This window comes from Urtica dioica, chromosome 12, assembly GCF_054948205.1.
Source record: "Urtica dioica subsp. dioica isolate 48M chromosome 12, U.dioica_male_clone48M_v1_H2, whole genome shotgun sequence".
Taxonomy (NCBI): domain Eukaryota; kingdom Viridiplantae; phylum Streptophyta; class Magnoliopsida; order Rosales; family Urticaceae; genus Urtica; species Urtica dioica.
Genome location: NC_142767.1, coordinates 13,663,495 through 13,780,660, shown reverse-complemented (window position 1 = coordinate 13,780,660; position 117,166 = coordinate 13,663,495). Strand labels below are relative to the sequence as shown.

Here is a 117,166-nt window from a genome sequence, read left to right as displayed (position 1 = left end):
TAAAGAGTCCAGTCTAAATTCACCGCGAGAGAATCAGAATCCGAATGGTGTTGATCTTTGCTACCGGGGCAAATGTTTCCTGGTAATCAATTCCATAGGTTGAGAGTAACCTTTCGCGACTAACCTTGCTTTGCAGCGATTCACCAAGCCATCCATGTTATACTTGACCGTAAAGACCCATCTACATCCGACATGGACTTTGTCTTTCGGTCGAAGCACCACATCCCAAGTACCATTTCTTTTAGTGCCGACGTCTCCTCGAGGATTGGCTTCTTCCAACGCTCATTCGGCCAAGCTTCTTCAAACATATTTGGAACGGATGTATAGATCCATTACCAAAGCCTTCATCGCATGTGATAAATGCTCATAACAAAAAAAAATTATAGATTAGATATTGAGTGCATGCACGAGTTCCCTTCTTTAAGGCTATCGACATGTTAACGTTATTGATTTCGTGCTCTGTCCCAAATAATATCCTCATCACCAGTTTCATTCTCGAACGTGGAATCAATGACCAGTTCATGGGAGGTAGGAGACCCTAGATTCCAGACAAACAAGTTCTTGTGGGACAATATTGTTGCGATTGCGATGATAATGTTTTGGGTATGGCTGAAGAGGAGCAGGGCCGGCCCAAACTCACCGGAGACTCTAGGCGATTCAATATTTTGGGGCCCTATAATACTGATAAAAATTTAAATTTTCAGGGTAAAAATGTAAATTTTTTAGAAAATATGCAAAAAATGTAAATTTTTAGAGTAAAAAAATGTAAATTTTCTTAAAAATAGGTAAAAAGTGTAAAATAAATTTTTTTGGGGGCTCAACCCAATTGGGAGCCCAAGGCACAAGCCTTGCCCGCCTTAGGTAAAGGCCGGCCCTGAAGAGGAGCTTCAGAGACTTTGCCAGGATTTTCCTTCAGTGGTTCAAGGATTAAAGTAGTTGATTTAATGAGGGAATGTAGGGTTGGGTTTTCCTGATTTGATGTGGAATGGATCAAATTTGGTGGAGCAAAATAGGGGTGAAAATGAGGTTTTTAGTTGAGGGACAGGTTTAATTTCATAAGAGGATGGAATATCCCAAAAAATCATATCCCAGTAATTATCCTAAAAAATTTATCTTTTTGACTCACGTGCAGCATTTTGGAGATTTCGAGGGAAAAAAGATTGATTTTCATGAAAGGGAACATCGTGAGATATAAAGTACTTCCTAGATTGAGGACAAAAACAGTGACACCTTTTTTTTGTGCAGCGGTATCCGAGAAAGATGCAAGGGTTAGAGCGTGGGTCAAGTTTACCTTTTGCATACTACGATTATGGACGAAGGCCTTGCAATCCAACACCCGTGATTCTAATTAAAAAAAACACAATTTTGAGGGAATGATTGGTGAAATACCAAAATTGGAGTTTTGAATTAGAGAACTTTTTATGGTTATCGGTTTATGAGATCCTAATTCGTAAGGACAAACATCGCCCTAAAATGTTTTTGGTGCATTTTTCGTGAAGAGTAATGACCGAGTGATTTCCAATAAATTGCAATTTATTCGCTCGGACATACCATTTTGCAGCGGTGAATTGACTCAAGAGCTTTGGTGGATGAGACAGTGGTTTAAAGCGTATTTGATGAGGGTGGAATTGAAATATTTTGTACTGTTGTTAGTACGCAATATGTGGATTAAAGAGTCAAACTGATTTTTAATCATCAAGTAAAATTGTTAGAAGATTTGTGGTACATTGCTTTTATCCTTGAGGAGATATATCCAACTGTTGTCAATGGTGCCCACAAGAAGAGTAGTAGTGTCTATTTATGTACATTTGATGTCATATAGTCTTACGAAGACTCTTGCTTGTAATTGCTTATTCATTAATAAAAAGTTGAAACGTTCATTCAATCTTCATTGTTTGAAGCTTTATGATAAAACCTTAGTCTTTAGTCCATAAACAAACTAAACAACTTACGAAGAGACAAATGTAGATTTGCATGAACAAACTCTTCGTAGTTTGCTTAAAACGATATATTCGCAATCTTAGGGTCAAAGGACTATTGACCTCAGTATGATTGTTAGAAGAATCTATGATGTCTGGTTATGAGGCATTGAGAGTTGGGGACTCTATAGTTCTTCTAGGTATCTTCCGAAGGTACTGAATTGACCAGTGCACTTCTAGAGACAATATAAGAACAAACCATTTAACCTCTTATGTCTCGAAGTCACTATGTATGAATTGCATCATGCTTACCTTAATCCTGAAATGAGACATGTCATTTCACACCTTAGTATTCTCATTTGAGAAAGTCAAAGTTCGGACTCACTATGTGATTCCGAACAAGGCCTATTGGTGAAGTACTAAGTTGTGAGTCTGTCATGAGTAACTTTGTGAAGTTCTCATAGATATGGAATTCATGTACAAGATTGCTGAAATGCAATGTATGTCACATCATGTTTTGTTCCTTGGAGTGTGAATAAATGAACTGGTCAGTGTCCAAATTGAGTCCTGACTCTTTTGGATGAAACAATGTGACTTGTTAGCTCATCGTCAATACATTGTTTCTAACTTATTCACAAGCGACAAAGGAGTTGAGGAAATAACAGCTAGAAGGGTAAAATGGTAATTTAGTAAATCCCGACTAGCTGATGACATTCATGAAGGGTAAACATAGATAATATTCAGTGGATCCGCTCATCATAATTAGGTCGAATTCTTGAGTAGAAAATAAATTCATTTGAACCGAGAGATTTTCAGTGTCAGCTCTTTAGTGGAGTCAGTTGGCATTAAGCTAAACTTGGAAAAGGTTTGTGAACTTTTGAGTCCAAGTGTTTAGCTCAAGCTTTGTTCATTTGGGTCCATGAGGTCACTGTCACGAATCACATCGATAGGAATAGTTAAACTGGAAGCTAAGTCAAAACAAGAACGAAAATAGTTAAAAGGGTATTTTTGTCTTTTGAGACAAAGGATGAAATGAATGTCAATAAATTTTTTGACAAGTTCATTTGATGACTTAATGTCACTCGGCCATGACTTGATCATTGGGCCTTGTGAATTAATTTCATTTCATAAGAATTTTATTGAAAATTCTAAATGGGCATTTTCTTATGTTGTCATGAACAGGTGAAGAAAATTCTAGAAGCCTTTTTCTAGACATAATAGGCGCCCACTACCCAAAGAGAAAGGGAAATTATTTTGTGCATAAATGTATTTAGATACTTGCCAAAAGAAAAAGAGGAAACAAATTTGCATAAGGATGCACAAGGTATTTCGGCCAAGAGAGTAATAGGCAAGCCAAGGAACAAAAAAGGAAACAAATCCTAGCATTCTAGAAGGCTGCCTTGGGAGCCCAAATGGAATAAGAAATAAGGGTTATTTTGCTCATGAATATGTGATATTCTATAGAAGAGGAAACTACCTTATTGAAGGTAAGACCTCTCCTATAAATAGGAGCCTCATTCTTCTCATTCCATTCATTCCACACAAGTTAGAGATTGAGAGACTCTCTCTCTAGACATTGTGGCCGAAAATCCCCTCTCTCTCTCTCTCTAGTTTATTTTCGATTTTTTCTTGTCTTGGCACCTAGGTCCTCACTCGACCTAGTGTTTAACTCTGCGACTTCGAGACTCGTTCTTAAGTCGTAGTGTTTAAAAGTGCCCACTCACTGATTCCTTCTTTTCGAGTGATTTAGTGATAGAAACTTTCGTGGTTGCTCGAGGTGCCGATGAAATGAAGAGAGACGTGCTGCGAGGGGAGACGAGCGTTGCAAACTTTCCAAAAGCTTCTTCAAAGTTCAAGCTTCAAGAAAGGTTAGTAAACTCTTAGCTCATATTGGTTTTTAATTACATGTACTTGCTTCTTTGTCTAGGTTAGTAAAAACTGTTTTTACTTGAAAAGAAATTTTTTAAAATTCCGCCGCTTCTCGAAGCGTTTAATCTTTTTCTTAAACCCTAGATCAATTCCAACACCAACACACTCGTGTGTTGTCGTTCGTGAAAGTGACCAACCATCTCTTATTTGATAGAATACAAATCCGAGACGGCCTCCACAAGTCACAATGAACAAGGGAAAAAAGGTGAGATTTTTGGTTGGGATGAGATGGAAAAGGGGTTCTTTTGTGTTTTGACAACTGGTATATATCATAAGAAAAATCATCTTTATTATTTATGAAAAAAATTGGGAACAAATGTTTTGGGTACAAAAAATTGGGATAACCAAAATGAAGATGCATTATTTGTTGACGATTCGACGAACTCGATGTAAAACTGATTGCAACGGAGGACTGATTGTTGGAAGGAAATATTCTCACAAAATAGTAAAGTCCAGATCTCTCCTCAGTACTCCCAATCACTCGGCCCGAAACTTGGTCCTGAAAAACTCAAATATATGATCTAAAAACAACACTGAGATTATGAGTTGTTAGTTTACTGATAGATAGCAAATTGCACGTAAAACTTAGGACATATACAACATTAGTAAGGCAAATCTTTGGGTTTAAAACGACTGAACCAGTGTCATTGGTGGTAGTGGGAAGGGATCCATTTGCAATCTTTACTGATCTAGATGCAGGATACGGGGAATAAGATATTAGGAGATGTAAGTTCCCCATCATATGATCAAAAGCCACATAATCAATAATCCAATGGCGAGAAATAAGAGTGGGGATTACCAGGTTGAGCAACGAAGGTCGTGATCGCAGATAAAAATGAATTATCAAAAGAGGGATAAGTAACGTGTACTATTATGGGGTTCGGCTGGTAAGCATGAAAAGCCACCTCAGATTCACCATCGGTCACACCAGCCATAAGACCAAGGAAATTCATATCTCTAAATTCATATCTCCCCACACACCCTCAGTCGCCTCTTATCCCTCTCGTCCCGCTGCTCCGTCTCCTCATTCTCCGACCTCCTCGTCCAGAGCGACCTCTTCATCGCCACGTCCTCTCTCTCCGACCACCTCCGAGACCTTGACCTACTCATCCGCTCCGACGTCATCCGCCACTCTAACACCATTGTCCTATCCCACCACTCCACCAAAGACGACATCCTTTTTCTTCCTCTGTGACCTCTTCACGCGCCTCCAGATCGGCGGCCCTGACAGACGCAGAGAGCGGTGGTGATTCTCCCGACGCGGTTCATCTTCTGCGGCAACGGGTCTTCGAGCTCGTTGTAGATCGGCTGTTGGCGAGCTTGATTTCAGCGAGGGCTGAGGTCCGGCGAAGATGAGGGGCGGCAGTGGGGCTAGGGTTCGATAGAGAGAAAGAGATTGAGATATAGAGAAAGAGAGAGAGAGAGAGAGCTTACATTGAAGCTCGGCGGCGAGCTCCGGCAGAGGAAGGGCGGCGAGATCCGGCAAGGCAGAGGGACGAGAGAGAGAAAGAGAGTGAGATAGGTTGAGAGGCGAGTGTGAAGAAGAAGAAGAAGATCGATTATAGACATGACCTAAAATCCGGTGTGACATGTCGCACCTGTTGCTTATATTGGGTGCGACATGTCGCACTTGTTGCTCATATTGGGTGCGATATGTCGCATCTGTTGCTCATATTGGGTGCGACATGTCGCACCCGATACCACTTAATATGAGCAAAATTTTTGGTTTTTTGCAATGATATTGTCGCACCTAAATGAGCATTAAGTGCGACATGTCGCAGTGATAGTAAAAAACAAAATTTTCAATTCGGGACAGTGAAAATAAGAGGAGAGATTTTAACCCCGCTTAAAATTTTTAAAACTATTTGGTGCGACATGTCGCACCTGATACCACTTAAAATGAGCGAAATTTTTGGTTTATGGAAAGGTATCCGGTGCGACAAAACTATTTGGTGCGACATGTCGCACCTGATACCACTTAAAATGAGCGAAATTTTTGGTTTATGGAAAGGTATCCGGTGCGACATGTCGCACCGGATACCATTACGCATCAGAAAATGCAATTTGTAATAGTGTCTCTTAGTCACCCACATGTTGCGTAGTCCTTCATCAGGTGTGGTGCCCTCTTACACCTGGTGAGTTATTTTCTTTAACTTCTGGTCTAGCACATGGAATTTGCCTTTGGATTAAAGTGGAATTTGTTGTTGAAGTCACAACAACAGCACATTATTTCATTTGTATAACAAATGAGTCTAAATTGCATTCGTGTCTTTTTTTTGCATATTTGTCACCTATACAATGTCTTAATTACCCTTCTATTTTATATTCAATAAGAATTCATATCCACACTCAAACTCTAATCTCTCATCAAATTATCTCCCAAACCCTAATCTCTCTAGCTTAAGCTCCGACTACCGCGCCGATCGCCGCTCCGACGAGGCCACCGCCGCCGTAACCCTCGTCGGAGCTCTCGCCGGAATCACAGACTCAGCCTTCTAGTCTACTTTTGTTTTGTAAATATTTAACTGTGGTTCTACTTTCTTCTTATAGTCTACTTTTGTTTTGTAAATATTTAACTGTGGTTCTATTTTCTTCTTCTAGTCTACTTTTGTTTTGTAAATATTTAACTATGGTTCTACTTTAAGGATATTTTGGTCTAATAATAAATAAAAGTGACTTACTTGCAACGCATTTTTTTGGTGGTGACATAGATGCAATTTTGTTCATAATAAGTGACTTTGGTGCAAATCTCTCTGGATTAAAGGCTACTCACCTCATGAATGGGCTTTCTCATTGGCCCAACTCATCATGTGGTCTTGGTCCAACTCAATTTGGGCTCCTGTATCATGTTCTTATAGCACGTAGCCTCTCAAATCTCGCCATTATTTACGACCACTGCCGACCTTGGGTTATGGCGGGCTAGGCCCAGGCCTAGGGCCCCATATGTGGATGAGCCCCATAAAATTTACACTTTTTGCCTATTTTTAAGAAAATTTACATTTTTTACTTTAATTTACACTTTTGACCCAATTTTTTATCCTGAAAATTTAAATTTTTATTAGTATTATAGGGCTCTAAAATATTGAATCGCCTAGAGCCCCAGTGAGTTTGGGCCGGCCCTACGACATATGTGTAGTTGCTTTATATAATTTGAAGCAGGTTGGGAGATATTTTAGAAAGTTATACATGGAAACGTGGAGACATTCATACGGGTTAGTCTATGTTCCTTCACATTCTATTTCAGTTTTAGTCAAGCTTGCTTTGAAAAGAAACTAATTCGACCCGAATAAATACCAGAGCGATTGGTTTGGTTTATGCTCATTTGAGGAAATTTGAGTTGCTTTTCTCGGTTATTCGTTTTTTTTAGAATTTTTTTCATAAATTTGCAATATAAATCAAAACTATAAAATAAAAACTGCAAGGTTCAAATCTATAATAACAATACTGTAAAAAAAAAGTGCATAGAACAAAAGTTTATATTATTCTTCATATAATTCAATGGTAATCATGATTAATAATGTAAGTTTACATGCATTTTCTTTTACTACACACCTAAATATCAACAAGGTTTGCTTCTCTTTAGAAGATGTATATGATCTGCAGTGTTAAACATCAACAATTTTATAATGTATATGTAATATGAAATTACACTAAATAAATCAAAATATATCACAAAAATTTATTTTGACTAAAATGTTCCTTTAAATGGGGTTTTGTCCCCGCTACATTGAATGAACGAGGACGACATCTTGCAAAATTTAGGTGAGATAAGACTGACCCATTTTCCACCAATTTTGGATGGACTTTGAGTACCAAGCCATGCCTTGGCTTTATTTACCATTCACTACTGCAAATGTTGGATTACACAACGGATATTCCACAACGGGCATTAGGCATAATAATATTTTTGAGATATTCTAAAATTATATTCCAAGCAACATCCAACTCTAATGGGTTAACCATACACGCTGAACGCTTGCGAGTCACACATGGTTGTAAGCATGCTCAACTCAAAATGCTATTCGAGCTTATGAAATGCCAAAACGACTTCGTCTATGAGTTCAATGAATGAAGCATCATCCGAGTAAGAGTTTCAAAATTAAATCAAAATTATATTTTTAAATCTGTCTTTATTATTGTAACTTTGTAACGAATTTGTTCTTAGTTAATTTCGTCAAATGTAATCATAGTTAGTTTCATAATTCTTAAATATAATATCAAGTTGGAATTTTTTTAATAATCAAAGTTTTTATTTAACTCTGCTATTTTTATAAAAAAAAATTCATTGTTTTTCACGAATGTAAACTAAATTCTTTTATAAATTTAAATATGGAATCAGTTAATGTTATTCACTATTGCATCAATAGGACAAATCATCTTCAAAATTATAATTGATAATTCTTTTGTTTGTAATTTTTATGACTAATATTGGGAATTCGAAATTCCAGCTCGTTTCATTTTGGTCGAAATTCTTTTGTAAGTGCCGGTATTGCTCATTAATACACAAATTAAATTAAAAGAAAACTAAAATGTACTATACTATCCTAGAAAGAAAATCTGAAATAATAAAAGAACGAAACCTAAATTATATGCTTCGTGAACGGTACCATAATAACAGTATGGTACTAGTTTTTGAAAGGAACAAAATTGAATTTTGGTTTGTTTCTCCATATTTACAAGTGTGATAGACTTATTTTTGGATAAATTGTAGAAAATATTTTGATTAGATAACGTATTTTATTTGCATGATTAAAAAACAATACACGTTATACAATGTAATTCTTTCAAATAAAATCAAGAGGCCGCTTATCTTGAAATTTAGCCGCGGGCGGGCCACCAAATGCGGGGAAAAAACAAAGGGAAAATAGCGGGAAGGCAATTTTGGTTCATTGCCACGTCACGGATCCGCGAAAATCAAGTTGGACAATCCTAGCTGTTCATTTAAACATCGACGGTCTTAAACTGCTTTTAAAATCAAAAGTGTGGATTGCCAAAAAACAGTCACTCCCGTTATAGCCTAGTATATATACCCAAAATCCTTGTTGAACTTTGACATCTTCACTTTCCTTACAAATCTTCGCAACCACGACTTAGACCCTGCTCATAATTGGCATTCCTTTTTAGCACACAGGTTCGGCCTCTCAGGAACCAATCTTCGAATGATAGTTTTCTTTTTTCTTTTCGTTCTATTTCATACCGAAAATCGGTGTATCAAACTTCTAATTTCTACTGTAGATGTTGAATTCTAGGGTTTTGAAATTTGAAATGCGATTTTGATTGTAGTTGTAATTTTATGATACAGGAATCAGAGAAGATGTCTGGACGAGGAAAGGGAGGGAAGGGGCTTGGCAAAGGAGGAGCAAAACGTCACCGGAAGGTTCTCCGCGATAACATCCAGGGAATCACCAAGCCGGCGATCCGGAGATTGGCTCGCCGTGGCGGAGTGAAAAGAATCAGCGGTCTGATCTACGAGGAGACCCGCGGTGTCCTCAAGATCTTCTTGGAGAACGTCATCAGAGACGCCGTGACCTACACCGAGCACGCTCGCCGGAAGACTGTCACCGCCATGGACGTCGTCTACGCGCTCAAGAGGCAGGGCCGTACTCTCTACGGCTTCGGCGGTTAGGGTTTCTGCGCCGACGCGTTTGGAACTTCTGTTTGAAAATGTATTTGTAAATTGGCTGCTTATTAGTATTTCGTTCGTCGATTATATTCTACCTTAGGTAGATCGTTTTGGCTGAAATTTGTTACTGTTGTTGAAGCTCTGGTCTGGAATGAAATCGGATTTGTTCTGTCTTTCTTTATGGTTTTTGATTTGAACTTTCAGAACATTCAATATATAGCTCTGCTAACTAGGAAAACGATTGAGTCTAAAGGAGTGGAATTTGAGTTTTTGGTTATGCTAAACCGTAATTTTAGTAATGCTAAACCCTTGGGAGCGTATACATACAAGCTGAACAAGCGTTGTTTGGGCCGGTAATAATGACTCGGGTGGATTTGAGTAGCTTTCTAGTGACTATTTTGGGAAAGTATTTAGTCTAAATGTGAGTTTGTTTTTCGAGAATCTAACTACCATTTTCCTAAAGCAAATAGATTCCACCAAAAGCTTGAATTGGCAAAGCATTTATTCAACCACGAAATCCAAATCTTTCAAACATTGTTGAACAACGGGGTTGGGGTGGCTGTGATCGTACTCGTCAAACAACGGGTCTGATGGAGATTTTCTGCTCATACATCGACATGAGACAGTCAAGAGGTCACCGTTTATGGTAAAATCGTCGGATATTACGGTTTGATTGTGGAATTCGTTGGAGGGGAGCCTGCTCAAGAAGAATGTCGCTGAGGCTCCTGCCGTTTGTGGAGAATCACCGAAGGATCTACCGGGGATGATGATGAGGTGTTAATTGGTTTGGGTGGATTTTTTTGGGTCGAGAGTTAACACATTATGATATTAATTTTAAAGTTTTTGAAAATTTGAATTCGTGCTCGATTTATTTTTCAATTTTTTTTATACTTTAGATGATGGTTTTTTAAAATTTTTTAAAAAATGAGAAGAACGTTTTTTGTAGTCCTGAATCTTGATGTTGATTATTTGTTTTTTAAAGTTTGAATCCGATGAATTACGTTTTATTCATATGCTTATTATGTATGGCTAAAGTTAAACATCTATCTGCATAACGTTTTAGTGTTCCTAGATCTAAATTTCTCCACTCTCATCTATCTTCCTAGAAACTGAAATGTGACAAAATAAAATTAGTTTGTCTTCGATCTAATTTTATTTCCCCTCTAATATTGAGTAACCGAATAGTGTAACTCAAAATATAAAATTTCACTATTCACAAAATTATAATGGGTGAATTAGCCTACTAATCCAATCAACCCATCTTTGTTAAGGGAATAACCCAAGTTTAAATTAATTAAGAGAATAGCCCAAATGAAATTTTATTCCAAAATTACCCTCATAACCCCAAACACTCGGAGGATCAGGGACGTCACGGCGGCGGCGAGGACGACGAACACGGCGGCGTTGAGGAGCGAGCCTTCGAGCTTCTTGGCGACGGTGTCGGAGGGGTTCTCGGAGTAGACGAGGTTCGTGGCAGTGCGGATAGGGGTATCCGGCGATGGATTGGCGGCGGAATAGACGAGGACGATGGTGCTGTGGAATAAGCGTGCGTTCGAGGGATTTGTGGTGTTGGACACATTTGCGTTCTTCTTCTCACTCTTTGAAGTTTCGATCAACTTATACATACCTCTGCTCGTTCGTGTTTTTGATTCGTTCTACAATTTCTTTTTGTTTGTTGATTCGGTGGATTTTTCATTTGTTTGTTGATTCAGTGCTAATTCGCGAATCAGTTAATTAATTAACTGATTAAAATTTATTAGGTTAATTAATTAACTGACTGGTTGAATTAAGAATTAGCTTAGGTTCTGAATTTTTTTGTGAGTAAAATTAATTTACTAATTGACTGAATTAAGATTTAGGTTAATTAATTGAATGCTTTGAATATGAATTGACTTAAGTTTTGATTTTTGTGAATTTTTTTGTGAATTTCCAATTCAAACATTCAATTAATTAATTAACCTAACTCAATTCAGTCTGTTAATTAATTAACTGATTCGCGAAGGGTATTTCCTTAATTAATTAATTAAATGAAACTTGAGTCATTCCCCTAATAAGAAGTGTAAGATGCGCTAGTGACAACAAATTTCACAAATTATAATAGAGCTATCATTTTATAATAGTAAATTAGATGAACTAATTTTGAAACAAAACCCCGAAAATATTTTAATTTATACATTTTGTCTTTAATTTTAACTTTTTTATATACAAGAATAAATTTAATACTCTTAAAATTATTTTATATCATTCAAATTATAATTTGTGGTATAAAAATTAATTTGAGTCGTTCTTTTCCTTTATAAAAAAATTATTTTCTTGTTAACTAAATGTTATTTTTGTTGTAATATATAACGTATTTTAATTAGTAATTTATTTTATATAATATATCTGATGTTTAGTTATTTTTAATAATACCTAATGTTAAATGTTACATATAAATTTGATGAATATATTAAACTAATAAATAGATGATAGATGTTTTTTAGTGTTTAAATTAGAAATTTGGATTAAAAATAAGATACTAAGAGAAATTATAAAATAAAGTTTGAATAGGAGATGATTATATCTTAAAAAAATAAGGAAAAATGACACACGCGCGCGCATATATATATATATATATATATATATATATATATATATATATATATATTTAGTTTGAGTGAAATGTCAAGTTTAAGTTTTGGTTTTCAAAAATCGAATTTGTATCCTTTGTTTCATTAAAATAAAAAAAATTATATTATTAAATAGACTACAGTGCCACAATTTTTTTTTTTAATTTTTAAAATTTTAAATTTTTTTATTTTTTATTTTTTATTTTTTATTTTATCGATGTTGACTCTAATATTTATATGTAAACCTCATTTTATTATTACTCATAAAAACGAAAAAAACGAACAACAATCAGTGAATCATGGAAAATACAGACATAGAAAATGGGTAAAAATTGACAGTCGATAATCATCACAATCGCTGATTCGAGCGTCTAACCCAGGACTCAGAATTGCAATTCGAACACGGAAAGAAACCATCTCTTGGGAGGTATGAGTTTTATAAATCTATTTCAATTTAGGGGTTATTTTGTACTTCAAAATTGAGAATTTGGGGTTGGGGTACTGGTTTAAAGTTTGGTTCGGTTTCTTAAGAGGAAGATTATTGGCATTGCTATCTATTTTAAGCTATAATTTTGTCATTTTAATTAAACAGAAGGTACAAGCTCGATATTTTTAAAAATTAAAAGTTAAACGTCATTTTACTAAAATACAAAATATATATGTGTCATTTTCTCAAAAAATAATAACACAAAATGATAGCGCGTGGAGTTTAGTCTTTTACTAATTGAGTTATGCTATTTGGCACAACTCACGAGTGAGAACGATCCAGTCATGAGTTGACACGTGGCAGTTAGTGGCCACGTGTCAACTCACGAGTGGATCGTTCCAACTCGTGAGTCGTGCCAAAAATCATTTCCCTTTACTAATTATGTGATACTTTTAAGAAAATATTTAAATTTGATGAACAGACTTCACTTTTTCTTTTGAATTCTCACATGCTACTTTATTGATGGGCCTTGTATAGATACAAGTCAGTGACTGTCGGCAAGCATGAAAATCATAAGACGAATATTACATTAATAGAAAAATAAATACATAAATGATTTTTGGAGAAAAGTCTACTAAAGAAAAAGCACATTATTTCCCACCCTTCCCCACAAAGGTAACTAAATACGCGTTTATTGAATTATTCCTTTCCTTCGTTTGGTGCGACCATCCCTGCCGTTGTGGAAAAGAAAGCACATCCAATTATTGCCCTGCCCCTACATATATGCAGAAAAGCAAGGACAATTAATATATATATATATATATATATATATATATTTATTTATCATACTAGTATATAAAATGACAATAACAGTTCAGTACGTTTTCTCAAAAAAAAAAAAAAAAAACAGTTCAGTACGAGTACGAATTTGCTTGTCATACATAGTTCCTCGAGATGTTCTAAGATGAACGTACATATAGCGATTTTTTTTTTTTTTGGAAAATATAAAGGGCATTGTTAATACCTTTCCGTCTTTTAACAAATTGTGACAAAGAGGAAATAGTTTCTCATTCCTCTTATAAAGACTCGGCTTATATTATAACTATAATTTTGTCCCGCATAAAGAGCGGGACATCTATTAATGAGAAAAAAACGAAAACTTACGACTTCTAAGCTCATTATCGCACTTCATACGAAGTGGTGTTATGTATTGGTGGAGTTTTTGAGACACTGACAAAGGCCTTTGAATGCCATTTTTGTACAGAGTTTACATGCAAAGTTTCATATAGTGACTTGGGCGATAATGAAGAAAAAATGTAGTTGAACTAGCAAGCCCACATGATGATGAAGAGACGAAGCTAAAATATCACTGAAAAATCATGAATGTCATTTGTGTGTCAAATTCGAGAGAGATTTGACTATGAAAAGACGAACTCCATATGCCACGATCTTTAAAAAAAACTCGAGAAATACTAGAAAAAATAAATGGTCGATCGCTTGCCTAGGTTTTATTACCCGAGAAAGTTGATTTTTTTTTTTTTTTTTTTTGTATTAAGTCACTTGAATAAAACAAATGATAGAGAGAGAGATAGAAATTAGTTCGAGTGAGACATAAGGGCACATGAGGTTTCCTTTGGCGTACGCTCCAACGCTCAATATCAGTTTCAGTGTCAATGTGAGGTGCATGCTTAATTAAGATATATATACACACACACACAACACACACACACACATATATATATATATATATATATATATATATATATATATATATATATATATATATAGAGAGAGAGAGAGAGAGAGAGAGAGAGAGAGAGAGAGAGAGAGAGAGAGAGAGAGAGAGAGAGAGAGAGACTTTACAGAACTTTGGATGTTAAGGGGTCAAACATTGACTTTTGTGAGGTGATTTGGGAAGAGGGGTTCTCCAGGGCGATATTGGATAGCCGAAGCGAAGGGATTTCTCCTTGAGTGAGGCTGGGCAAAAACTTAGTGAGGCTTGGGTGAGGGCTCTTCAGACAATATTGTGCAACTATTCGACGAGGTGGGATCCCTCGTATGAGACTTTTAGAGGAATAGCATCTTTGAGCGAGCAAGAATTCAACGAGATATTTACTTCGACAAGGGTACATGGGGCGAGTGTGGCATTGGCGGGAGGCTAAGCGAGAGCAAGTGTCAACAAGGAGAATTTGGTTGGCTCGGGTAAAGACTAATCAATCTTAGGCGAGCGAGTTGGACGAGCGGGTTGTCAAACATCCCTAGTGTGTGGAAGCACATGTGGGCGAGCTAGATAAGCGAACGTCTAGACGAACGACTTTCGCTTATGGTTACTAAGGAGATGATTTGTGACGCTAGTGGTTGACTTGAGGCAAATGAGGCTGCTCCGATTCTGCGCAAAAGGCTATGGGGCAGTTTATTTGGCGGGTCTGACTAATTTGTATTGACTTTTTCGTCTTACTGAACCTGATATTGACTTCTCATTTAAGCATTAAGCTAGATTGTAGGCCAAGTTCATTGCTTTCCTTTAGTTATTTAACATGTAAAAAAAAGATACTATAATAATATCATTTGAGAAGTTAATTTATTTTAAAAAAAATTGTTGTTTACTTAAATTTTTCTTAAATTACGTTACAAGTACTATTTTGATGACGAAGTTCAAATTTTGAGGGGAGATTCGTGTTTGGTCTGAGATAATAAAAAGTATGTAACTTTTCAATTATTATGAATTAGTGACATTTTTGCCTTTGAATTATGATCACTTTAACAGGTTGAACCGTCGACGAAAAAACCTGCTGTTTTGATCCCTTATGATTAACAATCCTTTTGTTACAATTGGTGCTAATATTGGCGGAAAAATCCTGACGTGGACATCAAGTGTTGGCCCACATAAGGGAAATTATTATTTTTCCCCAGTAATATGCTATATTGTTTCCCTTATATTTATTTGAAACAAATAATTATTTAAAATTAATGTTCATAACTAAATAAATAAAAGGATATACAAAGAATTGCGAAAAGTAGTAGTTCACTGAAATCAATCGATCGGTCATCAAGATTTTGATCAATGGTTCTGTTTCTTTTGCGCGTGCGTTGATAGGGCAGCATCAGGGTGGTCGAGCGATGTGGTCGGTTCGATCGGCTCGTCGAGCCGGGCCTCCATTTCTTCAACCCCTTCGCTGGAGAATGTTTCACCGGTCTCATGTCCATAAGAATCTCCTTTCTTGATGTGTGCGTCGAGACAAAAACCAATGTTTATTTTTATTTTTATTGGTTGTTGAAGAAATAATTGTGATAATTAATTCTGAGTATCTTGTTCGGATTGGATTTTAGGATAATGTGTCGTGAAATTGATGTTTGATTCAGTACCGTATTGTGAAGGTAAACACCGATGATGCGTTTACGAGTTGCAGAATCCTAGAGAGAAGATTCGGGCTTATGCATTTGATGGTAATGTTCTTTGTTAATACATAAGAATTTGTTGTGCAGTTGTTGTTCGTGCTGTTGTTTCAAGGTTGACTCTCGACGAGATGTTTAAAAAAAAAGGCAAAGTTCACTTGTAGAACACAAACACACCTAAATCCAGATCTTGTTGGAGAAATTCGTTCTCCAAGAGCCGAAGGAAATCGATCTTCTCTTTCGACATCTCAGCCTCCCTATCTCCGCTGACGTCTTTGAGCAGATCTTTTGCCTCTTTCTCAGCCTGTCTCCACCGACGTTAGAACATTTTTTGTTTTGTTTTTACATTTTAAAATCAATGCTTGATTGTATTTTTATTTATAGTTTAATTTTATTGCCGGATTACAATTTTGTGCTCATTTAAAAGTCATATGATAAGCACGTGATCAATTCCGACTATTTTAATACCATCTGAAAAAATTACTATCATAAAAGGATAAAACAGTTTTCTTTTTTGTTCCAGTGCAATCAGTGATCAGGGCTAAAAATGTCATTGTCTTTTTCATTAATATATGTAAATATACTAAATATGACGTATATTTGTGTCCATGGCAATTTCCCTTTAATTTTGTGTTTCGAGATTTGTTATCTAGAATCTGAGGATGAGATAGTGGGATGCTGAGCTGCTCATTAAATATTCGTTTAATATATATTAATTTATTTATTAAATTATTTAAACCTATTTGTGTGTGCATATATATCTTAGTGCGGTAGAAAGAGAAACAACAGTTTCTGATAAGAATAAGAGAAAAACCCTACAACCATCAAGAGTTCCATTCCTCTTTTTCTTTTTAACTCGCTTTCGAAGTTCTAGTGCTTATCAGAAGTGTTAACGCGATTCTCGTTAGATTTTATTATCTTTGTTATCGGTAAGTTCTATGTACTGTCTTTGTTGTTTGATTTTTTATTTTTGGCTGGCTTTGTAAACAATTTTTTGAAGAACACTCTAGTATTTGATTGATTTCATACAATTATGTTTACGCTCGACGAAAACTCCGATCTCTTGCTAGTAATTTCGATTTTTAGGGTGCAACTGTGTGGATCTGGAATATTTTCACGGCTATTAATTCTTCTGAGTGTAATAATTTGACTTTGACTGTTCTTTTTTTTTTTTTGAAGACTCCATTTTTAATGAAATATTGAACTATTCATAAGGAATCTCCCTCTCTCTCTCTATGGAGCGCTTAACAAATATGCTTTAACAGTATATCTGTTTGCTTCCGATTATTTAATTAATATATGTGTTCATTCAATCTTCACGTTATTTCTCGGTTAATATCGTTAATTGGTTTTGTTGATACACGCATCTCCTCTCTCTCTCTCTCATAATATATAGCCTGATTTTTTTTTTCTTGGGTATTTTTTTTTTCTGCTTAAAAAGTATTATTGGATTGGTTGCTTCACTTGCTTGGCTCATTCAATTTGCAAATTAACCGTAGTCGATAATTTTGTGTGGAAGATTAACAAACAATTGCATGAGTTTGATGAAGATTTACAATATTATTCTGGGTAAAAAAAAAGATATAGGGTTTGATCTGTATTTAGTTTGCGGTGCAGGAGAGCAACCAGTGTGGTTGAGGGTGTGTGGCTTCATATAAATACTATTTATAATCGGTATTATCAGCTTGCTGTAGCTTCTTTGAACCCATGTCGGTATCAGGAAATGAAGAGGTGCAATTCTTTTGATCGAATCTACTACTTATATTAGTGAAGTATCGTGTTTTCAGGGTATTGATTTACTGATTCTGATCTTCTTTTGGTAGGTTGGGATTAAGTCCCTTCATCTTCGACTCTCTAGCTGTGACTATCCTGCAGGTATACCCATTAAAAAAAGAAGGTACCCGATGATCAGACCTCCATCGCCGCCGCAAGAAGAAGAGCCATTGCCAAATCCGGTTGATAGCGGTTCAATCCACAAAGACCAATCCAGTCCATCCCAGGGATCGACTCTTTCGTATTCGAGTGTTGCCACGACCAATTGTTCTGGTTTGGTTGGTGCTACCAAGTGTACCGAACCTGAAGAAAACAGAGAGAGCTCTTGCGATAAGGAATCCACCGTTCTTCAGATGGGGTCTTTGGATAAAACGAGCGGTGAAGAGAAACCCGTGGAAGCTGGGAATCCCGTGAATGAGATTGTTCCGGAGAAAAATGAGCTGAATTTAGCGGGGGCAGATGAAAAACCTCTTGCTCTCGATGGAGGGACTCAGATGCGTGGTGTGAGAGGTGTGGAAGTGAAGGTTGAAGCAAAGACGTCGGAGTTGGAAGAGAAGACTAAAGCACTATTGATAGCGAAGGAGAATTTTCACCCGGTTTTATCCGACACATCGGAACCAATATTGCTGAATTTATCATTGGGTAAAGACAATATCTTTGGCAACCAGAGCGAAGCCAACGTTGTTGGTAGGCCAAATGTGGGTAGTTCTCATCTTTTTGCAGATCGGGCGAATTGGGATCTCAATATTCCGATGGATACATGGGACGGTCCTTCAAGCGACATAGCTCTCGGTCAAACTTCTTCTGGTCGCACACACGGTGTAAAGCCATTGTTGGCTGCGGTTTCCCTTGCTCAGGACAAGGGCAAGATTACAGAAGTAAAGAATGTCAACAATGTCTCTGAATTATCCAATTTGTCTGCTCGTCAATCCGATGACTCGCTCCATTTACGACTCAGTCCGTGCCTTCCAGTTAAAAGAACGGAACCATCCATTCCAGCCATTAAATTGAGCGCACCGAGCGCTGTTCCTAATGATAGGTCAGTTGGAGGGGTTGCGCAAAGTGGCAACTCAAAGAAAGTGAACATCGGTTCAGTGAAGGCCGAGCCAGTTGAGGAGAACATTAAGTTGGATTCTAGAGGATCCGAGACCTCTAATGCAGTAGCTTCATTGGTGAAAAGAGAGTTTGTTGATCCGAGCAGTCTTGAAGCTACCAAATCTTTACGTTCCCTTGCCCAGAAGTCCGTAAAACCTGAGCCGGTTTCGGAAAGTAAAAAACAAACGATTAATTCAAAACAGGGAAAACCATTCCATTTGAATGAAAATATCGCACAAGGTACAGATAAACAGTCTACTGATGCGATTTTACCACAGGTTGCTTGTCCTGTTGTGAATTCTTCGCTTCGAACTGAGTTTGAACACATTCATGCTTCTGCGCTTTTGTTGAAAACTTTAGAGATGTCTTCTCCGTCTGGGAGTTCTTTGTCTACTGAGATCGAACTTAAGTCCGCTGCAGCGACGTGTAAAACGACGGAAAATCCACGACCTATTGTTAGTCCTTCTTTGTCCATCAAGTTGGCGGCTAGGGATGAGGACCTTCCGAAAATCTCTGGTCAGCCTAGTTTTTCGAACAGAAGCTGTTTAGAGACTCGTGCTCAAGCAACAAGTGAAAAGCAGGTTGCTTCGGATTCGGATGCTACGTTGACAAGTGTTGATGGTAAGTCTTATGTGGCAAAATCTGAGGACAACAGTGCTACCAATATATCAAAATTACCAAACGATTCATCTGTTCCTTTGTGCGGAAATGTTGCGGGTTTCGCGGAAATTGCCAAGATCAATATTTCAGCTGGTATTGAAGTGCCTAATGCTTCTGAGAACGAGTCGGATGGTAATCGTGATGTGGATATGTCTGTTGATATGGAAATAGATACCGAGGATGATTACGAAGACGGTGAAGTTAGAGAGTCACTGGAACGAATTGCAGCCGAGGAATCCGCGCGTGAAAAAGCGATTCCAGGACGTGGTGATAATGACGATGATAACGATAATAATAATGATGGTGATCTGAATAGAGGAACTCTGGAAGTTGCCGAGGATGTTAATCTTAGTTCGTCGAATGTTGAGGTGAGTGATGTTAAAACGTACGCTGCTGAAACAGGTAAGGACATTGACGAATCTTCGAATCCAGTTCATGGTGATGAACGCGATGACAAGGGATCCGATAGAATTCCGTTTATGCAAGAATTGACTGTTGAAAACCCACTTGACGGAGCTTTCGTGAATGAGGCCCACAAGGCCGTGCTTCAAAGTACGATTGATCAGTCGGGTAACAGAGGGGCAGAGGAGTATCAACAGAGAGATTCTAGGCAGTTCGCCGATGGTGGTATAGAAACTCTACCTACTTTCTCATATGGGACGGGCTTGACTATGAACGGAGATCACCTGGTAGCAGTAAAGAATGAAGTAGTTTTGTCTGAATCATTTACGGATGTCAATAACGCAGCAGAGAATCATATTGATAACGCGAGTCACGGTAATCGGATCATAAATTTGCCCAGATCTTCCGGTTCAGCTTCCCCTGCCAGGATACGAACGTACTCTGGGAGGGATTTACCGGCTAGAGATGGAAGAGAGAGATTGTCGGATCTACCGCTTCATGGCGATAAAATGCATTCTCGGGGGAGGTGAATATTTTCTTGATCTTGTTTTTTGTATTTTTTTTTATCTTCCGGAATGGCTATATATACTTTTCTAGTCAACACTTGATTCTGATTTTCAGAATTACCAATTTTTTTGTTTCAGAGAGGACATGTACTTTGAAGGTAACCCGAGATTCTCTAGGGAGAGACACCATGAGCAGACACCTAGGAACTCTAGGTTCAATTTTACGCGCGGCAGAGGTAGGTTTTATAATCGACCTGACAACTTTCGCGGCCGTGAATTTCCTTCGGATTATTATAATTGTCAAACAGAGTACCGTGGCCCGAGGCACAAATTCTCTTCTTCCATTTCCGACGCCGACCTCGAATACAACTCTTACAACGCCGGCGAAGATTCTGGTTTCGTTAGCTCAGGTCGAGGAGGAGGAAGGAAGCCGATGAACATCAGAGGGTCGTTCATCCGCCGGATGCCTCCGAGGAGGAGGTCTCCTCCCGGCGGGGCCCACATGGTCCGCCGAGTGTCGAGGAATATGAGCCCGAATGATAGAAGCCCCACCGAGGACGATTCCGAGCTGGTCAGGCCGAGGCGAAACGGCCGGGGATTCTCCGACGACGAACCCGTGTTCTCTCGTCCCCAACATTCGCCGCCCTCGTACGGCGCGGACGGTGGTCATTTCATGCAGCAGCAACAGCAAGGGAGTCATCGGAATTTTCCGAGGCGTGTCATGCACCGAATCCGCTCGAAATCGCCCGTGGGTTCTTCTAGAACCCGCTCACCCGGGGTTTGGTCCTCCTCCCCTAGGAGGAGGTCCCCGGACGGGTTCTCCGACCAGAGATCTCCGCCGTTCTACAGAATGAAATCGCCCGATCGCCGGTGCTTTCCCGGAGAAGCCGTGGCGGCGGCGGTCCGGCGACAAGACATGAGAGACGTGGACTCGGCCCGGGACCACAATCGGAGCCCGTCGAGTAGGATCGTCAGGAGGTTCAGCAGCGGTCTCGTGGACCCGCAAGAGAGACCCGAAGGAGACGATTTCTACGGCGACGGTGGCGGAGAGAGACGGTTCGGCGGCGATAGGCGCGGGCCGGTTCGTCAGTATCGAACTTCCTTCAACGGCAGCGGCGATGAGAGCTTTCACATAAATAATTCGGAGGAGGGTCCTTCGAGGCCGCCCCTGAGGTTCTGCCAGCAGGACGAAAATGCAGAGTTTCAAGATAGGAACAACAATATGGTGGAGAGAGATTTCGGCAGAAGGATGAAGAATACTAATAATAATAATAATAATAATAATAATAATAATCGGTCCGTGAATCATTCGCCGCATCGGAGGATGAGAAGCATGGAAGATCAGGAGGTGAACTACCGGCCCGGAAGCCAAGCGTGGCACAACAACAATAACGAGTTCGATGAAATGTCTCGGGGTAAAAGGAAAAGATACTGATGACGACGATGATGTTGCTCAATTTTCTTTCTTTCAGCCACACAGCTCTCGGGGGATGTTTTAAACGTGCTCAGAGTTTCAACTCAAAATTTATAATCGAAACATGGCTGGACTGCGTATTGCTATGAGAATATTTATGTATTTGTTGCTCTTCTAAGTAGGGGATTCAGTTCCCCGAAGACTAGTGGAGTCAAACAGCCCATAGTTGAGATTAGAATCCTTGTTTTTGCCGTGATCAAATGGTGAGTTGTGACTTGTTCAAACCGGGAGACAAAAAAAATATATAATAAAAGACTTTGAATAATCAACCTTTCGTTTTGATTTACCAAAACCATCTGGGAAGCTTCAGTAATCTATTTGTCTGCTTCTCTCTATTGACATTAGATTAGATTTGTTTATTGACCGATTCTCTCCTCATCTTTTTAGAGATGGAGAAGTATTTACTATAATTACGGAGAAAATTAATTTGAAACCACGAAGAAGAAAGATAACCAATTCAGGTACAATGCGAAAGTTGCTTCACATATCTACCGATTTTTAGTTACGTAAAAAAAATTAGTGTAATTCTTTTTATACTCGTCAACTTCCTCTTCTATTGGTGGAAGCTATGGCAGTTCTACGAGGCTTACACATAGGCTCATGAGCTTGGTTGAGGGGACACATTAGTCCAATCTGGTTGCTCGGAGGTGGTTAGTCACCCGGCAACGAGTTTTCAGTATCTTTTCCATTTCTTTTTTTACCTAAGAAAGGGAACGGTGTTGCGGATTATTTACTAAGTATGATGCGTATAAATCTGGTGTCGAAACCGGAAGGGACCAAAATTTCCGGTTCCGAGAGGCCAGAATGACCCATAAGAAACTTTCGCTTCAGTGGGTGGTTGTACGAGCACTTCTTGTTTCCTAATACAACCGGAAGTAATGGTAAAACCCGGGGGCATGTGTTTCCATGATTGTAATGTTAAGGTGTTCAAATTTATTAATTTAAAAATAAAAGAAAAACAACGAATGACCATTTTTTGACCATTGGGATGCAATGATTAAAAAAAATAATACTATTTTTAAGACAAATCAATTTTCTTCTATAAATACATCATTCAACTCTTTTTCTTCACAACTCATTTTATTCATGTCTCAACTCCGTTCAAACTCTTAAATCCTCTCAAACCCTTGTACAGTTTAATATATACTTTTAAATTATAATATATATAGTTTTAAGTTATAATTTATAGTTTTGAATATGTCTTCTTCTTGTTCTTGTTGAAGTTCTTCTTGAGATTGATCTTGTAGATCGAATATAACCAAAAATGTCCTCCCTCAAAACCAATAAGACCACGAATCTCCCCAACCCATTGGCCATTATCCTCAATATTGGTTACGTTTGTTTAAATTTGCAAATTATAAAAACATCAAATACGACCAAGTCTCCAGCTCCACATATGAGACTCCAACATTTGGCCAAATCAAATTTACCTTCGCAATACATTCCTCCATTTGAACAAATATCTCCTTATGTTCCACCACCATTTCCCTCATAAATGAACCCTTAATATCTGTATTATCCACAACTTCAATTTGGTTTTCAGCAATAACTTATCCAAGGTAAAGGGTCTCGAGATCCCGATGAGACTCAAGATTCATATGAATTATTTAGGAGAACTTGTTGAGTGCACTATTTATACTTTATTTATACTGACCAATCATTTAGTCGTAGAATACGAATGTTGCATTATTCAGTACTTGACATTCGTATGCTTTATAGAACACTACGAAGACATATTGTCAACAATTTTTTAGAAGAAAAAGACAAAATGAAAGCCATTTTCATGCCGGTGTAAAACTTTAAGCAAGATGATCATAGGATTTAGGAGAATAAAGAGAAGCCACACAACCGCAACATCTTAGCAATCATAATAGGAGTAATAGAAGAGCGCCGTTTAAGTGAGAGAATCATTTCAGTAATTTTAGACAATGCACAAGTAATGATGCTATAAAGGTTTAAGATGGAAATAGCTTGTGAGGATAACATTTTACACCAAAGATGAGCGACTCATATCATTAGCCTCATAATCAAAGCCGGACTTATATGATTTTTTTAGGACTTAACTCGCACCACCTATATCAAGCCAAGTCCACCCCACAACGAATCAACAAGTAGTGACATGTTACAAATTCTCCATCGCTATGTACGTGGTGTGCGTATATCCAGAGGCGGCTCGACTACATCGGGGGCCTAGGGTGGGAGACAAAAATAGCCCTTGTTTATCATATTAAAATTAATTTGAAAATGAAAATAACGCATATATGAAAATAACAAAAGGTTTTTTTTTCGTATTTTTCTTGACTCTAATATCTTTATTTATTTATTTAAACATGGTAAAATCACTTGAACCAAGTATAAAACCTTGAACCAAGTATAAAATAAGAGAAAAAAAATATAAACGAGGTATTTTTAGAATTTATTATCAAAATAAGAATGAAAATGGATGTATCATTAGAATGTTTTTGAAAAGGTAGGTAGGATAATTTTCAGACTTGAAACACGTATTAATAGGAGATAAAATATAAAATGAGGTATTCCTGGAATACTAATGAGGTATTATCAAAATACAAAATCACAATTAACCTAATATCCGAAATACACTCCTAGTTCGTTGGACATTCTTTACAATGTATTTAGGTAAGAGCAACTCCAATGCTAAGAGTCGCCTATTTAACACTTCACCTTAAACAAAAGGAATTATACCATAAGTATGACCTTCTCAGTAATTTTAGAACAAAATTCAAGAAGTCTATTTTAATCTAAAAGTATGACTATCCATTTTGTGTATTTACTTTTTTAACGATTTTCTTCTTCTTCTTCGTCTTCTCTCTCTCTCTCTCTCTCTCGTGCGTAGCTGTTTTTTTTTTGTTGAGTTGTTGAATTCTCACGACGTTCACTTTCGTTTTCATAAAACCGTTTAATTTTTTTTTTTCATTTGAAGAATTTGGAAATTCATTTGAAAATTTATTGACATTTTTTCAATTTATGTTTATTGACATGGATTTCAATAAATCTTCGAATATTATGAGAATTCATTTGAAGATTCTGGGTGTTGAAGATTTATCCAGAAAATTTATTGACAAAGATGTCAATAAATCTTCAAAGTTTGAAATATTTATCCAAAAATTATTCACAAAGATGTCCAAAATTTTAGTATTAAATATCCATTCACATCACTATTACCAACTTTTGACCAAAAAAAAAAAAACACTCTAACGGGGAGCAACTTTGAAAGTTGCCTATCATCAAAGTTGCCTACCATGGTTCATTTTATTATTTTATTTAAGTATTTTAGTTCATCTATTTAATGGTTAAGAAAAGAGCTGAGCAATATTCATAGGGGTTCACAGTATCCACGATTTACAAAGCAACTAAAGATGCTACTTTGGCTATTGCCGCATTAGCAAAGGGATATTGACACTAATAATACTAAATGAATGTCCCTTATCAAATATAGTCCAAAACCAAAAATTTGACAAATGTAGTACCTAGACCAATGAGTAAAGACTATTATACCCTCAAAATTCATTTAAACGAAAAAAACCATCACAAACCAATTCCCTCTTTTTTTCTCAAAACTTCGCACGCACACCTCTTCATCTTCATCTTCTTCTTCTCACTCGGTCGCTCAACCTCCACGCTCAATCCAACCCACGATTTCACTCAACCAAACCCACGATTTCGCTCAACCCAACCCACGATTTCGCTCTCTCTTCATCTTCTTCTCACTCGGTCACATATTTCTTTCTATCTCTCCCTCTCTTTCTCTTTCTCTTTCTTTCTCGGTGAAAAAACGCGGAACCCATCCTCCTCACTCTCTCTCTCTTCGGTTGGCGACCCAGCTCTCGGCGAAGGCGCAACTCAACCCACACGCAACACAGATCTCGGGCGCAGGCACAACCCACACGAACTCAACAAAACGCGCAACACAGATCGGGCAGGCACAACCCACGCGAACTCAACCCAGGCGCAACCCAAAATTTAGGTATGACTTTGTTTGTGTGTGTGTTTGATCTTGGCTCAACATTTAGGTTTGATTTTGATTTGGGCGGGCGACCGACATTTTGGTTAGGGTTTGATTTAGGTCGCCGGATTGTTGAGATTAGGTATGACTTTGTTGTGTGTGTTTGGTCTTGGCTCAATATTTAGGTATGATTGTGATTTTGGCGACCAATATTTTGGTATGTGTTTGATTTGGGTCGCCGGATTGTTGAGATTAGGTATGATTGTTGATCCGAAATGGGTCGCCGGATTGTTGAGTTGCATGTTTGTTTCGGCGACCCATTTCGGTATTGTTGGGATTACTGAATTTGTTGCCGGCTTAATTTGTTTCCGGATTAATTTTTGTATGTGTTTGTTTGTGTGTGAGATTAATTAACTTGTGTTAAGAGTCTTTTTCTAGTTTGCCTTGTTGCGTTAATTAACTTGTATGTGTTTGTGTCACTGTGTAGTGTTTGGGCGAGTGTGTATTTGGGCGAGTGTGTGTTTGTGTGTATTTCTGTGTTATTGCATGAATTATTCCTTGAATTATTGAAGTCTTTTGGTCTTGAATTATTGATGCATTTTATGTTCTCGGATTGTATTTGGTCTTGAAGTTGTTGAAAATTGGTGACTTGATTTGTTTTAGGATTTATCTTCAATGACGAAGTCTAAAGAAACCAAGGTCGAGGAGGCCTCAAAAAGTGTACAAAGAAGTCCTAGGACGGCTTCGAAAAGGAAAATAATTTCTCCGTCCAAGCGTTTCGACGATGACGACGCGTTCATCGTCGCACCACCAAAGATAAAGAAGGTATAGAATAAAAATTAAGTGACTTAATTAGAGAAATGTATGGTTATTTGATTTTGTTTTGTGTTTGATATAGACAAAAAATAAGGCTGGGTCCTCGGGCGTTACGGCCGCCTCGGAGAGTCCTACCACTGTTATTTCCCGAAAGGTGAGTGTCACAAACTCATTTTGATCATGGTTCGTGACAGATGTATCTCGAACTCGCTGACTTCGTGACAGATGTGTCACGTACTGCGAAGTCAGATGTGTCACGGACTGACCCAGTCCGTGACACATCTGTCACGAAGTCAGCGAGTTCGTGACACATCTATCACGAAGTGAGTGAGTCCGTGACACATCTGTCACGAACTCAAGCATAATGGTTTCACTAATAATGTCATTGACTCATATGTGTAGGAGTGGAGACGATGTATACCAGAGGCCAACGTTGAAGGATTTTCCTTTAACTTCCACGGGGAATTGGAAAATTTTCTCGCTCTCTTACTCGGCCGCAGCGTCGAAACTCAAGCTGGCTTCGCCCAATCATGTTTTGGGTAGTTTGTGGGGCAACCCAAAATAGTCCGGTCATCGGCGATTATAAGCCACCTGGTGTTGAGGACCGGGAGCTTCGACGGAGAAACCACTGACGGACTTCTAATTGAGATTGGAGGCCAAGTTCGGGAGTTCACGAAGAGAGATTTCCAGGAGATTACATTCCTCAAAGTCGTTGATGACTACGAGGAATTCAAGTTCGAGGGGGTTGTTTTTGATGACAGCCTCTTCAAAAAATTCTTCCCGGGGAAGTATTTGAGTCGTAACCTGGTCAACCAATTCTTGGAGCCGAGCATGGATTGGCCGACAGAGGTTCAGGTAAATTACCTGAAAATTTACTTCGTCTTGAATGTCCTCCTGGCGGACGACGCGAAGAACATGATACCGTGCTTAGAGCTCATTAAGGCGGTGGAGGACACAGACACATTCGGTCACCATCCATGGGGCAACGTGGTGTGAAACTACCTTCTCGGTGAAGTCCGGAAGTTTGTGGAGAAGGGTGGTGAGCCATTGGAGCAAGGTAAAAATAAAAGGAAGCTCCATCTCCCCGGATTCGTCGAGCCGTTTCAGGTTTGGGCGTACGAGTGTCTTCCTTTCCTGACGAACATGGGGGTTTGTCAGAGAGTCTCCACCACAGCTCGGCCAATAATGCGTCGGTGGAAGTCTATCGGACTTGTTTAGGATGCCGCCATGAGATGAATCAACTTCAATGAGGTAAGAAATTTGTAGGTTAATTCATACTTAATATTGATCACACTCATTTGTTAACTTGTCCCACGTATAGGTTGAATTTCATGGACTCGGCGACACTTCTTCAAGCGTTGCCACCCCTTCTACGACGCTAGCGGTGGTGGACAAATACCCGAAGAAGAAACCCAAAAAAGACGCCCCACAACCAGAAGCACCACCACAACAACCATCACGACCACAAGCACGGACAGTTGAGGTCACATAATTTTAGGTTTCTATTGTAAGTTAAATAACCATTGTCCGTGACACATCTGTCACGGAGTGGATTCATTCTCAGCCAGCTTACTTTGTTATTTTGCTTATGGACAGTCCCGGCTCGACTCTCTCGAAAATTCAGTTGGAAATCTCCACGATCGTTTCCTCTATATGCAAGAGGACTACAGGAAGTTCAAAAAGGAGATTTTGGACGCGGTGAAGAGCTATAGAGTGGCTCTTGATGAACTAGATCAGTACTACGATTGGAGAAGAGCGTTGCAGTTTGAAAAGAAGCGCCAAGAGAAATATGCCCGATTATCGACCGAAGAGAAAGCGGCCAAATGCAAGAAGTACGAAGAAGACATGGCGAAGAAGAAAGCGGAAAAAGAAAAGAAAAAAAAGAGGAAGAAGAGATGGATGAGAAGCTGAAGAAACTGCAGGAAGAAGAGAAGAACCATGTTCAAATATAGTATACGATTTTGCTGCACCGTAGAACTTCCAGTTGAATTCCTTGCCAAGTTTTTTGAATTTTGCCTTGACGTTATTCTTCACGTGGTATGCGCAAAAACCATGTTCTGCTCTTGGAAAAACTTTCTTCGCGGTGTTAATGATTCCGGTGTTTCGGTCGGATACGATGACCATGTTATCTCTCTCCCCCAATGCTTCTTTAAGTTTGTTGAAGAAATAAAACCAGGATTTGGAAGTTTCTGACTCACCAATACCATAGGCAAGCGGGAATATTTGCTCATTCGCGTCCATCGCGAAAGCCGTAAACATGCTGCCCTTGTGATAGTTTGTCAAGAAGGTTGCATCAACAATTACAACAGGCCGACAATACTTCCATCCCTCTCTAAACGGAGCCAAAGAAACGAAAAAGTACATGAAATATTTATGACGATTAGTTTTAAGGTCGATGAGATAACCTGGATTCTTTTGCTCTAACATGTACTTGTATTTTGCAAGAGAGGCATATGACTCATCATCAGTCTCATATAAGGACTATATTGCACATTCTTTTGCCCTCCATGTTTTTCTGTATGAAATATTGACTCCAACCTCTGTTTGCATGTAACTCTGAATCTCCTTTGGGGTACCACTATGTACAGTTGGATCAATAAATTTGTGTTTCACCCTCTCTCCAACCAACTCTGCAGTAGCTTGCGGTTGCCCTTTTTGTCTGTCCTCCACAGAACAAGTGTGCTTTGGATCATATCTTGAACCATAAACACGTACACAAGATCAAAATTTTTTTAAAAATAAAAGTGCATCCATTTCGTGACAGATCTGTCACGAAGTGCATCCACTCGTGTCACGGACTGGATTCACTTCATGATAGATCTGTCACGGACTGATTCATCTATGAAGAGAAGTTAGGAAATTTCAAATAAAATCAGTTTTTAGGTCATGAAATTTTACCTTCTAATTTCAAAACAATCTGTGTTCTTTAGCTTCACCGCCCGGACCGCCCAATCACAATTTTTACCCGCACAAATGACATGAAGTTTGAGCGGAGATGAGTTCTTCGTTTTGAACCGATAATGATTATTGATTGCATCCATCCGCAAATGCTTCAACAACGCCGCTTTGTTTGCATACAATTTTTTTTTTACACTTACCGGAGATCAAATGTCCAACACCTCAATATCGTTACTCTCGACACATTTATCTGATTCGGGAGCCGTAACCGAACACCTCTCTTGGCTCGATACCTTCTCTTTTCTTTGTGATTGAGTTGGAGGCTGTGGTGGAAAAGGAGGCTCTTGCTGGTGTTGAGTCTGTCGTGGAGCCTATATCGACAAAATAACTGGTGGCGGAGATCCTCTGGGTTGGGATGTCGCCTGGCTAAAAGTATTGATGTCATCCAACCCAACAGTATCATTGACGAAAGCCTCCAGACTTGGTATGTCCCATTCACGTGACTCGGATATAGGACTCGGCATGTTTGGAATGATCCTGCTTCGATTGCAAGCGAATCCATTCTCGCTTGTGTTTGGTGTTGGAGTGGATCCAACCCGTGGAGAAGACGCTTCATCCGCTTTTTTTTATCCTGAAATGCCTCCGGACTAATCTCAAGTACAAGATTCAACTTCGTCCGGTTCGGTTCGTTCTTCCTCAAGTACAAATAACATCGCAAACTTTCGTTGTCGTCTATGGTTGGCGGTACGAGCCCGTCAGCTTCATGTTTGACGTGGATTGAATGCGTTGCAGGGGTCACGTTCAACCGAGCATACAATGTTTGCTGATAAACTTGGGTAATTCAAATTGGTAGGAAGTAAAAGCGTAAGAGTACCACCCTCTTGATATACACCCGGTTTTACCCACTTCCCGCTATGCTTAGCATATAAACATATTTCCGCCATGGCTGTATACGTTTAGTCATATTAGATATGAGTATTAAAAAATAGTTATTAACATCGAAAAGCATCCAGTTCGTGACACATGTGTCACGAACTGAATCCAGTTCGTGACACTAGTGTCACAGACTGAATCCAGTTCGTGACACTAGTGACACGGACTGAATTCAGTTCGTGACACCCTGGAAAAATCGGGAATTCAACAAAAAACACCATTTTTTACAAACAAATCATACCCAACCACAATGGAACCTATTTCAACATGAATCAAAACAATTAAACATGTTCTTGTATGTTAAAGATAAGAAGAACTTACCAAAATTTGTTTGAAGAATTTTGGATCTTTGATTTGAACGAAGATGAGGTTGGATCTTTAATATTGAACAACCACTTTTGATTTTATTACATTGAGAGTTGGGTTTCAAATGGGTTTCAGAGAGTTGGGTTTTAGAAATGGGTTTCAGAAAACAAACTTCAAGCTTGGGTTTTAGATAAGTTTATCATTATTACATAGAGAGTTGGATTTCAAATGGGTTTCAGAGGAAGAAGAAGAGATTCTGGCGACAACGTGTGTAGATTCCGGCGAGGAAGAAGAAGAAAAACGTTGGGTTTCAAATGGGTTTCAGAGGAAGAAGAAGAAGAAAAACGTTGGGTTTCAAATTTTAGCGTGAGAAGTTCCTGAATAGGGGTTGAGTGTGTATTGAATAGGGTTGGGGGTAGTTGGGTCAACATTTATTTCTCTCACCAAACTCTAGTATTAGTTTTGTCAATTTTTTGGTTTTGGGCTAAATATGGTAAGTGACATTGAGATAGTATTATTTGTGTCAATTCCCCATTACCAAAAGTATTCCAACAAATTCAGCGTTAGTGATGCTCTAAGAAGCATTGTCAATAGTAATTGACCAAAGCATTTTCTCAAATTCAAGTGCACAAAGTGACAAGTAAGAGCCATGGATGAAACCTTATGTCTACTTGCCTTCCACACTCACTCTACTAACATCGATGATCGAGAAGCTTTTTCTAGATAATCAATTTCGACGCAGCTTTTATAGATCGTGAAGCGGCTGTAGGGAATATCGCCCGCGATGAAGAAGGCAAACCTTTATGGCTTTGGCGTAGCCGCATCAAAGCCGATTCGGCGGTTGAGGCAGAGTTACGGGCTCTGTATGTGGGCGCATTACGCGCTATATTCATAAATGTGAATGCATATTGGACAGCTTGGTCGCGACAAAAGGTTTTCCGTTTGGCATTTATTGCCCGTCTATGAAAATGTTTTTGATGTGCTTAAATTTTTTGCTTCGGTTTCCTTTTCCTTTGTTTGGATTCCGAGAATTGTCAATGAAGTTGCTCATGGTTTGTTTAAAATGGGCAATGCTAGATGAGAGTCTTGATTTATGTAATGTAAGGGATGTTTCACCCCTTGTGCGGAATCTTATTGAAGCAGAAATCAGTTAATCGATGAAAGAGCTATTCTTTTCTCCACCGATCTTCGTAAAAAAGAATGCATCGGAGAGTTTTCATGAAAGCACATTTTTCCTTAAAAAAAAACATCCCTAAGCAACTCAAACTATTCTTTTTTCTCTAACTCATAACTTGTAAAACAATCATTTCTAAAAGTTTTTATTTTAATGCAATTATTTATAATAGTTGCATGACTAATCTTTTGATAACTTTAAACAACAATCCTGTAATGTAAACTAAACAAGTCTTATCCCACGTTGTTTAAAGTGTGATTTTTTTTTTCACTCATGCCATAGTATGTATATTTGTTACAAAGAAACAGGACCAACGACCAAGCTGAAATTAATTTTGATTAGAGAATTGAAGTCAGAAACAGGACCAACGACCAAGCTGAAATTAATTTTGATTAGAGAATTGAAGTCACAAACGCGACCAAACTAGTACGAAAAATATCCTATTAGTTGAAATAATTTACCCTAAGTAATAGGATATTACATCATCCTTACACGCACGTCATCTAGTAACATTCAATTGTAAAGACAGAACAAAAGTACAGGGAGGCGATATTTTATATATCTAACATATCCATTATGTTTACCCCTTTGAATGCTTTGTAATCTAGATAATCATTCTCTTCATTCATTTTTTTTTTCCTTCTCTTTTTCTGTTAAAGTATAACTCAATCTCAAATTTTTGCCTAGACAGATTCCCTTTTTATCTCATAAAGAGTTTAGACAGATCCCTTTTTTGTGAAGAAACGGATCTCATTCATTAATTTTAACTTGAATGTGAAAAATACAAAACCATGGAATGAAAATCTTGAGATTTTTTTTAAAAGAAACATTTCAATGATACTAAAATCTGAGAAATACCATCATAAGTTGGTTCCCCGAATAGCTGGACCGCACTTTCTCAGTCACTTAGCAACGCGACTGATAAAAATCTCGAAATTCATATGCAGTGATTAACAAATACTAGCGCCTGATTGACATCCAACACATCGTTTTCAAAGACGCATTTGTTGCGTTTGTTCTACATCATCCATACTAGAACGAAAATTTCAATACCAAGACCAAACCCGGGACGAACATTAGCACTACTCCAAGAAGAGGTAAAAGAAAATGTCGTGGAGAGAGAAAAAGGTGCGGGTTTTGAGCTTTAACTCGAACGTGCGATGATCATCTTGATAAGAACTAGCCTCCAGCCAAACAAATGAACTTTATGGCCTTCCAAACAGATTCAACGGTCATTGCATTTGGTTCGACAGTGGATAAATCGCAGTCAAGGTACAGGGATTTCGTGGAAAACTCCGATTCATCATTGAGCCATGTTTGGCGGTCTTGTGATCTGTCCAGTCAGCCTGCTCTGTTCTCACAGCAGTCTCTCGAAAGTGAGATTGCTTGAAACTTTAAGGTCCCAATTCACATGTGAAAACGTCAGTCACACGACCAGCCTCTCACCATTTTTCCTCCTAGAATCGAATTTGGACTCATTTTCAGCTAAACCTCCAAAATCATTTAGCTAGTAGTGTCGTGTTTTTTTACCCACGAGCCTTCCGATTCCCAAGGGCCACCCTTTTGTCCCTGTTTGCAGCAAGTTTTCCCGCCAATTATGGCCCTTTTTTTGACCCGTCAAAGCTTTCCAAAAGAAACCTCTCTTCCACCCGTTGAGTCTTCCACACATCAGAACCTCTCTAAATCGAGCTTGAGGACCACACTGTTTCCGACGGCTGAACTATATTCTTCTCCCACTTCATTAGCTATAAGAATGAGATCCGTTTCTTCACAAAAAAAAAAACCCCTTGTGAAAAAGTAACCATCTTGTGCATTATGGTACTACCCAAGACTAGAAACATTATTTAAATGTACAAGTTCTTCTCATTTTTTTTTTTAAGTATGTGCCACGGCGAGCAACGCTTAAGAGACTTTATCATGACAATTGACACACTTGAGAACAGATCAACAAATGAAGTCTCAACTCATCTATACTCATTTTGTGAAATTTACCATTCTGGCTCTGGATTTGTAAAAGCTAGGGTAGTGAGTCCTCTTTTCCATCATTCTGAATCTTCTTAACTTGACCATGGCTAATCATTACTTCGTAGAACTTGCGCATCAGCATTTCTTCCTCCACCTGAAGTTTATGCAATTCGTGTGACATTGATCTGTACGCTTCCATTAAAAGCTCGCTTTGCTTCTCCAGATGCTTGAAGATATCTCCGGTGAGTCTCGGATCCATCACAAACACACCAATTGTTGCTCTGCTATGATGTTTTTATCAATATAAAATACAATATAATCTGTGGAAGTTACAGAGAAAATATGATAATCATTAATGCACATGGACTCTATACATACAAGTACATAAAAAAATAAAAAAAAAATAAAAAAAGTGCAGTTAGCTTCACATCAAGAAAGCTGAAAATAAAAAATAAAAAAAATTCGTGAATTGAATTGAAAACATAGGATAAAACAATTGAACCGATACTGTACATGCAGGTGAAAAATATATACAACGATTATAAAGCTGAGAAAGCAGACCCAAAAAGGAAACAAAGATTGTAAAACTTACCAAAAAGACTGGGGACAGAGACAAGGAAAAAAAGCTTTAGGTTAGATCGCACATTTAATCGAGAATAGGGCTTTCAATCTCGTGTGGTAGTCTTAGGGATTGGCGATGGTGGAGAAGTGAGTTATTATTGAAGAACTTGAAAAAGTCACCGGAGTTGTGACGGCGGAGAAGCAGACACTCCGGACAGGTCAGTGAGATCTTTATAATGGTCCGGTTCTATATATACTGTTTCTATAACGCCCTCAGGGTGTTTAGTGCTTATAGTGTGCATATTTAATTTATATTTATGTCTACACCAATATAACTATAATAAAATATTGAAAAAGTGCTTAACGAAAATAAGTTTTACTAGTTTGTTTTTTTCAGAATGACAAATGAATTAACAATATTTTTACAAATATAAAACCATCAAAATGAAAATATATAATTTGCAAATAGTTTAATTGAGCATTGAAGCAATAGTAAATAAATTAGTACTCTTATCGTTTTTATAACAAAAACAAGATCATCTCATGCAAAACGTAAGAAAACAAATAAGAGTAAACATAATATCAGCATGAACAAAAACAAGATCATCTCATGCAAAACATAAGAAAATAAATTAGGGTAAACATAATATCAGCATGAAAATATTTAGAGATTTGTTAGCATGTAGTTTCTGGGAGAGATTAAAATAAGAACTTGATTATTAACTTATTTAAGGAAATAATTAATATTGATTAGAATCCCAAAAATATCTTTTTTTTCTCCAAATTCACTCTTGAGAGACAAGTACGTCACAAAACCACCACCAACATTTTCTCCTTCGTTAATACCCTCTCCTTCTTGATCTCGATTTTCGCTGATCATCTGTTTTGATCGCCATCGCGGGTTTTGAAGATCGGTCACAGCTCCGTCTCCATCGAGAAGGACATCATTCTCATCGTTTGACGATCATCTTTGAGAAGACGACTCCGTCTCAAATCCAAAACACAGATGAGAAGGTTTTGGAGTACAAGATCAAATCCCGAGTTCACACCGTCAAAGTTTCCGTCAAGACTGTTCTATGGAGAGAGATCCTCTGAGACCACGTGTTTTCCTCCTCCGACGTAATCAGGGAATCAATCTCCATCGAGATCGACACCGACAGAGCCACCTTGCTCTTCACCTTCTCGCTAGAGAGGGTGTTCCAAACTCTAGACATGTACAAAGCCATCGCCGAGCTCTGGCCGAAGATCGAGCTCGTGTTCTCTTTCGAATCATTCGCCTCCGTGAGGAACCAGGCCGTGACATCGCTAGTCAAGCTCGGAGAAGCCGCACGCGCTACGTCATGAACTACCTCGCCTTCCTCGCAGACAAAAATCACACGCTCGCCGATTTCGGTCACCTACGATACAAAGCTCTCAGAGTCTTACATCGGAAGGTAATTCGAGGCCGAGGAAGCCTTGTCGTCGTCTTTCACGGCCAGGTTCGTTTGGCTCGTCCTAGTCCTCCTCCGCAAGCTCGACGGGAAATCAGAGGTCCACCATCACGTGGGTCTCTCGTAACTCTTTCTAGCGAACAAGCTTCAATACGTTGTGAACAAAGTGATGGATTCGAATCTCATGTTCCTTCTCGACGACGATTGGCTGGCGAAGCACGAAGGAAAGCTTAAGCAGTACGCGGTGAACTACCAGCATGTCGGGTGGAGCAAGGTTTGCGCCTCTCTCCCGGTAGATCGAGCGCAAAGAAGAGCAAGGAGTACTTCAACGTGGCATTCAAGGAGGCGTACAGGAAGCAGACAAAGTAGGTGGTTTCCAAACGGAAGCTCCAAGAAAAGATCAAGCGGTCGGTTGCGATGAGGCTTATTCCAGCTTAACGGACGTTCTCATCGATTGAAAATCAAGATTCATCCACGGTGGCGCATAGAGTCTTCCAAAGGCTATCGATCCTCGAATCGTCCAGCGACAGGTTTCGCATAAAGATTTTTTTCGATCCGGGAGCTTCGAGGACCAACAAGCGGTTTCATCCCGATCATGGCGATCAGAGAGGACTTGAGACGGTCGGATCGGAGCAATCAGGCTCTTGAAGTCAATGGCCATGACTAGTCGCGAAGGAGATGAGATTCTGCGAGAGATCGAATCTCGCGTGGTTCTCATAATCTGGTACATAATACAACAGGGTCAACTCGCCATGACGACCTCGTAGTGCCTATTGGGTGTGTAATCGTCGAGGATGGGATTGTCATTGCCTCAAGTAGAAATTATAATCAAGCCTCTGTATGTGCGTTTTTTTAGGTATAAAATAAGTTTTAATTGTGAAATTGTTGATAGTTAATATTATTTAACAAAGTTATTATTTAATGAAAGTTAGTATGATTAAATATGAAAGTTAATATTATTTTCATTGACGATTATTAACCGTTGCAAACATAAGTCGAGAATTTGACAAAATTATTTACTGTGAAAGTTAATATTATTTACATTGACAGTTAATAACATTAACCGTTAAGGTTGTTGTTATTAACCATATAATTAATTAGACAAGAGCGTATAAATTATTTTTGATATTAACCTTCAGTTATTATTATTTACTTTGACTTTAATAACATTAACCCTTAAAATTTAGTGCTATTTACTATTTGATTAATTAGGCAAGAACTGTTACTGTTAATAAGGTTAATTATCATATTACCGTTAATAAGATTAACAATTGTTATTGTTACTATTAATAAGATTAACTATTGTTATTATTACCGTTAATAAGATTAACTAACGATATTGTTATCGTTAATTATATTAAAAACCTGTTATTATTACTTATTGACTGCTGTTATAGTTTTCATTAATAAGATTAACCGTTTTTTCATGAGTAAGATTAACTGTTCTTTTTGTTTTTGGTATTGAGATTGACTATTGTTCATAAGATTAATTATTGGTCTTGTTACCATCAATAAGATTGATTGCTATTATTATTACTGTCAATAAGATTAACTATTGTTCTTATTCCAAGTAATAAGATTAACTGTTATTATTGTTACCGTTAATAAGATTAACTGTCAAATTAACTATTGTTCTTGTTATCTTTAATAAGATTGACTGTTGTTCTTGTTCTTGTTAATAAGATTAACTATGAAATTAACCATTGTTTTTGTTACTGTTAATAAGATTTACTATCGTTCTTGTTCTTATTATTTTAATAAGATTTACTGTTGTTATTGTTACCGTTATTCAGATAACTATTATTCTTGTTACCGATACTAAGATTTACTGTTGTTCTTGTTGCCATTAATAAAATTAATTGACAAAATTATATGAAGGTTAATATTATTTACTCTAACGGTTGATGATATTAACTGTTAAGGCTATTATTGATATGGTAATAAAATTAATTGATAAAATTATATGAAGGTTAATATTATTTACTCTGACGGTTAATGATATTAACTGTTAAGGCTATTATTGAAATATCAAAATGTTATTTTAATAAATTGGCTACTTTCCTTAATATCTTAATAATTGGACTACAATTTTAAAAGATAGGGGGTTGTTTGGGCTAATTAATTGTATAAGCATCATATTAATAAGTTAATTGTATATAATAATAATAATTAAAAAAAACCCTTTGAAATAGATGAAATGGTTAGAGAAAGAACATGTAAATATGCAGAATCAAAGATTGTTATGAAAATATTAGATAGAGTAAAAGATATAATAATAATAAAAAAAAGGCTAACATTTGTCAAAATACAAGAGTATAGATCTATTTAGACCTGAATAATTAATTTATTTTGTTGAAGATATTTGATTCCTGTTTATATTTTGTTTTTTATTACCTACGTATTAAAGTTTCGTAACCATATTAAAGTCTAGTTTTATACATTTTGGTTTATAATAATAGGTCCAGACTTTTCTATTAGAAAAATGGAATAACACCCAATAGTACAAACATACATCTTCTAACGATAAAAGAGACTTCAAAACAACAATAGTTCAAAACTATAATCGGATGAACACACACAACTAACGAAAGATTAATCACGCTAAATTTCGAGCAACATAATTCAACATATTCTCAGAAGTTAGTTGATGAACCAAAATGCTCGAATACCACCGACCGTGGAGAAAGACATCTGAGTGCATGTACAATTAAAATACCAACAGAAAACTCGAACTCTTAACTCGATAAAAGACTAAATTTTATTCGTAACATAAACACTACTCTAATATTGTCGATACAAGAGTCTAGTTTATGCATGATTTGGTGTTTTTATGTTTGTGAAGATTATTACATGGAAAAGAGAAAAAAAAAAAAAAGAAACAATGAAGACAACATGAAATGGGTCCCATTGTCTATGGTCACGAGAGAGAGAGAGAGAGAGAGAGAGAGAGAGAGAGAGAGAGAGAGAGAGAGAGAGAGAGAGAGAGAGAGAGAGAGAGAGAGAGGCACGTGAAGTAAAAATGAAAGAATCTGAAATGCCACTTGTCCATCAGTTGATAAGCCATGTGTCGGCTTATTAACAAAAGTTAAAAGTAAGTTTGTTACTTATTATTTGGTGGTTAATATTATTACTTATTAACTATACTAGTTTTAGCAACGCGCGTAATTTTATGATATTATAAATGATAATAGCAAGTAAAATTTGTATCGGTTAACTTGTGTTATCAAGTTTTTTAAACAATGGGCACTAAAGAAACTAGCAATTAAGAAAAAAAAAACCCCATTAAAAATGATGAATAAATAATAAAATATAAAAAATTACTTTGTACATTGGTTAGACTTTTATGGGTAAATAAAACTTGCGTTCGCTTGCAATGAAATATGGATACACATATAAGGTGAAGGGGAATAAATATGAAAAAGAAAAAGAAATAGAATTTAATAAAGAAAATATAAAACTATTTAAAGAGAAGTAATGCGTAACAAAATTACAAAATGTAAGAAAAATCCTTTTATGATTCTACATCGCATAATCGTTGCTTGCTCATCTCTCACAATTCGGGTTGTATGTCATGATTAAGACATCTGGCTTTCTAAATTACTAGTCAGTATCATAGCTTCTATATATAGCATATCTCGTGCACCATCTGTACCATGTAAGATAACTTCTTTTACCAGTATTCGTAGTCTTTCAATCTACTTATTCCAACAATATATATGATAATACATAAAAAAAAATATATACAAAATCTACGTGTAATATAATATATATAATACCATATATTCAAAATAATGTATGTTATTGATATAATATTAGTAATTATGATTATAATATACATAAAAAGTTTATACAAAATATATTGATAAAAGAGGGAGAAAAAAAATATACAAAATATATTGATGAGAGAAGGAAAAAAAATAAAGGCCGAAAGGCCGGGGGAAAAAAAAAATGTAAAAGCCGGAAGGCAAAAAAAAAATGCTACTTTTTAACTAAAAAAAAATGTAAAGGCCGAAAGGCAAAAAAAAAAGGGAAAAAAAAAAGTAAAGATCGAAAAAAAAAAACAGAGGCCGGAAGGCCAAAAAAGAAAAAGCCGCCACGTGTCGCCGCCTGGCGACGCCACATGACGGCCTCAGGATGAGTATGAGTGTGGAGGTGCTACTTATTAATTATGTTATAGATTATAGATTTACCAAAACACACCAATTTAAGTAGATGACTTTTTTTTCAGTAATAGACCCTCAGAAATTTATAATCCTCTTCTAATTAATTGAATTTCTTAATTATTTTTTATTTTATTTTTATGTTTACTTTAATTTATAAACACACTTAATTTCTTTTATTTTTTGGGGAAATGGTGGCAATAATACTCTATGTTTGGTCAAAATACTACTTATATACTCAAAGTTTTTTTCTTTAGCAAAAATACCACATGTTACGTTATAGTGGGTCCGTTACTACTCGGACCGTTAAGTTCAAACATACATTTTAACGGCAAAGTATTAACGTGTAACTAAATTTGAAACTTTGAGTATTTTTGCCAAAAAAAAAAAAGAATGAGTATATAAGTAGTGTTTTGTCTAAACTTTGAGTATTTTTGCCACCATTTCCCCCTATTTTTTCCATTTTTAATTAATCTAATTAATTAAATTTAATTTATAACAAGATCTCCGATTGAGCTTCACAAAGTTTTGATGATTCTTGCTCTCTTCTTCTATCCTCTTATATATAAGTTTTTTAGGGAGAACATTATTAGCCAATGATACATGAGTAGATATATATAAGTATGAAAAGTTGGACAAATATCAAAAGAGAAATTTCATAAAGTGGACCTCATAAGTAGCTAAATATCAACGTTAGTTTCAAAATATCTATAAATGAATTTTTGTCCAAAAAAGAGAGAAAAATACCCTTCATAACAAATAAACACATGTTTTTTTTCCTCTCATATCCTATCGTAACCTATCGTATCCTATCATGTCCTATAGAAAATCATCGTATTCTATCATATCCTATCGTAAATCATTGTATCCTAACGTATCTTATCTATTCCATTTTAAATTATCTTAAGTGAAGAGCAATTTCATCGTAAAAAAAAAAAAGTTGAATTTCAATCCTATTTTATCGTATTACATCGTAACATATGTGAAATTTCAGATTTTTTTACACCATATCTATCCTAAGTCATATTATAGAAAAATATATCACTAAATTGATTTAAGATGACTAAATGAGTGAACTTACCAATTATTCAGCAAAATTCACGAAATCCGCCGATGTTGAAAGGATTTGAGTGGGTTTTGAGAGTTAGAAAGAGCGAGAATAGAGGAAATGCGGAAGTTAAAGAGAAAGAGGATTAAATTGGCTAAAATGGCATTTTTGTCCGTGTAACAGTTTTAAAAGCAATTACAAATATTTATATTATTAGATGACACCATTAATAATATAATTTACATATTAAGTTAATTTATTCCAATTAATTAATACTAGTATTGTTAAATACCTATTTTTTACACGGTTTATATTACATACCGTTTAGATAAGGATTATTGAAATGTATTTTTCCCGAACAAATTAATTTTAAATTTGCTGAACGAATTATATTTATTAAAAAAAGAAGAAGAAGATGAATTTGATTGGTAATATAAGAAATGCTTTATGGGCCTGCTTTATGGGCGCACTTATGCCGGGCTGGAATTGAATAGGGCTATTAGGGCTTGGCTGAAAATGTCTTATAAATACAAACAACCACGCTCTTCAATTTCACACCGTTCTCTGTACCCCCTACTCGGTGCTGTTTGTAGATTTTTGGATTTTCTTCTTCTTTTATTCTCCTGTTGTTTGTTGTTCGGGGTTTAAGTTATTTGCTTTTTTAATTAGTAAAGCCAATTTGCAGAGCAAATGCGCCGAATAAGTTAGCGAAGTTTTGCATTGAAGGTTGGCGATAACAAGTCCTATAAGCGGTTCTCCGTGCCTATCAAATTCTTTCAGTTTTGAATACGGCCTCGAACAAGTCGCTACATTTAAATTCACATAATTAACTTAAATTAGAGTTGAAATCGGTATAAGCACTAATTTGATTGAAATACGATGTATTGATTTTGCTTTGGATGTGCAAGATTAGGGCTTTAAATTAGAGGTCTCGAAAGAGTGGGAAAGAAAGCCAATTTGCAGAGCAAAGGCGTCGAAAAAGTTGGCGTAATTTGCATTGAAGGTTGGCAAAAATAAGCTCCAAAAGCGATTCTCCGTGCCTATCAAATTCTTTCAGTTTTGAATACGGCCTCGAACAAGTCGCTACATCGCTACTTTTTCTCTCTTTTCTCTTCCTCTTATGGTGAGTCACGAACGATGTTAACGCATGATCAAAGGACAATGATGGATTTGATTGAACTGATAAGGGATTTTAGATATAGTCATGGATATTATAGAATTCTTTTGTGAAAGACCAGGTCTTCATATTACAACTCCAAGAGAATCTCCCAACTCTGAAATGCGAAGAGGCGAACTGCTTTTGAGGACAACTCTATTGTCTAGACTTGATCGTCTGATACATAATATGCCAGTTTCTCAAACTGGTGTCTTGATACATTTTATGTGTGGAAAATGGAATTAAGTCCAATTGAGAATGAAGTTGGTGGAAAGTATAGGCAGAGTCCCTGAACTTCTGAGCCTCCTCGGGAGAGATGTACTGTGGGGAGGCTTATTAACACTTGTTGGTTCTGCTTGAGATGGAACGAGCAATGTTGGCCACAGAATACCGCACGCGATGTGTAGCCTTTGGGTCAGATCAACATGGTTCAGTCCGGTCTAAAATTGGTCGAAAAATCAAATTGGATCGGCTAAACATGTTTAAAAAGAATAAACTGTACTAGACTGAATAAGAGAAAAAATTGAGCCGGACCAAACCGGTTATAATGGTCTGGTCCAGTTTTGATTGTTTCACTGGTTTACAAATTTACGATAATAACGAAAATAAATGAGATTCTAGTAGTGACGTTGTGGGAAAACTAGTCTCTTTGTCTTCCTCGCTGATTTTATAGAACTCCATTTCATGGACGTGAGTTGTAAATGTTGGTCATGTGCCAGAGATAGCGTCTTGAGTATATATATGGAGCCTCGTTCATAAAGGGGAGATCTCGTTTTGGACGTCCGAACTAGGAGATTCCGAGGCATCTAGACTTCCTAGTCCACGATGCTTCTCATGATGCTTGGATGTCGTTTTGATTGTTGCTAACTTTATTATCAAGATGTGGACCAGATTCATTCAAAATTTGGTGTCATCTTTTACTGTAATATTTGTCACCAATACATATGGTTGTGCCACTTAGTAAAAGACCAGTATACACAGTCCATACTAACATTTTTGGTAGTATAATTACAGTTGTTGTATACTAATGTCTGTATTACAAATATTTATGACATTTTGTTTTCCACACCCCGTATGCAGGCACGAAGCCAGTAAAGAGCCAAGGGGAGCTATAGCCCCTCCCCCCCCCCCCCTCAAATATTTTTTATTTTTTATTTTTACCTTAAAAATTTACAAATCAACCCCCCTCAACTTTTTTCTGTATATTAGCCCCTCCTAACATTAATGTCAATAAATCTTCAATAACTCTGGAAAATTCCTTTGAAGATTTATTGACATTGGCCTCGGCGTTGAGGTCTTCTGCCGGAACTCTCAGCGTCGTCTGAACTCCGGCGATGCAGCGTGGCCGAGAGGGAAGTCTCCGGCGAGTAATGAAGGTGGTTTTCAAAATTCTCGAGCGTCGGGGGATCTTTAGAGTGGTGGAGAGGACGATTGGGTCGTGGATTGAGATGCTTGGATCCGACGCTGATGAGTCACAGAACGACGCTCTTCCTGGAGGTGGTATTCCTCTGTTGATTTGGTTTTTTTTTTGGTAAAGAGAGAAAGAAGGTTAAAAATGTAATTGCCCAATTTATGGGGTCATAGATTTGGATTAATTTGGACTTAATGGATTTTGGTCCAAAATGAATGGGGAGATCATACTTTAGGAATAATCCCTCTTTGTTAACCGTGTGTCCTCCGAGGTGCTTCTTTGAAGAGGTCAAGAATGGGAAACAACTCAATGTTGTTTTCCGTTCCTTTGAGGCCCAAATATATTTGATATCGTGGTGGGTCTAAGTATCTCAGGCTCACATGTAGGAACTAATCTCACACCAACAACTATTAAGAAGCGCAAAAGTCTAGATGTTATAAGCAACTATTGATCATTTTAAACTAACAAAAAAAAAAAAAAAACCTATTACTATATGCTATTAACATGTATAAACGGAAATGTGAATAGAAAAAATGAGAAAAATAAGGAAATTAAGTTATATGTTAATTAAATTATTTTGAAATAAACTGTCATGTAATTAATATTTTGTTATTCATTTTTAAATGAAAATCGATCAAAAAGCGCATTTTTGTTTCTTTTGGTCAATATTAGAGCAGTATAGAACGATGTCGTTTAGGCAAGAATGAAGTTAGTTATAAGCGATAGACTCACAACCATTAGATCAAAGTTAGTTGTAAGATCAATGGCTGTGAGCTCATCACCGGTATTGTATTTATACAAACAGTTAGTGCAATCAAGAAATAAGTTGAAGATTCTCTCATTCAATCTCGTCTCATTCTCTCTCTCTCTCTAGCTTTTACTCAGTCTCTCTCTATCTCTCTCATGGTATCAGAGCTCGTTCTCTAAACCTAGAAATCTTCAACTCATCAATGGCGAATCTAAGCAACTCGTCTTCTCCGATCTCAATCAGCTCCGCTCAATCACAGCTCTACCAAAACTTCTCTCCTCACCTGAATCCCCTAAGTCTTCACTTAGATCGAAACAACTTCATTTTCTGGAGTTTTCAAGTCCTAGCCACTACGCGCTCACATAGCCTTGAAGGTTTCTTGCTCAGTACGATTCCCGCTCCTTCAATATTTGTTGAATCGACTAGTCGCGATGACGTTACCAGTCAAACTCCAAATCCAGAGTATGTTCTATGGATTCAACACGATCAGTTCTTACTCAGCTGGATCTTCTCATCGATCTCTGATTCCATGCTGGGACATGTGAATCATTGTGCGAGCTCAACCGAAGCCTGGAAAGTTCTAGGTCAGATCTTCACCACAACCTCAAAAACAAGGGTTCTCCAACTCCGATTCTCCTTGCAGACAATGAATGATTGTGAGTCTATCACTTATAACTAACTTCTTTTTTGCCTAAACGGCATCGTTCTATACTGCTCTAATAGTCAGTTAATAATTTGATTGGATAATTTTCAATTATTTACCAAACGTTTGCTAAAATGCAATTTCAACATGTCAAGGTTATTTATTTATTGTTTGTGTCCAAAATAGTAAATAATTTTTTAAAAAAATGCAAACATAAAAAAATCATTGTTTAAAACTTTAAAAAACAATTTTGTAATCAAAACTCCAAACACACTATTTTGTTTTTATCATTGCGGTAATGACATTGATTTGCCACCGTAGAGAACCACTTTTTATGCACTACCTTTTGAGTTGCGAGGGGTAAAAAAAAACGAGTAAAAATATAATTGCAACGCTGGACTGCACAAAATGTAATATGTAAAGGGAAATTTCATATTCCATGTGTGATAGTTTGTCTAATGGTAAGTCTAATGAAATTTATGTGTAAAATAGAAAACTAAAATTTACATACAAATTTACATAAAAGCCCTTTACAAATATTTTTCAAATATAAATATTTTAACTAAACTCGGACTATTTGACCGCAATTTGTATTATTTACTTTTTGAAAAAATATCGCGTGTTAGGCCTACTTAACCGAAGTCAACTACGGTCGAATAGGCCTAACTCATAAAAAGAAAGCGGAACAATTGAAGCGTAACACAAGGACTCGAGAAATCTCTCCATTTTCTTACTTCTCATACAACACTCTCATTACACATCTATATTTTTAATAGATTCATTTTTAATTAGGGATAGTCCTGCCTGAAAATTCAAAGTACTCGATGCCTATTGTGCTTAGAACTTGGTTTTCTACTTGGGACAGTAATATATTTTTATTTGTAAAACCGCGCATATGGTTTTATAGAATATAAGTCGATATCTCAATTATTTTGTAGCAACATTTTGAAAAAAAATCACAATTAGGGGGCGATCTTCCGAAAGATAAAGCTGTAAGTATCACATTTCTTCTATTAAAAAAAAAAAAAAAACGTTACTGTACCCCAAAACTACATAGATGCTCTCTGTCATGTTGTATAATTAATTCATATAGTTAACTTTCTATAGTTCTTTTTGGGAATGTATTCCATGAATTCATGAGACTCGTCTAGTTATTGGAAGACATACTAATATACCAGTAAAATCGGACCAATGGTGGAAACCTATATATACATTGAAAGATATCAAATTTACTATTTTGTAATTTATTTATGTTAGTGCTAGAAACAGGGCCGGTCCAAACTCACCGGGGGCTCTAGGCGATTCAATATTTTGGGGCCCTATAATACTAATAAAAATGTAAATTTTTAGGGTAAAAAATGTAAATTTTTTAGAAAATGGGCCAAAAGTGAAAATTTTTAGGGTAAAAAATGTAAATTTTATTAAAAATAGGCAGAAAGTGTAAAATAATTTTTTTTTGGAGCCCAAGACACAAGCCTTGCCCGCCTTAGGTCAGGGCCGGCCCTGACTAGAAATGAGCCAATCACGTTTACATGTAGTGTATCTAGCAATAAATCCATAACTTGTAAATTGTTGGACTATTTAGGATCTTAAGCTCAGCTCTGAATTTTGCGAGGTTCAAGTCAAGTCTTATAGAAAAAAATTATATCTACTATTTAACTCAGTAGCCCGTTATAATTTTAATTCAATTTTAAAAAATGAGATCAATTTTGATATTTATCTTCCATTATGGAACGGCCATATTAAAAGCTTTCTCTAAACTACAAGCTATCTATATAATGAGTCTGTTTTTAGAATCTATAAAGAATGGGTGCCACAAAAAAGCTGAAAAACATGATATCACATGGGAAAAGGTACGCCTCAAATGTTTTTTTTTTTCTCCGTCAAATAAACCCTAAATATAAGAAACGAAATAATCAAGATAACGCATGTCTTCCATGCACAAAGCTCGTGCATTCAGTTACATTATTACGTCCTCACTTGTCTCCTTTATTTTACTTTACAATATTTGCGTATATATATATAAGCATATAAATAACGTACCTTGCTTCAACATCAATCTTGGTCAAGGGCCAGCTTCCTCACAAATTAAAAGAAAGAGAGAAAAAAAGAAACATGATGAAGGAGCTAGATGGTCTTGTAGTACAAAATGGTCTTAAACTATTTATTTTCATTTTGGTCACGAATTACGCGCCGGTGCGAGGGTTATTATCGTCAAATAACACGGTGGCACGTGCGATCTTCACCTTTGGAGACTCGATCATGGACGCGGGGAACAACCATTTCGTCAAGAATTGCACGGCACAGGCAGATTTCCCGCCATATGGCTCCACTTTCTTCCACCACCCCACCGGAAGATTCACCAATGGAAGGACCGTTCCCGATTTTATTTGTGAGTACTATTATTTCTCTCTTCAATTCCCTCCTTGTATAAGCTTTTTTTTTTTTTTTTTTGGTGCCAACAAATATAATATAGATATTTACATTTTGTAATTCGACACATTTTTATGTTAATTGCAGCTTTCATTTAAGAAATTAGCCCATGCATTTAAAAAATTGGTGATAAATAAATATTTCAGCTCACTGATCATGAATTTTCGATGGTTTATATATCTTTAGATTTCAATTTATATAATATATATATAGCTTTTTGGTGAGTTTCTTTTTCTTCTCTTCTTTATGTTATTTTGTTTTTGAATTCTAAGGGCTATTAATGATTGAAGTGATATATATGGGCAGCACAATATATGGGGATAGAGATACAGAAACCATTCATAGAGGCACAGCTTGCTGTTTCCAATGGGACTTGGAAAGCTTATCCTTCCAATGGTATCAATTTTGCCAGTGCAGGCAGTGGTGTTTTGCAGGCAACAAATTTGGATTTGGTAAATTATATATTATAAGAGAATTTACTATTATTATTATTATTATTATTATTATTATTATTATTATTATTATATATATATATATATATATATATATATAAAGTAAATGAATCCCTTTTACTCACAAAAACACAATTTAATGAACAGTGTTTTTTTTAAACTAAAAAAAAAGGGTTGAACTTTAGACACAAATAGTGTTCATTTGTACCGATTTTTTTCTATATCGAAAAGAAAAAAAATGTCTCCAAAAAATTTTAAATGCATTTTTTTCAAACCTAAATATTTTTAGACATGTCTCTATATATTTCTTCTTCCATACTAAAATATATTAATTATTTTACAACAATGCTCGGGGCATACTGCTTGTTTAATTATATAATAATAATATAATTAGTTATACTATTTATATAATATATTGACATGTAGTGCATGTGTCTAATTCTAGAATGTGATTTCAATTCAAGTCCAACTTCAACAATTCCAAACCCTCGTTGACCAAAACCACATCGACAAAACCCTAATACAAGACTCCCTATTCTTGTTCGAATCCGGCTCCAACGATGCCTTCAACTACTTCTTCCCGTTCGGAGCGCCATCTCTAGGCCCGGACGCCTATGTGGCATCCATGTTGGCAGAAGCTGAGGCCTTCGTGGACCGAATCTACAAGTTGGGAGCCCGACGTGTCGCCTTGTTCTCTCTTGGGCCCGTTGGTTGCGTCCCGGCCCGAGTCCTCTTGGGAGGGCCCGCAAACCGTTGCTTTGGGAAGATGAACAAAATGGTGAAAGACTACAACAAAGGGTTGGAGGTTTTGGTGAAGGAGGTTATACCTTTGAAATACAAAGGGATGATTGGTGTTTATGGGGCTATGTATGATCTTGTTCGTCTATTCCAAGCCATGCCTACACGTTATGGTACGTACGTGACTATTTTATATTTCATTTTACCCGTTTATATATTACCTAATTAGAAATTCGATCAATACCGAAAGAAGATAATTTATGACATGATTAATTTTTCTAAGCATAAACTGAATATCTAAGCATAAATCGACTGATAAAATTATTAACCAAGTTAGAGAAAAATATAAACTCAATAACAAATCTTTTAAAATATAAATTTAAAGTTTAAGTATCAATCTATACAAAATTTCTGATTTTTTAAATTATAAATATATATCAGAATATCATTGTTGATATATAATTTTTATTTATTTTGGAATAGGGTTCAAGGATGTAACAAGCGCATGCTGTGGCGTGGGGTCTCTAGGAGGAGAAGTGCAATGTGGGAAAGAGGGCTACAAGATTTGTTCAAACCCAAATGAGTTTTTGTTTTGGGATTATTTTCATCCCTCAGAACACACCTACCACCTCATCGCCAAAGCCCTTTGGGCCGGGAACTCGGCCCGTATTAGGCCCATTAATCTCAGGACCCTTTCCAATGCTGCTCTTTGACCATTGTCAAATTGAATAAGATCGCAACCTCCTTTAGTGGTGTTTTTGTTTGTTGAGAGAGAGAGAGAGAGAGAGAGAGAGAGAGAGAGAGAGATTAGTACTGTGTGGGATTATAAATTATAATGGAAGGCATTGAGTAATAGTTTATATGAGCTTTGTTGTTGTGTGAATTTTCAATTTGATCCAAAGCAATAAAGTTTAAGCAATGTGAAAACACTTTCCTTTTTACTATATAAAAAAAACTACCACATCTATGAATTTGAGCTTCATTTTGAGTGAAGTAAAAATTATAATATCTCTCTCTCTCTCTAAATTAACCTAGAGGAAGATAAAAATGGAAAGTTGGACCATTTTCGTCAAAGAGGATAGAAATTCGTCACCGATCTCGATGAGACGATGATGCAGTATGGCGATGAGTCAGAGGTGAAGGACTTCGCTTTTGTCGTCGCTCCCTGATGAGGAAAAGTATGAAGAACCGGTGAAAACACTTTCTTTTTTACTATAAAAACCTTCCACAACTATGAGTTTGAGCTTCAATTTTTAGTGGAGTAAAGATTATAATACCTTTCTCTCCCTCTCTCTCTCTCTCTCTCTCTCTCTCTCTCTCTCTCTCTCTCAGACTTAACCCTAGAACCATTTTCGTCGAAGAATAGAGAAACTCATCACCGATCTCGACGAGACGATGATGCGGTATGGCGACAAGTCAGAGGTGAGGGACTTCACCTTTGTCGTCGCTCTCTGATGAGGAAAAGTATGAAGAACCAGTAACCTCTCCCACGCCGGAGAAGCACAAATCAACGCCGGCGACGACTCAATGAAGTATGCTCCAAATCTACTCCAAGATGAAAATGGCAATGTTTTTTAAAAAAATGTATAATGTATTCATATTTCATACCCCTCTTCTCTCTTGCGCCAAATTAACAATATCTCAACCTTTCTCGTTATCTCTAAAGTCTAAAACTATTGCTCAACGTGCTCGTATCATTCGAGTTCTTATTGGTGTTCTCTGCTGCGACCCGCTGGAGAACTTCTCCTCCTATCTCTTACTCACCATTGTCTCTCCTAGATGATCATGTTGTGTCCTCTCTCAAAATAGATTTTATTTGCATTGTATTATGTAATAGCTTGAATAATATTTTAGCTTAACTCTTTTAAATGTCCTTTTTCACAATTCTCTTCGGAAAAATAATGTACTAGTCTATTTTTTTGAAAGATAATGTATTCTAATTTCTAAACTAAACAAATAAATAAATAAAAAATTTCCAATAAGCTGTTTTAGTTTTTCACGGTAACTCACAATCTGTCGGCATATATATATTTTTGTGATCCTGATAAATAGCTAATACTCTCTTACACTTTTAATTTATATATGGATTACTAGTATACTTGTTAATACCCTATATACCCATCAATTTTTTTTTTCTCATAGTGTTTATCAATGTTTATTTTCTCTTATTCGATATTAACAATTTCAAATGGAACAACGACAAATATTTGTATCGCCGCACTACTTGAGTTTATTTAAGTAGTGTACTATTGAGTATTGATAATATTATTATTATTATCATTTTTATTAACGTATGATCTGAAGAATATTAAATATAAGTTTTGATGTCTAACAAACATGTGTGCATATTTCTATTATTCATATTTGTTTATGTTGTTATTATTTATCATTTTATATTTTATGCGAAAGTTAGACATGAATTGAGTGTTGATATTGTTATTATTTATCATTTTTATTGACGTATGATATGCAAATATTAAATATAAGTTTTGATGTCTAACAAACATGTGTACATATCTCTATTATTCATATTTGCTTATGATGTTATTATTTATCATTTTATATTTTATTCATATTTGTTTACATTGTTATTATTTATCATTTTATATTTTATGCGAGAGTTAGACATGAATTGAGTTATAATATTAGTACTTGAATGATTATTAAATGTGATAAATGACATCTGTCCCGAGTTTAAGTGAAATGGTACGTCCTACCTTTTGGTTTTTAACGATGTCACATATGTACTCTCAATTTAGCTAAAAAAAATTATTGTACCGTATATACACCTTTTGTTGATTTTATTTATTTATTTATTTTACTTTCTTTGCCAAATTTTTGAAAACCCGATTCTTCCATTCTTCCATAACTTATTTACATTTTTAATTTAATCGAAATGCTAAAAAGACTAGCTTAGAGATTCCCCATCTCGATAAAAACTCGACAGAGAGCGAATCGTTGTTAAGCTCAATTGTTACAACATTGACCAAACCCTCAATCAATGCTAAAATAAAACCGTGGAGATTATTAATAGAGAAATCCATATCTCCAACCCACAAAACAAATAACTAATTAAGAAAATTAATTCTAATTCATGCCGTTAGATCATAAACCATATTTTTTTTTTCTTAACTTGAATAAAAATAAGATACATAAACAGAGAAAGAGACATCACTCCTGATTTGGAATCTAGAGACTGTGCTTTAATGTTATCTGTGCAATTACAATAAGTGAAAATGACACATATATACCATATGTTAAAGTGAAATGTCAAGTTTAACTTTTGGTTTTAAAAAAAATGTCGAGTTTATACCATCTGTTTAATTAAAATGACAAAATTACATCTTAAAATAGATAATTGTGCCAACAATCTTCCTTTTAATAACTTTCCATTGATGTTGACTCCATTTTACCCAATTTACATGTATATCACATTCTACACTTATTTATTCCCCCCCCCCCCCCCCCCCCCCCCCCCCCCCCCCCCCCCCAATTTTAATCTATTAAAAATAAAATAAAATCAACGATCTCTGAAATCTGAATCGTTGAAAACACAAATAGAGGAAATGATAAAAATCGACATTCAAAAGTCATCAAAATCACTGATTCGACTGTGAAATTTAAGAATAATAGTCGCAATTTGAACAGGGAAATGACATGATTTATTGGGAGGTATGAATTTTATTAGTCTATATGGATTTCATTTTTTATTTTAAATAATAATTAAAATTACACATGGGGCTATAAGTCACAAATGAATAATGGTAAAATGAGGTTTACATATAAATATCAGAGTCGAACATCAATAAAAAAAAAGTCAACGAAAGAAAGATTTATGGTATAATTATCTATTTTAAGGTATAATTTCGTTATTTTAATTAAACAGATGATACAAACTCGACATTTTTAAAATCAAATATCAACTCGACATTTCACTTAAACACAAAGTATATATGTGTCATTTTTCCTTTACAATAATAAATGAAGAAAACAAAATTAGTCATTCATTAAACATTTGTTTGGGGCTTATAATTTTTAAACAATACTATCTTCCAAACTCAATTAAACATTTGTTCGGGGCTTATAATTTTTAAACAATACTATCTTCCAGGCTCAATGAATGATGAAAGTCATATTTATGACATCCCAAAGTTTGTCATGATTATCAGTCAAGAAAAAGTCAACACAATATATATATATATATATATATATATATATATATATATATATAAAATTTAGTTACGTATTTTAAAATATATTTTTATTTTTTTTATATTTAAATTAAAAGTATTTTTATGAAAAAAAAAATAGGAATGTAGCAATTTTGTAGTTTTTGTCTTTTTTGTTTTTTTAAGATAAACAAACTTAACATTTAAGCTAAATGCAATATATATAAAAGAGTTAATAGCGGAAAATATAATTAATACTTTCTAAAAATCATTTTAAATTTATAATTTTTTTTTTGGCCGAAAAATATATAATGTTATATTTTAGTTGCACCATAAATACTTAATTCATTAAGTTGGATGGAAAAACACGTGACAACTTTTAATTAATGAAAAATTAATATTTATTTTTATTAAAACTAATAAAATATTAATAATATAATGTAAAACAATTCAAAAAGAAAAAATATATCTTTTCATTAATATATAAAATTATTAAGCATTAATTGGATAATTTTATAGTACATTTTTTTAATACTTCTTTTAAAACTAATTAAACATTAATTATATAATTTTATAATAAAAAAATCAATAGTATTTTTTCTAAAATAATTAAAAATGAAATTTGTAACTTACTAGGCCATTCCAAACATCATGTTTACGATATAGCCAACATTTGAAAACTTATTAAAAAATAATCAAACAGATGAAACGATACTTGAATAAACCATTTAAATTTTCCAATTTTTCATTCCAACCGTTTTTTTTTTGCTACAATAATTTGTCACTCTTTCTATCTAATACAGTTTTTTTCCCTCATTAAAACTTCAAAAATCCATATATTTCTCATAAGAATTCAAAATTGAGTGATTCAAAATCCTACGGATTCGTGGCGAGGAGATCTTAAAAAAAAGACCCATTGTGTTGGATGAAAAATCATGTCTACTACTGTAGAAAGCTCACTAATTGGTACATTAATTGTCGAATTTTTAAATTATTTATATTTTTTTTGTTATTTATAATATGTTTAATATAATGATATTTAAGTCAAATATAGTTGTCATTGACTATTTTTCTAAACGTTTGCAAACGTTGGCTACATCCCAATTTTATAGTTTAGTTTTGACTACAAATGTACAATGCCCACTAAAAATTAATTATATCATTTTAAAATACAAATTTCTTTTACCAGTAATTTTTTTTTAAAATTAGTTAAATATTAATCATAATAATTTTTAATCAAATGAAGATAGATTTTTTTCATATAATTTATTTTGGATTATAAAAGTATATAATTCATTTTGATTACTTTTAATAAAAAATTAATAATTTATGTATACGAGGAGAGTGTTTTTTTTTTCTTTTGAATTTTTATGTATTATACAATTATTTAATTAATATTTAATGAGTTTTAAGAAAAAAATATTAACATTAAATCTGAGGCTGACATATGTTTTTCCATCAAACTTAACGGCTTAGGTATCTACGGTACAACTAAAACGTAATATTTAGTATTTTTGCCGCTGAAAAAAATGGGTAGATAAGTATGATTGTGGGAAAATATTAGGTATTTTTGCTTCTATTAACTATATATAAAATTGTATATAATTACCGATAATATTTGAACTGGTATAAACTTAAATCTTCGATCGAAGGTAACTATTGAGTTGGGGGGGTCTAAAATCAAATTTGACCGGTCTAAACAATTTAAAAAAAATTAACTGGATCGGACCAAATAAGAAAAAAAATCGGACCAGACCAAACCAGTTAAAACTTAAAACGGTCCGGTCCGATTTAAACTATTTCAAACCGTTTTAGACCTATTTTTTATATTTATTTTTCTAAAATAGTAATCGGTCTGGTCCACTTTTAGACTGCTTTAGACATACATTCTTTTTTTTTTCTTAAATACAAAACGGTCTGATCTAGACCATGGTCAAAAATTTTTAGACCAGATCGGACTCTTTAAAAGTATAAATTGGACCGGAATAGACCAAATCGGTAAAAAATTAAACCATTTAAAATCGAATCATTGGTCTGAAAACTAGTGATTCGGTCCAATTTACGATTTCACCGATCGGCTCTAAGTTATGCCCAATATTGAGTTATGTAAAACAGTGTTTTTTTATTTATCATAAAATGTTAATTAAAATAAAAAAAAATGAAAAATGAAGTAAAATGCAAAAACAAAGTTGTAATTGTAAATGACAAGAAGTTTGATGGTAAGTAACCATCTTCCTCATCCAGTCCCAACCCCGAACACCGACCCTACCTTGACTCGTTCCTTTTTTTTTTCTCTCTCGCTCTCCAAAATCGGTCGCCCAAATTCTCACCTTCGCATATACTCCTTTTCCTAAATCTTTTGATATCCTTCTCAGAGTCTTGGCCTTTTCTATTGCCCGTGAAAATTTGTTGTACAATTAGTTTTTCTGCCGTAATTTTTTCGTGCACGGTTTCGTTTTTGTTTTTGTTTTTTTTTTCTTTCAAAGTTTTCTATTTACTGAGTTATCGCGGAACTCGATTTCTTTGATCCCGCGAGTTGAGGCGCTAAGAACATCGTCGATTCTTCGAAGTTATACTTTGGGAGTCTATTTCGGAGGTTAGGAATGATTCTTTTATAACCTCAGTTAGGGTTATTATAAGTTTCCCTAGCTTTTGAATAAACCTAGTTTCTTGTATAATTTTTTTTTTCAATGTACTAATTTAATCTTTTTATGTATTGCCAGGATATTGACTAATGAATAGTGATGAATCAAGGAAGTAATACCGATACAATGGCAACGATGGACTCCAGTTTGTTAGAGGTAAAATCTTCATACATACATGTATATACATATACGTAAAGTCCATCGTATAGGATGGCTATTGACTTCTGTATTTCCTACTTTTTCCCAAGTACGAATAGTTTGGATTTGGTTCGTTAGTTATATGTTTAACAAACCTGGAATTTAGAAGGAAGCTATACCAAGCAGATACAGTATTGTGAATCTGAAGCATGAAAAACACAACATATGGTTTTAGTCTCTGATAGTGCAATGTTGATTTGATAGTACTTTTATTCTTAAAGAGTTAGAAGGCCCAGTTACATAGACCTTCATTTTCTTTAAATGTCAAGGATGACACAGGAAAAAATTAAAGGACCCTCTTTTTTAACATGAAAAAAATAAAAGGACCTTAAAAGATGAATATCTCTAGGTTGTGAGCTAGATGGCTTGAAAGAAGCGTGTATGTGATTATTTACTCGTGAAGGGTGTAAGAATGCCGTTGTCACTTCCGTCTTCTTTGTGCTGATTATAATGCTTTGTCATGCTTGTCTTTCAATAGAAACAGAACGTTGCCAGTGCAAACCAAGGACAAGCGTCGACGTATCTTCCTTCGACGGCGGGCACTGAATCCTCAACATGGAACCCTTACAAGGTGGACAATAGTTCAACAGAAAATGGAATGTATACTAGTTCGACATACCAGTACGACCAGAATGTTCAGGAACCTGTGAGTAGTTCGTCAAGTTTGGGAACAGTAAATGCAACGCAAGAATACGGCGGCTATGCCGCATATAATCCTAATGATCCGTATGGTTATGGAAGCACAGGATACTCGAGTTACTATAGTGGGTACCCACAGCAGACTAACACTGCGTACACGCAACCCGTAGGAGCACATCAAAGCACAGGTGCTCCTTATCAGCCTATTTCCTCATTTCAGAATACTGGGTCTTATGCTGGGTCTTCAAGTTATTCTTCAAGCACTTACTACAATCCTGGTGATTATCAGACATCCGGAGCTGGTTACCCAAGCAGTGGTTACAATAATCAGACCACCCAATGGAGTGACCCCAATTACGCAAATTACAATCCGCAGCAATATTCACAGTACAACTCGGGCACAAGTGCTGTTTATGGCTCTGGAACGGCCACAGCTACTTCTGTAAATTATCAGCAGCAGTGGGCGGACTATTACAATCAGACGGAAGTTACTTGTGCGCCTGGGACGGAGGGTACATCTGTTCCTGGTGCATCCAGTTTTGGGGGTTCAGCTCCCGAGATCACGCCAGGCTATATACCTTCAAATAGTCAGTTACCGCCACCGCCACCGCCATTACCACCGCCGCCACCGCCTCCACCACCGTACGCCCCATCCTGGAGGCCCGAGGTCATTTCGTCTGAGTTGGCCCCAGTGCAGGTTTGAAGTTGTTCTGAGAATGACATGCCTGTGCATTTCGTTTATGTGTTTGGTGCATAACATATTAGTTTTGTGGAGATAGGGGCATTTTTACTAGCATAATTAATTATAATCTGACGAGCTTGTAAATTAGAATCGCGGGTCTGCAAAGTTCCAAGAAATTTCAGAAGTGGGTTTTGAAAAATAATCAATTAGATAACTCTTATAGTGTTACATGGTCAAAGTGATTTCACTTTTTGCTATCCTAATTTGATTTAAAATTCTAAGGGAAAAGGGAAATTTTGGTGGATCACGGTGTTATGAAAATTTATCTATTGTTATGCTATTAACCTCTGTGTTGAGTGTCCTAGAATTGAAGTTCAATCATCATCTTTTTTTTATTTTTTATTTTATTTTTTATTTTAAATTTTGTTATTATTTTTGTTGTTCTCATATTTTGACTCGTTGCCACATCATTGTATATAGGAATGCATTAAGTGGTTAGGTTGGTGTGTTAGTTCCAAAATGTAGCACTTGCTAGAGAGATACCCTTTAGATTAGTCTTGTCTTATAGGTTATTTTGGGGTGATTTAACTTTTGTCTTATAAGAAGACATGCTCTACTACTATACTGTTTCCATCTTTTTGTTAATTGGTTTTGTGATCAGTCTGGTGGTGTAGCTAATGGAGCTCATGATGGTTATTGGAGACATGGAGCTCCCACTTCCCAAAATTATCATGCTCCTCCCGTACAACAACCCCATATTCAGACGCCTTCGGATCAAATTTATTCTTACAATAGCTTTCAGGATCAACAAAAATCCACATATATCCATGGTTCGACTTCACAGTATCCTGCGAATCATCAGGTATCTTCCGCTCCATGCCCACCGGGGCCAAATTTGTCATATCCTGCTACTCATCAGGTACCATCAGAGCCCCAGACCTATCAACCATCTCCACATAGTGCACAATCGTTAGAAGCACAAAGGGTAAGTAAAATGCAGATTCCAACAAACCCAAGAATTGCTTCGAATTTGGCCCTCAGTTTACCGAAAATCGAAAAGGATAGCTCGACCACTGCAGTAACTAAACCTGCATACATCAGTGTATCCTTACCAAAGCCGCATGACAAGGACTCTTCCAGTTCAAGTGCGGATTCTATACTAAAGGTGAAAACTCCAATTCATTATCTTTGATTATAGAATAATATAGTCATCTTTATGTTGGATTTGTTTTCTAATGGAAGCCAATAATTTGTTGCTCCCTTTCTGTTGAAAGGCTATTGGGGCCAAGTTCATTAGTCCGGATTAAATATTATGTCTAATATAGTATATTGATGTAAAATCTGCCATGAATTGTCATGATTGTGTTGCAGCCTGGTATGTTCCCCAAATCATTGCGTGGCTATGTTGAAAGAGCTCTGGCTCGCTGCAGCGATGATGTAGAAATGGCAGCTTGTCAAGCTGTCATGAAGGAGGTTAGCTTCATTTTTTATGATAATCTTATTGGTAGTTACGTATAAGTCGTTAGTAGCTTTTTTCATATATTTTTTTTTTATTTTTTTTTACGCATATTGAAAGGAGACAAGTATTTCATTGATCATAAAAATATGGTGTTCAAAGTTCTAGAACTAAAGAAAAATGAGAAAGTAAAAAAGTATCATACATCTTCTGAAGAAAAAATATCATATATTAAATTATGCTAATTGCTGAATCGTGCGTGTTAACTACAACTCAAATAAAACTTATGTTTGTAGATGGAGTTGCATAACCATGTGTGAATGCACAGTCCGCACATAGGTGCAAAAACTTTATGCTTGCTAAGATGTTGATTTTTCTGTACTTTTCTTTTAGATGCTCACCAAGGCAACAGCTGATGGTACACTTTACACTCGTGACTGGGATGTGGAGCCTCTTTTTCCCATGCCTAATGCAGATGTTATGAAGCAGGGGTATCTCTCTCTCTCTCTCTCTCTCTCTCATGCTATGTCCTCGTTAGCGTGACTTTCTGGTTTTTTTTTTTTTTTTTTTTTTTTTGGGTGTATCGCTGGAACAATAATGTGTTTATTTGCTTTGGTTTAGTGTTGTCTTGTGATTCATATAAGTCCTGTTAGTTCGCTTTTACCTAGCAACTAGCAAGGGAGTGTGAATTATGGATTCTCTCTTTTGAGCGTTGAATTCAAAGCACGAGATTAGGTTCTGCCAGAAATTAAATTGTGCGGAATCTTTGCAGTGGGCCTTTGTGCTAGTCGTATTCAAAGCAATTCTATGACTCAATAACTAAAGATGAACCACATTACTAATTTGGTTTTCTGTTCCCCCTGACTTAAAATTAAAGCTACTTTTGACTATCATTTTCTGAAACACTTTTAGAAGGAAACATAGCTTGATCAAATTATATTCTGTAAATTTGTATGCTTTTTTGCTGATCCACGAATATATCTTGTTATGCAGCACCTCACGTAGTTCAGCTCCTATAACTTCACTGGAAAAATTAAAGAGAAGTCCAAGTAGACGAACCAAAAGTAGGTGGGAGCCTATACAAGAGGAGAAACCAGTTGAAAATCCAGCATCCATCAATCACGACACTTCAAATTATGCGAGTTGGGTTAATGAAAGAGACAGAAAGGTATGTCACATTATAATTTATATTGTTCCTTATATGCATGCAGTAGTAAGTAGTACATACTTTGGTGAGAACATTAGGTGCGGACTGTATGCCTCCATTTTATTTTGTTGATACATAATTTTTTTGCAGACGAGTTTTATGTATTCTGGGAGCAAGGTCGACAATTTGCCTAGTACAAGGTTTCCCTCAATGGAACAGAGGGGTTCAAATAAATATATCCGGAAGCCAGTTAAACGGCAGCGTCTTGTGGATAGTTTCGTTGCTGCTGACAATAATGGTGATGCTTCTAGTGATAGCGACAAGGAACAAGATCTGACCGAGTATTACGCTGGAGCGATGTTACTAGCGGATTCACCCGAGGAGAGAAAGAGACGCGAAAGTCGTTCCAAGCGTTTTGAAAAGGCCCAAAGACGTGGAGCAGATACAAATCGCCCCAAAGCAAAAAACACTGGTGCCCGAAACTTGTATTCTAGAAGGGCAACTGCCCTGATTCTTAGCCAGAATTTCGAAGATGGTGGCAGCAAGGCTGTTGAGGACATTGACTGGGATGCTCTTACTGTTAAGGGGACGTGTCAAGAAATTGAGAAACGTTATTTGCGACTTACTTCTGCTCCTGACCCCGCTTCTGTAACTATCACCATCTCACTCATAATAACTTTTTTTTTTTAATTTTATTTTAAATCTTTGTTTCATCTGTTACCAATCATAACTTTCCGCTTCATTGATTATTGATCCTTTCTCTTCAGGTAAGACCAGAGGAAGTCCTAGAAAAATCTCTGCTCATGGTCCAAAATTCTCCAAAGAATTACCTTTATAAGTGTGATCAGTTGAAGTCTATTCGCCAGGATTTAACTGTACAAAGAATCAGTAATCATCTAACTGTTAAGGTATAGTTTCAGATATCCCCATCACATGTGGTGTCTATCTATCAAGCGACTCTGAGTGTGTAGTCATTTAAAGAGTTGGCATATCGTTTATATGGTATATGAGTGTTCTATGTATTGCTATAAATAATTGTGTTGGAACTTGTAACTCGAAAAAGAAAATGTATTTCTTCTTGTGTCCTTGTAGGTGTATTACCTTTGAATTTATTTATTCTTTCATATTTCAGGTGTATGAAACCCATGCTCGATTAGCGCTGGAAGTTGGGGATCTGCCGGAGTATAATCAGGTATGTTTCCTCAGTTTTTTTAATGCCATTTTAGTATATTTGCTCCAATATTAATTTTTATACTGCTGCTGCTGACTCAACGACACAAAGAAGAAAATTTTGTGCGTGCTTATGCTAGAGACGTTTTATGAATATTATGTTTTAGGCATTATCATATTTTCATTTAGTGATCAATTTTGGCTTGAATGATGGTCCTTTTTCACTTGCTTGCTGGAAATAATAAATGTCCGGTGTCTTAGGGCCCAAGACTTAATAAATAGACTCGGGCCCAAGACTTAATAAATAGACTCGAGTCTGTTTCTCTTTCTGGATTCAGCGTATATTAAAACAAAAGTACTGTTTAAAACTTACTCATTTGATGTATTGCAGTGTCAATCTCAGCTTAAATCTCTTTATGCTGACGGAAACGAGGGATGCCACATGGAGTTTGCTGCATATAACCTGCTTTGTGTTATTTTGCATTCTAATAATAATCGAGATCTGGTATCATCACTGTCGAGGTAAGTTAAGATGACTTTACGTTTTGAAATAAGTTTGTAAAAATTGCATTTGCTTTTTATGCCTAGTTTTGGGTTCTTAGTTTGACATGGTCTGGGAGGTTTAGGGTATGTAGATGATGTTAGGTAAATGATTGGGAAACTTCGAAGAAGCACAATGACTTCTGTGGCTTATAAATCACACAAGTCTGTCACGGCTTATTAGTAATTGTGATAAATCGAAAGGTGGCCAATTAATGATTTTGCCGTCTCGACAAGTGAGGATAGCTCAGTGAGGAGATTGGTTTGAGTCACGCTAAACTTAAATTATTTATTTATTATTTGCTGTCTTCCAAGAAAACAGGTTTGGCATGACCTTCCATGCTCTCGAAAGTTTAGATGCCTTTTGATTCTGTTGTACATATCTAAGTTTCTTTAGAAAATTAGGAAAATTTATTTGGTTGTTTTTACCCTTGTCAGAAGTAATTGAGTGAAAACATGAGTAAATATTCGTTACCGTATGCTAGGTTCAAGTCGCGTTGGGTGTTTTTTTTTTTTTTTTTTTTTTTCATCCACTCGTTTTACTATTTTTATTAACATATTAAAAAAAAATCCACGGTGTCATTTATTAGCATGGACTTGCAATGAACTTCCTTCATATGTACTGAGATGTGGTGTGTTGAGTTCAGATTATCAAAAGACGCCAAAAAGGATGAAGCTGTCAAGCACGCTCTCGCGGTTCGTGGAGCTGTCACGTCGGGAAATTATGTCATGTTTTTCAGACTATACAAAACAGCTCCGAACTTAAGTGGATGTCTCATGGGTGAGTATAGCCACTTACGAGCTGTCTATGCATTTTAGAGAGAGTTTAAAAAACTCTCATCCATGAATCTCTTCTCCTTTGTTGTTGTGCAGACCTATACGTCGAAAAGATGCGTTTCAGAGCAGTGAGCTGCATATCTCGGTCGTACCGGCCCACACTGCCCGTGTCATACATTGCTCAGGTTCTGGGCTTCACAAACGAGAAAGATTCGGATAACGGATTAGAGGAATGTGTCGAATGGTTGAAGGCACACGGTGCATGTCTCGTAACAGACAGCAACGGGGAGGTTCAACTTGATGCTAAGGTACATACATTTTAGATTTACTTGATAAACTTTGGTAGTCATGAAAACAAGATCTTTGTGTGTGCTAAAAATGGGTGTATATCTCTCTGCTCTGTAGGCAAGTGCTTCGAGTCTTTACATGCCCGAGCCAGAAGACGCCGTGGCTCATGGAGATGCCTATCTTGCAGTCAACGATTTTTTTACCCGAACAACCTAGTTTCTTGTTATACAATGTTACCCAATTGTAGTATGTGAAGGTCAATAGTAACACACGGGAGAATCATGCTATTATTCAATAGAAGAAAGTAGGCTATTTTTTGAGGGTTGGCCATGATTGGAGAAAGTATGGGTCTGCGTAAGTTTTGCTTGTAAACTAGAAAAGAGTATAGAGAATCATTTTAGATGTAGAATTTGAAGTTTGAACCGAGTTCACCCACATCTCTGGGACTTATAGAAGGGGCATTTGTAGTTACGTGGCATTCGCCTTTTGTTTTATTTTTTTTTAAATTTATACCATAATTATAAAACAATAATGGCGCTTTATTTATTTCTGGCCGGAGACAGGATACAAGTAGACAAAAGAAAAAGAAGCTAATGTTTTTTTTTATTATCCTTTGACATACGTTTATGAATACATCTGTGACGGGGTTTATTTGACTTCGTTATTACTTGGATTCTGTGCACTTGATATATCTGAGTAGTTTGTGACATGTTAGTGCGCTTCTCCAGTTATTTTTACACCAGATCTTGAATGAGAAATTTCAAAATGCAGACCTCCTAAATTAAGAAATATCAATAAACGATTTCTTACTTATAAAATATCTAAAAATGAATTTTTGATTCAAAGGACAAATATACCATTTCAAGATATTTAAATTTAATTTTTTAAAATGAAATTTATTTTAAACTCAATCATTCAAAAAATATTGAATTTCATCGTAATTTATCGGAACTAATGAAAATTAAGGTAAATTGAGGAAACGACTCTTTTTGCCAATAATGACTATAAAAAGAGTCGTCGTTTTTAAATCAAATTAAATTAAGAAATTACGATAAATTACGATGGATTACGATGGATTACGATGACCTTCGAATATCATCTTAATTTATCATAATTTTTTTCATTTAATTTGATTTAAACATAACGACTCTTTTTGTAGTCATTGTTGAAAAAAAAGTTGTTGTTTCCTCAGTTTACATTAATTTTGATTAATTCTTATAATTTTTGATAAATTACGATAACTTACAATGATATTTAAAAAAAAGTTTAAATGTCTTCAAATGATATTTTTGTCTGCTTTTGGGTCAAAAGTTTATTTTTTGATATTTTGCAAATAAGAAGTCTATTTTTTATATTTCTTAACTTAGCAGGTATGCATTGTGAAATTTCTCTAGGTGATCCTATAGGAGTTCCAATCACTTGAACACCGATCGCGCACACACAGTTGGCAAGCACAAACACAATCAAATTTGTTGACGAGGTTCATCAAATTTTCTTTATTGAATTCAAGATTTTTCTAACCAAAGCTCTGACTGCTACAATTAGGAATTCTGATCGCTTAACCAACAATCACAATGTAGATGGCACGCACAATAAACAAACACAAGCACAATCGAATCTGTTAATAAGGTTCAACAAATTTGCATAATCCACCAAATTCTCATCTCAAAGTTCGTTATGCACTATGAACGATAAGAACATATATCCCAAAAAACAACCCAATGAATGTTCACAATCCAAGCTTCATAATCGCTAAGAAATAAGGAAGAAGAAGAATCTACTCGGAGAATCCTTTTCCGAAAGAGAAATTTCTTAATCTATATCAAGGTTTGAACTTTTGAGGAATCCGGTCGGTAACCAGTCCGGATTCCATTTTTTTTTCAAAGTCTCAATACCGGATTGAACAAATTTCACTGATATCGAATATTAATGTCTTTAAAAAAATACAAATAATTAGCAATTCTGTCAACTAAAATTAGAAATTTTTTTAATTAACCAACGTTTTTTAAATTTTGTATAAATAGTCAATGTTTTGTAAGTTTTAAATGGCCAAAATTTTGATAGAACATTTCAATCAATTTATATGTGTATATATTTGATCATGACTATTATTTACTAAAAAATTTACTAAAAGTTGACTGACTGGCAAATCAAAACGATAAATAAGTCTATACTTAATGGACTCAAATATCTAGTTTTCCCCTCAAAAAAAAAAAAAAAAAAAATCTAGTTTTCGTGTTATTTACTGTTCATCTTATTTTGTTCACCTTATTTCTTCTTCTCCATTCTTTCTCACCGCTGTCTTTCTCTTCCTCCCTCTCTCACCGACTCTCGTCCCCTCTCTCCTGAACAACGCCACCACCCTTTCCCCCTCTTCCTCTCTCTCCCGCGCGACCAGCGACCAGGCGCCGCCATCTCTCCCTCTCGCCTGTTGTCTCTCTGTCCTCGCGCTCACTCGACGCGCGCTTCCGATTCCTCTGCGCGACTTGACAGGACTCTTTCTCCTCCGCCGAGTCCGCCTCTGCCAAGCCGCTTCCGCCCCGTCGCCGACCTCTGCTCTGTCCTCGCTGGCAACGACGCTTCCGAAAAATCTCGGTCGGCCGTTTCCGCTGTCTTCGTCATCGGCTTCCAGACTTTTAGGTTTGTAAATTAGGGGTTTATATAAAAATATATACTTTTTATTTAGCATTTTAGCTTCTAATGGAATATCGGATACTCATTTCTGGAGGCTTCGGTTTCTCATCTGGTTTCCACAGGCGAATCACCCGACCTTACCTTCTTACAGAAATAAAGTTGCTCCGAGCTAGGTTTTGGCTATGGCGGACGATATTATCAGCCACAGCAAACCTTCCTCTCCGTCGCCGCTCGATCCTCCGTCTCGGATAGTCTGCCACGTGTATGTTCTTGCCCAACTTGCTCCTGGTATTTCTGCATCTCTAGTTTCGACATTTAATCTACTTTGAAATGAACAAGTCATTCCGTGTGTGGAAATTCAGGTGCGAGAAACAGTTTTCTCAATACACTTGCCCTCGATGCAACTCGCGGTACTGTTCTCTGCACTGCTACAAGGTGTGTATGTGTATATGTGTGTGTATAGACTATATTGAGAGAGACAAATTTCTTTTATGCCAAATGTCCTTCAGAATCTAAACGTTGAACTTCGAAAGGCTTTGACTCACCAACATCGTGCTTGTTTTCAAACTTGTAAACATCTAAAGCAAACCCTCATTGTGGGTTTGATTTTCAAATTTTCTAATGGCCTAATATTCTACTTTGGTGGTTGGATGATCTTAGTGGATGATTTATTTTATTTTGTTATATGTGCTATTTTATTGATGATTTTTTTTTTCTTCTTCCATTGAGTTTGATATAATTATTTCCCTTTCATATGATGTTGGCAGTCCCACAGTCTTCGTTGCACAGAGTCCTTTATGCGCGAAAACGTTGTTGAGGAGCTTCAACATTTGAAGCCTAATGACGAGACGAAGGGGAAAATGCTAAACATACTAAAGCGATTTCATTCTGAAGAAGAAACAGAAGATATGAACGAGGAAGGTATGTATCTGTTTCTATAAAGTTTTTGAGTTTTCATTGATGAAGAAGTTCACTTAGGAGGCCTGGTCTGAACTACTTGTTGCTACTTAGGATTGTTGTTAAGGTGCTATTGGAATTGCTTGGGATTATTTATTTTAGTGTTTCGTATCTGAGTTGTGATCGATTGTATGACCTAAGTTCTTACAAAATCTTGGGGCCTCTGGGAACTCAGAACCTAGTGAGGCGAACCTAGAATACCCACCATTGTAAAAAAAAAAAAAAAAAAAATAATGTGTGTGTTGAAAGGTGCGCTATCTTTAGGTGTGATTTCCCCTAAAAACAAAAAACTTGTGGCCGCTTAGAGGGTGTCCCGGTTAATCGTCATGGGCTTGTAGTTTTAGTCTGGTGTACCCTGGGTTCGCACACTTATACCCAAAAGAAAGTAAGATTGAACATCTTATAATAGGAATTTGACTAGTTGCGTATAGTTGATTGAATTTATAACCAGCTTACGAGGGAAATGTTCATTGGGGCTATGCAGTGATTGACCATTTAATTTTGTGGAAGATCTATCTTGTTTGTTTATACTTTATTAATTTGCAGTTTTTAAAAAAAAAAAAAAAAAATTTAATCTCAGTGATAAATTCTGCCTTTTGCTAGCTTTATTAACAGTAATTGTCATAATTTTCTTTTCCAGCTTCAACTTTATCTGAGCAGACCATACAAAAGTTTATATCCGGTGAGACATTCAATCTTCTGAACAACATATCTAGTTCCTAGCATTTTTAGATATATTTCTTGCGTTTTGTTACAACTGGCTGAAGCGGTGCCAAAATATCGGTCTTTACAGAAGGTCAACTCAGTTTTGACGATCTATCTTCGGAAGAAAAGAAAATATTCCGAAGAGCTATTGCATCTGGAGAACTGAGCAGAATGATTGAGCCTTGGGATCCTTGGTGGACGACTCCCTCGGCAAGAACAATAACTCTCAGCCGCGAAGGAGCTCAACTCGTCCAAGCAATCCCCGAGAGAGAGGACTCACCGTCCCCCGAGTTTGAAAGCCAAGCCAAGCAAGCGAGCGAAATCCCTCGCGGCCCCGAAAGCCCTCTGCCTCCGCTTCGCCAGCTAAGCTCCGCCGAGCCCTCGCCGCTCCTAACACTGCACCTCGTTGACATCATATATAGCTACTGTTTCACGCTCCGCTTTTACAACGGCGATTGGAAATCGGATCCCAGTGGCTCCGCCTCAGTGGCGTTGAGTATCTCCTCTGTCCTGGGCCGGCCCGAGAAGCCACAGACGTTGATGGAGGCTCTGTCGTATTGCCTCGAACAGACCTGCTCTCCGACGTACAAGCACACGGGCGGTTTACAGTTCGGATTGGGTCTCGTCGAAGACGCGGTGGATCTTCTTACTTTAGGCCGCGGTGCGTTGTTGTGTTTGCTCTCTGACTTGCGTAGGCTGATTCAAGCCGGGATAAAGGAGGTTAAATCGGAGACGTCACGGAATTTGGGAAGCCGCGGTGTGAAGAATAAGCTCAAGCTTGCTGAGAGGAAGATATATTTCGTAATGTGTTGGGTTAATGAGCAACCCGGCGAGGCGTGGTTGTCCTTGGCAGCGCTGGTGAGGGCAGAGAAGGCCTCCGCATTGGAGTACTCTCGTGTTTGTGTTTCGACCAAAGCTCAGAAGAATCCAGAATCTTCAAATAAGGTTCTAATTGAAGAGATAGAATGACCAACTGAGTCAACTATGTTTTATTTATTGCCTTTAGGGATGCATCAGAACATAGGTTTTTTTTTACCTCTCCGGAAGAAAAGTTGTCAATGGTGTAGCTGCTGAGTTTAAGAGTTGTAGAGAGTAAAGTGTTCTGAAGTTAGTTTATTCAATGAAAACAAGTTAAATACAAACCATTCCAAGAGAAGCAGTGGTTGCAACAGATTATTGGTATGAAATAGTTTGAACCTAATTGTCATAATCAAAGTAAAAAATAAAAATAAAACTTTGTGCCGAGTAAGTAAGATGTTGCATTACTGAATTTTATATATTTTCTTCGGATTTCCATTGGCCTCCGTTTCTTTATTTTTTTTTTAAACTTGGCTAAAAAAACGTTATTTACTAACTTGGAAAAGATAAGAAATGAATAAGAATGCTTGTTTTGACTGAACTCTCACAGAGGCTTGGTTTCTTAATGAAATTCTCCGAAACATAAGCATGAAATTTCTGTCTACATTAATCATTCGAATTTCGTTTATGAAGAAACATGCTCAGCGCTCTCTTTCTCCCTCACACTTCTTACGTTATTCATGCAAAACTCACCCTCCAAACTCCACCTAAAGCAGAGCGAGCCTCACTGAAGGCAAAGCAAAGTGTTGTGATTCAGTCGAAATACAATAACCAAGCTTTAGAATTCGGAATAAAAAAAAGAAAACAAAAAAACCACGTACATTTCGGTCAACTTGTATTATCCTTCTCAGTTTAATTACATCTGAATATGATCACCATTCAAAAAAAAAAAAAAAGAATGAATCAAACAAACAGTAATAAAGCATACAAAGCGAACATGGAAGTTTCCGATGATTGATTTACTCTATTTTTTGGGAGGTGGCCAGACGCTGAGCCTCTCCTTCTCAAACTTGACGAAGAGAGTCATGGCGGCGGCCACGAAGTAGAGCTGAGTGAACACCACCGCCGGCGCGTGGAAGCTGAACACGCTCTTCCCCGTCGCCAGCTCCACCGATATCAGCGCCGCCAGCCCCACCGCCGCCGCCACTCCGTTCAGCTTCTCGCTGTACGGACTCATCCCCGCCTCCACCTTCATCCCTCCCACCGCCGACTTCGGTTCTCTCAGAGCCACCGGAGGAAGGTACAGCGTCGCCGCCGCCGACTCCGGCGAAGAGCCGCTCTGCGACTTGCGCGTCTTTCGGAGCTCGGCCTTCTTGCCGGTGCCGGAGCGGTACTTGACGCGGTTGAGGCGCGCCTCGAAGGCGTCCTCCTCGCCGGCGGGTTGGTCGGAGGAGGAAGGGGTGGTTGTTTCGGCGTCTGAGTCTGTGGTCGCTCTGGTGGCGAACTTTGGCGGCGCGTGGAGCTTTGCGCGTGGGAAGGGGCTGCGGAGCTGGAGAGACGACGGTGGTGGTAATAAGCTTGCCATTCGATTTTTTTAGCTTTTTTATTTTTTGTTTTTTTTGGCAGGAGTTGTTAGTTTTGTGAGTTCCCTTTTTTTCGATTCTCTCCCATCTGCTGGTTTTTGCTTTTGGATAAGACTCATCGTATCCAACCATTTTCCACTTGATATTTCTTCTAATTGCTTTATATCATGGATTGAAATCCCGGGGGAACCGGACGGAAGCCGGTCGGGATCCCTTTTTTTTAACTCCTCGGCACCGGAACCACCAAAAACGGAAGTTTCCGGTGATTCCGACGGAACTGGACCGGGAACAAGTGAGGAACCCGGTTCTTACTTCCCGGTCCGGTTCACTTAAAAAAAAAAAAAAAAAACCGGCTATAAAAATCTTGATTCCCCCAAAATTTTCTCATTTGTGCGGTTTGAGCTCGCCAACTTTCCGCCGCGACCAAGTTGATTTCTTCCCAGATCCCGCCCGGATCCCGCCGTGCCGCCAGCTTCCCGACGCGACGTAGGTGATTTCTTCCCAGATCCCGCTGGATCCCGCCTTTTCCGGTGAGCTTCCCGACGTGTATATGTTTTTTTTTTTATTTTTTTTTTTTATGATTTTGAGTGTATTTTTTGAAATTTGTTGATAATTATTGAAGATTAAGTATAAATTGATAGTTGTGAACATGAATGTAGTGTTTATTTAGAGTTTGTCTTCACGTTTCTAATTTTTTTGTAATTAATCCGAATTATGTTGTAATTTTGTGATTAATTAGTGATGATTAAATTTATGTTGAACTTGTTTATTGATTTATGAAGAAATTGTTATGAGTTGTTTTTAATTTTAGAGTTTGTGTTCATGTTTATAATTTTTTTGTAATTAATCCGAATTATTTTGTAATTTTTTTATAAGTTAGTCATGATTAAGGTTATGTTGAACTTGTTTATTGATTTATGATGAAATTGTTATGAATTGTTTTTAATTTTAGAGTTTGTGTTCATGTTTATAATTTTTTTGTAATTAATCCGAATTATTTTGTAATTTTTTTATTAGTTAGTGATGATTATGGTTACGTTGAACTTTGTTATGAATACGATTCATGATTGTTAGTTTAATGATATCATGTCATTTACGTCTAGCAATGACGTTGATGACTTGTCCTACAACTTCGGATCGGTATCAATTGGTCATCAAGGCACCGAGTCCTCTTATGATGACGGATCTTCCAGTTACAACCAGGACTACTATGCATCAAGTCAAGCTCCCGAAACGGTGCGACCAGTTCCAGGTTATCCTCTCCACTCCATGTATGTTGCTTCATCTCAGTATGAGTACGACTATCACTTGGACAGGTACTTTCGTGCATGTGCTCATTATATGACTTGGTATGATTACTGTATAACCGCTGCATACGATCGCTATGAGTAGTCATTTCATTTATATCCCTTTTATGTTGAATTTGTTGAACTATAGTATTTGGTGGATTGTGTTCAACTTTATCATTTTTGTTTGTACTATTGAACTTACTTTTTGTTGTGTTTGTAATTTGGTATTGTGTTGAAACATTTTACACTATTTTTAATTTTATGAATTTTATCCTACGTACTTTGTATGTTTTTTTGTATATTTATTTTCTGAATTCCCCTCGGTAAATACGGTATTTGACGGTATTCCTCTACGGTAACGGTAAGTTCAACGGTATCGGTTTCCTTTTTTTTCCTGCTTTCGCCGGTATTCCTTTACGGTACCAGGGGTTACCAGTAAATTCTGAAGCTCGGAACGGTAACGGTAACGGTATTTCGATCCTTACTTTATATATATATATATATATATATATATATATATATATATATATATATATATATATATAATTGTTTATTTGTGCGCAATTCCAAAACTTCAATAAACCATGGCATTTAGCCATAAAACAACAAAAACCTCCTTCCTATGGAGAGATGGCCCACTGGCAGAGCTTACATAACCGACGGGGACAAATAAAACGATCCACAGTTGCTAAGATCCGATATATAATTTTAACTAGCTGATGCAAAATGAACTTATAAATAATGACAATATTTGAAGAATTTGTTTTTCCATCGCTTTACCAAGCTGTCTCGTGACGAAAGATCGAGAGAGCAAGGATTTTGAGTTTTAGAAGTTCATATATGCCTAAGTAAGTATCAAGATCGTGAAATATTAAGACTTTGAGTTTTGAGCTGTAAGGTGAGCTTTCCGTGTATAAATTGATACACGAAGGTCGAGTGGTTTTTCTTGTTCTATACGTAGACGACATCCTACTAATTTGTAATTATGTAAAAAGGTTGTCCGAGTTCATGTTCAAATCAAGACATTGGTGTAAAAAAATAGAGGAGACTATGTCTTCAGGATCAAAAGCTGATAGGATAATGGTTCACTTAACTACGAAGGATTCCGGTAAGGGACCGCTTCCTTTTCGTTATAGAGTTCACGTATCTAAGAAGCAATCTCTTAAAATCTCACGAATGGGACATTAGATATAGTCCGAGCACTTTTAGTTGTAGCATGTCTCATGTATGCGATGCTTTACGATATTGTGAACGTAGTATGTAGATTGATCTCCAACCCTAGACACGACCACTAAGTTGTTGTTGAGCACATACTCAAGAATCTTTGGAGAGCGCTTTCATAATCAAGTGGTCTCATGATATCGATTCAAATTCCATAAATAGTGTAAAGTTGCTCTGTTGGTAACACAAAAACTCCACAAATGGTGTATTTTTTATAGGGCAAACTAGCAACGTAGCCTTTTTGAAACGTGGTATTTAAGATCTATCTCACGTTTGGTAAATTTTGTAATCTAGTCATTTACTGAAATTTACGACTATGAAATGTCGAATATACCCTTGTGTGGTTTAAATGAGTGAAAATAAAACAGTAGCCAACGTTTGAGTCCTACTAATAAGCAAGTCAACAACATCATCAAGTTTAGTACTTGGATTCAAATTTGAATATTTAAAAGGAAAATCATTAATGAATATAATATAAGAAACAAATTAAATATTGATTAAAATAAGTAACTTGTGAATCGTCAATAAATTTTTGTTAATTTTTATTTATGCGTGTAATAAGTAATCGAAAATAAACCAAAATAAATAGACGAGATATTCAATCGACTTTTAAACAAAGGATAAACATGTAAATTGTTAAATGATTAATAAAAGTCACGTCATCAATTGTGGCTATGTTTGAAACTTAGCTGAAACGTTGGTTAGATTGTAATTTGCACGTTTCAAATAGCTTAGTCATCAATTGTGGCTATGAAATAAATAGTGTTTTCAAATTTCGTGTAATACTACTCATTTGGTGTTTACACCAAAATATTTAAGGATTATTATAATTTAATCAATTCATATTAAATAATTAAAATGTATATATTTTAGATTAAATGTATACTTAGTAGATAATTTGGTTAATTTAAAAATATATATTAGAATATTCTCGTTGGTGTAAAATATGGTACTATTAGAGTAAAATTAAAATTTGGTGTAAAAATCACACCATTTATTTTAGTTATCATTGGAGATGCTCTAGTAAAAGATGATTATGTTTGTAATGATATGCACAAACTTATTTCTCTCTAAAGATGAATCAATGAAGTAAAGGGTGTACAAAGATCTGATGTCATATCCAAGAAATTTGTTTATGTGGATCAACATGATCTGGTCGACCATCGACTTTGGGTAACTTTTGGTAAGTCCTTGAAGTAGATTGAGGCCTCGAGACACTTCATTGTCGTATTATTTAACCGCGCAGTAAGCTGTAAATTGATCTTGTTGATCAACTTTAAGTATTAATTATATATGGTACTTTATGTGACATGGCAAGATTTGTATTTTACCAACACAAATAAATATAATAACATAAAATATTCAAACAGAGTGTTTATACAAAATACAACTTAACTTTGAACAAATAAGGAGACTATATGTCAGTAACCTTAAATATGGGCAAACGATAATCACATTTTTTTTTGCTCGGAAGATAATCACATCTTAAATTCCCCTTCTTCATGATATGCTTTCAATTTATTGCGCTCACAATTGAATAATTGTGGCCGATTTCGTTCTGTCAAACTGTTAATGTAAATCAATACCCACACCCACTTTTTGTGCACGTTAGTAATATTTAATGCAATAGTTTGCAGCATATATATGTATGTGGCTAATATTTGTCTACGACATCTGTCAGAATTCATACGAAGAGTTATAAATTTATAATAAAACAAAATGTATATGATATAACTAACTCCATGCATGGCACATGAGATTTATCTTAGTTTATAGTTTATTTGATTTGATTAATTATTAGATAATTAAACTACAAATTTGACGTAGAGAGCCTAAAATAGTCATTTACGTAAACCCCCTCTATTTGTATATGAAATTAATTTTTTTAGTCACAAAATAAATAAATAAAAACTTTCCAATACGAGTGGCACACAAATTATAAATAACCAAAGATAATCAGTTGGACTATTCTCGGTTGTGGACTACCTGATCAGATATATACTTCACGTTTCCAGTGCCTGTGTCAATGTGTGCCTGTGCCTGTACGCGTGAGGGGGTGTATCAAGGATAGTCCCACATCGATTGGATATTACGATCTTGGACTCTTTATAAAGTTTGTAGGTTACTCCTCTAATAACCAAACTTGGTTTTAGATGGAACCCCACACCCTTTAAGATGACTACAACTACATTCGAATTAACTTGGGTTCAGTCACTATTGTGATATATCAAGCTATACCACTCTACAAGGCACCAAAAATATATTGTGATAACTTGAGTACTATGTCTCTTTGCAGCAAATTGAGTGTTACATTCAAGAACAAAACATGGGGAAATACTTTCATTTTCTTCGAGATAAAGTTCTCCACAAGTCGCTTCAAGTGCAATTCACACCATTTGAGAGCAACTTGCTGATGGCCTAGCGAAGCCTCTAACGTGTGAAATTATGCCATTATATAAGTGTACATTTTGTACGTGAATAGTTAGTTGAGAAAAATAACAGGATTCAAAGAGAATTCATTTCCCTCTCGTTTCTCTTTCGTCATATCTCTCTCGACTCTCAACTCTTACATGTATAAACCTCAAATAGATTGGTGAGTAGTGTGTTTTATTATATTAAATTTATATTGTTCGTCACACAAATAATCTTAGGCTATTAGTAAGCATTAAAGCAGGACAAGGAACGAAATTAAACTACATTCGCAATATCGCATACATATTGTATTCTTACCAGTAATTAGAGTAGCAGTATAATTAAGAAAGTATATTTATTTATATATATTTGTAACTCTGAAACATATATAACAGATAATAAAAAAAAAACGTGTATTTAAAATTTATGAAACTAACTTATTACAGTAAGTCGAATAGTAAAAATAATTAATTCCTCAACCCAAAATACAAAAAAAAAATACAAGATAAAAAGAGGACAAATTAAAAGTCCCGCCAAACCCAACCAACCCTCCACCAACCAAACGACGGAGAATCGCTTACCTCCGCTTGTTCTTGCTTCCGAGGAGGAGCGACAAGTAGAATAGAATCCTGAAGAAGAAACCCCAGGCGACGGTGACCCAGAAGCAAGCCCACTTGCTGAGGTCCGTGACGCCTTGCTTTTTGAGGATATCGACTCCGGTGGTGAGGCACGTTGTGGCGGTGATCCTCGTCCCGAGGCTGTCGCTGATCCCGGAGAGGAGTCTGAGCTTGATGGCCTCGGGGACGTCCCCGAGCGGCGTGTTGTCGAAGATCTGAACGCCGCGGACGAAGCACCGCGTCGAGTCCCCGAACTCGTTCTGCAGCACGGCCTCGTAGGGATACTTGACGAGCGAGAGGTAGTGGAACCAGATCCAGTAGGGCGGGATTCGGTCGCGGGTTATGAAGAAGCCGCTGAAGAGGAGAAAGTAGGCGAGGATTGCGACGACCACGGTGTATCCGATCATGACTTGGGGTACGACGCCGGAGAGGAAGGTGACGAACGAGCTTCCCGCCCAGAAGGAGGCGAGGATGATGAGAAAGTAGAATCCGAATCCGCCGCCGAGCCCCACGGCCCAGAAAGTGGCGGCGGCGAAGGCGAGGGCGAGGAAGGCGAGGCCCGGGAGGGCCGATATGGCGTGGGAGACCACGTAGGAGGATCGGCGGTACGCGTTGTAGGCCGTCTCTCTCATGAAGACGAACCGCTCTTGGAGGAACACGGGCAACGCGTCGGCGCAGGTGTAGAAAGTGGTGGACATAGCGAAGGCGATGAATCCGAGGCGTTCTTGGACTCCTTTCGGTGACTCGTCGAGGCGCCAGAAGACGGTGGCGAGGATGAAGCCCGTGACGAGGACCGCCCCGAGCCGGATCCCGAAGAGCTCCGGCATCCGGCGGGAGTTCGTGGCGGCTCGGCGAGTTAGGGAGAGAATCTCGATCCAGGGAGGGTTGGCGAAGGTCGGGACGGAGACGGAGCGGGACGGGTCGGCGTTGGCGGCGCCGGAGACGAGCTTTCCCCGGGAGATGCTGGCGCTGATGGCCTCCTTGAGGGAGATTTCCGGTTGGTGGTGGTGGTGGTGACGTGTCTTTTTCAGCTGCCAGGCTTTGTTGAAGTCGACGAGGGTTTGGGTGGCGCCGGGGACGGAGTCGAGTTGGCGGATTAGGTCTAGAGTGAACTCCGTGCGATTCTCGTTGTCGGGGATTGGGTTTCCGAACTCCGAGAAGAACGGGTGGAGCTCGGCCGGAGATCCGGCGAAGACGGGGGAGCCGCGGGACAGGAAGAGAAGCCGGTCGAGGAGTCCCAAAATCCGGTAGCTGGGCTGGTGAACGGACATGACCACGACGCTTCCGCTTCGGGCGATGCGCTGGAGGACCTTGACCACCATGAACGCGCTGGTCGAGTCGAGCCCGGAAGTGGGCTCGTCGAGGAACAGCACGATGGGGTCGTGGACGATGTCGGTCCCGATGGAGACGCGCCGCCGCTCTCCGCCGGAGATTCCGCGGTGGCCCTCGTCGCCGATGACGGTGTTGGCGGCGGCGCGGAGGCCGAGCTGGTCGATCAGGGCCTGGACTCGGGCCCGCTTCTTGGCGGGGCCGATGGAGCGAGGGAGCCGAAACTCCGCCGCGAACATGAGCGTCTCTTCCACGGTCAGCATCGGAAACAGAAGGTCGTCTTGCATCACGTACGCCGATATCACTTTCAGCATCCGCGACTCCAAAACCTCGCCGTTCAGCGTCGTCGTCCCTTTCAAGCTTCCCTTCGCGATGCGGTTCGCCAGCGCGTCGATCAGGGTTGACTTTCCCGACCCGCTCGCGCCCAGGACGGCCAAAATCTCGCCGTCCCTGGCCTCGCCGGAGACCTCGTTCAGGAGCGTCTTCGTCCCCGAGAAGGACAGCTTCTGACGCACCCGAACGCTGTACGTCAGCTTGTTGAAGGACAGCACGAAGGGGACAGCCGTCGCCGTCGCCGCCGCCGCCGCTCCTCCTCCGCCGGCGACGTCTACGACGTGGTGCACCGGAGTCTCGCTTCCGTCGCCGGAGGCTTCCTTCTGCACGTCTCCCACCTGCTTCAGCAGCTGCCCCAGCGTCGGCGAGTTATCTGCCACCACCCGCGACATCGATCCAGACTGCCCGGAATATTCTCTTTTTCTTTCTTTCTTTATTGGTTGCTTAATAAGATCAGAAAGAAGTTGAGAATGAGAATGGTATGTGTGTGTGTGTATATACAAACGAACTAACTTTTGTTTTGTATATAATTTTATTGGTGTGGTAGTTAAGGCCGTGTATAGTCTCTCTCTCTCTCTCTCTCTCTCTCTCTCTCTCTCTCTCTCTCTCTCTCTCTCTGGCTCGCTGGGAATTGTACTCGCAACACGCGTTACGTGCCTCCTCTGAAAATATGGGGTTTTATTTGCTGCTGCAAAACACAACCCTAAATAACAAAAAGAAGAGAAGAGAAGATAGAGATATTTTTTTTATATCAAGTCTCTTCTTTCTGAGTTGAGTATACTGTCTCTAAACTCTCCCGGGTTGGGATTGGCAGGTGTTTGTTAAAACTCAAAAGTATTCATATATATACGTATATACAACTTAGATGGGAAGAGAGAGTAATAAATAGTTTTTCTCTTATTTTGGGCAAATTCAAATGTACCCTTTTTTTCTGTGACGAAGGAAGGAAGGTTTGGGAGGTGAGAGAGAGGTGGCCAACGACTGACTAAAGCAGCCTTTTTGTCCATACGTGACCGATCGCCACTTGTCGAGCTCTGCTTGGTGGTCTGAGGACACGTGGCGGAATGGGTATTAATGAGCCGTTTCGGTCGCGTTTTTTTTAGGGGCTGCATGATAATTAATTAGGTTGGGTGTTGATCAACTCTTGGCGTAAGGTAAACCTTTTCACACTAGAGATTATATGTTTCTAAACTTTTTGGTTTACTGTTAGTACTAATTAATTTTTTCCGCTGTTATTTTAATGTATAAAAGGAAAGCATCGGAATTCGTTATGGATTTACCAAAGCTAAATATGTCATCTTTATTATTTATTACCAACTTCTAGTCTCTTCTCTCTTAGCTGTAAGTTGATAATTTTGAGCGGTACTCTAAGTATGGGATGTTTCTTAACGGCTAAGAAGTCTTGGTTTGCAAGTAATTGATTATAACTGAGCACAGTGAAAAGATTTAGGGCTTGTATCAAGTATTTTCTCTTTTAGGGAAACACAAAATATAATAATAACAACAGATAAAATTTTATGTACTTTTGCATAAAACAAGTAAAATTGATTGCATAATATCTACCACTTGATCAAGATATAATCATCCAACTGCGATGCTCAATTATCAAGATAAAGTAATGGTGGTAGGACCATTTGCTTAAATTTTGTACGTACCATCTCTTTATACCTTTATTTCGTGATTAAAACTTATTGTTGTCTTTGCTCTACATTATTACTTAATGTCGTATTATCTTACTTTTGTTTGAAAATTTGTTTATTTCTTACTACCTGCTTTACAAAATTAATACACTTGACTATAAAAAATAATTGTGCTACTAAAAAAACCAATAATAATGTGATATAAATTAATAAAGGGGATACTATTTAATCGAGAACATATAATCCTAATGTATACATTTCTTGTATTTTGAGTCTCTATATAATAACTAAGCTAACTTCAGCAAGAAAACCCCGCCCAGCCTTCTCCAATATTTGAGTATTGACTTTTCTTCCAACTTTCAATCATGTTTACTTACCTCCAATAAATAAATTAGAGGCTACTTTATTATATTTACCTAAATATCATATGCACATCCAGGCACGAAACCACGTAGTGCTCAGGGAGTATTATAACCCTTTATAAAAAAAAAAAAAGTTTGCACTTTTTTCTCAATTTTTTAATTTTTTTTTTTAATTTATCCGAAATATTTACAAATTAACCATATTTCTCAACTTTTTTTTTTCGTATATTAACTCCCTAACTTGAATTCCGTTCATGTGCACATCCTTATTAGATGGACTTTTTTTTTCTTCCCTTTTCATCGTTATTTGTAGTTTCCGATTAAATGAAAACGAAGTGATGTGTGAATCCTAGCTATAACTTTGGTGGACTATAAATGGACGATGGTACAAGTATTATCTCTATGTAATGCAAATAAATAAACGCAAAAAAATTCTCGTCCTAATTACATTTAATATCACTTAATTAATTATCTGCCACGCAGCTCTTTCTTGCCTTGACTATTATAAAATGTTGGAGAATTGTACTGTTCTAGTAATTTGGAGAAGCTTGCATTGCTTGGTAGTTGTTGCAGATAGGCAACCGTATAGAGGCTTACCAAATTGCAAGCTAACTCACACCTACAAACAAAAACAAAAACAATAATAATAAGATAAAACTGAATAAAGGTCACCAAAGTCAATTTACTGGATCACCGTATGGCATGGTCATGGAGCCCCATGGTCATCATGTGAAAATGCCCTCATTTTCTAATCCCAGCAATTTCAAGGTCAAATCTGAAGTTTGTTAAATCTTCACCAATTTTGGCATATTACGGCTTTGTTTAAGATGGAAAGTAAAAATTTGAAGAGAAATCAATATTGTCTATTGTGTTAGAAATTAATAAATTTTTGAGAATTTTAAAAAGAGCCTACGACAAAGTGAAAATGGACTTTCTAAAGAAAATTGAATCTCAGTATAGTAATAGACGTTTTTTTTTAAACCTCAATCGAAACACAATTCAAATACAATCCATATATAACAAAAGAGTATATTTTCTTCAGATTTTTGTTTACCTCAATCCATATACAACAAAAGAAATATAAATGATTCTCATTTACTATTTCCTCTCATTTTCCAAGTTCCACTCCACACAAGCACAACCTATGACTTCGTATTATTTCCCCCTTTAAATTGCTCTTTTTTTTTTATGTATTTAAAACACTTTGACTACTGCAAAAATATGAATGATGCTATTTGCTCAGAGCACATCACACAATAAATATTTGTCCGGCTACAATGCGTGTTGTAATTAGTGGGGACTCGATTATATACGTCACAGTAGGTGCATTCCTTTTGAAATGCAGAACATCTTACGATTTTAATGCAAATCCTTCATATCAAACTTCAAATTACCCGCCTTATTTTTTTTAGATGTAAACACCGCTAAATAGTACTCATATATATATATATATATATATATATATATTAATTAGTTTATTTTCTAATTTACTCAGGGGTTAGTTGTCGACATGTGCCAGATTAATTTTGGATCTAGTCTACGTTTGACAATTTTTAGGGATATAGTCAAATGGCTTACGTGGCAATAATTAAGATCTGATTTGCCTTTATTTATTAACAAATTCGTCACTTTCTCTTTTCTTTTTTTAAATAATTTTTTTTGCATCAAAATTTCGAAAATTCGTATTTTTCTCATACGAACTCGAAATTGAGTGATTTCAGATCCTACAAATTCGTGACGTCGAGATCTTCAAAAATAGCCCATTGTGTTTGATGAAAAATTATGTTTAATGCATCATATTTACGTTTCCATTTAATTTTTTTTTTTTATAATTTCAAAAAATTTCAGTTATTTCCATATTTAAGGTAGTAACGTGATTTTTCTACATCTATGGTATTAAATATGATTTTTCATCAAACACAATGGATCTATTTTTGAAGATCTCGGCGTCACGAATCCGTAGGATTTGGAATCACTCAATTTCGAGTTCATATGAGATAGATATGAATTTTTTGAAGTTTTTATGTAAAAAAAAAAAGTGTAGGAAAAAAGTAGGGGAGAGAAAATGACGAATTTGTTAATAAATAAGGACAAATCAGACCTTAATTATTGCCACATAAACTTGTTGGTTATTTCCCTAAAAGTTGTGAAACATAGACTAAAAACAAATTTAATAGTTTCAATTTAGCTATTTTGCTACACTGTCCTATATATAATACCCGACTATTATTTTTTATTTTTATATTTAGTATTATTGGCTTAAAATGGAGCAACCTCTAACATTTAAACCAACAAGTCATTCAAATTTATATTAAATTATCTTAGCATTGAGTATTGACATTATAACTATTTTAATTTTTTAAAATAACCGTCAGTAAGTGATTTATCAATCGATAAATAATTTTCGGTATGTTAATAGTAATTACTCGTCATTTTTTTTATTTATCCGTCGATATTCTCATAGAGACGGTTAACCCGTAGATAAAAAATGTGACATAATTTTCGGTAATATAAATTCAAACATGAGTTTTTACGCTACTACAAAAATGGACATTAGTGGCGCACAAAAATCGTTTTGGAAACGATTTTGCGGTACATATAAAAGCGCCGCGAAAGCGGATGATGCTAAAAGTATTTCATAATGTTATATATATATATATATATATATACATATATTTATAATCACTAATATAATATATAACTTTTAGACATAGAAAAAAAAAAAAAAAAAAAAAAAAAACAGACGCGACTGGTCAAAAATTTTCAAAATTTCATTCGCGTTAATATTTTTCTATTTTTGTAATTTTATTCGAGGATAGATGCAAATTTTCGCGTATATATTAATAGAAATATACATTATTTGAAAACTTTAGAACAAAATAGGCGATACATTTGCCTCTCTTATTTTACGAATAAAAATATAGTTGTGACTAGTTGCGTCAATGTCAACTAAAAGATACATACGTGATTAGTCATAATGAAACACTTATATTTGTACGAGCGTCAATACATTTTTCTTGTGATTTTATAGTGTAAGTTATCATAGAAACATAAATAGAAGTGACGACGAGTTAGGAACAAAATCGATATCAAACGCTCTTATTTTTGTATGAGAAAACAACATGCACCCACATATATTTTAATTTCCAAATGCGCACTCTAACAGGCAGTGACGGATTTACATAGGGCCCAGTGACCCCCTCAGTTATTTATTTATTTTTTTAGCTCATTTAAAAAAAAATTAAAAAAACTACTCTAAAAATGTACAAATTAGCTCCACTTGAGATTTTTTTTTTCTCAAATTAAGCCCCCTTATTTTTTTATTTTTATTTTTTTTCCCAAATTTGCCACCTCCCCCGTGATAAGTTTTTCTAGATCCTTCAATGCTAACAGGTGTACTCTACAAATTTGAAACTCGAGAGTTTTATAACATATGCAAACTTTCATAATTATTGAGCTAGCCAACTTCATTAAAATGAACTAGCTCAAATGGCTAGTTCTCTATAGGCTATTTTGCTACTAAAATAAAATGAAAAACCTATTTACTATATTTTTCATAATTATAAAATATCAATCATAGATTTTTAGACTCATGACAAAACAAATCTCGATATATGTGACTATGACTTATAACTTGCCAATTTTTATATAAATTAAATGGAATTAATTGCATCCTTGACCTTTGAAAATATATTTATTTTTTAAAGAAAAAAAGAAAAGGAGAAGTCGAACTGCCAATCCAAAAAAGACCGTTTCATTCCATTTTATTAAATTTCCGGGCTAATAATTAATTTCAGTCTGATTTATCTATTTTATATTATTTAATTTATTCTGATTTTGTTTACGAAGGGCGGATATAAACCACGATATACCAATAAACAGTTCCTCTCTTAATGGCCATTTACTTCACAACAACCTTGAGATCCCTTTCTTAATATCCTAAATACTAATTTCTTTCAGAGCAAAAAAAAAAAAAAAAAAAAAAAAAAAAATCCTAAATACTGGAGGACAAGAAATAAAGTGCTTGAAAGTGTTTGGTAGAAAGATATTTTTTTTTTCTTTCTTTTTGGTTATCATAGTACTGCCTATGTATATTATTACTCCCAGTCCGATCTAACAAAAAAAATATTAGAATTACGAAGAATAAAATTGCAAACAAATTTATAGTTATTCACTCTATTGCGAGATTTACATACGCTATATCGATGAATATTTAACTATTAACCCGAATAAAAAGTTATGTTTCTTACGCTCAACAAATAACATTAGCGCTCATAATATATGTTGTAAAAATAAGGCTAATAGGTACAAATATGAAATTCTCAAAATACTCTAAAGTAGATCTACAATATTATCGTCGTAAAATATTCACAACATATCGGTGAATTAGACTCAATGACACAACGCAATCACGCTATTATAACAAAATTGACAAACGAACTGTTTTTACCAAAGTATACTTCACAAACATGTGCCTTGTATGTCCAACAAACATGCAAAACTTAACTCTTCCCATCACGGCGTTACGTGCAAGTTAGTATAAGCATTGCACATATACACCATGACACTTAAGTTTTGCTTTTTCAAAATTGGCCAACTATTGTGTACACCTCATCACATGGTTAAACACTATTCTCCTTTAATGCTTAATTTCTTTTAGAATTCATGGTGGACGGTCGATACGCTAGTCAATGTTGAATAGATGTGTCACATGTAAATATCTCCTCATATATGTTGAATTCTCAAAATATCGTATATATAAATATCTTACGCATTAAAATAAGTTCTTACCTCTTACATATATAATTCTCAAAAGATCTTTTTTCAACTTAAAATTGCACATTGTTTTGCGAATTTAAACATCAAATCCTTTTATTAATTGCGGTCGGGTAATTTATTTACAAGACTGTTTTTTGAATTGGGAAAGAAGAACCTCTACACTGTCTTTCTTCACGTCTCTCCAATAAAGTTATATAACATGTCAATCTCCGAATAAATATATAGCATGATGATATATTACGTACGACTTAATTAGGACTGAGACACTAAAAGATGACCCAAAAAAAAAATCTAGATTTGCTAAAAAAAAAAAATTAGGCTTTGCTACCGCAGTTTTTGCGAAGGGTAACGGTTTCTATTTAACCGCTACTGTGGACGAGGGATTTACAGGAAAACCGAATATTTTAAACGTTGGTTCGGTACTAAAGCCAACGCTGTCTCGCTCTCGCCTTCCGGGTGGCGCAAATGTACTTGGCAACTGATGCTTCTGATGCCCACTGTTTCTGATATAATTATACTAATAAACTTGTAATTATATACATATTGCATCAGTAATAAACTTGTTATTATATGTACAGCAACATTGATATCCTCAAATAAGAAAACTGCGACAATTATAATGATAAAGATGAAATAAAAACCTGAAAATGACATTATTATGATAAGAGAAGAATAGCGACTGGGACAACTGCAAAACACGCCAAAGAAAAAAAAGGCTAGCTTGGACTGTCTTTGCATTTTATATAATAAAGGGTAAAACTTATGCGAAAAAAACAAAAAGGAAAATTGACGGCAATAATATCAATTGCTTGTCACTTACCATAAATAACTAAAATCCAAATATTGACACATCTAGTACTAAATGTGTCACGGAATCATCAGTTCGTGAACGATTTGGTACTAGATGTGTCAATATTTGGATTTTGGTTGACAAGCAATTAGTATTATTGCTGTGAATTTTCCAAACAAAAAACCAAACCTTTGGACAGAAGAAAGCTGGTAATCTTAGCTAATCACAAGACAACATTAACTAGCTCAAATTATTTACTGAAAATGATATCTATGACCTAATTCTGAATCTTTAGCTACAAGAGATGAGCGTGAATCGGAAATTATAGTTATAGACCCTATTGACAAAGATTCAAACGCTGTCACCAATTTCAATAGTCTGCACTCTGAAAGTAGAATAAGCTGTCTTCATGATAAACATTTTCAGGGAGTTGAGAACATTGCTAGCAAATAGTCTGACAAACAATTGATTTAAATCATATTTTCTTAATTAGTTATATCATTAAAATGGTTTTGGCCCCGTGTCTAGTGTATTCGTTAGAAACTTGGAAGCACAAAGAAAAACTCTTCTGTAGGCTAGAAAATATACCATCAATTAGCAAAGCTAAACAACTCAAAATCAAAAACCAACAGCGATTTGCATGTATTGATACCAATATCAGCAAGCCAGTGAATGAAAGGTGGTCTATATGTGCATGCAATTCTACAAACATTGTTTTACAAGTCAACGCATGAACACACCAACATGATTGAAAGGCATTAAGATTGATATGTCAATCTTGAGAACCATTAGCTACCAAAAATCCCATATCAAAGCAGATAAGGAGAAATTACTTGAAAACAAAGAGCAGACTAAACTTCGTCGGTAAAGTTGACGGCGAGATCCCAGTAGTGAGCGACTCCTGCATCGGCGTAGATTTTCCGGGCAGCGGCTTCGGTCAGGCACTCGTGCATAAAAAATCTGTTGAAGGCTGGTTTTGCGACGCTCCCTTGCCAAACTAAGACACACTTGTTCGGGGGTTTATCGTCTTGCTCATCTTCGTCCATGTCCTCGTCTTTCACAGCAGTAGCCCAGTTTATTCGCCTGAGCATGACTTTACCGTACCGCTTGATTGATTTGCTCCCACCTTCAACGACGACGACAGTGATTCCGTCGGCAATGGCCGTGCATCCGGTCAGACGGTTCTCTCGGGCAAAAACGTCAACTTTGAACCGGGTCTGAGGGTGAGAGAGGTCGTTGATCTTGTACACCGAAACTAGGGTCTCCACCGAGTTGGGATCGTCGAAAAGCTTTCTCTCTTTCTTCTCGCGGCGCTCGGCGGGAGTGAGCTTACGAGCGGCGTTCCGGTCGATGTGGGCTTGTTCGCGCTCGGCGGCTGCGCTCCTGATCTCCTTCTCCATCTTTGTCGGGTCTTGTGTCGCTTCCGATCCAAGAACTTTCATCAAATTGCTCATTTTGACTTTCGGTTTCGGGGGTTCTAGAAGCCCTTGTCTGATCATCTCCTGCTTTTCTCTCTCTCTGGCAAGCCGCTTCTGGGTACGCAGTTTCTTCTGTTCCTTCTTGGTAAGCTTGAGTGGTTGAGGCGGTGGAGGAGCTGGCTCTGCAGGAGGCTCAATTGGGCGAGGATGTTCAACATAGATTGTCATTTTCTCCAACTTTATGGTGCCTTCAGGTATACCCTCATCGCCAATGCCAGCATAAGTACCAGAATGCAAAAGAGGTACATCCCTGAAAAAATAGCAACCAAAATTACATACATCTCATGGATGAATAATATCTCAACACGAAGATGTTCATAAAATTACATACATATCGCGAATAAATACCATCCCTGCGCATAAAATATTCATCTAAGTAATGAAAGAACTATGAAGCTGCACAAATAGATTGATACATCTGATCTTTTATAATCATCAACTTCTAATACTTTGGATGAAAAAAATTCAACCATACGTTTAATCGCCTTGGACACTGTTTGGAAAACTCATTAAATTACATAGAGATATTCGAACATGACAGTCTAATAGAATATTCAAATGGGGCATTAGAGTAGCATATTTCAACTGGTGTTAAGAAGGGGGGATGACTTTTAAAAGTCTTTTATTTAAGAAAATATTCTTCAATGAATTTTAATCCATATTTTTAATTTATTAAAAAATAATTGGAATTTTCCCAATGAACTTTAATATAATCTTGTAAAGAAAAGTGGTCTGATTTACAAACCACACACTAATAATTTAACTAACGTTATTACCTGAATCAGTCTACCATATCTAAAGCTCTGGAAATATTAAGAACCAAGAATATGATTAAAATTAATAAACTACTGATCAACCATTGACATAAATGAAATAAAAGAATTATCACCATAAAAGAAATTTAAGAATCATCGCCTTACCACCACTCAACTTCAGGAATAGGCTCCTTTGTTTTCTCTTTGATAACTCGCTCAGAGACTTCAATCAGGTTTGGATTTATATCGGGAGCAGCCTTTGCCTTCGCTAACTGAGCTGCCTTTGCCCTGTGCTCTTTAGCTTGGGCTTCACCAAATTTGCTCTGCGTAAGACAGAATTGAACATAAGAAAAAAAAATACAGATACATGATTAATGGAGGCAATGAATAAGAGTTCAACTACAACAGCAAGTACCTTCAATTTTATACTTTCAGCATCTCTAGACCATTTTCCTTCTTCTACAAACAGGAAATTCATCCTCTTAGGCCGCAAGATTTTCGTTTTGTTAATACCCATGCCTCCATCAAAATATGGATTGGATTCCGGATCCACATCAAGTTCAGGTTGAATAATCTTAAAAGCCTCTTTCTTCTGTTTATTGATGTTAACCTGTAAATATATACATATATAATTAAAAGTAAGAAATCAGAATCCAACACAGCCAAATACAGTAGCAGACAATTCATTCACCAAACTCAAAGAATAACCAAACCTTAAGGGTGCTGAGGTAACTTGGTTTTGTCACATTCACTAGATTTCCATTCTCGTCTATTTCTCTGCCAAGTGCGTCCAGACGAAGAACTGGGGCTTTGGAAGGCTTCTGAGGAACAGCCTCCTCAGTTGCAGTACTCTGTCCTGGGAACAAGTTTATAATGGGACCAAACTCTGGGTCCTGTCGAAAGCCCATCCTGGCAGCCAACTCTTGAGCACGCTTTACAGCTTCCAAATTATGAACAGTCTCAAGACCAGCTTGAGCAGCCATAGCAGAAGTTGCTGATGAGATAGATACTACAGGCTTTGGGACAGTCTCTGCATTTGAGCTAGCACCTTTGTTCAACTACAATGAAAATCCCATGAAAATTAATGCATACATACTGAACATAAATAAGAAAGAAAAAGCGAGCATACAACAAAGAGATGACTTTCCGTGGCTGAATTTATAAAATTCTCTACGAGCAACTTACAAGGGGAATTCTCTTCATTTTCGCTGCTAGCTCTTTCTGCATCTGTAAAGCTTTCTTAGCTTTAGCTAAAGCATCAAGAGACAGACTGCCACTTTTTCCCGCTGTTGACGAAGTCCCATCTGTACTAGATTTTCCAGGAGCCTCATGAAATCTGCTATTACTAACTCCCTTATTTTCATGTGTGGTAGTAATCGAAGATACCTTGGTAGGAAGGAGATGACTAGGGGCCGAAGGGGTTTCGGGCAAACCTCCCGATGCCATGGAGAGTGGTCCAAGAACACCAACCTGAAATATTACATAAAAAATACCATTGAGTCAAAAGCTAACACTTAGCATAATTTCATAATTTGTACATTACTCATTAGATAGCAAAGAGTGCCATTGGAAACTTTGAGAACCTGATGCAACTAAAAACAGATATACGAAATATGCTGATCCAAACCTAACTCCATTACTGACGAAGTTATTCTACACATCAAACTAAAAACATATTGACAAGAATCTAATATGATGATATCTAAAAGGAAAAGATGAACTCACATTCCCCGCAGAACCACTCCCATTCGTTTGGCTCCGGGAATTATCGCCCCTTAGATCGGCCCTGTCATCGTCATCCTCTTCCTTAACTCGGCGATCCTCTAACTTCACACTCTCACAGGGAATTCCATTCTCGTTTCCCTCATCTTCCTCTACTTTCACGGCCTTGTCCCCAAACCTCCGTTTCTCCCTATTTCTGCCCTCATCCGAAACCCTAGCCCTCTTCTCTACGCCATCGCTGTCCTCGCTCCTCTCCCTCTCCCTCTCCTTCCTCTTCTGCCTCCCCTCAGTCGCCTCCGGCTCGTAGGAGCGCTCGCGATCGCGCGAGCCTTCGCGGCGAGACCTGTGGTGGTCGCTTGGCTCGTGAGAGCGTTCGCGCTTTGAATCACGGTTCGATGACCTGTGGTGGTGGCGGTGGTGGTGATCGGAGTCTCTGGAAGAGCGCTTTTCCTCGTCGTCGCGTGAGCGATGTTTGCGGTGGTCGCGTTCGTCCCGCGAACGCTTGCTCGTCGTCGTCGATGTCTTCTCGTAATCCATTTCTAGGGTTTCTCAGACCGTTTCCTCTTTCTTTTCTCTCTCTCGAGCTAATTTACGTCGCTCGAATCCTATCGACGGGATTATATTTTCCCTCTTTTCTACTTAAAATTTAATCCAAAACAAAACAAGATTATTGAAAAATAAAATAATTTATATAAACAAAAGGAATATTGACAGCTATAATATCATTGGTTTGCCACTTACCAAAAATCATCAAAAACACAAATATTGACACATTTAGTATTAGTATTCAGCCCACTGAGCAAAACTATTATACCTTCAAATATAATTTTAAAAAATAAAATAAAACTTCTCTCAACTTACACATTCTTTTTCCTTCTAAACTTTCTTCGCACGATTGTGTCTCTTCACATTCGCTCATTCTCTCTTTGAACGTCGCTCAAATCCCTCATATGTAAATAACATCACAAGTTTTCATTGTCCTCTATGGTTGACGATATAAGCGACGACAACTGAATGCGTTGCAGGGGTCAGGTTCAACCGAGTGTACAATGTTTGCATAAAGCTTAGGTAATTCAAGTTGATAGAGAATACCACTCTCTTAGTATACGCATGATTGTACTCACTTACCACTATACTTAGCATATAGACATTTCCGACATTCCTGTATGCGATTGGCCACATTAGATATAAATTTTAACAAATTGTTATTTCGTGACAGTTGTATCACGAACTGTATGTATTTCGTGACATGTCTATCATAAACTACACACGATTCGTGACACAAGAGTCACGAAATACATGAAATCATTCACATAACCCATTTTCGGCTAATTAAGAATTCTGAAACAAGGACCAACGAAGAAGACGATGAGCGAAATCACTAAAAGTTAACAAATTTGTTAAAAGGAATTTTTGGATCTCGACACAAAGCATGAAAAGAAAGGATTCTGAATCAAGGACCCACCCACGCTAAGACGATGACAAACGAAGAAGACGATGAGCAACACATTCACAAAGAAGCACGAAGAAGAAAGACAGATTCATGGCGGGATTCAGGGGAGGAGGACAACGAGGGACCTAAAACTAGGAGGACGACGAGCACTCTTTATGGGATTCTGGCGAAATTCACGACGGGAGTCTAACCAATGAAATTGAATTTGAGCTAGTCGCCAATGGAAAACGGGAAAAGAAAGCGTTAAAGAAAAAAAAACGAAACCCAAAAGAAAGCGTGAAAGAAAAAGAGAAAAAGGGAGGAAAAAAAAAGGAAAATAAAAAATATTTGGATTGAGGGTAGTTGGGAAAATATTTATTTCTCACACCTGATTTTAGTTCTAGATCTGTGAATATTTGAGTTTTTGGTGATTTTTAGTTAGTGTCAAGTCAATAAGTAATATTGCTATCAATTTCCCAAAACAAAATAATAATTAAAAAATATATAATTTAAATCCACAAAATTAGTGGCACCTAGCATACTCGGTAATTTCAAACCGCCTCCATATTGTGGGTTCAATCCCTACATAATGTCTTTCAAAAACAAAACATCCACAAAGCTCGTGGTGAATTAAATGTGTTTGGTACTTGTTAATCCACCTAGTTGATTGAAAAAAATATGATTAGATAACCCAATACTAGAGTCGTAGTAAAGGATGAATTTCGGTAGATAAAAAAGGTTAGGTGATAAATATGTTTCATAATTATCATGAATTTCGGTCGAGCATTTCGATACTATATATACAAATTGCTTTGAATTTTCAGGGTGATAACAAAATTTGGATGCTCGAGACTTAACTGGCTTAATATAAAGTATTTTGAAAGTCAAAGAACATCGGGGCAGCAAAATAGTGTGTCAATGTGCCACTTTCTAAGACAATTGTGTGTCGCGCCAGTTACCAGCGTGCCGCGTTTATACACAATTTGTTCTCCAAGAGCAGCACATTGGGGGCGCTACAAGTGGCGTGCTCCGCTACCCTTATTTTTGAAGCAAGACCCTGCACCAGTCAAGAAATGCAACGCAGTATCTTACGAATTTCAGCCGTCTTCCGCGCTAAATACGATGCTCATACATTTTGATTAACCATTTTAAGCTGTGGGATAAAAAATGAATGCCTTAGATAGCTTCGAATATAGCCTAGTACCTCACTTAGGAGGGGGCACAATTTTCATACTTGATTTTGAAGCTTTCCTAATCTGGTTTTTGAGGAGTTTTGAAGATTTTGAAGTGAAGAATAAGAAGACTTAAGAGATCCCATATTCATCACCATCCCATAGTACGTTTATCTTCTCTTTCTTTTTCTTTTACTTTGTTGAACTTCTTTATTGTTTCAGTTGTGAAATCATCTAGTTTTACTCTTTTGGATTGTCATCGAAATTTATTTGGTTTTCGTGTCTTAGATTATCATTGCAATGATTATTGGTATGAGCTAATTTAATCCTGTAGCCAGGATTGAATTTTGATTAGTGGATTTCAAATTAATGCATTGATGTATGTTTATCTCTTGTTTGGTTGTTGATTTAAGTTTTGTTTAATGTTTTTTATTGTTTGATCACTATTATAATGGTTTTAAGATTGTTTTGAGACAGAGGTGATAAATAATTGTACTCTTGCTTAACCCAACATAAGGCAATTTAGAGCTAGCAATAACTTATACATTGTGTAGTCTTTTAAACTCCTGGTGCATTTGTAATTATTCTAATAGAATTAGAGACCGAGAGAGGTGATAGTTTAACAATTAAATTGATTCGTTAGCGACTCTTGAAAGATTAGTGATTACAATATGTGAATGTGACTAACAATCATGGGATAGTACTTGGTGGGTTTGTATTAGAAAGCCCCGACTTTTAGATCTCGGTGAAATCACATCACAACCTTTATCATTAGAAAAACAACCAATTTTTTTTGTTGCTTTCGATTTGCATTTTTTTTTTTTTTTTTTATCAGTTTAGTCATTCTCGTAGAAATTACCGTTCTCATAGTTATATTGATTTCAATTTGAAATTCTAGCTTGAGTAATTCAATGGTAATCACTTAGTTCTTGTGGGTTGGACATTCTAATTTACAAAAATCTAGATTATTTGAGAGACAAGTACACTTCCGTGGTAAATATGGCAAGAACTCTTTGGTATCATTGTCGATGATTAGGTTTATTATAGTTAGCCTTTCAATTTGAATTCTTATGTTTCCTTTTTAGTAGCAATTTATTTATTTTTAGATCCAAGTTTGTCGTGTTGTTTTGACTTTGAAGTTATGTCTATTGTCTTTTAGTGGTTTATCCGGAAGATGATTTAGTCATCTTTCGAATTTGTCGTTCGAGTTTTGTTCGGGTTTTGTGTTAGTGCAGGCATTCGAACGTCTATTTCTACGGATGGTGATACTCGAGCGTTTTGGTTCATAATTCCTGATTCATCACTGTCTTCGTCTCAAAGTCGTACCCATTTATCTAATGAGCTGCGTCGAGCTATCTTATCCTTAAAAAAAAAACTCTCATATTCGAGTTGCTACTTATTACCATGTCGGTATATCCAATCCTTGTCGAGATATTGTAAAAACTTTGAATTGGAATCTAACTCTTAAGTATACAATGTACATATGGCAAGATCACTTGGGCAACAAACCGAAAAAAAAAAAAAAAAAAAAAATCACACGCAAGAAGAAACATAAGATAGAACTTTCGTTTTGTTTCTCTCTGTTGCTGACCAAATCTTCTACCCATTTTGCTTACAATACAACTTCATACATATATATGAAACTTGCTACACACACTAAGACGCCCAAAAACCACCATTCCATTCCAAGGAACTTCACAACGGTGAGTGAATGATCAGTCGCTTCTTCAATCCACATCCTCTTTCACCATCTGAGCAAACACCTTGCTCATCGAAATCCCCGCGAGATCGCCCAAGCTCACCGCGCTGACATCGGTTACAGTCTCCGTCAGCACATCATCGCCGGCGAGCATTGTTCTCTCGTTGCCGCCTTGGAGCCGAAGAACGGTCTCCAAGTTCCAGAGCACGTCGCCCATGGAAGGCCTGAGCGCGCCTCGGTCGGCCAAGCACTTCTCGACGGTCTCCCAGAGCTTGGCGAGCGACTCGGGGCTGACTTGGTCCGCAAGGCGCGGGTCCACCACGTCCGAGAGCCGGCCCTGGTCGCGGCGCTCCATGGCCCAGTCCACGAGGTTGGCCTCGTCCCGGGGCAGAGACGGGTCCACCACGGCCCGCCCGCACAGAACCTCGAGCAAAACGACCCCGAAGGAATACACGTCCGATTTCTGCGTCAAGCGTTGGAGGGTTAGGTACTCCGGGTCGAGGTACCCGAAGCTGCCTTTCACCGCCGTGGTGACGTGGGTCTCGTCGGCCGCGGGGCCCGCCTTGGAGAGCCCGAAATCCGCGACCTTGGCCGCGAGGTTTCGGTCCAGTAAAATGTTGGCGGTCTTGACGTCGCGGTGGATTATGGGCTTGGCGGTCCCGGTGTGGAGGTAGTGGAGCGCCCGAGCCGAGCCGATGCAGATTTGGAGCCTCTCGCGAAACGAGAGCGGTTCGTTTTCGCTGCCGTAGAGCCGGTCCTTGAGCGTGCCGTTTTCGACGTGCTCGTAGATCACGATCATCTCGCCGTTCTCGTCGCAGTACCCGATTAAGGACACCAAATGCCGGTGCCTGAACTGGGAAAGCATCTCGATTTCGGTCCTGAATTCGGCGAGCCCGTTGGTTGATTCGGCGTAGCCTCTCTTGATGGCCACCGCGGTGCCTTCTTCTCCGAGGACCCCTTTGTAGACCCGCCCGAACCCGCCTGCCCCGATCACCATCTCCTCGCTGAAGCCCTCCGTGGCCGCTCGGATCGCCGAGAGAGGGAATCGGTATGCAATCTCGGCCCCCGAGAACACCCCGGCCTCCTCGGCCACCACCGAAACTTTCCCTCCCCGCCTCCTTCTTCTCCGGCACCGGAGAAGAAGGACCGCCAAAACAGCCACGACAAACAGCCCCGCCGAGACTGCGATCCCGACTACTACAGCGAGCTTCTTTCTCGGGGCAGCGACGGTGGTGGTGTTGGTGGTGCCGTCGGAGGAAGAGAGCGAGCCGGCGAGTTTCATGATCTCGAGGCCGTTGAGGAAAGCGGAGGAGACAGAGTCGCTGACGCTGCGAGGCCCGACGGTGACAAACATAGGATCTCCGTCGCGGTGGGTCGCTTTCACGACGGTGTCGATAAAGTAAGGAACGCCGACGGAGTCCGAGCTCTGGTCGGGTCTGTCGCCGTAGCTCGAGACGAGCTCCGAGTTCACGTACAGGCTGAAGAGCGGCTTCTTCGGAGCAACCACGTCGTTGCCGAGGTTGCAGAAGTGAAACCTGAACAAGTACTCGAACCTCGGAGCCACGCCGGTGAACCACCACGAGAGGTTCGCGTACGCCTCGACGCTGGCCATGTCGATCTCCGTCGCGGTGCTATACACCGCCTTCGGAGCCACGTTCTCCGACGAGGCTCCGGCGACAGAGACGACTTTTTCGGGGCCCGAGACGAACCGCGCTTGGGTCAGAAGGAACGGGCCGTCAGCGAGCCAGGACCGCCACAGCGTGTCGTTCTCCGGCGAAACCGATTCGTTTCCCATGTTCAGCCTGAACACCGTCTCCAGAGCCCCCGGGGTTTCCCCGGGGAAGAGCTCGTCGGGGACAAGGACGACCTCGATCGCGTTGACGAAGGCGAACGAGTCTCTCGCCGGAGCGAAAGTGAGAAGAAGAGCTTCGAATTCGACGTTCAGCCAGTACTCCTTCACGACGGCCGGGCCTTTCTCGACTCGGAGCTCCTCCGAGAGGCTGAGATTCTGCGCCGCCACCGAGAATCGGGCCTTGGAGAGATCGTAGAATTCGTCGGCGAAAGGAAAGAAATAGAGGCGAATCAAGTGCCGGCCTGGTTTCCGAACACGGAATCTGTAACCGGAAGCTTCGGTGAAGACCCTCGCGGTTCTGTAGAGCTGCGACGAGACTGAGGAGTTCGTGGTGACGAAGATGCTCTCGGTCTCGGAGGCCTTGGGATCGGCTCCGAACATTCGTGTGCCTATCGACGTGTTCGACGACGAACCGCAGTCTATGCGAAGAGTACCTGAGTCGACGACGACGTCGTTTTCGCCGGAAACACACGGCGGCGAATGAAAGACGGTGCAAAAGACTAAGATGGCAAACACAGCAACGCCGTCCATGGCTAGCGCTGAAAGATATAATTCATAGAGACGGAGCAAAGGGAAAAGAAAAAAAAAACAAGAATCAGTCTGAAGATCAGAAGTCAAAAGAAGAGAGGTTTTGATTATTTTTTATTTTTTAATTACAACAAATGTCTATGACGTTCTTATTCAAACGTTATTAAGAGGGCACGCCAAACACAATGAGGATTGAGGACAAAACAAGGGTTTATTAGGAATAACTAAATGGAGAGCGACTTAAATTAAAAAAATGGGTGGTTTTTTTAATACGTTGGTTTTGACGAGTTCATGCAGAGGAAAAAAGTATACGATGGATCATGGATTGGATAGGATCGGAGAAGTTAGTCAAAAAAGTGGATTTGAATCTCTAATTAGACAGCTATTTTGGGTGGTTAGTCTTCTCATTAAAAGAGTTTAGAAAGTCACTTTAATTTCACTTTTATTATTGTTTTTTCTCTGCACAAAATAGACGTTGTTTTCTCGGTCCCATTGAAAATTGAAATAGGAAGCGAGAGAGAAAGGAAATAAAGTAAATGGAGGTTTCGTGGGTTGTTTCCCTTATTTTTTAAGACCAAAGAGAATATTTGGTAATTGATTTTATTTTAGTTTTTATTTATGATTTAGAAGAAAAAAACAATTTTAATAATTTCAATTTGGCCACAGATTTGGTATAATTGTGAGCCGTTATATTGTCGTTTCCGTGAAAAAACGCGGTTTCCGCAACTACCCGGCACCTGTCAACAAAATCAATGAAATGGGGGTGTGTAATCTGCTGTGACCGACTCTACTTTTAACTTCTTCTTCGTTTTTTTTTTCTTCCCTTTTTATAGCTTACGACTTACGAGTATAATACACGCTAATAACTTCCTAATTATTTTTTTTAATGTTTTCAATCTTATATTATCTTGTAAATAATTAATTATAGTGGCATTAGCTCTTAAACTTCAACATTTAAGATGTTTAACATTTTATGGGGTTTAAACTATCTTGTTCTCACACATTGGTGAAAGTATGTTGAATGGTGCCGTATAAAAGAGAAGTTATTTTACAATACATGAAATTTGTAAAATTGTCAATGTAGTTTATATTGCATAATAATAATTAATCAAAATAAACGAACATTAGAAGACAAAAATACCCTTGATTAAACATGCAATAACCAAAAATACATCAATTAAAAAAAAGTAAAATAAATAAATGGAAATAATAATAAAACACATAAAAATATAACTCTTCATATTATAGATTACAAATATCCCTAAAAGTTTGAAAATATATATATATATATATATATAGAGAGAGAGAGAGAGAGAGATTTTCATTGTCGAGCTGCGTTTCTGTAAAAACATTTATCGAAATTAACAATAATAAACAATAAACACAAATATTTACATACATATATCGACATTAACACAAATTTACTTACACATTAAAAAAATGAACACAATTATACTGATTCGATTGCATAAACAAATATATATATATATATATATATATATATATATATATATATATATGGCAATAAATCATACTGCACTACTAACTAACTACCTAATTGGAATCCATAAAAAAAAAAGAAAAAAAAAAAGAGAAGCAGAAACCCATTCTTTCATGAGAAATTGCCCCATTTGCCACCAATTTCATAACATTTTCCCACTTTCCACCAAAACACTAACACTTGTACAAAAAAGACCTTTGGGTGCGACTTTTTTCGCACCCAAAAGTCAATTTTCGCACCCAAAGATATCTTTAGGTGCGACTTTGGGTGCGAATTTTCCGCACCTAAAAGTCTTGGGTGCGAAAAGTCGCACCCAAAAGTCTTGACTTTCGGGTGCGACATTTAGGTGCGACTTTCCACACCTAAAGTCGCACCTAAAAAGTCATAAAAAAAATGGCGACATTTAGGTGCTTCTTCGCGCGGCGAGAACAGCGAGGAGGGCTTGCGGAGAGTCGGCGGTGCCATCTTCGCGCTGCTTGACCACACCGTCATCATAGCCTCGATATAACAACATCAACAAAACATAACTCAAAATTCGAATCTAAGAACTTACACAATGAACCACACGGCCAAGTGACCAAAATCAACCAAATTCGTCCAAAAATTTAACCCAGCCAAGAAATCTGAAATCAAAGGACAAATTCAAGTCATAACCATCAAAATCGAGCTCAATGAACATCACAACCAAGCCAAAACCTCATATTTCACTCGGAAATGAAAACCCCCAAATCAAACTCTCAACCCTAACTTTCGAAATTCTTGGCTGAGAATGAAATCTCCTTACCTTGCTCGCGAAACAACTCCCGGACATTATTTCTCGCTCTCTGGCGTCTCCTCGTGGGCGGCGCGCTCGGCGTCTCGCGGCGGCGCTCGCTTCTTCTCAACCCGCGCGCACGTCTAGTGGCCCGGTCTCGGTGGCTGTCGACCTCGCTCTTCCTCCGCGAGCTCACTCCCTCGCTCTCTTCCTCTCTCTCTCGGCCCTTCTCTCTCGCACGCTCTCTCCTTCTCTCGGTCTCTCTCTTTCCATTTCTCTCTTCTTTCTTTTCTTTCTTTCTTTTCCTTTCTTTCTTTCTTTCTTTCTTTCTTTTCTTTTATTTTCTTCTTTTTTTTCCCTTTCCCGTTTCTTTCTTTCTCTCGTGTTGGTGAAAACAAATATTTTGGACTTTTGGGTGCGACTTTGTCGCACCCAAAGGTATGATGAACTTTTGGGTCCGACTTTTCGCACCCAAATTTAAAAAAATCAGCGAAATTTTTTGTGCGACTTCAGTGACTTTTGGGTGCGAAAAGTCGCACCCGAAAGTAGTTTTGGGTGCGACGTTTAGGGTCGAAAAGTCACACCCAAAAGTCATCCGCACCAAAAAACTGTATTTGTAGTAGTGTAATTTGTCCCAAAATACCACCGAGATGTCAACATTGTTGACATCTCATAGTGAATGACAAAAATAGATGTCAACATTGTTGACATAGATGGTGGCATTTTGGGACAAATTAGTGTTTTGGTGGAAAGTGGGAAAATGTTATGAAATTGGTGGCAAATGGGGCAATTTCTCTTCTTTCATTGTGTATATAGAGAAATTGCCTCATTTGCCACCAATTTTATAACATTTTCCCACTTTCCACCAAAAGACTAATTTGGCCCAAAATGCCACCGAGATGTCAACATTGTTGACATCTCATAGTGAAGGGCAAAAATAGATGTAAACATTGTTGACATAGATGGTGACATTTTGAGAAAAATTAATCTTTTGGTAGAAAGTGGGAAAATATTATGAAATTGGTGGCAAATGAGGCAATTTCTTTATTTTTTTAGAACATTGCTTTGTTCAATAAGGGAATAAAGAAAACAAATAAAATAACGTCGTATCTGCAGAAATATCGGAGAGAAAAGAGAAACCAAATCTCAATTCGTCAAAGGATAACAGAGTCAATAGAGCCAGACTCAGGCATATATAGATATAGGTGCAGATATAGAGAAGCTGAGCGAATCTTCGGAGATGGTATTCTGAATCTCGGCACATTTGAGAACGACGTTGTGATCGTTGAGGCTTTCTTCTTCCTTGATGAGGTAATCGGAGTTACCATTTTTGCTATTGTTCTCGGCCGACGAATATCTTCCAACACCGACGGAGAGACCTTGACCTACGCGCCGACGAATATCTTCCAAGCCATTCGTAGTAACGCTTCTCTACTTCTTTCGTTAATTAGGTTTTCAAAATTAGGATTTTTATGGAAATCATATCCTAAAAGATAGGATTTTCATTCATTATTATATTATTTCAAATATATATATGTATAAGCTTTTAAGTAAAGTGCAAAATCAGAAGCAAATATTTAGTTTAATTTTCACATCATCAAAATTTGTTATTTTAATAAATAAAAATTTGAAACGTTGACTATATAGCAATTCTAACGTTTCATTGGGTTTAGTTAGTTGTGTTTTTCAATAAGTTATTAAAATAAAAGAGACGCAATGCGACAATGATAGAGAAAGAAGAAAAAAAAAAGAGCACACATAGTAAAATAGAGCGAAAAAGAAAAAAGAAACAAAAATACAAGTTGCATGTCGTTTCCTTAAATTGGTATGTAGCATATTAAATATTAAATATACGACTATTTGAGACCTTACCGTGACAAAGATTCACTCGCTATTTAGTGAGATCATTGTCCCGTTTTGTGATGGAAAAATTATAACCGCAACTAATCGCGACTCTATCTCTATTTCTTTTAAATCTAGACCTTTACATGTTGATATATACATGTGTGTGTATATTTATATATATATATATATATATATATATATATATATATATATATATTTGGTGATTTTCATTATTTGATCAGCTAGAGATCCTCTTCCTACCCCTTGTTGTTGATGTGAATGCGTTCCAGAAAATTGGATTCTCATCTTTCCAATGTGGGCACACTTCCGCAAAAAGAATTTAGGGCAATTTGACCTAATATTTAGTCACAACAAGCCGCGATTAAAAGTTTTTAAATTAATAAATGATCAGTACAGAATATCATTATTTTTTTCTGAAAATTTGAAATAACCGTGACTAAAAATTTATATCGTGACTTCAATGTATGTGTTGTGGTAATGGAAACATTCGAAATGAAATATTTAAGCCCACATAATAAATTAAAAGGAAAATTACAATTTTGAGATTTTATTTTATATAAAAAGTAGTCAAATAATATGAAAATCAATTACTTATTAAATATTGGGTGATTAATTGGGAAATTTACTTAACTAGTATCAATTCTGATATTTTAGACAAAAATAATAGCAACTATGTTTTTGGATACTTTTATTAGTAACTGTAGACTCATATATTTACAATTATTATTTATTGTAGACTTGTAAATCTACAGTTTATGACAACTGTATACTTTGATGTCTACAGTTATTAGTAAAAGTGTCCAAAAATATAATTGTTACTATTTTTGTTCAAATTATCAAAATTGTTAATAATTGAGACCATTTCTCTAATTAATTTGGAATTTTTGGAGCTATTTGGTAGAATTTAATGGGCTGACACACAGAAGCCCACGTTAGAGAATAAGTCATTGTCCTTTGTCTATCACAAGCTACGTGTCAACACTGGATTGGCTGCTTTGGATGTACACGTTACATGGCGATTTTTCATTGGTGAGATGGTGCTGACTTGAAGAATTTTCCTAGATGAGTGCTTTTGATTTGCTTTCCTGCGTAGACACTTGCTTTCCTTTCTCTTCACGAGGATGAGAAAATTCACTTGCAAGAGTGAGCACTCTCCAATCAAAGCTGATGGTGGTTTGCCACGTAAAAAGTGTACTATATTATGTTAGTTTAAGGTTTCAGTATAACGCCCTAAATCCATACCATAGATAATAAGTGTCCACCCTACTTAAACTTCTATATCCACACTCTGCCACGTGGTAATTCTTTGTCCCCATCCTTGAGAATCACGTGGCGAAAAATTATTTACTCTTAATGAATCTCTTAGTGACACGTGGTTCTTGCTGGTCATCTTCTCAGATTGATTTTCTTCTCCTGTCTTCTCCCCTTCTTCGACCCAACGTCCATGGTTCTTTAAAAGAACCTAAAGGAGAGGAAATTAAGAAGGTTGCGACAAAGAGAAAGCTTCAAATCACACTCTTCCTTGGAATCAGCGGAGTCTCAAAGGCGGCAGTAGGGGTATCTGATCTTGTGGCCTCCGACGACGGGCCGCTGGACGACTGTGGCGACGCTGAGACAACTCGCTGATCGTGAAGAGGCGCTCGTGGAGGTTGGCCGACTCCCCATGGGCCAGCAGGCAATCCCTCTCCATCTCCCCGAACTTGACTCTGCCGAACCGCTTCCGGTCCAGCACCGGCCGCGCTTTTGCCATGCCTTCGTGGTTAGTTCTATCCAATCTAATCTTCTTCAACGTTCGTCTTTGACAGCGATTTCGTTGCAGTCGTGGCCTAAAAGCCCTCTCCTAGGTGAGTTTTTTTTTTTTTAAAAAAGTTATTGATGAATATAGATTATCAGAGAAAGAACCCGGTTCTTAATCGACAGTAATGTTTTCATTACAATTTCCTCGTAGGACTCCGACGAACGAAGCACCGACGCAACTCCCATTCTGGTACTTCTTTTCTTTTCAACTATATATTTTTTATTTTAAATATTTGCTGTTAATTTATAAATATCCATGCTATATGCCTCAATCAATTATCGACCACATGTTTGTTGAATTAACTCTGAAAGTTTGGAACGCTATTGAGATTAAGATAGTAAAAAACGCGAATGTCATTTTCCTGCCGTGTGTTTGTTGAATTGATTGTGAAGAGTTTTGATTTTGGGCTTGCTATTGTTATCGACCATATGATGGTTGAATTAACTCTCAAAGTTTGGAATGCTATTGAGATTAAGATAGTAAAAAAACATGAATGTCATTTGCCTACTGTGTGTTTGTTGAATTGATTGTGAGGAGTTTTGATTTTAGGCTTGCTGTTGTTTCACTATGGTATGGATCATTGATGTTTTCTTTGATCTCTATATCGATTTTGTGCTCATCACAAAGGCAATAAAATTTTTGTTATGAAATTAAGTAATAATAACCTATTGTAACTGATAAGTGATGTGACATTAGTGTGAGAAGTATTCGAATCGTGGCAGCCCATTTAGTAATATGCTAAAAAAATTTAACGAGATCCTTACATTGCTTGTTGTTGTTCTTGTTGGTTTATATGTGGGGTGGTATTATCGATTATTAACTTATTGCTTGCTGATGTTTCTTATTCTTTTGTGCAGATAATCTTGTTGGCCTTGGATTTCATTCAAAATCACTAAAATTCAACGACTCTTTGCGCTGGAATGTGCTAGATGAGGTATCTTATGTTTACAGTGTTTGACGTTACTTCTTCCCTTTATTTCCCGCACACTTTAAGCTAAATGTAGAAGAATTCAGGCTGTCTGAGGATGCACGGAAAATGAAGACAAAAAGTGGATCGAAAGATCATTCAATTATTAATGCTTGTGCTATTCCAATTTTTACTACGTCTATTACATATAACATCAATACTACATGTCCTACCACTGAAATGATTGGCTGTCGTGACTTACCTTATTCAACCAACGGGGTTTCGCAAAAACCTGGAAAAGGTGGTCATGCCGCTACCGCACGGCATGCGAGGGCGTTGTTATTACGTGAAAAAAGAAATAGGAAACGTCAGCTTGACTTACTTCATCCTGTCTGACTCGGGTATGGTTATCTAATACATCATTATTGTATTGATCCGTATTTAAAAATATCTTGTTATTTTATCTTGTGTGCTGTCTTGATTATATCTTCTTTTCTTATTATCAACCGTAATTTCAAACAATTCCAATTATGCAAAACTTGCTTGTACGGGCGCGCGGAAGAAGAGGATCTTGTTTTTAAATGAAAAAAGAAATAAAAAACGTCAACTTTTATTGTGCACGGCTGCTGACTCCGGTATGCTTACCTAATAATTTTTTTTAATTTTTATCCTTTTTTAAATACCTTGTTATTATTCTCTCCTACGTATAGACACATTTAAATTTTTACAAAATTTAGGCTACTACAGTCCTCTTCGAAACTAATACTATTTTCTGCAACTAAAGTTATTTGTTTTTGCTGCTTTTCTAATTTTTTTTTTCAGATACAGTTTGTGATAGCAGCGACTACACAGTCTCGCAGCATGGTAGGGTTGCTGACTCGGGTATGGTCACCCAATAAATCATCATTCCGTTGATCATTTTAAAAAGATGTCTTGTTATTATATCTTGTGTATTGTGTTGCCTATAATAATCTACTTTTTTTTTATTATCAGACGTGATTCCACAAAAATCCGATTCCGGAAAACTTGCTTGTGCGGCTAGCGCGCGGAAGAACAGGAGCTTGTTGTTAAATGAAAAAAGAAATAAAAAAACGCCAATTTCTTTTGTGCACGCCTGCTGTCTCCGGTATAATTACCTAATACATTTTGAATCTTCTTATGTGTATTGCCTTATGTGAATTATAGCACGCATGCTGAGCGAAGATCTCAAGTTCTTTTGAGGCGAATGTCCTTACTCGTAAATGATAGAATCAGTTCCCCTGCCCCGATCTTTGGTCTTCTCATAGTCTAAAAGGTAACGGTCTAATAATTATAGTGACGAGTTCTCTCATTTGAGTGAATCACAGGAAAAATAATCAGCTTGATATCCAATGTTCATGTGGGATAAATGCATCTGTGAAACGAAATACTAACATCGTATTCATCTTGGCTATAATTTTTTTTTTGCTCGGATGCACATACATCAAAGGTCTATTCACGACCAAGTGATTGCTCTGATTGTCAACGAAGTTCTAGACGACTTCAATTGTACCATGTTCATGTCCAAGCAGACGGACCCCTTGAATACCCATACAATGCAGAATGGAATGAGAAACAAGGTAAATAAACGACTTTCTTGTTCATATTGTTATTTGTCTCTCTGTGATGGGTAGTTGTTTTCATTGGAAGCCACTCAGCCTGCTAGCCCTTATCACAAGCAACAACGTTTTATCAAGTTCAAACTCATCTCCACAACCCACCTATGTTTTAGCCAACCAAGTTGAGGTAAGTTATTTCTTTTATAGTTCTAATTGTGAAATAGTCTGGCCATATAAACTGACTCTATTTTGTGGCTCAGGTATAAGAACTGGAGGAAACTGAAAACAAGAGAAAACCAATTTAAGTATTGCAAAAATGGAAAAAGAAAAGGACAAAAAAAGCAAAGGGAAATAAAAGGAAAAAAAAAAAAGAGAAGGAAAACGAAAAACAAAAAGAAATATATGAAACAAACAACACTTTATTGATTGCCACAAACATCACTTTATTGATTGCAATTATTTTGCACTCGGAACTTTGGCCTCACCGTCTTATGATCTCTGTTTCGACCATAGATTTATAGTAATATATGAAACAAAACCCACAATCTTAATTAGGTTCTAAATGTACATTTCTGTTCCAGGATCTACGAAGGAAGTTTCCAGTAACTCGCCACCTATTTCGATGGCACAACACAGTCTGGTAGCCTTAGCTCGCACAAGTCCGAGCCTTATGGTACTTTCTTCGGTGTCTATGATAGCCATGGCGGCCTCAAAATATCCAGATATATCAATGACCATCTCTTTCAACATCTCAAAAGTTAGTTTATGTCTTTCTTTTTTCTTGACCATGGAAATTAAGAGTAAAAAGTTAAATTCCATATAGTAGTAGCTATGGTGGATATAGCCTTTTCAATATACTCAGAATTAACTAACTCTGAGCTTTTATCAGCTTTGGGGTCTTGTTTTTCTCCATTTCATGCTGCCATTGAATCGTGCTACCTCGTCGGAGTCGTCTGCGCCGAAAATCTCTACATCGCCAACGTCGGCGACTCTCAGGCCATTTTGGGGAGGGTGATGAAGGCCACCAGTGAGGTTCTCACGATGCAATTGTCCGCAGCATAACGCCAGCTTAGAGTCCGTGAGGCACGAGCTCCATTCTATGCACCCGAACGATCCCCATATCGTTGTTTTAAAGCATAACGGGTGGCGCGTCAAGGATCCCCATATCAAATGTAAGTTTGTTATCTCTGATTAACAGAAAAAAATGGTAATTTTTCTTCTTCTTCGTAATATAGGCAACGCACCTTTTAACCCATTAGTTGGTGTTCCATATTGCTCCATCAGCATAATCAGATTGTGGTTAAAATTGATTACGATATAACTGAATTTAGTGAAACCAATATCTATTAGGTACATATATTTAACATAAAAAAAAACTATGTACGTACAACAATGATAAATTTATTTAGTTGATACTAACTCTACATGGAAAAATAAATAAATATATTAGTTGATACTAACTCAATCTGTTGTGTGATTGTTATTGGTGGGCACATGTTTCTAATGAGGATGCCAATCAACTGTTTCAATATATTTGTTTGATAAATAGGTTCTCGGGTCCATTTTTTAAGATATCAAGTTAGTTGAAAATATTTTAGTTGCAAGTCAACTTGATTAATATTCATGTCAGCTTAATCTATCTCATGTCACTTCATCAATTAAAATAAGAAGAGACACCTAATAGAATACCAACAACCAGCCTTTACAACTTCTGCTATGGTGTGGACTATAAATTAGTGTACCTTAATCTGAGTACTTCACATATCTGTCACCTAAAATACTATATTTTCTTTTGCTCTCTCAGCTCTCTACGTGATGGCTTCAAGGTTAGTTTACATGGTGTTAGAAAAGTATCCATTTTTCTCCAGATTTTTTTTATTCTATTCAATCTTCTTTGTGATTGTGTGTCAACAGTTCTGAGATTACCTCAAACAAATATAAGTTGATACCTGAAATACAAAAAAATGAACTGGGCTGGACATCGAAAGTCGTTGTTGTTGAAAAGACAACACCCCGTTCTTCAACTCGAAGCCCTGTCAAATACCAATCGTTGACCTTAGTAGACCCGAAGGTTTTTCATCTTTCTTAACAAATGTTATTAACGAATATTCTCTGCTATATTTACCTTTGCTGTTGATTTTGTCACAGGGAAACAAAATACGGGCAGTGATGTTTGATTCAGCGATTACAGCTTTCCAAAATAAACTCCAACTGACTAAAACATATCTCATCTCAAATGAATCTGTTAAGGAAGCAAATGCAGAGTACAAACAGCGCCATGACGAACTGTACTGGACTCTAAATTCGCGAACAACAATTCAAGAAGTAGAAGAAAACCATGCAACCTTATTGGAATCAACTTACAACTTCACTCCTTTCTCATATCTTCAACGTCATATGGACAAAGTGTCACATATTAGTAATACATGCTTACAACTTGTGGTTCTTTTCTTGTTCACTTTCTAAAATCTGTGTGTTGTCGAATGAGTCAGAAATTTTAGAAGGGGCTAAATCAATAGGTGCTGGAGCTGCAACAATAGCTTTAGCTGGAGCTGCAGTCGGTATTGGAAACGTCTTCAGTTCTTTAATTCATAGATCCACTCGTCCGTTTTTAAATCTTAACAATAGTGTATGATTTAAATCTTTATTCACGACAAATTGTATAATATATATCATTCGTACAACATATTACAATATTGTGCTTATATTAAAAATATGTCGCTGCTACAACCATTCTATTCTTCTTGTACTGCAACAATAGCTTTAGCTGGAGCTGCAGTCGGTATTGGAAACGTCTTCAGTTCTTTAATTCATAGATCCACTCGTCCGTTTTTAAATCTTAACAATAGTGTATGATTTAAATCTTTATTCACGACAAATTGTATAATATATATCATTCGTACAACATATTACAATATTGTGCTTATATTAAAAATATGTCGCTGCTACAACCATTCTATTCTTCTTGTACTACATACAACCATTATGGTTATAGTTCTCATCATTAAGAGACGTGCGATAGGCACCAATCGAAGATACTCAAGGTACGAGAGGCACCGAATAATCGGAGATGAACTCTCCTCGCTTCTGCTATAGACATACGTCCAAAGAGGAAAATCCAGACAAGATCCTCTACCACAAGCACAATACAAGAAGCGGTTCTTCTGAATGCAGAGTGAGAATTTGAAACTTCTGAAATTACATATTTAAGTGTGCATACTGTACTTGCTAATTGACATAAGTATGAATAATGACTCTTTTGCTATTTCATTACCGGAGGTTTCAAACCATGACGTTAACGATGTGAGATTCTTTCACTGCAAATGAATACGAAACACTCTCAAACATTATTCATAGAAGGCCAATTATTGCTGCCATTCAATTACAAGTTGTTTCTCACAATGGTTAGTTCACCAACAATAAAATCCTTATATGTATGTATCTAAAAATAGCAATGAGAAATTTACAATGTTTATATGTGTTTTTATTTCAGGAACTGTTAGTGTTCATACGAAACTTACGACATGCTTCGTCATTGAACCTGAATTTGACACCGCAAAGCAACTTTGCGGATGGTCTAATTTCTTACACAACACACTTGCCAAAAATTTTAAATCTATTTTTTTCTTTAAGTTCATGTGCTGTTTATTTTTTTTTTTATCTCATCTCTTTCCATTGACTGTTAACAGGATCATCGACAACTCTAAAAAAATTGCTGATCTGATCGACGACAAAAGCTATGAAGCTTTATCCATTCCACTTCGTCCTCCTCCTGGTGATCAAATTATTCCAATAAGTCATGTACATGATATGGCTCTGATGGTATGAATGCTTAGACATGTTTTATCATATCTTTTTTATTTACATTTACATATATTAGACATGTTTCCCTTTATCTACAGAGGTCGACATTTTGGGTGAAGGGCAAGATGAAAGTTACAGACTTTAAACAACCATTTTGGTACGTTTCTTGTAAAAGATGTCACAGAGCAACTGGATCAGTTTTACAAACCATGTTCGAATGTCTTTTCTGTGATACTCCACAAGCAAGAGCTATTCCCTGGTTCGACCAACTAACTTTCGTATTTCCTGTATACAAATAACGAACACTTCTTGACTCTCTACGGTAATAAACAAATAACAAATTATTCTACCATGTTCTAGGCCTAGAATTAAAGTGGATATAGAAGACTCAACATAGCTCATATCAGCTACTCTCTTTGGAAAAACTGCTGAAAACATATTCTCATGTCTAGCAACGGACATCGTCGATGCAACATCGATGGTAAGTCGCAAAGTTGACCAAACTTCATATTCTTTTACTACAGCTTTACGACTTATTCATGTTCGTATTTCTTAATTAGGCTCCTAATCAAGCGCCTCCACAGTCCTTTTTTGAGCTGTCACACAAGAACAACTTCCTTGTGTATATCAAAGTTCCAAAAAATGATATGCCTACTGCCATGAGAACAAAGTTCACGGTTGTTTTTGTTGCTGAAGAAACTAAAGACATTGGACATGACACTCTGCCCAATATCTCAACATCTGCTGCACTCATCGAACAAGAGTCTGAAAAACAAGATGATCCAGTCATTATTCCAACTCAGACAAAAGACATAGAATCGAATGAACTTTCGGTTCAAAAATCCGTTGAGAAATATAAACTCATATCTACACTATCCCAACCCGAGGCATAACAAAGTGACGGTCCCTCCTCCAAGGTCGGTGCTTCTAACCGTGAAGATCTCAACACCAAGCTCAAGAAGAAGCCAAAAATCGAAAAAAAACAAACTGAAGCGTTACTTTTGTTGAAATCAAACTATGGTTTTTGATGACTTGCCCTTGAATCACTCTTTGTGATTATAGCTATATTATGTGTGCTGCTTTTGAAGTTTTTTTTTATATTGTATTATCTGAATGTTTCTCTTATCAATCTAAATTTTACAGCCATGTCAAAATCAACTGTTGGATGTATTTTGAATAACATTTTGAACTTCAAAATGACAAGTATATATTTATCTTATGTTCCAGGTATTTAAAGTCTCCTTTATTTCATTGTTTCTCAATTATATATAAGTACAATTTTGTTCAATTAATTGGTAAATGCATACATTTACCAAAATTTTCATCAACGATTTGAATTTCTTCGAACTTGCTCGTTTTCGTTTTACGATCATTCGCGCGTAACGCGTAGCCATTACTAGTTATATTTAGAAGATGAATGGTTTATGTGCAATCAAAAGTTTGAGTGATCAAACCCCACTTAAATGCTCATTTGTCAAAAGGTGAAGTCTTATTTAATTGTCTTCTTCTTTACAAAGTGAATGTGTCAAGAAGAAAGAGTTTTTAAAGTTGAAATTAGATATTTTGAAGCTATCCATGGCTTGTCCAAAATGATGATAGTTTGTCCCTAAAACGACGTGGTTCTCATCTTTCACGATGCTCTTTAATTAGCCCCAATTTCACGTGAATCCTTGTTGGTTTGCAACCTCATTCACCATCAGATTGTTCGATTTTGATATCACTCATCCCCTAGTGATCAAGTCTCCATTTTTCTTTTATCACCATTCTTTATTTTATTAGGTCTTCATTTTTTTAATGCACGACATTGGTTTACCAAAAATAGAGGGCAAAACTCTTTTTGTGATCGATGTTGTCCAAAAGAGTCGTCGTTGCCCTTGATTCAAATTAATTTTGACGACTTATGATAATTTTCAATTAATTCCAATAAAATTCAATATTTTATTCAATGATAGAGTTTAAAATGAAAATAAATGTGTCGAAGATCATAGGAGGTCGTGAGAGAGAGAGAGAGAGAGTCGCCGTTACGAAGGTAAGACCTTCGAATCAAAATTTGAATACTAAGTCCAATTCTCAATGTATGTTAAAGTTAATAATCACAATTTTTATAAAATAAATAAATGTCTATTCTTCTTCTCTAAAAAAATGCATAAATATATACCTCTATTTTTAATAAATGTGGTATCAACGTCAATATCCCATCGAGATACATTGGTGAAAACCTAATTATGATAAGTGGTATATTTTAATGTGATTGATAAAAGATCAACTACATACGAATATTTATAGAAAAATAAATTAGGTGTTCATTTAATTTTTAAAACCCGTCTCTATTTTTTAAGAAGAAACCTCAATCCTTCGCTATATCTTTTCTTTGTTCAATCCCCTCAAAAATGGAAGAAAAAAAAATACAAATACAAATACAAATCCGAGTTTGATTTTAAATCCCGAGGGAACCGGACGGGAATCAGACAGGAACCCGGTTCCCACTTCCCGGTCCGGTTCAATGTAAAATTAATGAAAAACCGGGTATAAAACACGGAAAACCCCCCGAAAAATTGAAAAAAGTCGGGATTAGGTCTAGAGTTTTCCGCCGCGAATCAGAGCATTTCTTCTGCAATCCCGCCCGAATCCCGCCGTGCTGTGATCTTCCCGACTCGACGAAGGTAAAAGTTCACCAGATCCCACCGGTTTACGCGTTTTCCGATGAGCTTCCCGACGTCAACATGTTTTTTTTTTATGATTTTGAGTTTAATTTTTGAAATTTCTTGATAATATTCTTGAATATTAAGTATAAATTGGTAGTTGTGAACATGAATGTAGTGTTTATTTAGAGTTTGTGTTCATGTTTTTTTATTTTTTTTAATCAATCCGAATTATTTTATATTTTTTTTATTAGTTAGTGATGATTGTGGTTATGTTGAACTTGTTTATTGATTTATTCCAAAATTCTTATGACTTGTTTTCAATTTTAGACTTTGTGTCCATGTTTTCTAATTTTTTTTAATTAATCCGAATTATTTTGTAATTTTTTTATTAGTTAGTGATGATTGTGGTTATGTTGAACTTGTTTATTGATTTATTCCGAAATTATTATGACTTGTTTTCAATTTTAGACTTTGTTATGAATTATTTTAAATTTTCATTTAGATCCGGTGCGACCGTTTCCAGGTTATCCCCTCTACTCCATGTTTGTTGCTACATCTCAATATGAGTACGACTATCACTTGGACAGGTACTTTCGTGCATGTGCTCATTACATGAGGTTGTATGATTACTGTATGACCGTTGCATACGGTCGCTATCCAGAGTAGTCTTTTTTATTCTTTTTATGTTGAATTTGTTGAACTATGATATTTGGTGAATTGTGTTTAACTTTATCATTTTGGTTTGAAGAAATGGCGGCAAAAGTCTCTAAAGTTTCCAGAAACAGTTAAGTTAGTCCCTATTCTTTTTTTTTACGGTGAAAGTTCTTAATGTTCAGTTTTCCTAATTCCGTAGGTCCTTAACCCCATTTTGGCGTTAATATGTAACGATGTTAGATAAAAAAAAAAACGTTAGTTTTGACTGAAAACATATTTTAAGTCAGAAATTAAACAAATAAAGAAAATAAAACCCCATTGTGTTCACTCAAATGAACAGAGCCCTATTTCTCTCAAAAACCCTTCAAGGAAAACAACCTCTGTCTCTCAACTTCCTTTAATGAACAAGAACATACGCGAATGTGTAACGTTGCTCTAACAGTGAGCGAGGAAGGGGTTGTGCCGAGCAGCTTCACCGTCACCGGAGTCAGAGGTTACGGTTACTGACTGACATGTTCCTCCATGGGGACGGCGACGAGGCACACGCAGCTTCTGCTCCCCATGACGTAGTGGACCCTCCACGATCCCGAAACCCTAACCACTGCTGTGTCGGCGAAGCATACGGCGGTGAGCTCCACCCCGTGCATCGCCACTGGAATCAGCGCCGCCGGGTCGCACCGGCCGTGCACGTAAGGCTGGTAGCTCGGTATGTCGGGGTTGTCCACGATCGCCGGGCGCCAGCAGAATCAGCGCCGACGGGTCACACCGGCCGTGCACGTGAGGCTGGTAGCTCGGTATGTCGGGGTTGTCCACGATCGTCGGGTCGGAGATCACCGCGTAAGCCATCAGCGCCGTCGGAAAGAGCGTGTGGAAAGTCTCCTTCACTCCGGCGGCCGAGGAGCGGTCCATCGCCGCCGGCTGCTTCGGAGGAGCCACCGTCGGGTCTTTGCCTGTTGTTCTATTTGTTTTTATTTCCTTTATTTGTTTAATTTCTTACTTAAAATATATTTTCAGTCAAAACTAACGTTTTTGACCTAACATCGTTACTTATTAACGCCAAAATGGGGTTAAGAACCTACGAAATTAGGAAAACTAAACATGAAGGACTTTCACCATAATAAAAAAAGGATAGGGACTAACTTAGCTGTTTCTGGAAACTTTAGGGACGTTTGCCGTCATTTCCTCTTTTGGTTTGTACTATTGAACTTAATTTTTGTTGTGTTCGTAATTTGATAATGTGTTGAAACATTGTGCACTATTATTAATTTTATGAATTTTATCTTACGTACTTTGTATGTTTTTTGTATATTTCTTTTCTGGATTCTTCTCGGTAAATACGGTGTTTGACGGTATTCCTCAACGGTAACGATAAGTTCAACGGTACCGGTTTTCTTTTTTTTCCTGCTTTCCCCGGTATTCCTTTACGATATCAACGATTACTAGTAAATTCTGAACCTCGGAACGGTAACGGTAATAGTAACGGCATTTAATTCCTTGGTTTATATGCGGAGCTAGATCATGACAAGAAAAGACAATAGTTTCTTTATTGTATTAGACGAAAAAAAAAACACTTTTACGCAGAAATTGACATGAATTCCTAAGGTAACCAAATCACACTTGCACACAAGTCCACCTTTTATAACCGCAAAATGGTACAAGCTATAACACAGATCAGTTCTTATCACACGACCAAGTCATTTGTAGGAGGAATTTCAGGTTCCCCCGAACTCTTTCCTTGAACTTCCTTGTTGGTCTCTGGAAGGTTCTTTTCGGAGCAAACCTCTGTGGAGTCCGAAGCAGCCACTTCAACGGGTGAAACATGTTTGAGCAGCCCCGAAAGTGTCACAGCCACGCTCTGCCTCGCTGCAGGAGAAACTCCATTCTTCCCGATAATAGATTCTAGAACGGCTTCTGAAAGTAGCTTGTTCTCTATTACAGCGTTCTCCTTTTCAGGTATAGATTCATCTTTAGAAAAAGTAATCTGTTCACAAATGCAAGAACAAAAAAAACAAGCTAGAAAATGTAAATAAGAAGTACTTATTTGTTTATGGAATTGTAACTAAATATCCGATGTTTGTCTAAAGTTAATCAGATAGTCACATTTAGGGTAAATAATATTTAGACTTCAATAAATTTTTGACAATGTGATTAAATTTTTTTAAAGTGGTAAATTGCGTATCTTGTTGGAAACTTAGAACTTTGACCATTTTACTAATTAATTTTTATTTTGTATAATTTTTCCTTGATTTATCGAAGGTTGACGAGACAAAAAAAATGCCGAGGGAATGTGTTTGAGACAAACCGCCAAAGATCCGTTCAGAGATTGTGTGAAAAGAACAGACGATCCTGGAGCGAAATTCTGGTCCTTGAAAGCTTCTAGAAACTTCTCTATTGCCTTCCCTTCCGCCTCCGTGTAGATCCCTAGAGACTTCCAAATCGCCACGCAGTTCTCCGAAACCTTCTCCGAGTATTGTTGACCGGTCAACGGCAATATCATTGTAATCCTTGTGAATTTCTCAAACGGACCTATATATATAAATGTGCCATTAATGCAAAGCGTTAGGGTCTTCAAGTGCGTAAGTAATTGAAGATAGATAATTTGATTACCCGTTACGATCTCTCTGAAGAACTGGACTGACTCCGTCAACTCTTCGGCCGTCTTGCCCTTCCACTTGGCGGCGAGGCACTCGACGGCGTTACTCTCCAGGTAAACCCCGATCGCCGTGAACTTCACAAACTTCCCTTGGATTTCGAGCCCTCTCACTCCTGTGCCACGTCAGCGGTACGACGTTATTAGAAAACGACAGCAAATTATAAGCAAGACACCGTTTTTTTTTATATTTTTTTCTTTTGCGTTACCTGTGCCGCCTAGGAAAAGAGTCTTCTTCGATCCCGGAGGCGTAACCTCCGGCGGGAAAGTGGCGAGCTCGAGCTTAACGCCGGCGAGGGTCGATGGTGCTGGAGTCATTTTTCCTTTTTCTAGTTTTGGAGTGCTCTGTCGTTGCGCCTGAAATATATAACGATCGAGTTTTTAGGTGATGAAAGAAGAGTGGGTGGATCACGTGATTGTTGGGAAGGTGCAACTTAGCGCACGTGCAATCTCATTTTCTTGATTTTAGATTTGGTTGATACTTGATTCCTCCTTGGGGTTGACTTACTTCTTTAATAAATAAAAAGAGTCCTTATTTAAAAAAAAAAGTGAAATTTGTTGTAACTCTGAATAGCTCAAGTTTTATTTTATTAAGCAAATATCGAATATATTCGGCTCAGACCATAATGCCCTCACTTACTTCGCGAATAGGTTAATTTAATTAACATACTGGAGTGAGTTTGGTTAATTAATTAACTTATTGGTTGAATATTAGCTTAGGTTCTGATTTTTTTGTGAGTAAAGTTAATTTACTAAATGATTGAATTAGGAATTAGGTTAATTAATTGAATGGTTTGAATATCAATTGACTTAAGTTCTTATTTTTGTAAATTTTTTGTGAATTTCAAATCTTTCACGAATCAGTTAATTAATTAACCTAACTCACTCCAGTACATTAATTAAATTAACATATTCGCGAATTTACAGTGAATCAACAAAATCACATATTTTTCTTTCTCTTCTTCTTTTTTTGCGGCGAGGATTCATCTCCGTCGAACTAGTTCGACTCGAGGTGGAGAGTCAGCAGTCTCAGGTTAAGGGAGTTAGGGTTAAGGGAGGTTGTGGATGATATGGGTAGTTTAGGTAGTCTATTAAAGTTTGGCTATTTACTTAATAAAATGAAATATGGGCTAGTCCCTTAATATTGTTGAGCTAATTTGGCTATTCTTCAAAATAGCCCTAAAAAATTAGATTTAAATTAGAATATCTAATCAATCTTTAATATTAAAAACAATGATAACTAAGAACTTGTATTTTTATTATAAAACCACTGTTACAAAAACTGATTTCACAAACGTTTTTTTTTAACGATGCTCAGTTAAAAAGCCGCTGATGGAACTTTTAATTCAGTTTAATTTGAAGGACAGAAAAATTCAAAGTAAAAAATAACAACAATGTTCCTTGAGAATATTAATGATAACACATTTTTTTTAATATATGACGCGATATATATATGGGTAGTGTAGCGAAATAGCCAAAATGAAACTATGAAATTTGTTTTTAGCCTATGTTTCACAACTTTTAGGGAAATAGCCAACAGACTTATGTGTCAATAATTAAGGTCTGATTTACCCTTATTTATTAACAAATTCGTCACTTTCTCTCTCCTATTTTTTCCTACACTTTTTTTTTTTTACATAAAAACTTCAAAAAATCATATCTATCTCATATGAACTCGAAATTGAGTGATTCCAAATCCTACGGATTCGTGACGCCGAGATCTTCAAAAATAGATCCATTGTGTTTGATGAAAAATCATGTTTAATACCATAGATGTAGAAAAATCACGTTACTACCTTAAATATGGAAATAACTGGAAATTTCTGAAATTATCAAAAAAATAAATGGAAACGTAACTATGATGCATCAAATATAATTTTTTATCAAACACAATGAGTCTATTTTTGAAGATCTCGACGCCACGAATTTGTAGGATCTGAAATCACTCAATTTCAAGTTCGTATGAGATAGATACGATTTTTTGAAGTTTTGATGCAAAAAAAAATATTTGAAAAAAAATAGGAGAGAGAAAGTGACGAATTTGTTAATAAATAAGGGCAAATCAGACCTTTATTATTGCCACATAAGCCATTTGGCTATATCCCTAAAAATTGTCAAACATAGACTAGATCCAATATCACATGTTTAAAGTGGCCTAGTTACTTACGAATCTCTATATAAAGTAGATATAATATTGATCAAAAGATATATTTGAAGGGTAAATTTTTTATTAATGTAGTTTGGTATTTTATTAATAAGATCTTTATATCTTAAAATGGGAAAAAATCATAGGATGAAGAACGGCAAAAAAACATAAAGAGAATATATATTGTTCGTCTGCATGCTAATACCTTTTTTTATTTATAATATTCTTATCCCTTTCTATGTAAAATCATAAACATATTTTCGTTAGCGCTTACTGATTTATATTTATGTAAGGTAATTAAACATCAGCTCTTCAACAAATATGATGCTTATGATTGATTTGAGTTATTTTTTCAAACTCCTTTTGTGATTGGACGAATAAAATATTTTGATCGTATAATAAGTAATAACTCTCGTACATAAGTTGAATTTATATTTAAGAGATTTTTTTATTTATAATATTTGTAAATTTTGGGTGTTTTACGCTTTAATTATATTTTTTTTTTATGTTTTGTAAACCGTATATTGATCATAATTGTAGAGCGAGGTTTAATAATTCATGGTGTCATTTGTGTGTGAGTTATGGTGTGCAAAGTATATTTTAATTGTTGTGTTACTTAATTATGATTGATACTATAGTTAGATTAATTATTTTTTTGTTAGTGGTATAAAATCATAATAGTAGAACAAAGTTTAATGTACCGTGTTATTATAAGACTCAAGGAACACTATATTAGATTAATTTTTATAAATATTTAGCGATATAAGCCACAAAAACATAAACATTTGCATTTTAGTCAACGTTTTGTAAATTTTTCGTAAATAACCATAAATATTTCGTAAATAGCCAAAAATATGACGTAACCAACGTTATTTACATATATTTACTAAAAATTTATTCCGCGTAAACAGATTTACATGACTATTTACCAAAAATTAACGAAACATTTATTATTTAGAAATTTTCAACGTTTTATATAGCCACTGAACCTTAATTTTTAAGGTGGGGTTGAGAGAGAGTATGACATAAAAATTGGATTTGTCCATGTAGAGAAATAGGTTTGTTGAGAGGGAAAAAGAATTGGTTGGGTAATAATCTTCTTGTAGTTAGAGTAAATTGACACGTTATCTAGGTCAAAGTATACAATAAAGATCAAGCAATGATATTACTTTTGTTGATTTATTTTAATTTCGAGGAAACAGTAGAAGCTTAGAAAGAGAGAGTGGCAAGTAAAGCTGGCCATATGGAACCCGGGAAATGGGATCCCCTGGTCCCGTCCCATATTTTGCGAGAAATGGGACTCCCGGAACCGTAAAAAATGGTACCAGGATTTCCCGGAACCATTTTCCACGGTACCAAAAATACGGGAAACGGGGTCCCGCGGGATCCCATATGGCCACCTTTAGTGGCAAGTAACCCAAGAAAACAAAGTTAGTAAGAGACTTTAAAACAACTGCGGGACTCATGACAAATATTTTTGCTATGAACAAGTAAAAGCTATTCATAACAAACATTATATGAAGTTACCAATGAAAACAAAGACAATGAGCCCAATAAATATCGAGAAAATATCATATGTATTCCTTATATTTAATTAACATACTGCGATTATTCTCACAGTTTTCATAAATATCACATGTATACCTTCATATTACTATTTATATCATGTTTATACCCTAAAAAAATGTATTCAATCATATATATCCCTTTTTCATAATTTTTAATTAACTTTATGATTAAAAATATATATATGAAATGCACATAATATCTTTATAGGATCTTCTATTTATTTTTCATTTTATAAAAAAATATCTCCATTTACTTTTCATTTTATTAAAAAAAAAATTCCTAATTCATCTTACGATGAGCTTGGAGATTGGCTTCCGCGGCCCAAGAAAGCGATGACAATGAACGTGGAGTTTTGTGGGTTTGTCAAAGAAGAAATAATGATGTGTAAAATGTTCCCAATATGATTTCCTTCCGTCTCTATACTATTTTTTTTTAGAATAACGAAATGGTAGGTATTCATTAATATATTTTATTTTCTTCATAAAATAAAATATAAATAGGTGACATTTAGGGTAAATAAATCAAAAGTCAATAAAATTTTAGTTTAAGGGATATATTTGATATACAAATGAATTTTAGGTTATAGCTATGATATAAGTAGTAATCTGTAGGGATAGATTTGATATTTCTAAATATTGTGCGAATAATCGCAGCATTTCGATTAAACACAAGGGATACATATGTTATTTTCCCATAAATATATTTAAGAGCTACACTGATAATGTAACCTTCTTTAGTGTACTATATAATGCTTCTTATCTCAAAATAGTTATTTATTTAGCTATATCAAAAAAATAAAACACGCTTCTCATTAAGGGATATTGAGACCCCTTCTGGTCAATAACTAC

At 36.8% G+C, this 117,166-nt stretch overlaps 9 protein-coding genes, 2 non-coding genes and 2 pseudogenes across 13 annotated transcripts; 8 read left to right on the top strand and 5 right to left on the bottom strand.

The window, feature by feature from the left end:
* Nucleotides 1–8,847: 8,847 nt before the first annotated feature.
* Nucleotides 8,848–9,647, top strand: LOC149379322 (histone H4). The gene is made up of 2 exons (XM_089604378.1): nt 8,848–8,979; nt 9,151–9,647. The coding sequence occupies exon 2, from the start codon at nt 9,163–9,165 to the stop codon at nt 9,472–9,474; it is 312 nt and encodes a 103-aa protein (XP_089460504.1). The 5' UTR covers nt 8,848–8,979; nt 9,151–9,162; the 3' UTR covers nt 9,475–9,647.
* Nucleotides 9,648–16,638: 6,991 nt separating this feature from the next.
* Nucleotides 16,639–22,088, top strand: LOC149379321 (uncharacterized). 2 transcript variants are annotated; one of them, XM_089602631.1, is made up of 4 exons: nt 16,639–16,832; nt 17,521–17,634; nt 17,727–20,359; nt 20,478–22,088. In XM_089602631.1, exons 2-4 carry the CDS (start codon nt 17,611–17,613, stop codon nt 21,772–21,774), a joined length of 3,954 nt encoding a protein of 1,317 aa, XP_089458757.1. In that variant the 5' UTR covers nt 16,639–16,832; nt 17,521–17,610; the 3' UTR covers nt 21,775–22,088. The 2 variants fall into 2 exon arrangements, with proteins under 2 accessions (XP_089458757.1, XP_089458758.1); XM_089602632.1 differs by having other exon boundaries at nt 17,509–17,634.
* Nucleotides 22,089–33,111: 11,023 nt separating this feature from the next.
* Nucleotides 33,112–43,638, top strand: LOC149379318 (exocyst complex component EXO70H1-like; annotated as a pseudogene).
* On the top strand, nt 41,753–41,881 carry LOC149379320 (small nucleolar RNA snoR86). The gene has a single exon (XR_016294315.1). It is a non-coding gene; the product is annotated as a small nucleolar RNA snoR86 (small nucleolar RNA).
* Nucleotides 42,031–42,158, top strand: LOC149379319 (small nucleolar RNA snoR86). Its single transcript, XR_016294305.1, has one exon. It is a non-coding gene; the product is annotated as a small nucleolar RNA snoR86 (small nucleolar RNA).
* A 3,458-nt stretch (nt 43,639–47,096) lies between the features above and the next one.
* On the top strand, nt 47,097–49,570 carry GLIP6 (GDSL-motif lipase/hydrolase 6). The gene is made up of 4 exons (XM_089603604.1): nt 47,097–47,418; nt 47,766–47,911; nt 48,357–48,822; nt 49,133–49,570. The coding sequence occupies exons 1-4, from the start codon at nt 47,142–47,144 to the stop codon at nt 49,360–49,362; spliced, it is 1,119 nt and encodes a 372-aa protein (XP_089459730.1). The 5' UTR covers nt 47,097–47,141; the 3' UTR covers nt 49,363–49,570.
* Nucleotides 49,571–55,042: 5,472 nt separating this feature from the next.
* SAC3A (SAC3/GANP/Nin1/mts3/eIF-3 p25 family) lies at nt 55,043–63,033 on the top strand. Its single transcript, XM_089602569.1, has 14 exons — nt 55,043–55,414; nt 55,542–55,619; nt 56,140–56,997; nt 57,644–58,147; nt 58,354–58,455; nt 58,832–58,929; nt 59,432–59,606; nt 59,736–60,233; nt 60,353–60,493; nt 60,718–60,777; nt 61,147–61,277; nt 61,943–62,076; nt 62,169–62,380; nt 62,478–63,033. Exons 2-14 carry the CDS (start codon nt 55,563–55,565, stop codon nt 62,574–62,576), a joined length of 3,069 nt encoding a protein of 1,022 aa, XP_089458695.1. The 5' UTR covers nt 55,043–55,414; nt 55,542–55,562; the 3' UTR covers nt 62,577–63,033.
* Nucleotides 63,034–64,603: 1,570 nt separating this feature from the next.
* On the top strand, nt 64,604–68,144 carry LOC149379315 (HIT-type Zinc finger family protein). Of its 2 annotated transcripts, none has more exons than XM_089603175.1 (6): nt 64,604–65,000; nt 65,117–65,256; nt 65,357–65,429; nt 65,762–65,915; nt 66,592–66,633; nt 66,745–68,144. In XM_089603175.1, exons 2-6 carry the CDS (start codon nt 65,177–65,179, stop codon nt 67,623–67,625), a joined length of 1,230 nt encoding a protein of 409 aa, XP_089459301.1. In that variant the 5' UTR covers nt 64,604–65,000; nt 65,117–65,176; the 3' UTR covers nt 67,626–68,144. The 2 variants fall into 2 exon arrangements, with proteins under 2 accessions (XP_089459301.1, XP_089459302.1); XM_089603176.1 differs by having other exon boundaries at nt 65,089–65,256.
* Nucleotides 68,145–68,325: 181 nt separating this feature from the next.
* Nucleotides 68,326–69,195, bottom strand: LOC149379314 (FKBP-type peptidyl-prolyl cis-trans isomerase). Its single transcript, XM_089603177.1, has 2 exons — nt 68,478–69,195; nt 68,326–68,376 (listed from the first exon to the last, which is right to left on the bottom strand). Exon 1 carries the CDS (start codon nt 69,037–69,039, stop codon nt 68,479–68,481), a length of 561 nt encoding a protein of 186 aa, XP_089459303.1. The 5' UTR covers nt 69,040–69,195; the 3' UTR covers nt 68,326–68,376; nt 68,478.
* Nucleotides 69,196–74,360: 5,165 nt separating this feature from the next.
* On the bottom strand, nt 74,361–77,105 carry LOC149379313 (ABC transporter G family member 16-like). Its single transcript, XM_089603768.1, has one exon. It carries the CDS (start codon nt 76,628–76,630, stop codon nt 74,537–74,539), a length of 2,094 nt encoding a protein of 697 aa, XP_089459894.1. The 5' UTR covers nt 76,631–77,105; the 3' UTR covers nt 74,361–74,536.
* A 7,324-nt stretch (nt 77,106–84,429) lies between these two features.
* Nucleotides 84,430–88,413, bottom strand: LOC149379312 (Pre-mRNA-splicing factor 3). The gene is made up of 6 exons (XM_089603292.1): nt 87,768–88,413; nt 87,228–87,512; nt 86,756–87,100; nt 86,458–86,652; nt 86,208–86,365; nt 84,430–85,537 (listed from the first exon to the last, which is right to left on the bottom strand). The coding sequence occupies exons 1-6, from the start codon at nt 88,299–88,301 to the stop codon at nt 84,661–84,663; spliced, it is 2,394 nt and encodes a 797-aa protein (XP_089459418.1). The 5' UTR covers nt 88,302–88,413; the 3' UTR covers nt 84,430–84,660.
* A 3,340-nt stretch (nt 88,414–91,753) lies between these two features.
* Nucleotides 91,754–94,783, bottom strand: LOC149379311 (putative receptor-like protein kinase At2g39360 pseudogene; annotated as a pseudogene).
* A 16,689-nt stretch (nt 94,784–111,472) lies between these two features.
* Nucleotides 111,473–112,955, bottom strand: LOC149379310 (chalcone--flavanone isomerase-like). Its single transcript, XM_089603111.1, has 4 exons — nt 112,813–112,955; nt 112,561–112,719; nt 112,256–112,479; nt 111,473–111,934 (listed from the first exon to the last, which is right to left on the bottom strand). Exons 1-4 carry the CDS (start codon nt 112,919–112,921, stop codon nt 111,635–111,637), a joined length of 792 nt encoding a protein of 263 aa, XP_089459237.1. The 5' UTR covers nt 112,922–112,955; the 3' UTR covers nt 111,473–111,634.
* Between the last annotated feature and the right edge of the window lie 4,211 nt (nt 112,956–117,166).

Bases quoted from the DNA above. Each gene is read 5' to 3' on its own strand.
- LOC149379313 (XM_089603768.1), bottom strand. From the start codon at position 76,630: ATGTCGCGGGTGGTGGCAGATAACTCGCCGACGCTGGGGCAGCTGCTG.
- LOC149379321 (XM_089602631.1), top strand. From the start codon at position 17,611: ATGTCGGTATCAGGAAATGAAGAG. The intron at 17,635-17,726 runs GTGCAATTCTTT...TTCTTTTGGTAG, and splicing joins CGGTATCAGGAAATGAAGAG to GTTGGGATTAAGTCCCTTCA. The intron at 20,360-20,477 runs GTGAATATTTTC...TTTTTGTTTCAG, and splicing joins AAAATGCATTCTCGGGGGAG to AGAGGACATGTACTTTGAAG.
- LOC149379310 (XM_089603111.1), bottom strand. From the start codon at position 112,921: ATGACTCCAGCACCATCGACCCTCGCCGGCGTTAAGCTCGAGCTCGCC. The intron at 112,720-112,812 runs GTAACGCAAAAG...GACGTGGCACAG, and splicing joins TCTTTTCCTAGGCGGCACAG to GAGTGAGAGGGCTCGAAATC. The intron at 111,935-112,255 runs GTTTGTCTCAAA...ATTTGTGAACAG, and splicing joins CTCTGAACGGATCTTTGGCG to ATTACTTTTTCTAAAGATGA.
- GLIP6 (XM_089603604.1), top strand. From the start codon at position 47,142: ATGATGAAGGAGCTAGATGGTCTTGTAGTACAAAATGGTCTTAAACTA. The intron at 47,419-47,765 runs GTGAGTACTATT...ATATATGGGCAG, and splicing joins GACCGTTCCCGATTTTATTT to CACAATATATGGGGATAGAG. The intron at 47,912-48,356 runs GTAAATTATATA...GTCTAATTCTAG, and splicing joins AGGCAACAAATTTGGATTTG to AATGTGATTTCAATTCAAGT.
- LOC149379322 (XM_089604378.1), top strand. From the start codon at position 9,163: ATGTCTGGACGAGGAAAGGGAGGGAAGGGGCTTGGCAAAGGAGGAGCA.
- SAC3A (XM_089602569.1), top strand. From the start codon at position 55,563: ATGAATCAAGGAAGTAATACCGATACAATGGCAACGATGGACTCCAGT. The intron at 56,998-57,643 runs GTTTGAAGTTGT...TTTTGTGATCAG, and splicing joins CTGAGTTGGCCCCAGTGCAG to TCTGGTGGTGTAGCTAATGG. The intron at 59,607-59,735 runs GTATGTCACATT...ATTTTTTTGCAG, and splicing joins TTAATGAAAGAGACAGAAAG to ACGAGTTTTATGTATTCTGG.
- LOC149379312 (XM_089603292.1), bottom strand. From the start codon at position 88,301: ATGGATTACGAGAAGACATCGACGACGACGAGCAAGCGTTCGCGGGAC. The intron at 86,653-86,755 runs GTTTGGTTATTC...ATATATTTACAG, and splicing joins GTTACCTCAGCACCCTTAAG to GTTAACATCAATAAACAGAA. The intron at 85,538-86,207 runs GTAAGGCGATGA...CTATTTTTTCAG, and splicing joins ATTCCTGAAGTTGAGTGGTG to GGATGTACCTCTTTTGCATT.
- LOC149379315 (XM_089603175.1), top strand. From the start codon at position 65,177: ATGGCGGACGATATTATCAGCCACAGCAAACCTTCCTCTCCGTCGCCG. The intron at 65,257-65,356 runs GTATGTTCTTGC...GTGGAAATTCAG, and splicing joins TCTCGGATAGTCTGCCACGT to GTGCGAGAAACAGTTTTCTC. The intron at 65,430-65,761 runs GTGTGTATGTGT...TGATGTTGGCAG, and splicing joins GTTCTCTGCACTGCTACAAG to TCCCACAGTCTTCGTTGCAC.
- LOC149379314 (XM_089603177.1), bottom strand. From the start codon at position 69,039: ATGGCAAGCTTATTACCACCACCGTCGTCTCTCCAGCTCCGCAGCCCC.